General features: G+C 41.6%; 19 protein-coding genes and 1 pseudogene across 23 annotated transcripts; 8 read left to right on the forward strand and 12 right to left on the reverse strand.

Annotated features, from left to right (window-relative positions):
- Positions 1-1230: 1230 nt before the first annotated feature.
- LOC102716560 (acetolactate synthase small subunit 2, chloroplastic-like) lies at positions 1231-6077 on the forward strand. The gene is made up of 12 exons (XM_040520693.1): positions 1231-1620; positions 1750-1963; positions 2801-2884; positions 2999-3067; positions 3155-3238; positions 3316-3474; positions 4107-4193; positions 4479-4583; positions 4661-4783; positions 4862-5014; positions 5360-5425; positions 5787-6077. Exons 1-12 carry the CDS (start codon positions 1403-1405, stop codon positions 5868-5870), a joined length of 1446 nt encoding a protein of 481 aa, XP_040376627.1. The 5' UTR covers positions 1231-1402; the 3' UTR covers positions 5871-6077.
- Positions 6078-9293: 3216 nt separating this feature from the next.
- Positions 9294-10753, reverse strand: LOC102716837 (annotated as a pseudogene).
- Positions 10754-11194: 441 nt separating this feature from the next.
- LOC102705412 (outer envelope pore protein 37, chloroplastic-like) lies at positions 11195-14593 on the reverse strand. The gene is made up of 6 exons (XM_015833176.2): positions 14058-14593; positions 13789-13878; positions 13121-13288; positions 12946-13040; positions 12207-12327; positions 11195-11534 (listed from the first exon to the last, which is right to left on the reverse strand). Exons 1-6 carry the CDS (start codon positions 14538-14540, stop codon positions 11403-11405), a joined length of 1089 nt encoding a protein of 362 aa, XP_015688662.2. The 5' UTR covers positions 14541-14593; the 3' UTR covers positions 11195-11402.
- Positions 14594-24179: 9586 nt separating this feature from the next.
- On the reverse strand, positions 24180-27902 carry LOC102702253. The gene is made up of 6 exons (XM_006647425.3): positions 27660-27902; positions 26534-26565; positions 25791-25982; positions 25153-25203; positions 24662-24732; positions 24180-24573 (listed from the first exon to the last, which is right to left on the reverse strand). The coding sequence occupies exons 1-6, from the start codon at positions 27710-27712 to the stop codon at positions 24496-24498; spliced, it is 477 nt and encodes a 158-aa protein (XP_006647488.1). The 5' UTR covers positions 27713-27902; the 3' UTR covers positions 24180-24495.
- Positions 27903-31065: 3163 nt separating this feature from the next.
- On the reverse strand, positions 31066-32205 carry LOC102702533. Its single transcript, XM_006647426.2, has 3 exons — positions 32154-32205; positions 31863-31971; positions 31066-31679 (listed from the first exon to the last, which is right to left on the reverse strand). Exons 2-3 carry the CDS (start codon positions 31954-31956, stop codon positions 31537-31539), a joined length of 237 nt encoding a protein of 78 aa, XP_006647489.1. The 5' UTR covers positions 31957-31971; positions 32154-32205; the 3' UTR covers positions 31066-31536.
- Positions 32206-38072: 5867 nt separating this feature from the next.
- LOC102705698 (zinc finger protein CONSTANS-LIKE 3-like) lies at positions 38073-39909 on the forward strand. The gene is made up of 2 exons (XM_040520884.1): positions 38073-38942; positions 39035-39909. Exons 1-2 carry the CDS (start codon positions 38271-38273, stop codon positions 39371-39373), a joined length of 1011 nt encoding a protein of 336 aa, XP_040376818.1. The 5' UTR covers positions 38073-38270; the 3' UTR covers positions 39374-39909.
- A 481-nt stretch (positions 39910-40390) lies between these two features.
- On the reverse strand, positions 40391-44869 carry LOC102702819 (serine/arginine-rich splicing factor RSZ23). Of its 2 annotated transcripts, none has more exons than XM_006647428.3 (5): positions 44752-44869; positions 44409-44511; positions 43280-43368; positions 42094-42358; positions 40391-40863 (listed from the first exon to the last, which is right to left on the reverse strand). In XM_006647428.3, the coding sequence occupies exons 2-5, from the start codon at positions 44495-44497 to the stop codon at positions 40695-40697; spliced, it is 612 nt and encodes a 203-aa protein (XP_006647491.1). In that variant the 5' UTR covers positions 44498-44511; positions 44752-44869; the 3' UTR covers positions 40391-40694. The 2 variants fall into 2 exon arrangements, with proteins under 2 accessions (XP_006647491.1, XP_006647490.1); XM_006647427.3 differs by having other exon boundaries at positions 40391-40872.
- A 1845-nt stretch (positions 44870-46714) lies between these two features.
- On the reverse strand, positions 46715-49285 carry LOC102703459. Its single transcript, XM_006647430.2, has 5 exons — positions 49035-49285; positions 48405-48489; positions 47958-48071; positions 47167-47268; positions 46715-47012 (listed from the first exon to the last, which is right to left on the reverse strand). Exons 1-5 carry the CDS (start codon positions 49172-49174, stop codon positions 46968-46970), a joined length of 486 nt encoding a protein of 161 aa, XP_006647493.1. The 5' UTR covers positions 49175-49285; the 3' UTR covers positions 46715-46967.
- A 102-nt stretch (positions 49286-49387) lies between these two features.
- LOC102703750 (protein TAB2 homolog, chloroplastic) lies at positions 49388-52162 on the forward strand. Its single transcript, XM_015833464.2, has 3 exons — positions 49388-50270; positions 50416-50559; positions 51603-52162. Exons 1-3 carry the CDS (start codon positions 49481-49483, stop codon positions 51860-51862), a joined length of 1194 nt encoding a protein of 397 aa, XP_015688950.2. The 5' UTR covers positions 49388-49480; the 3' UTR covers positions 51863-52162.
- Positions 52163-70994: 18832 nt separating this feature from the next.
- Positions 70995-72752, reverse strand: LOC121053652 (protein FAR1-RELATED SEQUENCE 1-like). 2 transcript variants are annotated; one of them, XM_040521405.1, is made up of 3 exons: positions 72469-72752; positions 71984-72124; positions 70995-71899 (listed from the first exon to the last, which is right to left on the reverse strand). In XM_040521405.1, the coding sequence occupies exons 2-3, from the start codon at positions 72077-72079 to the stop codon at positions 71576-71578; spliced, it is 420 nt and encodes a 139-aa protein (XP_040377339.1). In that variant the 5' UTR covers positions 72080-72124; positions 72469-72752; the 3' UTR covers positions 70995-71575. The 2 variants fall into 2 exon arrangements, with proteins under 2 accessions (XP_040377339.1, XP_040377340.1); XM_040521406.1 differs by lacking the exon at positions 72469-72752 and having other exon boundaries at positions 71984-72188.
- LOC121053519 (protein FAR1-RELATED SEQUENCE 5-like) lies at positions 72470-74377 on the reverse strand. Its single transcript, XM_040520629.1, has 6 exons — positions 74298-74377; positions 74116-74181; positions 73801-74023; positions 73229-73645; positions 72952-73066; positions 72470-72849 (listed from the first exon to the last, which is right to left on the reverse strand). The coding sequence occupies exons 1-6, from the start codon at positions 74375-74377 to the stop codon at positions 72470-72472; spliced, it is 1281 nt and encodes a 426-aa protein (XP_040376563.1).
- A 5286-nt stretch (positions 74378-79663) lies between these two features.
- LOC102704030 (S-adenosylmethionine decarboxylase proenzyme-like) lies at positions 79664-82467 on the forward strand. Its single transcript, XM_006647432.3, has 3 exons — positions 79664-79892; positions 80577-80733; positions 80829-82467. The coding sequence occupies exon 3, from the start codon at positions 81009-81011 to the stop codon at positions 82218-82220; it is 1212 nt and encodes a 403-aa protein (XP_006647495.1). The 5' UTR covers positions 79664-79892; positions 80577-80733; positions 80829-81008; the 3' UTR covers positions 82221-82467.
- Positions 82468-83163: 696 nt separating this feature from the next.
- Positions 83164-91263, reverse strand: LOC102704487 (histone-lysine N-methyltransferase ASHR3-like). 2 transcript variants are annotated; one of them, XR_005811200.1, is made up of 11 exons: positions 90653-90942; positions 89616-89762; positions 88549-88710; positions 87522-87572; positions 86806-86919; positions 86615-86714; positions 85892-85985; positions 85308-85386; positions 84232-84403; positions 84057-84137; positions 83164-83750 (listed from the first exon to the last, which is right to left on the reverse strand). XR_005811200.1 is itself a non-coding variant. In XM_006647434.3 (11 exons), the coding sequence occupies exons 1-11, from the start codon at positions 91151-91153 to the stop codon at positions 83399-83401; spliced, it is 1833 nt and encodes a 610-aa protein (XP_006647497.2). In that variant the 5' UTR covers positions 91154-91263; the 3' UTR covers positions 83164-83398. The 2 variants fall into 2 exon arrangements, 1 of the variants encoding a protein (XP_006647497.2); XM_006647434.3 differs by having other exon boundaries at positions 86806-86923; positions 87522-87548; positions 90653-91263.
- Positions 91264-92725: 1462 nt separating this feature from the next.
- Positions 92726-95984, forward strand: LOC102704773 (pentatricopeptide repeat-containing protein At3g16010). The gene is made up of 2 exons (XM_006647435.3): positions 92726-93771; positions 94409-95984. Exons 1-2 carry the CDS (start codon positions 92779-92781, stop codon positions 95459-95461), a joined length of 2046 nt encoding a protein of 681 aa, XP_006647498.1. The 5' UTR covers positions 92726-92778; the 3' UTR covers positions 95462-95984.
- Positions 95985-96173: 189 nt separating this feature from the next.
- Positions 96174-98691, reverse strand: LOC102705044. Its single transcript, XM_006647436.3, has 5 exons — positions 98560-98691; positions 97889-98290; positions 97173-97266; positions 96598-96718; positions 96174-96480 (listed from the first exon to the last, which is right to left on the reverse strand). Exons 1-5 carry the CDS (start codon positions 98689-98691, stop codon positions 96387-96389), a joined length of 843 nt encoding a protein of 280 aa, XP_006647499.2. The 3' UTR covers positions 96174-96386.
- Positions 98692-99754: 1063 nt separating this feature from the next.
- LOC102706539 (eukaryotic translation initiation factor-like) lies at positions 99755-106909 on the reverse strand. Of its 2 annotated transcripts, XM_040520673.1 has the most exons (10): positions 106486-106909; positions 105131-105202; positions 104151-104246; positions 103807-104019; positions 103182-103279; positions 102738-102825; positions 102302-102652; positions 101852-102094; positions 100469-101414; positions 99755-100287 (listed from the first exon to the last, which is right to left on the reverse strand). In XM_040520673.1, the coding sequence occupies exons 1-10, from the start codon at positions 106648-106650 to the stop codon at positions 100262-100264; spliced, it is 2298 nt and encodes a 765-aa protein (XP_040376607.1). In that variant the 5' UTR covers positions 106651-106909; the 3' UTR covers positions 99755-100261. The 2 variants fall into 2 exon arrangements, with proteins under 2 accessions (XP_040376607.1, XP_015689491.2); XM_015834005.2 differs by having other exon boundaries at positions 100164-101414.
- Positions 106910-119304: 12395 nt separating this feature from the next.
- Positions 119305-122664, forward strand: LOC102706819 (hydroxycinnamoyltransferase 2). Its single transcript, XM_040520682.1, has 3 exons — positions 119305-119413; positions 119541-119960; positions 121456-122664. The coding sequence occupies exons 2-3, from the start codon at positions 119541-119543 to the stop codon at positions 122356-122358; spliced, it is 1323 nt and encodes a 440-aa protein (XP_040376616.1). The 5' UTR covers positions 119305-119413; the 3' UTR covers positions 122359-122664.
- A 3253-nt stretch (positions 122665-125917) lies between these two features.
- LOC102705316 (protein GrpE-like) lies at positions 125918-128892 on the forward strand. Its single transcript, XM_006647437.3, has 3 exons — positions 125918-126157; positions 127714-128223; positions 128479-128892. The coding sequence occupies exons 1-3, from the start codon at positions 125918-125920 to the stop codon at positions 128719-128721; spliced, it is 993 nt and encodes a 330-aa protein (XP_006647500.3). The 3' UTR covers positions 128722-128892.
- A 2422-nt stretch (positions 128893-131314) lies between these two features.
- On the forward strand, positions 131315-133079 carry LOC102705597 (phosphatidyl-N-methylethanolamine N-methyltransferase). Its single transcript, XM_006647438.3, has 2 exons — positions 131315-131617; positions 132685-133079. Exons 1-2 carry the CDS (start codon positions 131373-131375, stop codon positions 132932-132934), a joined length of 495 nt encoding a protein of 164 aa, XP_006647501.1. The 5' UTR covers positions 131315-131372; the 3' UTR covers positions 132935-133079.
- A 960-nt stretch (positions 133080-134039) lies between these two features.
- On the reverse strand, positions 134040-137718 carry LOC102705879 (nuclear cap-binding protein subunit 2). Its single transcript, XM_006647439.3, has 8 exons — positions 137522-137718; positions 137214-137437; positions 136046-136184; positions 135922-135955; positions 135486-135587; positions 134718-134771; positions 134556-134632; positions 134040-134448 (listed from the first exon to the last, which is right to left on the reverse strand). The coding sequence occupies exons 1-8, from the start codon at positions 137537-137539 to the stop codon at positions 134371-134373; spliced, it is 726 nt and encodes a 241-aa protein (XP_006647502.1). The 5' UTR covers positions 137540-137718; the 3' UTR covers positions 134040-134370.
- Between the last annotated feature and the right edge of the window lie 1076 nt (positions 137719-138794).

The following is a 138794-nucleotide window of genomic DNA, read 5'->3' on the forward strand; positions in this document are numbered from 1 at the left end:
CTCGAAAAATACGTGGCATCCGTGTCATGCATCTTTTTGGCCGTAGCGATGGCATCATCGTAGCGACCTCCGATATGATCTACGTACCCTTCGCACGTGTGTAGCGCTGTTGCTCGCATGCTCGCATCACACATGTGTAGCACTGTCACTTGCAAACAGGGATCGGTGGCACGTACACGGTACACCCCAAAGGCCCAAACCGATCCTAAGAAAACCTCACAGATACAGCCATTTCGACGCATCATCAGCGACGAGCCGAGTCTTTTCTTTTTCTGAAGATAACCATACTGACACACATGATTACATGAGTCATGAGAGCATAGAGCGACACGGAGACTTAAGGGTCTGTTAAGGGAAATTTTATTTTTCTGAAGATAACCATACTGACACACACATGATTACATGAGTCATGAGAGCATAGAGCGACACGGAGACTTAAGGGTCTGTTAAGGGAAATTTTAGATTCCGAAAAACAGTTGCTTGGTAGGAAGTTTCTGAGAATCTAGAAAATCTCATAAACCCAGCTTCTGAATTCTTAGTTTATTTTTTAGAATTTGTAACTACAGATTCTCAGAAGTTGTGGATCGTTTGGGACAGCTTCTGGCAGAAGCAATTTTTGGAAAAAACTGCAGCTAAGAGAAGCTCCCCAAACAGGCCCTAATCCATATCTTCATGCCTATATATATATATATAAAAGTTAAAACTTTAATTTGGATTTAATTCAAAGATTTTCTTTATTACATTTTATTTTCCAGCCATTACTTAAAACACATATAAAATTTTATTCATAACTATTTTTTAATTAAAACTGAGTAGTTTTGGTTACTTCGTTTACGTTAAATACGCTATCGGTATTTTAACAGATGATGTCATTAATTTTTTGACACATATTTACCATTTGTTTTATTCAAGAATTTTATATAAATATAAAAACATAAGTTATAATTTAAATATACATCGTAGTAAATCAAATAACAATGAAAAATAACTATATATAATTTTTAAATAAAATGATTAAACACGTATAAAAAATCAACGAAAATAGGCAGAAGGAAAAAATGAGAGGCTGAGCTAGAAGCAAGCAATCAGCTCAGCCGCCGGGGCAATCAACGTCGCCCAAGATACCCAAGATACCATAGTGGGTTGGTCCCCCCCACGCCGCGCCCCGGCCCAACGCGAAAGCAGGCCACCCGTGACCCATCGCCACTTCCGCCAGCGCCGGCTCGCACGCGCAGCGCACCGTCTGTCTGCGCCGCCGCGGGGGCCAGACCGGTAAATTCCACCCGCCGCCTTCGCCGCCCCGCATAAACCCTACCGCTACTACCACTACGGCTAAACCGAGTGCCCACTGCCCACACAGGCACACAGCCCACTGTCAATTTCAGACCAGCTTCGAGCCTCCATGTCCGTCGCTTCCCCGCACCACCTCCGGCCGGCGGCGCCGCTGCCAGCGGCGGCCTGCCGCGCTGGCGTCGCGGCGTCGCTCCGTCCCTGGTGGCCGCGGCCGCGCGCCCGCCGCGGCGCCGCCGTGGCCTCGTCCGGCGCCGGCGGCGAGGCGGCCACCTCGGCGGTGACGGTGGTGAGCGCGGCGGCGGCGCCCGCGAGCGCCGCGAGGGACACGTGAGTAGCTTCCCCGCGCCGCAATGTTGCTTTCCCGCCTGAGTTGATTTCAATCGTGGCGCTGTTTGCTCCCCCTGGACTGACTGACTGGTGGGTTGGTGCGGGTGTGGTTTTGGGGATGGGGTGCAGGGTGCGGCGCCACACGATCTCTGTCTTCGTGGGTGACGAGAGTGGCATGATCAACCGGATCGCCGGGGTGTTCGCCAGGAGAGGGTACAACATCGAGTCGCTTGCGGTGGGGCTCAACAAGGACAAGGCCATGTTCACCATTGTCGTCTCCGGGACGGACAGGGTGCTCAACCAAGTTATCGAGCAGCTCAACAAGCTTGTCAATGTCTTGAATGTGAGTTCGTTGCTCCAAGATTTGTCAAAATCGTGCGAATTAGATTATTAGACCTTAAACTAATTCAGCTGGCCATTTCTAGAGCTGATGAGCTTCCAGCCCGTAGTAAGATTCTTTGATAGCGATTGGTGTCAACAGAATAGTGGTGGTGAAGATATCACTGTGGAATTAAAATATATCTTCTGCAAAGAGCCGAATTTCTACAGTATCGACTGTGTTTGTAATGTGCCTTGCTCTTGAGCATCTATTGAACCTGGATGTTACGAAGGGCAGAACCTTTTTTTCTCCTAATTTGTTCAACACATTAACCCTTATTGAGAATCTTCTAAGAGTTTAGAATAACAAACTCTTTCTCTTTTCCATGATTTTAATGCTAGCTATATTGAAATGTCAAACTTGCATTTTATCATGTACACCTGTATTCTGGTTAATGTAATGCACTCTATTTTTTCTTATCAGCATGTTTTTTGCAATAAAATCCAGGAGCGGTAAAATTAAATTCAGTGCTTTCGTTTGTAGCATAATAACCATGCTTTCTACTATACCTCAAGTATTCCTGAGTATTTTGGGCTCTTCACTGAGCACCTGAGTTATAGCACAGTAAACGTTACTGTTACATCTGATCAATATGTGAATACTGCCATGAAAACTTGTTTAAATTAGTTGCATTGTGTTTCAATTTGTTGAAAATTTTCATTGTTTTCCCATATCTATCATGTGGTCTCTCTCTTGTGTTTAGACAAAGCATCCCACTAGCAATCAGTTAATTCATGGTCCTTTTAACCTCTCTTGTCTTGGTTTTATACTCCTTAATTCTCTTGCCTGCAAAAATTGCAGGTCGAAGATCTATCTAAGGAACCTCAGGTTGAAAGAGAGCTGATGCTTATAAAACTTAATGTTGAACCATATCAGCGTCCTGAGGTAACATGTGCTGTTGACTTGTTATTTGCACTGTATCAAAACTTTGTGTAGTGAATTGGCAACTGGCATGTTGGAACTTACTTGTACTGGACAAAATGTTGTTATGATATTCAGGTCATGGTTTTAGTTGATATTTTCAGAGCAAAAGTTGTTGATATTTCAGAGAACACACTTACCGTCGAGGTAAAGAGTAAAGACTCATTATTTCCAACAGGTTTACATATATGTTAGTTAACATGCCTTTTGATGCGTATTTGATCAATGCTGTAGGTAACTGGAGATCCTGGCAAAATTGTTGCTGTGCAAAGGAACCTCAGCAAATTTGGGATCAAAGAAATTTGTAGAACGGGAAAAGTACTTTCTTGAGCATTTGCTATTTACATTTAGCATGCATGCATACATGTGAGTGCTAACTCTTTTTTTCACCTCAGATTGCTTTGAGACGTGAAAAAATTGGAGCAACCGCCCGTTTCTGGGGATTTTCTGCTGCTTCTTACCCAGATCTCATAGAGGCATTGCCCAAAAATTCTCTTCTTACTTCTGTAAATAAGACAGTCAATGGAAATTTTGATCAACCATCCAATGAAGGGGTATGTTTCTTGTACTTTAAATGGACTAAAAAATCTCATGAATCCTTCATATGGTTCCATTTTATTTTTACATAATTTGAATGATTGGCTGCTTATGTTGAGATAATGCATATTTCTCATTACAAAAACAAATACAGTTGAACTTCGATGTTGCCAATATTGGTTCCTTAACAATGCAATGCTATAAGCGATAATAACTTAGTGCATAAAGACAATTAGCATGTTATAAAGGTGCTATGTCTCTGACCTTATTTCATTTAAATATTTACCTTCAGTCCTATGAGGTGTGAGTTCACTGAAGGAAATATAACTTTTGGTGGTGAACTATACTACTTTCAGAAGCAAAAGCACATGCGGATTATAATTACAGGTGGAGTGAGTCATTTAGGGATTGCTGAAAATGTATATACTAGCACATCATGTTACTGGATGGGAGTATGAGACTTATCGATACATAAGCAGGCACCCCCACATTGTTCAAGTTTTGGTAGAGCATCCTTGCATTAATATGCTAATGTATTTCATGGGCACAAATGAGTAATATAATGAGCTGTATATGCTTGTCTATTACAATATGTATGTTGTTAATGATTCCTGTAACATTTGCTCACCTTTACTATTTAACTGTTCAGGGTGATGTCTATCCTGTGGAACCTTATGAGAGCTCATCCATGAACCAAGTACTTGATGCTCACTGGGGCGTCCTTGATGATGAAGATGTAAGTTCTAAAATTCTTAGTTTAGATAAAAGCACTATTCAGTTGGTGTCAAGTTCCATATAAACTTTGGTAGTTTGGTAACAATGTCTAAACTTATGCTGTATGTATCCGAAACCTAATTCCAATGTGACTGCAGTGAGTTTACAGATTCCATCTTCACAATCAGAAACTAGTCATATTTATAAATAAATGTCTGTACTTAAAGTAATAGTTCAGTGTTAAAAATGCACGTTAATGTATATTAAGGATGCAGGTGCTATGTAATGATGGCTTTGTTTGGTGCAGTCAAGTGGACTTCGATCACATACTCTATCCATCCTTGTCAATGATTGCCCTGGTGTTCTCAATATTGTTACAGGGGTCTTTGCTCGCAGAGGCTACAATATACAGGTTTTCTGTATTGAAAAGTTATATCTTACCGGCAATCATGCCTGATTGGTTGTTAACAACACCATATTACTGGCCAGAGTCTTGCTGTAGGCCCAGCTGAAAAGGCAGGCCTTTCGCGTATTACAACTGTTATTCCTGGAACTGATGAATCTATTGAGAAGTTAGTTCAGCAGCTTTACAAGCTTGTTGATGTGCATGAGGTAAATCATATGCAGTTTTCTGGTGCAATCATTTGTTGTAGTAAAGTCACATTGATTCAAAACTTATGATTTCCGCAGGTTCAAGATATAACTCACTGGCCTTTTGCCGAAAGAGAACTTATGCTTATCAAGGTTTCTGTGAACACTGCTGCTCGGAGAGACATACTAGATATTGCTGAAATATTCCGGGCAAAACCTGTTGATGTTTCTGATCACACTGTTACATTACAGGTATTTTGCTCAATTTTTTGTGGCTAATGTTGCTTGTCATTGTGGAACTTTACTTTATTAGCTTAACCAGCTTCATGAATGAAAGACACCAGTTTATGTATTACTATGTAATAACAACGTGATGGCATATAATTTTACACAGGTGCTTTGCATGAATCTTACATGAAATGCTGTATGCCATTTTTATAGGAATCCTAGTTATATTGTGCTTCACTGTTTGTGCTGCACAGAGCCTACAGAAACACTGAATATTTTACTGTACCACAACTGTCATTTATTCATTTAATGCCTATTCAAATTGCTGTGGGACTTATAGATAGTTGATAACTTGCTGCTATTGTGCAGCTTACCGGGGATCTCGACAAGATGGTTGCATTACAAAGGCTGTTGGAGCCTTATGGCATCTGCGAGGTATATCGAATTCTTCTGGCCTTTCATTCACCTCATCTGTTTTACTGTTGTCATGTGGCTGTGAAACAGAACCTAACTGAACAAATGATGTCAACAGATTATCTGTGCAAATACCGCTACAGTACCGAAATATTTCCTCAAATACTCATTTTCTACATGGATACTTTGCCACAGACTAGACATGAATTTTTTACTATCCAAACCATTTTTAATCATTTGCAATCATCCACTTCGTGTTTGTGATATGCTAGCGCCCCTTTCCGTTGAGAATGCAACGGATGCGTAAGCTTTCACAGCCATGCTCGCTGCGTGACTTTCATCACTGATGTGTTGTTTGTTACTCATCCATGGAGTACGACAGGTCGCCAGAACAGGGAGAGTGGCGCTGGTTCGCGAGTCCGGTGTCGACTCGAAGTACCTTCGCGGCTACTCCTTGCCGCTGTAACCTCCTGTGTGAAGAAAAGCACAGTAATAAAATGCTTCGTCGGTTGGTTGCTACTTGTTACAGCAGAGTGTAGTCAGGTTCCGTTTCAGCCGTGTTGTTTGTTGTGAGATGCTGGTTTTGTTGTTTTCGTTCCTTCCTCTCTGTAATGCGCCAACCCGCTGGTTTGGTCCAAATAAAGATCATGATGCATTGGTGCGAGTTCACCTAGGCGATGTTATCCACTGACAGGCACACTAACCAGCATACATTCACCATGTCACACCAACCAACAAACATTCACCATGTCATAAGCAATAAAAAGGAGAAAAAAATACACTTTGCTCGTAATCTCAGTATAAGAAATGTTACTAGTAATTATACTTCTCACTAGGTTGTGCGGCAAGATCAGATAAACGTGTGTCGGTGAGTGGGCTTTATATCAAGGTGTATCGGGCCGGTAGCCTTGTGGACTAATGGGCCGTTATCCGGCCGGTAGCCTTGTGAACTGATGGGCCGTACGGCCCAACAACGGCGGTGGGATGGGAGGCTCGGCCTGGCAGTGGAAAGGAAGAGAAGAAGTATCCGGGTTCTTCCGGTGGTTGTCGGAAGCTGGGAGCTCGGGATCGATCGATCGATCGCTCGCAGAGGGGGAGAGGGAGGAGCGGTCGGGAGCCGGAGGAGGAGGAGGATGACGCGGGGGAAGCAGAAGATCGACGCGCAGCGGCGGAACGCGGAGAAGAACCAGAAGGCGAAGGGGTCCCAGCTTGAGGCCCGCGCCGTCGGCCTCAAGGTCGTCTGCCCCATCTGCAAGGTGACCGACCACCCTTTGATCTTCCCCCTCCCTGCGCTTGCTAATCCCGCCAGTAGATTGTACGCCTGCCGGATTCTCCCCGGCCCTAACGCTAGGGGTGGATTCATGGTTGTATTGCGGTTGAATCTCGAGTGATCAATTGGCTGCCTTGCGTCTTCGTCTTGCCCGGCGCCGTTTTTCTTTTCCTGAAGAGAAAATAGGATTACATAGTGCGAGTATGGGACCATTTGAATCAATGATCGTGGGCCAGAATGTCAAATGATCGAACCACGATTTGTGATTTGTGTAGTGCAAAAAAAAAATCAAATCAAATCAAATCTCTCTGGAAAAACTGGGAGTTAATTAGGAAAGTTCCGTAGGAGATAATTGTGTATTATTGCATCTATTTCCTCTCTCTCTCCGAACACTGCCTGCCAGGGATGGAAGTGGAACTAGCATGATTACATTATCCGAGCATTGCCATTTGCCACTTCTGACTATGTGTGCTATGGTTGAACATCAGGAAGGGTTGGGAATGTAGCTCTAGGGATTTTCAGTTTTGATTACATTAATTTGATGCCTATGTAGTTGAGAGTAGAGATCTCAAGACAAATCACTGGGAAAGCTGCATCTCAGCATCCTATAAATTTCTGGTTGGTGCTTATTAGCACCACAATTTCCCCCTTGGGGAAAATACCACACTGCTCATATCTTCCATCTGACCTATTTATATTAAGTCCTGCTAGTTGTTGATGTGAATGACATAAATAGCATTATGAAGCCTTTGTCCAGTGTATTCTGATTCCAACCGATGAAGCAGCCCAGCATTAATCCCAATTAGAGAATGGTCTAGATGGAATATTTGAGCAATCATATATTTTTTGGGGCAAAATTGGTTCTAGAGCATTGGAACTTCATGTTTTTATTTCGTAGCATCTAAAGTTATTGGCGCACTTTAATAGCACCAAAAGTTACATCCGTTACTCATTTTAGTATCCTGTCCAAATTACTGTTACCTCTTCCGTCCTTCCCTGTTTTCTTCTCCACTCCCCTCTTCCTTCTCTGTAGTAGGCGAGCTCCACAGCAAAGCTGTAGCGCAAGCTTGAGGGCAGCAGTGCTTGGGTGGTCAAAGGTGCTGGGCAAGCAGACAAGATTGAGCTCTCCGGTGGATGAGTTGCAAGATGGTGTGTTTGGGCGGGCATGGTGGCAGTGCAGTACTGCAGTGGACACGAGGTCGTGTATGGTGACGCGTCTGGGCGAGATTGAGCAACTAAGCTTGATGACAGCTCGTGTATGGCAATGGTCCATAGCTGCACAGGCAAGCTCAAGGTATCTGGCACTCTGGCATCTTGTTCGTGTCCATCTTGATGTGGTTGGATGACCACCCACATTACTACCTCAGTTTGTATGTGACCACTTTGATCTAGAAAACGGGGATTAGCTAGCTAGCCAGCAGATTAAATGCTGGAGCAGCTGTCGTCAGCAAATTCTGGAGCTGATGTAGCTTGTGTATGGCATGACGATGTCACACGGACAACTGTTGACAGCGGATTTGAGCTAGACTCTGGTTTGGTTGGTGTTTAGGGTGAAGCAAGGGGTAGAAATAGAATTTCACACGTGTGTCTAAGTCAATTGTCATAGTGCCAGACTGGAGAAAAGTGATGGTATTGCTAAAAATTTAGAACAGGGGGAACTTTGAGTGCTATTGAAGTGAACCACTAACTTTTAGTGCTATGGAACAAAAAAAATTTTATCTCCTATTTTGCTTATGTTTTGAGGAAAAAAAATTCTGGTATTAATTGGTACTAGCCGAAAACTTGTGGTATAGATACGTTTTGGGTCACTGCCTGATCTGAGCTAGAAAGATTTCATATAAACGGCAACTGCAACCCAACATGAACCATCACCAGCAAGTGTTTCACTAATCACTATGTTAACTCTTGTATGTGCAGCACCAACTTAACGAAATATTCTCTTATGTGTGTAGGTTCAACTGGCAAATGAGAAACAATTGATTGACCACTATGGATCAAAGCATCCCAAGGAAAAACCCCCAAGCCCATCAGAATAATTTGTGTTGGTCATAACGCAGAAACATAAGTTCTGCTTGTTCTCCTTGAGATTGTTCGACCATGGACCTCAACTGAAGTTTACTCTACAATGTATGCAATTTCCTCATGCTTCTGGCTAAAGCCCTGATAAGCCTTCTATGAGGTGTATCTTATGATATTATGATATCATATATTGCTAAACGCATCTCCCAACTGCATGTGATAGATTTGTCGGATAAGAGATCGTTGAATTGTTAATAAAGCTTTAAAAGTGTTTTCCACTTCTGCTTCAGTATAATTTGCATCACGTAGACCCGGGGATATGTAAGGCCGCTGGTTAGCTTTCTCGTATATACAAAGAAGTATATCGATTCATCTTCAGTAAAGCAGGAAGCTATGCTACTATGTACATTCCCCTTGGACAATCACAAGCCGTGCAGTTATGCTTCAAACATAAGCACAGCTCTAGTACTCAAAATCCAAAGTAAATTGCAAGCCATCGTAATAACTCAAAAAAGGGGGAAAAAATGATATTTCAAGTTCCAACTCGAAATTAGGACACGAAATTCGTTGCTGGATTTTGAGATCAATTTCTGTGGGAAAATTTGATGGGCAAAATTGAAGAACACAAGAGAAGAGATACCGATACCGCCAATTCGCAGGTAGCATGATATCAATAAATCATGGATTACAGTATTCCACTTCGTAAAAAAATGTGGAAGCTTACATTAGTTCCATCTGATGCAATTCTAACATTTGTACCCTGCTACATTATCATCACTAATCATCAGGTTGCGGTTGCACCTGCACCTAATCACATACTAGTACGGCCTACTGACGGGGGAAATTGACAGGTGCAGGGGACGCGAAGCCCTTGCGGTAGAGCAGCTCGGCCATGACACTGTAGGCGTGCTGCGTCAGGTGGATGCCGTCCCAGCTGAGGCGCTCCTCGGGCTTCGCACACACCGACGTCCCCGGCGCGCCGCACATCCGCTCCATGTCGAAGTTGTACTTGCCGCCGTCGCCCGCGCCGCAGGACGCCTTGGTCACCGCCGCGCCGTCGAACCCCATGTCGCGCGCGCCCTCCAGCATCCGCACGTACGCGTTGAAGTAGTCGGCGTACGCGATCGTGGCCTCCGGGTACGACCGCCGCAGCTCGCGGATCCCCTGCTGCAGCAGCACGTTGTGCATCTGCGCGAACAGGTTGAGCCCCACCAGGCAGCCGTTGCCGTCGTACGCCGCCGCGTCCTCCTCGTTCACCGCCTCCAGGTAGCTCGGCACGCACCCCAGCGGGAAGTTGCCCGGGATCACCACCCGGGTGGCGCCCATGTCGAGCAACTCCCTCGCCGCGCTCGTCACGGACCGCACCACCTCCGGGACGAGCACCATCGACTCCACCACGCCGGTCATCATGCGCCCGACGTCGGCGACGCTACGCCCGCCGCCCGACGACGACCGCGGCCGGTTCACGGCGAAGGCGTAGTTGTAGTCGTTCCCGCCGATCTCTCCCACCATGACCAGCGCGTTCGCCAGCTTCTCGCGCGCCTCGGCGGGTGATTTGGTGGTGGCTTCCATGAAGTCCTTGAACCGCTGGAGCTGGACGCTCAGGGAGCTGTTGGTGTGCGGCGCGGTGACCCCGATCCTCCTGAGGGCGGCCGTGTCGAGGGCGGTGGCGCCGGTGACGGCGAAGTTGGCGCCGTGCGTGAAGTCGGCGCCCTTGTCGAGGTACGGGTTGAGCAACGGCAGCCCTAGATCCTTAGCGAGGTAGTCGATCATCAGGTACCCGTCGGAGCACCGTCCCGTGGCGCCGCCGATGGCCGCGCCATAGGGGGCGCCACAGTGTGCTCCATCATGTCACCGCCAGGGCCAGCGCCTTCGCGAAGGAAGTTCCCGGTGTCCGAAATGGAGTCCCCGAAGTTGTAGATGGCCGTGACACCGTCCACCGCCACCCCCTTCGCCGCTGACGCCGCCGCGAACTTCCGCGGAGCAGGCCTGGCCTGGCAAGTGCCAACGAGGAGCAGCGCCAAGAACGCGACGAGGAGTGGGTGAACCCCAGTCGCCATGTCTCCCTCGACGCAGGAGCTGGTGGTGTGGATGGTCCGTGGCATGGCGCGTCCCTCTATTTATGCCGCCGGCTGTCTCCGATTTCGTTCTCGAATCGAAGAAACACAGCTGCGACTGCGCTCGCGCGTGCATGTTCGAGGACGGGTCGGAGTAGGCCTCAATAGATAATCCGATTCGGATTCGGGATAAAAATGAGGAAAATCCGAGGTAAATTCGGAAAAGTTGGTCAGGTTCTCGAACCTCGAGAAAAGGAAAGGGGTACATGTGAGCCAAAGGAGCGGTGGTTAGTCATATTTACAGACAAAAAATAACTCATGAATAAAAAATTTATATACGTATTAAGATCTAAAACAAGACTAGAAAATAAATTTTAGTAAAAAAATCCTAAAATCAACTATAAATTTAAGATTAAAAATTTGAACTTTAAATATAAGCAGAAATGAAAAAATTGGACGCAGATTGATTCATTTTGGACCGATGACCGTTATGTACAGTAGGCAGAATTAACATCATAAAAATTGGAAATGCTCCATGGGGTATTTAGCGATTGATGTCCTACGCAGCTTACAACAAAATGTTGGTGGCCAAAGCCTGAGTACCCAACAGGCCAACACTGGTATCTCCATACAAGGGGAGTACTGCACCAAGCTACAGGTCCCACCTTTTCTTCACACGGAATAGGAAGGTGGGATTCCGGAAATTGTCCTGAGGAACTTGAAGCATGAGCTGAAGTTTCGTCTTCATCGGTGCGGTCTTTGCTTTGCCGTCTTCTTGCCCCACCTAAACATCAAATAAACAGAGACACGAAACTCAGAATTGCTCAGAAAAACAAACTAATCTTAGGCTATCAGAATTGAGAAGACAGTGGTAGCTTCAATGTACAAAACTTTTATCTATGATGGAAAGTCAGGCTTTGCATGTTTTGGCCATAGAAATGTCGTAGACTTGTAGTTTTATGATATTATCTAGACAACCCAGCTGTCATAAAGCAAATGACCAAACGGAAAGCCAACAATATTATCAAAACATTAAGATACACCATACACAGCATTGCTAATATTAATTATTGATCCAATCATCAAAATATGAAAATATACAAATGCAACACTTCCACGTGCGCACGACAAATATAGATGGCTAGCCTAGCCGTAGTAAAAATGGATGGCAAAGAAAATGAGGAAGTTAGTATGGTATAGAAGGATGGTTCACGAAACCAACCAACAATTGAATTTTGCATGTATGTGCATTTTTAGGGTTTCAGATTTAATAAACAAGAAGTTTCATAACCACACATGATCTGTATTTCAGGTTTGGATAAGAAAAACTTTGATGAGTTTGCTAAGAAGAAATCCTGTTTTGTAACTTGTTTTCTCTATAATTCACTTACTTGGTACACCAATAGTAAAGCAAGCTATTCAGGCACAACAAAATGAGGCAGCTGTACATACATACCCAAAGGGAAGCCCATCCAACTCGCACCTCAGAATCATAACCAGTTTTCACTTTGAAATTTTTACCAACTGTGTGCTTATAAACAGCATTCCAGTAATCAGTATAGAAGTTATAACGATAGCTGAAAAGGGGAAACATGCATTAAGTCATCAGGAACTAAGCTACTTACTAGATATCAAAGATAATGTGTCAATCATAACCCTTGTCTAATTGGGTAAAGCTGCAGATTTCTTGCTCCAAATTTTAAATTGGCAATATGCTGTTAATGCTCAATACTTCTTAAAAACCATATTAAACTGTAATGTCAACATAAATAATAGGAAATAATTCTTGGTTTATTTAATGATGCTAACCTAGGTGATAGCCTTCATCACTTTGTGACAAAAAAACGCCGCCAGACAGTCATTTTACACTTGAAGTATATAAGATTCATGGACATCTTGCGAACACACATGAACTTGTAGATATGACAAAGTTATCCATAAAATGAATCAGAAAAATCATGCTAAGACATGTCTTCGAATTAGAAATACCTTCAGCATCTGCTATTTTCTCATCTGAAACTTTCTTGATGTTTTCACTAATGAGCATATATAATTGTCAAGAAAACTTTGTGAAAACTAGCAGCCAACAAAGCATGGAGTTTCTTGCATGAATGTCGTGGACAAAAAGATCAAACCAGAGACAACTCAAGATAAATGATTAATGGATGTCATGACAACAATCACAATATGCTGACCTCAACTTATCAGAAGGACTAAACCGCCTTTTGAAGTCTAAGGATACTGCATTGGAAGGCAGGGATACACTGGGAATTAAAGTTAGCTCATCGTCCTGAAATAGAGAATGTATGATTGGAATCAAATAAAAAAATAGTCTGAAAAGAAACCAAAGCGAAGGATTAGATAAATCACCTTATAACAATATCTTAGATTAAGATCATTTTCATAGTACTGGGCAGTAAGAATGCCGTCCAAGAAATCAGATTTTGCAATCCCAGAAAGAGACAGGTTTTTCTCGTCTTCATTTCTAATCTCTTCAACTGAAACTTGACCAATAGGAAAGTGGAAGGTTGCTCTTGGCTGCATAAAACAATCAGGATTTTATTCTACATGTAACAGGGTTTATATCTGATATGCTAGTAAAAAAAAACGAAATATGCATGAATCCTAGTCACCAAAGAGCATATTTTCTATGAACCCTCCAAACTGAAACTTTAGGATACATGGTCTACAGGATGCAGGAGAAATATACATAGAAGAACATATAGAACAGTACCTACAACAAGGAACTTGAAATGACATTTGAAAAGATGAGCGACTAATCAGCATTTTTTTTATAGCGTAGACATTTTTTTAAAAATCTGAACTAGTAACAGTTCACTGAGTTCTGAGGGATAAAAGTGATCTGGAAGCTCATTCAGAATCAATGGCTAAAGTGCACTATAATCACTACAAAAAAATGAAATATATATTTGTAAGGTATAACACTGACTGCAAACCTGGTATACGACCGCTGAACGTTGACAGAACTTTGACCAAACAAACCAAAAAAGGTCATGTTCATGAAACTTGGTACTCACCAGACCATTGTAAGGCACCAACGATGATAGCTCAAGTTTATAAGATGGATCCCCCAGCCTAGTGATCACTGCGACTTCTCCTTGTTTCTCCTGAAAATCGAAAAAGGCCCTTGAAAATCTGGTCAATTGAACGGAGTTACGGTACTTGAATTGAGACCCTTTCTCGCGAATAGATTAACAAACGCACGCGTACATCATAAGCATGGATCAGCTGAACAGCACTTGAGGGCTCAATGCGGTAAGCAATCCAGAGATAGCAGTGTCGTTACCTTCACATCGTGCGAGCCGCGGAGCTGGACGGCGCCGCCGGGGAGGGAGGCTTCCCCGCGGAGCAGCGCGTTGCGGGCCTCGACGTCGTACAGCACGGCGAAGTTCTTGCCGATGAGCCCCACCACGGGCGAGGCGAAGAGCTGCCGCGGGTCGCCCTCCCCCTGCCCCTGCGGGTCGCTCTGGAACGAGAGCCGCAGCTTGGCGAGCCCGCCGGCGAGCTTGCACGACACCTTGTGCGCGAACAAGGCCTCGTCGCTGTCGTACTCCGTGGTGACCCGGAGCCCCGGGCGCCTCCACCGCGGCGCCACCGCCTCCGGGGCCGCCACCGGCGGCGGCGGAGGGGGAGGCGGCGGGGGAGGAGGGGCCGGCGGGGGCGGGCAGAGGAAGTTGAAGGGGCAGCGGAGCCATGGCGGGAGGTTGAAGGGGTTAGGGTTCTGGGAGGTGGATGAGGAGGCGGAGGTGGCGGTGGTGGCGGCGGCCATGGGCGGAGGACGCGATGCGGGAGCGGCGGTGGAGAGTGGTGGGAAGAATCGAATGGAGGAAGAGGGAAGTTGGAATTTTTGTGGGGGTGGGGTGCGGGAGGCTGGAATCCTGGCTCCTGGTTTTTTGCGTTTACAGCCTTGGGATGTTGGAATATTCTGCTTCACTCAGCTGGGCAGTAAAACGGGACTGCCGCTCTTACTGTCCGGTCCTACCGATATTGCTGCAGGAAAAGGTTTATGGCTTTCTGGCAACTGTTTTTAATTTGGTTCCGGAAGTTTCAATTTGGTTGTGGACTGCTGCTTCTGTTTCATGTCGCAAGACTCTATATGTGATTATTTGGCTTTCTTATTTGTAAATAAAAGATAATTTATTAATAAGATTTTTTTATATACGTATTCTTAGGCTGAAAAATAAACTTCGGTGAAAAAATTAACTCTAAATTTTAAGTTAAAAATTTAATTTTTGGCGCATAAGCAGAAGCGAAAAGACATGGATATATGATTTTATCTAAATTATTTATTAATAGATGTATGAGTTTTATACATGTGTTTAGATTCGTTATTATCCATAAAATGCATATGAAACCTGATCAATATTATATCTACTACATTAGCTCGAAATAAAGTCACCACACTCATGCCGGAGACTAGAATTTCACTTTAATTGAAAAAAATTAAAATTTGAGTGAAGTGCAACAGTAGTCCCTAAACTTATGTATATGTGTCATCTATGTCCCTAAACTCTTAAAATATATTTTTGGGTCCCCGAACTTGTCCGAAAGTGTTATATAGGTCGTTTTGCTCCGACCCGCTCTATCTGCTGACGTGGTATGCCATGGTGGCACCCACAAGAAGGGAGAGAAAAGAATAAAGAGGGGCGAGAGATACTAACATATGAGACCCACCTGACCCCATCAACACGTAGGCACCACCGTGGTATGTCACGTCAGCGGATGGAGCGGATCGGAGCCCGTTTGGATCTATATAACACCCCGGACAAGTTCGGAGATCCAAAAATACATTTTGAAAGTTTAGTGACCTATATGATACAAGTTTAAAGATCGCTGATGCACTTCACTATTAAAATTTTATATACGTGAAATGAAGGAAATGCTATTTTATTTCCACGACTACCACCACTTTTGGCTGACTGTATTTTACTACTTTCTTATTTTTGCAAAAAAAACCCTTAATTATGAGATAGGGAGGTAAACGTGTGTATATCTTAAGGTTTGCTCGGTTCGAAGCACCCATTTAGCATGCCACATGTAGATTATTTATTAATTGTCACAATTATGATCTGCTGTACTGTTTTAACACCTTGGCTCACATATTATAGATAAAAACATTGACTAATTTTGTCACAGTTGTGGCTAACAAATTGTTAGCGCTAAAACGTTTGTCTAAGGTGAGTTATAGGTCTGGTCTGGGGAATCTTAAAGATTCTAATAATCAATTACTAAGAATATGAAAATATTGGGTTTTCCAGTCTAAATTCTAACTATATATTCTCATAATTCAGGTGAGAGTGACAATCGTCTGGGAAGCAAAAGTTTTGAGGAGAAGCTACAGTTAACATAAACTCGCAAATATAGCGATAGCAAATTAGCAATGTTAGGTATGAACCACAACACCTCCTTTGTCCTTAGATAACGTTCGCTTTGGTGGCTGTCTAAAGCGCATAAGGCACACACAAAATAAGACAGATCATTAATGTATTACTAAATAAGTATTAATTGTTATAAATGGAAAACAATTTATTTAATAAAAATCAGTTTTTACATATCTTTTTAAATAACATGTCATTTAATAGTTTGAGAAGCCCGTGATAAAAAAAAATAGCTTAAACCAACACCACGGACTAACGCTGCCTTAGTTTGTCGTGGCAACGCTTTTAGGCCAGGCCAACAAAATAATCTGAAACTAAAGTTTTTTTTTTATTTTACATGTATATACACATATGATATAAATTCACAAAAATATACATGTGCCGTGAGATAGGTTGAAGGTACCCTGCGGTACAACACCCCACCCACAACATCTCATTGCCGTACGATTATCCTAGACTATCTATTTAAATCTCTTAATTGGTCGTCTTAAGAAAACTACAATATTACCAATTTACTTTTAAAAGCCATAATAAATTTATGTGAACCTAACGTATAATTTCTTTCTAACACGTGTTAGGTTCAAAGTCACTAATTTTTTTTTATGTTAGATCAACATAAATTTAGATGGTCTTCGACTAAAATATTAGTATTGCCGTGTTTTTTTTGGAGAACCAATTAAGAGAGTTAGGTGGATAGATCAGTGTAATACCAATACATTGGTGGCGTGCAGCGGCACGGTACGTGGGGCATGGTATTATGATTATCCGACCCCGTTGGTCATGTTCTTCAACTAAAATATCGGCATTTTAGTGTTTTGTGGAACCAATTAAGATAATAAAGTGGATAATCTAGTGTAATAACCAATGTCGTTGGTGGCGTGTAGCGGCGTGGCAGATCGAGCGTGCTGGGGCGCGGTATCATCCGGCCCAATTGATCCCGTAGTCCCGTGGCTTACATGCATACATATATATACATATACACGTATATGTATATACGTACTTACGTATACACACAACACACATTAGGCTGGTAGCAGTCGGAACCACATGAAGGCTGTGTGGTTAGTTAACCCACAGCTTTCTAAAAACAAAATCTTAATTTGCCTTGTTTTTCACATGCGAATTGTATTTATAGTATTGGCCCTACATGTAAATATTTTTCTTCACTCCGTCGTTATATTGAGCGAGATAGAGAAAACATCGTTTCATATAATCTTGATTCCAACCGAGTTGAATTGTTTCATGTGAAATTTATTCAAAATAAACACAATCATTTTCAGAGTGAGAATGTACTGTCATGGAAGAGGAGTGCTCAGTTGTTTGGTTGTCAACCACACTTTACTACATTCATCAAGAGTAAAAAAGTTTTAACTAGCTTGACAAAAGTTTGGTTGTAAACACAGCTGCGACAAGATTTCCTTCTAACACATTTGAGCCTGTGTACTGTTGCTCCAAGAAAAAGATCTTGCAAAAGATCACCATTTCTACCGATGACCTGAAACTGATCCTCATAGTAAGTACCAATAGTCATAATTTTTCCCGCAAGCTGACGCACAAACAAGGAATTTCCGAATTGCAGATGAGTAGTGTCGTAAGGTTTACTGGTCACACATATCGTCGTGAAAAGATACTATTCAGGCAGGTACGTAGTCTTCACAGAAACACCCAAGCTGCGACGCAAATTCAGAAGTCCTCGTGGGTTATCTTTTGTGTTTTCTAGAGAAAAAAAACCAAACGATATATTTGTAAACAAAAATTAATTTATAAATAAAACTTTAATATACGTGTTCATATGTCACATCGATCTTAAAAAAGCTACGACGATAAAATAAACTTCGGTGCAAAATCTCAAAATAAACTTTAAATTTAAGTTAAAAAAAATTAAATTTTAGTTTACAGACATAAAAAAAAGCCAAAAGACTAGGGGGAAGAACTTACACTGCCACTGCTCAACTAACAACAGATCCACGCAAAGAGAACGCGCGCATCAGAGTCACCCACGACTGCATGCCCTTGCTTCCTCTCAAGGCGGAGAAGAACAGGGAATCTGCGAGACATATATGGCACGAGGAGATCGAGGTCAACGGGAGCAGAGATCGAAGCATGCATACATACGGAAAAACCAGCATTCGCAGGGGAACTCGTGTGCTGATCTGATCTCTAGGCCAGCTCGCTCGCTCGCCGGCCGGCCGCCGCCACCACCACTCTGCACACCCAAAATCCATCACGGAGAACGACGAGCGCGTGCCATGCATCTCACGAACTTGTTTGCTGATGGTCATCTAACCACGCGTGCCCAAGCCAAGACGGCGGCCGCACTGCATCTTCACTCTGCACTGCCAGTGACTCTCCAGGAGAGGAGCTGAGCAGGCAAGGCAAGGCAAGCACGGGTAGATAGATGACCAGCAACAAAACAGGTTCATGGCTAGCAATTTCGATCAACGATTCTGGCCTACCAAAACCAAAGCCTATAGCACGTATAATCTGCATTGTCGATAGCTGGAAGCCTAGAAGGCTGGAGGAAGATGGGGCGAGCGAAGGGTAAGCTGGAGGATATATTCTGGATCGGGTAGGTGCGTGCACGGAAGGGATGATGGTACGTTGATGCCAGCGAACTAGAAGCATATTCGCGGAGAATAAACCCGGCCTGCGCTGCACAGAACCACGGTGGCTTGAATTGGAGCATCAGGTACACCCACGCAGGAGACAGTCGGCAACATGTGTACCTACACACGCGCTGTGTTGTGTCCGAATTTTGGTTTTCAAATTCGTCTCGATTTTTACGGCTTCCGCGGTTACCGTGGAGAACGTTCGCGGTGCCGCGACATACGTGGTATAGATGGTAACGCAAACCCTGCGTAGTACTTCCTCGGTTCCAAAACCTCGGATTCAAGCCACGTTCGTTCGGAGTAGAAGTGAGGTTAGTAATCCAGCGCGGAAAACACGGTACTACCACCGTTTTATATTGTAAGAGTTTTTAACATTGTCTAAATTTATCAATTGATGAATGTATATAATTTATATATACGTCTACCTTCATTAGCATCCATATAAATCTAGACAAGACTATAAAGTTTTACAGCATGAAACGAAGGGATCAATAGATTAGTACATGATTAATTATTAATTATAAAATAGATTAATATAATTTTTAAAGCAACTTTCTTATAGAAATTTTTTGTAAAAAATACACCCTTTAGCAAGTCGGGAAGCGTGCATGCGAAAACGAGAGAATCTATTGTTTAGAAGAGAGGGGGCGAACGGGGCCTCAATACAATGTATTCTATTGCTACCTGATGCTATCTTCATCCTAAAATATAAATATTTTGGATTATTTAATAAGGATTATGGTTGAGAATAAGTGATTAAACGCCTTTATTGAAATTTGTTTTGAGTTTGTCACACCTTTTCTTTTTTCCCTCTGTATGCTGGCCTATCGGAATTCAAAGCATGAGAGGAGTTACTATTTATTGAAATTTGCTATTTTTCAAAATTTTGCAATATAAATAAAATTACTGTAACGTCCGAATGTCTCCACTAGGTTTGCATTATATTCTTTGATGAAGATGAAAAATGAAAAATATATATTTTGTGTTATAGCTATTTCATGGTATAAAGAACGGAATTAACTATTATAAAGTTGAAATTTTACTTTAAAATATGAAATGGTCAACCTTTTATAAAAATATATTGTTTAACAGTTAGATAAACGCATACGCAGAAGATAGAGAATAATCTGGGTAAAAAATGTAGGTATTATTTTACTTAGATTTTCTAAATGGAGGCACTAATTTACTTTGAAGCTTCTGCAGCAGCAAGCAATCCAGCAGAACACAGCCCAGTCAAATATGGCCCGTTTAGATGACAAAAATTTGGGAGAAGTGTCATGTCGAATGTTTAATTGGACGTCTTAAAAAGTTTTTGGAAAAAACAAATTTCAGGGCTAGCCTAGAAACCGTGAGACAAATCTTTTGAGCCTAATTAATCCGTTATTTGCATATGTGGGTTACGGTAGCACTTATGACTAATCATGGACTAATTATGCTCAAAAAATTCGTCTCAAGTTTTTTCCGGTAACTGTATAATTAGTTTTTTATTTTATCTATGTTTAATGCTTTTATTTAGGTGTCTAAAGATTCGATGTGATGTTTCAACTTGGCCATATATGTCACTGCCTAGAGAGTTTACTGCGACGCTCTCTTTTCATTCAATTAGAGACTATGCTAAATTATGTAGACAGACTTTTACTTAGAAATTTATGGCATAAGTGGTTCGGTGCAAATTCAGATTTCACTAGTAAGGACAAAACAACAATTTTTTCTTCGCCTGCTATTAAGAAAACTATAAGAGGTCATATAGAAAGGTTTCAATTGTTAAGGACCTTAGTGCAGAAATGGAAAGGTTGGAAGTCACGTGCATATCCTCTGGGCTGGAAATCCACCGAAAACTAATAGAGAACTGAAGAACGGTAGTAACCGTAGTAATATCAATTTTTTTTATTTCTGTGTCTAATGTTTAATCATTTATTTTATTTAAAAAATTTATAAAAAAAATTAGTCACGCATAAACTGTTACTCATGTTTTATCATCCAGTAATGATAAAAATATTAATCGCAAATAAATTTAAATAAAATGAAGAGTCAAAATATTATTTAAAACCTAAAAAATAAACTTATTTTGGTATGGGTAATACGTTTTACAAATAGATAAACAACACAAAATCTAGCCTAGAATTAACAAAAGCAACTATCGCCGGCCTCATCACATATCTACCTTTGCTAAGCTTTTGGGTCGATTGGGAGCATCCACGATGCGCTGAGGAAACTTGAAGAAGGAGCTTCAGCATCATGGAGGCTGTGAACTTGCCAGACCCCGTCCTGCTGCAGACGATGCAAGATTTATCACACAAATAGCGAACAAAGTAGACGCAGTTCTTCTGAATCCCGTGCTTGCCAGCCGAGCAAGAGGCCCCGAAATAGAAGGGGGCTACGAAGAACGCGCGGTCGTCACCGAGATCATCGACGAGGCACCATCTCTTCCTGGAAAAATCCATCTTGTAGACGCGGGCGTCCAAGAACTCAGGCGGCTGGTATTTCATGGGTGTCTTGAGCGAGACCGCGAAGAGGTCCCCCTCAGATTCCACCAAGAAAACGTGAAAGGTTCCTCTGAACCAATCCACGTCTGCGGCGCCGAGCTTGATGGAGCTAAACACCGGCCCGGGACAGAACTCGAGCACGCTGATCTCGTTCTTAAAGCAGTTGAAGTAGAACCTCCCATGGCACGCGGCGATCGGAACGATGTGGATCTCGTCGGTGTAGTGGGCGTCACCCTGTGTTCCGATGTCGTACGCATGCCTGGTCCAGCCGCTGGTGCCGATGTGGTGGTACCAGATGACACGGTCGATGAGCTCCACCAGAAGCACGACGCAGCCGGCCGGAGCGCTGGGCTGGTCCGAGAGGAGGCAGTTGCAGTACTTGAGCACGTCGCCGTCGATCCCGGTCAGGGGCGGCAGCTGGATCTTGCCCCGTCGAGATTGAGGATCAAGCAGATAGGTGCTACCACTTGCGGGTTCCCGGACGAGCACCCACCCCAGCGGAGTCGGGCGGACGGCGGCCTTGGGGTCGAGCAGCTCCGACGGCAAGCCGGTGGCGCCATCGGCGACGGGCTTCTTGTCGGCGGCGCTGATGAATGTCCTGTTGGATGCGCAGCAGCGGCACTCCACCGCGAGGCACGGCAGCACCGGGCGATGGCTCGATGGCGACGCCGCCATTGATGAAATCAAATCTCACTGGCCGCCGCGTCCGGTGTTGTCGATCTGGTTTGTGCTGAACCCCTGTAGTCAGTGTAGTGATGATTATATGAAAATTGCTAGCATACGAATTACCGTGCGGACGGGATTTTTAATTTATGGATGTTCTCCACGCCGTCCGTCTACGTCCCTCCACGCCACGCGCGCCTTCGTGCGCCTCCACGTCGCCGTGCCACAACGCCTCCGCGCAGCACGCCTCCGCGTTGTTACGCCAGCGCGCCGCACGCGCTGTCACTCTCCCCGCAGCATGTCGCACACCTCCACTACCTTTGCGCTCAGATGCGTCTCATGTGCCAGCGCGTAGCTGGTACCAGATGATACCAGTTGGTATCATCTGGTATCATATCGTCGCGCGACCAGAAAAACTCAAAAAGATGCAGATATCATATGGTACCAGGTGGTACCAAGCGGTACCATATACTTCTAAGTAGTATCATATGATGTCAGTATGTATCAACAGGTATCAGTAAATATCGATAGGTATCACTTAATTCCCATATGAAAATCTAGATGATACCGATTAGTATCAACATGTGTCAGATGATATCAAAAGATACCAGAAGGTATCAACATGTATCAATCCACTAGGTTCTAAGGGATATCATATGGTATCAGAAGGTATAAATATATATCACATGATACTAGAAATACTAGAAGATAACAACATGTATCAGATGACGACGACGGCAGCCAGTCTCCACTTCATGGCGCACGATCGGATGGCTACGGACTCCTCCGACGAGCCCACCATCGTCCGGTAGCCGCACACGCGGGGAGGGGAAAGCAAAAGGGAGATCGGATGGCTAGTAGCTAAGCTATCTGGCGGCTGCAACATCGGAGGGGACGGGCGTGTGTAGGCGCGCATGCAGCAGCTAGCCATGTATGCATGCAAATATATATACATGCTCTCAATCAGCTGGCCGTTGATCAATCTACATAGACAAATTAATTGAGGTCGCGTGCGCGGGGCGTGTGCGCTGTCGGCTAATCACGTAGCAGAACAAGACGCCTGTGGCAAAAACTCCGTTTAGCTTCTCGCTCGAACGCGACAAAAACTTCATTTACCTCTCCCGTCCGAACGGCACGCCGTTCTATAGTTTTTCTGTGATTATATATGGCAAGGAGACATCGACGGACTCCTACTCAGCCATGGAAGCGAACCGGAATAGGACTCCGATCCGACTCGGAGCAGATTTCTTTCAAGCAAAAACGGTGCCGTGCCGTGGCGAGGCTAGCGGCGGAGAACAGAGGAGGGCCGCGGCGTGGCTGCGGTGGCCCCGGTGGTCTAGCGGGGCAGCGTTGTCTGGGTCCTCTGGGAGAACCAGTTTAGGGAGGCTGAGCTGGAGATGGCCTTGGCTTGGGCGGAGACGACCAGAAGCAGCGGCGGCGCCAGCGAGGTGATCTATATTGGCTTGATATTTGCTATTTGACATATTTAATCTAATACTATCTCGGTCTGATCTGATCTGTTAGATTGTGTTTATCAAATAGTTTATATCAGGTCGATGTATCTTGCTCATTGTTTTATCGAAGTTACAGTCGATAAGTTATCAGTCATGGACTTATTGGCTTGATAGTAATCTAGATCTATTTAGAATCTTGCTGATATTGCTAGGCGTAGTCTTGAAATATCTCGGTTTGGTTCGATCTTCTAAGATTATTCCCGGTAAATTAGACTAGATATTTTATAGATCTTTATTGATCGTCAATTGGTTATAACCGATGATCTTTACCATCATACATACTCATTGTGCTTATATCAATAGAGTTGTATATTGCCTTATTTTACTACTTATATATCACTCGACTTTACTTAATTACATCGGTAGTTATGTATATTGCATCGACTTATAAAGATTACATGCAAGTTGGTTTTAGCCGATCGTAGCAAATAATACATTGTTTATTTAATTAATCAAGTCTATTTCTATTGGGTTTCTTGTCAATCCAAGCTTTTAACAGCCAATTCCTTCGCCTATCGGCTAATCGTCGTCACATCAACATTCGATCGACTGGCTGAATTCTTAGTTATCTATTGACTCAATAGCCGATTGACTTGTTTTACTATTTATCTTATTCAGTTGCAAGACCAAACTGACTAGCATCACACTTTCTAAGAATTAAGATCCTACACTAGAGCGATCTCAGAAAGTCTCCCAAAGCCTACTTGTATGACATATCATCAGATCAACTTTTAACATCACTAGGGTTACACAATAAATGTTTTCAGCAGGTATCAACAAATCTGATAAAACTGCAAAGGTCACTAGTCAGAAGAAGGATACAATATAACACCGGTTTGTAGGGCAAGTACAACACCAGACTGCATGGTAGAGAAGGTTGGTTTTCCATCATAAGGTTACAAAATGTGCAAATATGCCGTTTCTGTTTTAGATAAACCATGGAGCTGCAATCTAGAGTAAAGCATTTGGTCACAGCATGCACATATTTCTAGTACATGACACAACACACAGTGAATTTGCAATAGATTGCCTTTTATATATATATCTTAGCACTCCAATGCAGCTTGAGCTTGATTAGTTCCAGGTGTCGACAGATGGTGATGTGCCTATTTGATTGTCTAGTGCACGGCGCAACTCTTCAAAGAAGTTCATCTGTACTAACAATTGCCACAGAAAAAGAACCATGGTCAGAAAATAAGATGTAAGAGAACAGTGTCACAAAATTGCAGGTTGATTATACCTGATGAGGAAGTTTCATGTGACCATGACCCCATGATGATCCACTAGATCCAGAGTACATCACCGGTTTATCTGGCAAAACATCAACAGCATTAACATGGCATATTGCTTTGTTGCTTCACATTGGTTCAACTGACATGAAAATCCACTTGAGTGTGAACTCGAGTATCTGATGGTTTTCATAATAGCATCATGAATTGCTAACAATTGCCATTTCCATAGTTGCCACTGCTGTTGCCACACTTTATGTTCATGTCCATATTCCTATCATAGCTTATGAAAAGCTAACGTACATTAAACATGGGACTAGGATCATATGCCAGTTGTTGTACTTAGAACTTGATCCTAAGATATCTAAAGATTTCTCGATAATTGATACAGTAAATCTCCCTAGTCCTGCAGCCTGAATTTGCTTGAATAAGGGTCTCAAAGTAGAAAAACAAAAGAAAGATCAGAACAAAAAGATCAAAACCAGCATCTTAAAGGACTCACCAGGGGAATCATATGACTGATCATTGTACAAGTTCATTACTGCAGCCCAACCTACAGAGGAATAGCAGCGATGCTTATTATCTTACAAGGAGAAGAATGGATGAAAATAAAGCTTGGTTAAAAAATCAGTACATTAACTGTAGGAATATATATTTTATTATAAGTCTAGACCATCCTTGATTATGGTTTCCTAACGTCTAGTAATTTACAGGTGGCACATGCCCATAAAGAGAACAGTTTATTTAGTTTCAAAAATAAAGAGAACTGACAGTATGATTAATGAAACACTAAAGATTACAAGATAAGGAACAGGTACAAGGTCCGGATATTCTTCCATAGTTCCATGTTACTGAAAAGCACAAAACCCCAAAATAAATCACAACAGGTGCTCCACGAATTTTGCTTTACAACTTGCTGTATTTGAACATTAGACTAGCAGTCTATGCTAGTTTATAATCGAAGCAAATGATTGTTCTGTAATATATTGCAAATTCTTTACTACTTAGTATGTTTTGTACACATAATGTATCACCACAATAACATGTGATAACTACCAGCAAATAAAAAAGATAATAACTTCACAGAAATTCTACAGACAGTTAAATGGGCAAGAGCTTGCAGTCTTCTAAGAAACATACGATCATTGTGAAGCTGTGCAGCCTCACTGGCACAACATCCCTCTAAGGGTATTAATCTTGTTTGACTGTAATCACTCTGAGGATTGCTGACAAAAGTCTCATGAGGAATAATTGGTGGAAGGTTCTTTAGTGAAGGAACATGGCTCTTCTCCCCATCATTGTTGTACAAAAAACTAGCTTTCTCAACCCTGTCTGTGGTAATAACAAATTCAAGAGTTACAATGCTAGCCAAAAAAATCACCTAACAACTTAAATTGTTAAACACAAGATAAATCATAGAAAAATACGTGGATATGGAAAATATAACCCGTCAAAACTTTTAGAAATGGGCATAATCAAATATAGACATGTCTATGTTCGAAGATTCTGAACAGCTATGATAGATGATAAACAATCTCTCAGAAAAAAAATGTTTTACAGTAAAACGGCTGATTGTAGGAATGATGATTGCAGGTAGCTTGAATTAGATGTAATAAGCTGCATGTCAGAGTATATTGGCATATTTCTCATTAATACAATGGAATGGAGATCAAAAGAAAGACCGCAGAAGTTACTGCATAGACATCTATTAGAAGAAAAATGAATTAAGATTGATACCATAACACCCAACTACTGGATCAGATCTTATCAACTGATTTGGGGACCTTGCACAGTTGTCAAACCAGACTTAGAATAAAGGAAAACACAGCAAAAGCCCCAGGACACCATGAAATCCAGCATATGCATCTACAAATGAGATTTACCTCCAGACTTGCGTCGATTGCTTGCACGATTCCTGAAGCATGTTGAGTAAAGACGGCCATCAAAATCACACCATATGCAGAAATATGTAGCAAACTTATAAAATAGTAATAACTAAAAATGAGAGTAAAGACAACAGAACATTTTAGAAAATAATATGGTTTCAAACAAAATAAATATTTAGCTCATAAATACTAATAACAAGGTGATTGACCGGTTGAACAATATGTATTAAGCAATTCTAGTTCATTATTCCGAACTCCACCTATAATTGTGATTATGAAAGATCATTGACTAAAGGATCATTCATATGCGGGACAAAAAGGTGGATAAAACTAAACTTGTACAAGCTGAACGACTATTTGGGAGAGTGTTGCTAAACCAGGTTAGCTTAACTTGCTAATCCAAACTCCAAAGACGAGTTATCTTTCACTGGCTAAAAGCGGTAAGTTAGATCAGCATTAAACATGCCATGAAAATCAAGCCATAAAGCTTGAACATATAAATGCCTTTAAGGGGAAAAGTTAGTTGCCAAGCTTGTTCATTTCTCACAAAAAAGCTAGCCCAGCGAGCCAATAAGCCACTACAAACGACACAAGGTTAGTTGCCAAACTCCTTTGCATGACGCGTTCTTTATGAGCAAACAGAAAGCCAACTTCCAATGGAACAGCAAAGCAATAAACAAATAAATCAATAAATAAAAATATTCGATTTAAGCAAATTTGTGACATCAACTACAGACGTGGCACCTTAGATCAAGCACACCAAATCAGCTCAAAAATCCAACATACCGCCCAAATCTAAGCAAAACGGTAGCACGCCAAGCTTCCAATGATCCCCTACCAGGTCAGCACAGAAATTCCCCTAAGGCCGTCGAAGCATAACAACTTAAGAAATGGCCCAAATCCAATGGAACCAGTTCCTTGCCACAAGCATCCCGAATCGGCAAGAAAAGCCACCCCGAATGAAACAAATCGGCTCACTCGCAAAAGATTCAAGCAAGCCCCACGTACGCTCCTGTCCTGCCTTGCTCTCCGAGTCCGATCCTCGACCACGGCCACCGCCAGATTCCAAGAAACGACACAGCTCTCACCAAACTCAGGAACCAGAGAAGGCCGGGGCGCTGACCTGTGCACGGGAGGGGTGTATCTCTTGATGCCGTCCGGGTTGCCGTCCGCCATCGCAGCCAAAGCGCAGGGAGGGAGGCCGCGGAGCTCCACGGGCCACTACGGAGCCGAGCGAGGAGAGGAGGAGGAGAGAGAGAGATAGACGAAGGAAGGATGCGGTGGTGGGTGGCGGCTCCTTCCTCCGCCTCCTCCTGCCCGGCTGCCCCCCTCTTCCTTCCTCCTCCCGACGAGAGAGAGGGAGAGAGAGAGAGATGCAGGGGGGAAATTGTGGGTGGCTCCTGCGTGGGCCCAGCGTGTCAGTGTGACAAGTGGCAGGTTTTGGGCAAACTACTGTCACTGACAGGCGGGCTATACGTTCGGTGGGGCCACCTGTCAGTGGAAGTTTCTAGCTGTGGCAGCGTAATTACAGTGCTCGCACGTGTAGATAGCATCACAAGCAAAAAAAAAAAAAAAGCCCAGCATTGTAGAAGCCCACAGGGGAATATGGGCCAGGCTAGAATTTCTCATCTCATTCCCACTCTATTAATAATTTTCTTGACATAATAAATCCCCAGTTCAAATTCAGTCCGGTTTGATACAAATAGATCTTGCCGTTTTACGCTTGAATATGGATACGCCTGGATCAAAATGAAGGTAGCATGTATCTACAACTCAAACAATCAGGTAACTGGCGTAAACAAATACATCTATCTCACGGTTAAAACAATGCATCTAGCTTACACGTACGTGTCTACAAAACTGAATAACTGATTGAGATGTCGACAAATCAACGCCGAAATTGAAATATACATAACCACCCATATGGATGGTGGTGTCATCATGTACTACCCGGAATCTGGATTAGTAATCAATCACACAATCTCTCCAAAAAAAAAAATCAGATGAAGGGATAAATACCAAATCTGAGTTTATTTGGGTAGAGAGATGAGACACATATGTCCGCTAATACTTGTTCGATCACCATTGATTATTACACATGCAATGCAAGAGCGAGTAAAAGATCAATGCCATCTTCTTACATTCGAAAATGCATAACATTATCATAGCATTGGCCGAACAATTAAGAGAGTGAGCCACCATTATTCCTCACTAGTAGCTTCACTAATTCTGATGCCAGAGTCAAGGTCGCTCGCAGCAGCATTGTCCCGAACCGTCTGGCTTACTCTTGCAGTAGCTCGGAGCATCTCTAGGGTAGCCAAGGTACTTGCATCTAAGCTTGCATACATCTCCCCGGCAGAACAGGGCGTCGTAGCACGTCCCTTCGTCAACTTCACGGCGAAATGATCCAAAACCGCAATTGATTATTGGGGTCAAAAGGTCAAATGACATATTTACAAATGAAAAATAATTTGTAAACAAAACTTTTATAACGTATGTTTAGCGATATAGAAGTCAAATGCTGGAAAATAAATTTCGATAAAAAAATCACAAAATCAACTTGAAATTTGAGATTGGAAATTTAAATTTTGGTTTATAAGTATAAACAAGTGAAAAGTCAAAAAGATTAGGGTGTATATTATTGACCAAACATCAAAACATGGGTTAATACAAAAAGAAAAGTTAAAAAGTGTAGGGAAGCCTGGGAGAGCGGATATTCCTACCTGCATTGCAGGATGGCAAGGTGGAAGACATGATCACAAGAGCAACGAAAATAGCAGCCAGCGTGTTATGCATCCTTCTCGTGGTGGCCATATTAGAGGAAGATTACTTATAACTGCAACACTCTGGTATATCTTAAGACCTTTGCAAGAGGAGTTTATATAGAGGTGCACTATGATCTTATTAGGCGTTCATTGAATTTATGTTTTTTTCCTATATTAATGGTGATATGTAATGCATTTATGTTTTTCTCTACATTAATGTTGATATGAGATGCATTTATGTTTTTCCTACATTAATGTTGACATGTACTATTTACAGTTGCATTTATTGTGTTAGATGTATCTGGTTTTAGAGGGATCGAGATCAGGTGTAGTCACAGTTATTACTGCACCAACGACTGCATGAAGTTTTAGCCGTCCATTTTGATGATCAACGGCCCACAGACATCGCTATAGTAATTCTATCAACAGTAAAAAATTGCTACAGTGTATTGATGTCGTCCTTTGAATAGTGCGCGCGCAGCTTTTGTTCGTCCGATCTCTATCCAAAGCTGATAGTACCAACTTCATATCATGAAGTCACAATATTATCTTCATCTGATTCGGACCCATTTTGGAGGGTCATCTAGTTGGCTAGATTTAACGTACAAATTCACCTGGTAGATTTCAAGATTTGAGAATATGTTGATACTTTGATTTGTACACTCGTATACTAGATATTTTATTGATGCAAAATAACTTACACTTATATCTGGTTAGGTGGTTTTGATTTCATACAAGATATCGTGTTCTAAAAAACCTTCTTCGATGAATATACATGCTCGAGCTAAATTGTCTCAACTTAAAGTTTGGTCACTGTATTTTTTTTTTATTAAAAGATAGCAGGCGAGGTCCATTCCACGTCTCAGATAACTGGAATAGTAGTACCAAATAATAGCAATGTCAAAGTATATGTGAATTTATCCGCTTTTTTCTTTATTTGATAAATTTGTTGATAACAATAATAGTAGTGTTGAAGTATATGTGAATCTAGATAGACTCCCGTTCAGATTCATAGTAATAATTGGTGTCTAATCTAGGATTAGGTTGCTATATTTTGATACGGAATGAGTATGCACTCTATAGCTACAAGCCTACCAAATAAACTTTAGTTTAAAACACCAAAATCAAATTTAAATTTAAACTTAAAAAATTAAGTTTTGCCTTATAAGTATAAACAGAAGTGAAAAGATAAGGGCGATATCTTTCAACAACATTTTACGTTTCTAGTTTCAGAAATTATAATGCATTTCTTTTCAGATTTCCTATAGATTATTCCATCCATTTCAATTTAAATGTCGTGCTAGTTCTGTGCTAAGTTAGCTATTTTTATGTTTGACCATTAATTTTTAGAAATTTGTATAGTTTAAATAACAGTATTTTAAGTTACTATTCCTAGTAATACATTTACTCTCCCCGGCTTATTAACGGGGAATAGGCATCCCTCCTCGACCATGTATTATTTAATAAAAAATGCAATACGATGTACTCTAGATTTTTTTTTGCAATATACATCTCTAACGTCGTTTCCCTGCCAATTTTAAGGACCATGTCATCGACAAAATGCAAACCGTTGAGTAATTAGTCATCTATCCCTGGCCTCCAATGCTATATATAGCAGCCGATGCAAACTCTATCTTTTGCTTTCAAATTGCACTAAGGAACATGGCGGATACCCTAAATGATATTAGGGAGACTTAATAAATTAGACAGAGGTTTAATCCCTCTTTTTAGATATCTTTGCCAAAAAAAAATAGTCTCTCGTGATCCTAACGGGACCCCACCCCATGGCAGATCCGTCTCTGCTAAGAACAACATAGTGTATTGGGCACACCAAAATTATTCATTATGGGATTTTTGAGTGCGTCTTTTTGCAATTACAACAAAAGGAAAAACATAGATACGTTCGAACATAAATAATGGAATGTTTGAGGTTACCATTCTCTGCCATTTTTGTCCTTAGAGAACGCCAAATATTATCAGCAAAAACTGCGAGGATCGTCGCGAAGCTGTAAGTCAGTCGAGTCAACCGTACGTGCGCGTGTCGAGCTGATTTCTAACTGAAAATTAGCACAAAAACTACGACAGCAAATGCATGCTAGTTTGTAACTAACTTGCAACTGAAACAACGGGTGAGTGTGCGCAGGGCTTAATCAGCACACACGCAACAATGGCTTTCTTTCTTCCCCGGCCGAGAGATCGAACGCTGGCTAGGCTAGGGCTTGAAGAAGATAAAAATTATTCAGACGACTTGACGATGAAGTTCTGGCGCCTGACCGGGTTCATCACGACCGGTGGCCCGGCGGTCCGCGGCCACGCCTGGAACTTCTTGTCCGTCTCCTTCTGCCACTCGTCCGTCGCCATGGTCCGAGTCGTCGTGCCTGCAGGGTTTTGCGCCAAGAAATCGCATGCGTGCATGCAACATGCAGATCAGCAGCGAGCGAGAGCGATAGATAGATAGATAGATAGATGTATCAGATGCAGGTGAGCTGCAAAATTAGCCTACAAAGCGAGAGGTGTCTCGGTGAATTCAGTCGTGCGTCAGAGAAGCTAGCTTTAATTACCTCCAAGAAGCCTCCCTTCCGCGATGTAGATCTCGCAGACGTACGCGAACGCGAAGGATGCAGCCACTGATCCGACGATGTACTTGGTCGCCATGTTATATGCTCCTCCCTGCCAAGAAAAATGTTAAGATTCGTTTTTCGAGCTTGTTTTGCGAAAAATCAAAAATAAAAAAAAACTGGCATATGCATCAATTAATGGTATATATATATTGGAGAAAAACGAGCATGCACGAACTAGCATTATACAAGAACGTAACTGGAACAGCAAACGCTGGAAGTGAAGACACTCACCTTGACCAAAAACGATGCTGATTTCTTGAGATGTCTAAGGAAGCGAGCACCAGCAGGTAGAGCAAAAGTGTTGACCTTAATCTATGAGGCGGTTTGGCAGCTTAATACTGCCTAGCAAGCCAGCCAAGTTGCCCATATCATAGTCGTTTGGATTAAAATTGAATTTGAGAGAGGCAGGTGGCCAGTGCCCATAGACTAATGAAACAGTACGTATAGACTCTGTCATGGTTCTACAAATTGCTGGTCGTCGTCGTCGCTCTGCTTTTGAGCAGTGACAGCTAGCAGCCATGGCAAACCAGGGCAAAACAGGGGGCGCCGCTGTATTGAGGGTTATAAAAAAAGGTCTCGGCATCGGCGCATTGCCATGGCCGTTAACGAAATACACTGCCGTTTTGCGTATTGTTCTTGGATTCTTGTTTCCACAGCTACGCCTGGTTGCTTAGCGAAATCATGTGCTTAGACTTTGCGATGGTAGTCTGCTTCTTCCGTTTTATATTATAAAATATATTAATTTTATCTAGATTTATCTGATTAATATATTTATTTTATATTTATGTTTAGGTAATTAGTATCCATATAAATCTAAGAAAAATAATAAGGTAATAGAACCGTGATATCCATATGAATCTATAAATATAATAACAGAAGCGAGGTACTCCCGAAACGAAATTGGTGCTGAAGCGATCTGGACTTGCCCTTCGTACTGGTTGTCCATGATTTTTATCAACCTACTGCCTCAACATCCAAATTTATCACCCCAACTTCTTATTAAACAACAAACAACCTTACTATCATAGTTCCAACTTGCAGGGAAGCAAGGAACAATGCACACATTGATTCCACATTCAGACGCCAGCACACAAAATAGAGCAGCTTGAATAAAACCAAGGATTTTTTTTTACTTCACTTTGTGGTGACATCTCTACATATCACACACCTTCATTTCAGATTTTTCAGGCAAGCAGGCTGAGAAATCTGGGAAATGTCTAATCTGCAACGCATATACCACAACTCGATCAACCAAGAAAACAATACATTGCACATGAAAAATAAAATAAGAAAGCATCTAGAACCAGTAAGCATCCAGAAGACCAGAACCAGTAATCATGATGCATGGGCACCCAATCCCTGTTTTTCCTTATTGGCATAAGCAGATTGTACATGGCAAAACTCTAGTTAGGTACATGATCAAACTATCTTACAGATGATTGCTCTTGAAATTAATCGAACTATCTTAGCCTCACCAGCTATAGTATTTAATCAGAATGTTGCTTACCTGCAACAGAACAGTAATAAATTGTTTTAAAAATTCAAGTAAACCATGCAATTATTGTTTTCAATAATATATCACTAAAGTTTATATTATAGTACAACATAGTAACGTTTCTGACTATCAAATTCACATTCTAATCCTGTCTTCATGTCCTCCGCCACATTTACTGCATGAAATTCTAAAGTTCCGTATTTACCTACCACCTACAGTGCAACAAAATGGCTTCACATATATACGAGTTCCTGTATTTCATCAGTAGACATTGTACATATTAAAGAAAATCTGTGGACAATGTAGAACAACAAAAATTCCCACAGAATTCTATATGTATGCACCTTCAACTTTCAGAATCCGATCAGACTTCAGTAAATAACTTTTCAATCACAAAGTCACAACCTTAACTCAAAGCAGTACAATAGATAAAGGGCAGAGCCGCAGAGCGCAATTTCAAATTGCATAAGGTCAGAAAACAGAAGAAAAAAAAACTAGAAAAATACAAGAATGGTTCGGCCCTGACACATGAAGTTTGTTGGTCTATCAGATATCTACCAGGAAATAGTGCCATGTTGTTTGAACTCTGAATACTTGCTCAGCTTCAGCTTCAACCGTCTTGTAAATATAATTTTCTTTTTCCAGTAGAAAACGTTCTCGGGTTGAGTCTCAACCGTAAATGTAAATAACTAAAAGAAGTTATTTGTAGTCCATATGGCCAACTTAATGGAGTTTTACAAGGATAAACATGGATGAAACTGAAACTCAAAAGAAAACATTATTATCTTAGGAAAATTTGTGACAGAAAGATATTTACTGATATACAGATATGTGAGACATGCGGAATCAGCAGTTTTAGGGTTTGGGTTTAGGAGGCTAGGAGCAGGAGCAGCGCGTGTGCTGTGCAGTGTGAAGATGACGAGATCGGAGGAACTGGATCCTCTGCAATCCTCTGCAGTTGACTGTACTATTGTAATCATCACTGACATGTGGGTCATCCAGCATCGTGAATTCGTCACTGACGTATGGGTCACTCAGATATGTCAGCGAGGAACACACGGTCGACTGGTGAGGATCTCAGTTCTCAAATCAGGTCGGAGCAGATCAGCAGCGGGGGAGCTGAACTTTTTCGAGAAGAGAGAGCATCTACTGGGCCCCACCCAAAGGCCCAAACACTCTCCACTACAGCTACACTGACCAGCCCAACAATATCCCAGGCCTGCCTAAAAAAAAACAATACCCCAGGCCGAATCACCAAATGGGCTTACTTCGGCCGGGTCCTACGTTGGGCCGGTCGAATCTTTCATGGTGGGCTTTCCACCAAGGTGCTTCTCCTCGCGGCCCATGGTTTCAGCTCGACGAGGCGAGGCTGCGCTCCATGGCCCATGGCCGTCGCCGTTGGCTCTCCAACGTCGAGACGTCGTCGTCGGCGATCCGGATAGAGGTGCCGTTCTCCTCCTCCTCCTCCTCCTCCTCCTCCTCCGCTGCACTTCCGTGCAGGGGTTCTCTTCTCTTCCCGCCCGTTGCGATCTCCGGTCGAGCCGGCCGTGTAATCATCTTTCCTATCCGGATTGATAGCGGAAACGACCGTGTTTCCCTCGACGAGCAGCAGAAAAGGACGTGGAATATCCCTCTCGATGTGCCCAAATGGCAAAGCTGGTAGAATTCTGTTATCTTTTGTGTAATCTTCGGAGTGAGTTGTCACCCTCTCCCAGTTTGATTTATCTTCATGGCAGCAGCACTGGTCAATTAGTCGAGAGGTAGTTAGTAGTAGTACTGTCCAACTCCAACATGTTCACGACCTTTCTTCTCCGAGAGTGACTGTCCACTGTCGACTAGTTGTGCTGAACTGAGACCGTTCCTTTTTGGAATGGCAGCTAAGGCCTTGTTTAGTTCCCAAAATTTTTCTCCAAAAACATCATATCGAATTTTTGGACATCTAAATAAATCATTAAACATAGATGAACCAAAAAACTAATTGCACAGTTATAAAAGAAATCTTGAGACGAATCTTTTGAGCCTAATTAGCCCATGATTAGTCATAAGTGCTACAGTAACTAACATGTGCTAATGATGGATTAATTAGGCTCAAAAGATTCGTCTCGCTGTTTCTATGCTAGCCATGAAATTCGTTTTTTCATTCGTGACCAAAAACACTTCCGACATCCGGTCAAATATTTGACGTGACACTTCTCCCAAAAATTTTTCCAATCTAAACACCACCTGAATAACGGGACAAGGAACCTGTGGGCTACTCTGAATTAAGCCACAGCCAGTGGCTCTTTTTTATGTGGAAGAGCAGTCCCCAGCTATGTGCACCAAGAACCACCAAGCTATTGGTTTGGATCGATAGGGATGCTGAGAAAAGAAGTCCACAAATCATGGGAGTGTGTATAGGTTTGAAGGTTTTGAACCTTTTCTTTGCCCCCCAAATTCTGCATGGGAATGACCAAATCGAAGAACTGAGTATAGCGCGCCATGGCAGCAGCTGTGAATTGTAATGCTTTGGTTTCCCTTTTGCCAACTTCATGCACTAGTTCATGCGTGTTAATATGTTATCGATAAGTTGCTAATATTCATCTTTGCGCAAGGCTTTCAAAAAGTTGAGGTAGATCTCGTATGGTGTTTTCAATGGCACATGTAATCCTTGTGTTCTCTACTTCTCCTTATGTTTTGAGGCTTCAACGTATATGTTTGGGGGTAATAGATATGAGTTTAATTAAGAAGCAGGGCTGTGGAGTTGCATTCGAGATTTCACACAAGTTTGGTTGATGCTTATAACATTGGCACAAAGTGTGGAACAAGTATAACAATGTTTGGCTAAAACTGGAGTGTGTGATTATATGACATGTGAATATGTAAACTATATAACAAAGTGTAACTCTCCCCCAATTGTATCAACCAATCAAATATGAGTGCTAGAGTAGTAAATTTGTGGTATGTCAGACATTTGGTGTAATAACAATGCTTGGAAAGTAGGGTATGTTATTGCTATTTGAATTTCATTGTGGTAGCATTTTATCTTAGTCAACATGCTTTGCAGTGTGCTCTTTCTTAAGATCGCTATTTGAATTGCACTCGTTTGAAAAATGCAGCACATGAAAAACTTACTCGATTATGAGACATCAGTCTATGAAAAGACGGTCGTGCTTCACTAAACATGACATTTTATACGTTAGAGACACATGCATACACCACAAAGTGTGCTCCTTGATGCATAGTAAATATTCATGTTGAACCACACAGGTAAGAGCATTAACAAATTGTTCACTTGAACCATAATAAAAGGCGTCAACTCTAAATATACATGCATTATTAGTCATTGGGGTTAGCTTTGGTAGATTTTTCGCAAACCCATCATATTGCCATGTATTGTGTTCTCTTACGGCTTTTTAAAGTGGCTAGGCTTCCTCCTCACACACTAGTTGCTTCAAAGCTCAAACTCTCGCACAAGATGCCATTGACGACCAAATCCCCACCCAGGACTTTGGTTGCAGTGGATTAGATCCAAGTCATGTCTCGGCGCACAGTATTCCAAAACCCTAATCAGCTCCGATATAATTGCAAATGGCACAAATGGAAACATGTCTATGCAAGTAGACGCATCCTCTCACAGCTCCCACTGTATCTGTACTGTACTAGCAGCAAGAAGCATCGTGCCATCGGTGCGCCAAACTGACAACTGGTCGGCACAGCGCTCGCTGCCCCGCCGCAAGTGTCCAGCGAGCGGCGGCAACCTCGCCAGCGCCAGGGCCTACGTACGTGAAGGATCCAGATCTCGCCCGGGATTTGCCGCCGCCCCGGCCGCGCGCGCGGCTGACATGGCGTCACCTCATCCGCGAAGTGATAAGAGGCGGAGCGCCCCGGCCAACCAGCGCGCGACTGCTGGCGCGGCGTCCACTGGGGGCGACGGCGACAGTCGGACAGGGGGAGGGGGAGGGAGACCCCAGCCGGCCACCACCCGCTGTCGTCCTCCGGGCTCCGGCGCCGTCGCATCCTCGACCCGTGGCCCCGCGTCACGACAATGGCGCAACCACCGCTTGCTCTCTCTCTCTTTCTCGCAGAGGAAAAGGACGTGCAAGTGTGAACGGCATCTGGGTAGATGTGGAGCTCGTGCCCATCGAAAAGTTTTATTTGTTTCTTTGGCCATTTTGTGTGTGCGCGCGCAGAAAAGCGGCGAAGTGGCATGCTGTGGCACGTAATAGTAGTAGGCTGAGGGGTCGTTGCCATGTTAAGTACTCGCAGTTGATGTCTGGTGATGAACTTGATGATCCGATATGTGCGGCTGCTGTGCTGTGATGCGTAAAACCGTTGGTTAAGAGATTTGCTATAATTCAATAAAAAGTACTTTGAGATACTTCGAGGTAACCAAACCTAGTTGGTTAAACTAGGGGTGTCAGGCACATCGCGATCAAATGAATGCAAGAGAGTAAAGGTATTAGGCTAGTCGGGATAAGCGCTGAAAACGCATTCTAATAATAGTGCGAGATAGCGATCCTCCGCCGCGACCGCGATTTGCCGGGTCGGCCAATGCGGAGCCGTCAGCTGCGCTGCGGCGCGAGCTAACACTGGGTCCGGGACCGGCTAGAGTCGAGTCGAGTTGAGTTGAGTGCGACGAGCCGACGAGTAGGACCAAAGTTGCAGCGCGAGCGGGCGACCCCACGGGCCAGTGACCGCGGTTTCTCGTGGCGGCGAGCCCCTCCACGTGACACCGATTCCATCAAAACCCCGCGAATCCGTTGCAGACGCCCCAAAAAAACAGCCAAAAGTCCACCGAAGGCGAAGCGGAGCGAGCAACGGCAGCACAGCGAAGGGAGGAGCAAGTGAGCAACAGCGAAGCGGAGCGAGAGGAGATGGAGGCGGAGGACAAGGCGGTGGTGGGAGCGGCGGGGTCGACGTACTGGGGTCTCGGGGCGCGGCCGTGCGACTCGTGCGGCGTGGACGCGGCGCGGCTCTACTGCCGCGCGGACGGGGCGTTCCTCTGCGGCGGGTGCGACGCGCGGGCGCACGGCGCCGGGTCGCGCCACGCGCGGGTGTGGCTGTGCGAGGTGTGCGAGCACGCGCCCGCCGCCGTCACGTGCCGGGTGGACGCGGCGGCGCTGTGCGCGGCCTGCGACGCCGACATCCACTCGGCGAACCCGCTGGCGCGCAGGCACGAGCGGCTCCCCGTCGCGCCATTCTTCGGCGCGCTCGCCGACGCGCCGCAGCCCTTCCCCTCCCAGGCCTTCGACGACGACGCCGCCGCTGGCGCCGGCGCGCAGGAGGATGCGGACGATGACGGGAGCAACGAGGCCGAGGCGGCATCGTGGCTTCTCCCCGAGCCCGACGACAGTAGCCACGAGGATAGCGCCGCCGCCGCCACCGCCGGCGCGTTCTTCGCCGACTCCGGGGCGTACCTCGGCGTCGACCTGGACTTCGCCCGGTCCATGGACGGAATCAAGGCCATCGGAGTACCGGTCGCGCCGCCCGAGCTGGACCTCGCCACCGGGAGCCTCTTCTACCCCGAACACTCCATGAACCACAGCGTAAGCCTTGCTGCCACAGCTTGTCGACGTGAGATGGTTTTCTCGAGTTGGACGTTGTACTAATAAATCATGCCCGCGCCGGACGTTTGCAGCTGTCGTCTTCGGAGGTTGCCGTCGTGCCGGACGCGCTGTCGGCGGGCGCGGGGGTGGCGCCGTCCTCCATGATGGTGGTGGTGGCGAGCAAGGGGAAGGAGAGGGAGGCGCGGCTGATGCGGTACAGGGAGAAGCGCAAGAACCGGCGGTTCGACAAGACCATCCGGTACGCGTCCCGCAAGGCGTACGCCGAGACGCGGCCCCGCATCAAGGGCCGGTTCGCCAAGCGCACCGCCGACGACGACGCGCTCGAGCACGACGACGCGCCGCCCTGCTCGCCGGCGGCCTCCGCCCTCGCTGGGTCGGACGGCGACTACGGCGTCGTCCCGTCGTTCTGAGCCTCTGAGGTGACACGTCGCCTCCACGCACGCACGGGCGGCGACGTACGCTGCCGTAATTTTGGCGCGCTCCGTGATGCGTCCGACGCATGGCATTGGCACCACCTTGTAACATGAATAAACGGTAGTACGTTAGTTCCATCCATGAACGTAGCACTACTCCATTGCCAAGGACTGTCATGCATGTACTCCTTCCTACTCCTCTTCTGCCTAACCAAGGCTTGTACATTACCATGGGGAGCAGTAGCTGTTTTTGCAACCTTGAACTTCAGTTACCTGTTCATGGCTAAGTGTGCTTCAAATGTTACTGTCCATTCGATCTCCTTTGGGAAAGACTTAACTGAACCTAGTACTTGCTACTACTAGAAGCTTGCAGAAACTAGTCAGAACATGTGCAAGAACATACATATCTCCCATCGACCAGGAGGATCAAGTATCAAAAGCATGTGATTCTCATCCTCTTGGAATAATATAATGGTGCCTTTTCTTTGTTCATCTTCAAATAAAACACTCTTTGCGGGCATGTCAAAGGAGCTAGCTAGTGGTGTAGCTTTCCGTTTCGTTCTAAATCTTTTCCTTTTTTTACCTGTGAAGTGAAACTGTACAGCAGGGAGGACACAGGCATGGAAATGGACATGTACTGAACCACGTATAAAAGGGAGGGAATCATTGAAGCCTTTTTTTGTTGCAGCTGCATGCCACGGAAGTTTGGTTGCAGCCGGGTCGTGCAACTGTGCCAAGTGCAACCATGTGCATGTGAGCATATGTGGCCTCGGGACTAGCGTACGCTGCTGTGGGGGGAAAGCCATGTGAAGTGCCGTTTTTCGTGTAGTGCATGTGATTATGGCAATGGCGCGATGCGTGGTACAGTGAATGCTGTATGATCTGCTCCAGAAAAAGAATGGGGCTATGAACCTGGAAAAGGTGGCGGGCCGGCGCGTCCAGATGCAGTGATTGGCACAGCGTGTTGCTGCCGTAGCTTGTAAATGCTCTGAAATTAAGCAGCAGTGCGACACCTACAAAAGGCATTGCTTAACAATAATATTATTTAGCACAAATATTCCTGCAATGTATAATAAAATCTAATAGTACAAAACAGTCTTACGGACTACATGAGTTCTCTCAGTCATACAGTCGACCAAAACGCTAGGCTTCTCTGCTTCAACAATTGTATCAGCAGCGGGGTTTTTCCCAAAAGGGCACACAAATGCTTCCGAAGAACATAATCCTTCCTATAAATTTTCAAGAGTTACACAAGCGCTTACAAAAACATAACATACTGCGCCCCCCCTAACATTTCCAGCAAATTCGAACTAATCTCTCACGCATTATTAGCGTAGGGGGACTCCTCACGGTTGGCCGGCGGTGCTGCTGGTGATCTGCTGTAGCTTCGCTCACGAGGAGGCGGGGGTGATCTGCTGTAGCTTCGCGCACGAGGTGGTGGTGGTGACCTGCTGTAGCTGCGTCTCTTTGGAGAACGATCCCGTGGGCTGTAGCTCCTAAAACAAACATTGGCTTCTTGTAAAAAGACAAAACAAAATTGCAGTAATCATAGAAAATAGTTGCTAAAGTGCATATAAGAGGCAACACGGTAGCAGTGGTGGGACTATTTGTTTTGAGTAAAATATGTGACAATCACAACTACAAAATCCGTCAATCAAGACGTTTATCATGTTTGCCTTAATTGAGCAAATTTCATAAAACCACATGTTTTGGGGCATCTATAATACAGAACCCCAATTTTTGCATTTTGTTCCAAGGAACCACAGGTTTTGGGGCAAAATGTTTCACAAAACCTCATAATTATGCAAAATACTTATATTTCACTATAATAAACAGTATTCGCAAGCATATAGTCACATTAGATGTGGAAAAATACACATGCCTATACCCTCTACTCTATTTCCTTCCGAACTCCCTCAATTCATGAAGGAAAAAGATTAAGATGCAAAAGTTGGCAGCAGCAAACAAAATACATAAACCCAAACTACATAACCAGCAACCATGTTTGTTTAGAAAGTGACCAATGTTAGAAAATTCAACATATTTTTTGATACATGTATTATGTATAAGTGTAATAGCCAAACAAATGATTTAGGTACGGATGCGTGGTGTTGTGAAACATTTTGCCCCAAAACCTGTGGTTACTTGAAACAAATTGCAAAAACTGGGGTTTTGTGTTATGAATGCCTCAAACCTGTGATTTTCTGAAATTTATTCTAATTAATTTACTGATGTCGTGTTGAATCAACCCATAAAATGCTTACAAAGCAGTAACAATTAACAACCTACAAACATAAACATTAGTTATCTTAATAGTTATTGCCAGCCTTTGAGTTATATATACATCTTAGGTAGCACAGCCCCAAATTTGAAATTGAACTGACATGTGAGGACAAAGCTGATCAATGTGGCAAATTATATTTTAACAAAAAAAGTAAAGGTTTACAGGATACTATCCCTTGGGATACTAATTAACCCTATATCTTTTGTTGTACTTCAAGCTTGTTATGTAAGCATGACTTTTATATTCTCCATTTCACAGTATTTGAATCAGTGGATATGAGGGGTAGCTCAGCCATTTTGTAAGTTGGTATCATGGTATGCAAAACTGCAAATTTAGCAGCAACTTGGCTGGCCACCAAGAAAGAATCTAGGATGCCAACAAATCATTTTGCCATATCTACAGAGCCTATTTGAAGACAATCACTTTACATTACCTTCTACCATAGCTTGGGCTCCTCCGGTATCTTGGACTGCGGCTGCGGCTACGACTGCGGTACCTTGGACTCCGGCTCCGGCTACGGCTACGGCTACGGCGCCTTCCACTGCCCAGGCCTCCAGAACCAATTCGTAAGCGGCATTCACGTGCAAAGTGACCAGGTTCACCACATTCATAGCACTTCATGTCGGAACCACTAGAACGATCTCGGCCACGGCCACTTCCAGCTTTGGTTGACAGCTCAACCCTCCATCCATTCTTGCCTATAAGCGCATCCCATATCAGCAGAATAATTGTGAGTGGAAGTGGAATTCATAAACTGTTTAAATTTGTAAGTAACTCTATAATATGCTAATAGCTAAAGCATAGAAGTAGGTTGAAATGTAAACATCAATGGAAAGGTAAAAGAAATATCTTGGTCAAGTATAAAAAATTATATAATGATATCACAGTTTAAGGTAGTAAGGTACAAAGTTAACATATGCACAACTCTAACTAGAAGCCACAGCAAAAAAACAGTTGTCATGTATCTATCAAGTTTGTTAACTCGTCATGACATGGGCATGACGCACTTGCAGCAATATATGTAAATCACAATGTGTCAGAACAATATAAATGTTAAATTTTCGTTAAAAATATATAAAGTGTCAAAATGGGGCCTCGATTTACTGATATCACCAAACCAAAAAAAGGGGCCCAGTTAGGTTAAAAATGGTCCTTAGTTGCTACCAATGCAAGGTTCCAGAATTTAGAGTTCATAAGAGTGAACTGGAATTGATCAACTAAGGTCCAGAATTGATGAAACTATGCAATCTGCCCCATGTATTATTTTCAAAACTTTCTTCTTAGACAGACCAGTTTACAGATAGGGAGATGAACTCATGGTGATACGTTATAAGTATGAGAGAGATGTTTGGGCAAAAGGTACTTTTCTATAAATTATTTATTTTCTTGTTTGTTCAAACTAAATTTATAAGTTGCTTGAATTATGATTCAGATATTTAATTTATACTATAATCAAGATATGGACTGTTGGAAAATCACTTGAATAAAGAAAATGATGTAACAGATATTTTAACGACAAGACCATGTAATCAGAAATTGAAATAGATCACTCATTAGAGAAGTATATAACATGAAACTATCTTGTATGAACTATCAGGAGAAATATCTATGCTTATTACCATCTAAATCACGAATTGCATCTTGTGCATCCCTGCGGTCATCGAAGTCAATAAAGGCAAACCCTGGTGGTTTTCTAGCAACCCATACACTGCATAAGGAAAAAAAAACAACTTAGTTGAAAGTGGATTCATCGAATAATCTCATTTAAAAGCATAGTTAAGAAATCATTACTACAGAATATAGACTATTGAATATTATTAGCATTATTAACATTCAGTAACACACTAACATATATTCGATGGTTCTGAAGAAAATATCTTAATATTCTAATCAACAGAAATCAGCAATAAAAAAATTAACACAAACAAAACTACCCTATGTCATTCAAATTGTGACTACTCCATATGAACATCAACAGCCTTCACCCTTCACCCTTCAACATAACCCTTTGGCATGCAGATACAAGAAACAGTGATACAAGCATGCCACCGCTCGCCACTGGCTGGTTCAATGAATGAGATAGGTGATAACTCTTTACAATAGCAGAAAAAAGAAATTCATAATATTGAGATGGAGCTGGTCAACAGAAGTTCAGGCATAAACTGACAGACAAAAGGATATCATAACTTTATTGTATATACTTCAGAATAAATGCTGCATCACATTGTTAGCACATCATAACTTCACTTGATCTGCCGCTGCATATGTTATTGTTAGTTGCAAACTCGGTTACTCTTCAAGTTCAGCTAGCACTTTCTAGCATAATAAGAACATTATATCACACAGTATGTGGTATGACATACAAAATATACCAATCCACCAGTAGAACAGAGAAGCACTCAAGTGTATAACAATAAGTGGTCAGGCTTATTTATATATAAATGAATCACTTTCATCCAGTAAACCTGCATTACACCAAGCTCCCAACCTCACATATGCCAATGATTTAACTTTGGCCCAATAAAAGCACAATACAAATCATCTCGAACTAATACTAACCACTTAAACGCAAATTGTAAAGCTACAGCATTCCAATGTTCAAAATCACAAGATTGACTAACATCCAAATTCCATACAAACTGCTAAGCAAGCAAATGAACAAGCAGGCACATTAACTAAGTATACACAGCTCAGCGGGAAAGGGGAAAAAAAAAGAAGCCCTAAGCTTAGAGTTGGCAGAGTCCATACCTCCTCAGAACCCCAAACACGCGGAACTCGTCCTCGATCTCCCGCGCCGTCACGCGCGGATCCAAGTTGCCGACATACACGCGAGCCATGAGCGCGCTCGACCCTGCAAGATTCGAGATTCAGCACAAACAACCCAATCACAAATCGCTCAGTACCCCCCCCCCCTACTCCACCGCGCACGGAAAGCAGCAAGAACCACCAAACTCCATCAAACCAAAAGAGAAGAGGGAAAAGAAAAGGGAGCCCGGAAATTCCTCGCGTTTTCGGCCAGAAAAGGGGGGCGCAAAAGCGATACACACCAGCCTATGAACCAGAAGAAGCACGGGATCTGAGCAATACTTGCCTTTACGGGCGGGGGGGTCGGCCTTGGCGGAGAGGATTTGGGATTCGGGGTAGGCGAGGAGCGGCTCTAGGGTTTTAAGCTCGAGCCGCGAGCGAGCGGGGGAAGGGGGAGGGGGGCGGAAGGGCGGAGGAGAGTGTAATAGCAGGCGGAGGCGGAGCGGGTTGACACGGATTGGGGGCAGGGGCATTTACGGAATTCGAGCTCAACTTCATCGCGGCTGTTTCTTTTGGGTTTTCAACCGTTGCCCTTGCATCGTGATCCGTACGTTGTGTGGACACCGTCGGATTTTTACTTCACGACAGTATACTTCGGCTGCACCGTAACAGTATATAGAGCTTGCTGCCTCTGTTCTACGGTATAATCATTTCTATCATTCAAGTTTGTTATAATATAAGTATATTTATATTGATTTTTATGATTTCGATTATTTTAGTAATTTTAATGCCAATTATATGTTTAAAAGGAAATATAATCAATTCAAAATTCAAAAAATGACTACATAATTAACTAAAAGGAATCTTTGTCATCTCTTTAATACGAGCTAAACAACCTATAAATGCTTTTAGTTTGAAATGAATATATTAAAAGTTTAGAAGCAACTAGTAAGAAAACCAGCTGATATTTTTTTTAAAAAAAATACTGAGCTTTTAGTTTCTTGCATATAATTTATTTTATGGATTCTACGTAGATTATCAGAATGTGAATGATATTTAAAGGAGGTTCCGACTGTTGGAGATTTTGTGAGAAACCATAACTACTAGAAGCTACTCAAACAAGGCCTGAGCACCAAAAAGGTTTTTCAAAAAAAAAAAGGCCTGAGCACCAAAAAGAAATTCAAGTAAATTTTATAGAACTATAATTACTTTAATCAAACTATGAAAGCTACATATTTATGCTGTTGTATCATGGGACTAGATATTTAGCATCAAATTTATCGTAAAACTATAGATTTCATATTGAGTGTCATGAAACTTCAAACTTAGTAGCAAAATTATCACAAGACTATGGTTTTGGTGTTAATTCTATTACATAACTACAATGTTTATAACTCCAAGACAACGACAGTAATAGGGATTTAAATTCTAAAATGTGTACTTTTATGATTGTAAATTTAGGCTAAAATATGTGATTTCGTGATAAGTTTAATTCTAAGTAGTAGTTTTGTGATACATAACCTGAATATGTAATTTTAGGATAATTAAATTAAAGTATATGTAGTTTTATAAATTTACTCAAGAAATTGAGAGCAAACAGTTTACCAGCTTGGGAGTATTTTTCTGCTTTAGCCCTCCATGCTAACATAGTGTAAGATGGCATTCCCTTCTTTTCCAGGTTTAGAAGATAAGGTGTTTAGATTTATATTAAGTCAAACTTTTTTTATCTTTAACCAAGTTCATAGAAAATCACACCAACATCTGCAATATTAAATTAGTATCATTAAAATATATCATAAAATATGTCTTCTTGATACTATATTGGTATTGCATATGTTAATTATTTTTCTATATACATAGTTAAAGTTAAAAAAGGTTAACTCAGAATAAAACTAAAACACTATACATTCTCAAACGAAGAGAGTAGTTCTAAGAGAGAATGTGTTTTAGAACCTGTATAATAAGACCTAAGGATAAATAAAGCTTTACATCCACTGATCTAAATTAACAAAAACCAAGCAGAACCAGTGACATGAGAAACCAAATTTATGCTTGAGTCACCAAAAATATGTTCTCGACTATCGACTTCGAGCAACACTTTGAACTTTCGCTTCTGACTTCTGTTCTGGACACCACACAAAACAAGCATAACCTTCTCCACTCCAAATTCAAAGTTTCAAATTTTTTAAAAAAAAGCAGAAAAAAAGGGCTTCTGTTTTCAATATTGTCATATATGAATCACGAATTGAACTACTCTTCAGTTGCTTTACATTATCATCATATTCATAAGTTGTTGAGTACATGGAAAAGAATATGAATACATTGTATTAATTTCATTTTTGTGGGGGTATACAATGTATTAACTTGACACACCGTGTATGAATTCTGGGGACAGTTGCCAAACCAATCCAATTGATTGTCAATAGACCTGCAAATCTGCATGTTATTGTAAATCCAGGAAGGATTAACCATAAACAAACTGGTCTGATCCAGCAAATGCGATTCTGACAAAAGCTTTCCTGGTTGAGGAAGTTAAAAGAAAAGGAAACTCATGACGATCTGCTATTGCCCCAATAAACTAGACAAAGCCGCGAAATATCCAGCTAGCTGCAGGAATGAAAGTGTAGATGATTATTAATGTGATGGACTTATTGTAGATTGGTAATTATAATATTTTATTTACAGTATCATGACAATTTGTTGTGAGTTCTGACTTATGATTACTAAGATGCTATTCCTTCTTTATATTCAGATAAAGTACCTGTGCCAAGATACCCTTTCCTGTTTGACCTTCCACTACCAACCCTACAGTCAGTCCTATCATTGCCAATGCACCATTAATGGCTTCAGCCTGACGACGTCTCTGCATAACAGACAAGAGACGACTATAATATGACAATGTTGAAAAGATAATCAAGAAAGCATCGGCATGCCAATATAGATACTGAAGACAAACAAAAGAGTTCTCCAGTAAGAAACATGGAGTGATCTATGATAATGACAAAAAAATGTCATTTGTTCAAGGAGAAAGTACCTAGTGAACCTAAAAACACATACATGTAAACTAGCAATAAGTGCAGCACATAAGGATTTTAGACAGTAGCCCTTGATAGCTTTTCTCAATAATCACAGAATGCCATGACAAGCAATTACATATTTGAAAATAAATTTTGTATCTATACAGCAAAGAAACCTTGCAGATTGCGAAAACAACTTTGGTTCACGCGAACATCACCGCAGCTAATGGTTCTTTAATTAGTTTAGGATCCTTAATTACAGAAAACAGAACACACTGCCACATTTTGGTCAATAAACAGTAGTAAACAAAGATCAGGAGCAGCAAAAAGTAGATAGGGTCGCACAGATCAATAATAAAGCTAAGAGCCTTATATGACTACGGAAAAGTCAATCTCTGCATCCAGCTCTAAGAATTAAGTGTTGAAAAAAGGGCGTGTTGTTATTAATTTGATTTACGGAAGGTTTAAGAACATTTTGACCTTTACAGGAGACACGGTCTAGTAGGAAATATGGAAGTACATTACAGAACTGCACCTTCATCTTTTCTCTGGCCCGAATTTCTTGCATCTGTTGAGCTGCTATGCGCTTAGCTTCCAGTGGATCAACCATTACCACATTATCACCAGAACTTCTTTTGCCTCCTGATGCCTGGTTCATTTGGACTCAGCCTCTTAGCTACCAAACAATAATGACAAAGTATTAAAGCAAAAGAATACTGTGTATTTTTTGTGAAGGAATCCTGAATACTCTATAGCTAAAAATACGAAAATCTTTCTGCAGAAATTCTAGAGTGATATAGCACCTTCTCATACTCTACTAATAAAACGTCATGCTCCTGTAGAACACTTGAAGTTACCAAGATAATGTTCGAACTCAAAAGCATAACACGCTGTAATTATACTTTGGATAGACCTAACGAATCCAGAGCACATTCAAACCCCAAAATTAAAAAAAAAACGACAGAGAAATCCTGAATCATACATCTGCACTGGCAAAAGCGAGGAAGCTTTGCACGTGGCTCCTTCGATAGACTGTATGCCCTGGCTGCTTGTATACGACAGTCCATCTATGCAAGAAAAAAAAAACACAAAATTGGGCATCAGCTAACTTGGTGAAAATACTATTCATGTGCTCTAAACTAAATCAAAGAAAGAGCTGTAGGCAAATAACAGTAATTTTCATAGTAGTTTGACTACTGGGGCCAGCTCATAAGGTCAAGGTGAATTGTTTGACGTTACAGAAAAAACAGTATTCTTCTGTTACCAAGAGTAATTCTGGACTAGTGACAGATAATTGTCAACTAATCTTGCCAAATATTTTCAAAATGTGCTACAGTTTATGGCATGATGCTAAATCCATTCGAATTGCAGAGGAGTTGGAACACACCAACAACTGACGGCAAATGATTTTCCTGTGGACTAACCACCACAACAACCTCCCAAACTTACTGGACACACGAACTGACGTCACGGAGCACACCTTACCTTGCGCTTTGGAGAGCTATGAATTATTACGCACCGAGAAAACGAAATGGGTGACCAAGAACTCAAGCATGGACGACCAAGAGTGGATCAATGGGGGACACCATCTCACCGAGAAAGAAACGCTTGCCTGGACGTGGACGGAGCCGAGCACACAAGCCCCGTCGAGAGGAACGGAGAGGAGGAAGAAGCAGCAGCAGCTGGAGGAGGAGGAGGAGCAGCAGCAGCAGCAGCCGACGGCCAGAGGAAAACACGCGGAGAGCACGCCATTCTTGCTTCCCACCACCGCCTCTCTCCTCTCCTCCCCTCTCCTCTCCTCTTTCTATGGACTCGAGAAGCCGTCGTTTTCCACCTCTAATTTTTCCCAATTCCTCTCCTCTTCCTTTTTTTCCTCTCGGCGTCGTGGTTATCCAGGTCGCGGTGGTGGTATGGGCCTACGTGGGCTTAGGCCGGCCCACGGAAAAGGCGGGAAGAAAAGATCCCGTGTTTGGTTGGCTGCTGCGCGAGAGAGAGCGTGCCCGCGGCACCACCACCAACGTTAGCTTCTGCGTGTGGCCGTGGGCGCGCGCCCTCCCCATGACGACCGCCACCGCCATCGTCGCCGGGCACGTCCTCGCGCTGCGCCGGAGCCTGCTCCTCTCCAAGCCCAGCTGCGCCTCCTTCTCCGCGCGCGCGATCCCGCCGGCCGCCCATTGCTGCCGCACGGTCGCCGCCGCCACGCCGTCGCGGGCGTGCCGGTGCCGGTCCGTCTCCTCCGAGAGCTCCACCGCCGCCGACATCGCCGACGAGGAGGGGCCCAAGAGCGACGCCGAGGAGTATGAGGAGGGGGAGGAGGAGGAGGACGGCAGCGAGGAGGTGGACCCGCTGGCGGAGGTGTGCTACCTGGACCCGGAGGCGGAGGCGGAGGGGATCCGGGAGTGGGAGCTGGACTTCTGCTCCCGCCCCATCCTGGACGCCCGCGGGAAGAAGGTGTGGGAGCTGGTGGTGTGCGACGCGACGCTGTCCCTCCAGTTCACCCGCTTCTTCCCCAACACCTCCATCAACAGCGTCACGCTCCGCGACGCGCTCGCCTCCGTCGCCTCCTCCCTCGGCGTGCCCCTCCCCGACCGCGCCCGCTTCTTCCGGTCGCAGATGCAGACCATCATCACCCGCGCCTGCAACGAGCTCGGCGTCAAGGCCGTGCCCAGCCGCCGCTGCGTCTCCCTCCTCCTGTGGCTGGAGGAGCGCTACGAGACGGTGTACAGCCGCCACCCGGGCTTCCAAACGGGCACCAAGCCGCTGCTCACTCTCGACAACCCCTTCCCCACCAGCTTGCCGGAGAACCTCTTCGGCGACAAGTGGGCGTTCGTGCAGCTCCCCTTCTCCGGTCGGTGCACTGCCCTCCTCCTCTTTCCTGTGCCAAATTACCTCCCGATCCCTACCAACCGAATTGATGCTGCTCCTGCGCTAGTTGTGATGAACCCTGTTCTTGTTGCGAGCTGATCGTCTCGGATTGCTGTGTGATTGTTCAGCTGTGAGAGAGGAGGTGGAGTCGCTGGAGAGGAGGTATGCATTCGGGGCGGGGCTCGATTTGGACCTCCTCGGGTTCGAGCTCGACGAGAACACCTTGATTCCAGGGGTTGCTGTTGAATCTTCGCGAGCCAAGCCTCTAGCTGGTAAGTTTTCTTCCATGGCCATTGACCAATGCTCGATCTGTACTCTGGCTGGTGTATAGGAGCTCAACTGAACGGCAAGTGTGTGGTGCATCTTTACTGAAACTTGAATGAATTGAGTTCAAGTTTGGCATTGCAACACGCTCAAAGTTGACCGTAAACTTCACATAAAATTTAACGGTCAGTGCGGCAAGTGCCGGGCCATCTTCGGACTAATTTTTCTCTACCGTGATAGCTATCTATTTGTCTCGAGAAAAATGACACTAGGAAAGAAATGACAAATATAATTTTCATCTTTGGAAAAATAACGAGGCTTACAAGAATCAAATGGATGGTTAATGCATATGTTTGTGTTATTATTTCTTAGCATGATTGGTATCAGTTATGATACTCTGTTCTCATTGTTGCTCGGTTTTTATGGTAGCATGACTCATGAAGCTATTTTTCTCAGCGTACTCAGCTTAATTTCCCACAAAGTATATTCCACAAGGAAAAAAAAAGGTCAATCAAGTACATTCTCAAGACAGCTAATCTTAAACAACTATAATGAGACCCTAACAAGCAGTGTCATTGTTCTAAGGTGGTGTTTAGATTGGAAAATTTTATGGGAGAAGTGTCACGTCAAATGTTTGACCAGATGTTGGAAGGGGTTTTCGGACACGAATGAAAAAACAAATTTCACGGCTAGCCTAGAAACCGCGAGACGAATCTTTTGAGCCTAATTAATCCATCATTAGCACGTGTTGGTTACTGTAGCACTTATGGCTAATCATGGGCTAATCAGGCTCAAAAGATTCGTCTCAAGATTTCTTTCATAACTGTGCAATTAGTTTTTTGATTCATCTATGTTTAATGCTTTATTTAGGTGTCTAAAAATTCGATGTGATGTTTTTAGAAAAAAAAATTTGGGAACTAAACAAGGCCTAAGAGAATTGGTTCATGCTATTCAAGTACATGCCCGAGTGGTTGACTGCTTGAATTTTTTTTCATGGCCGTACTTAAGCACTGGAATCAATAAGCTCATATCTGTTCTTCAATGCTTGCAGCTTGGATGAACGGTCTAGAGCTCTGCTCAATGGAGGTGGACACGGGCAGGGCGAACCTGATCCTATCGGCGGGTGTGTCGACCAGGTACGTGTACGCCGGGTACCAGAAGAGCGCCGCGACGACGCAGGAGGCCGAGGCCTGGGAGGCGGCGAAGAAGGCCTGCGGTGGCCTGCACTTCCTGGCCATCCAGGAGAACCTCAACTCCGACGGCTGCGTCGGGTTCTGGCTCCTGCTGGATCTTCCCCCGCCGCCCGTATGATGATGATGGTGGTGGCGACGATGATCATCATCCAGCCCCGGACGTACGGTAGCATCTAGCGTGTGTTTGCCGTCGGAATTACTGTGTAGTATGTGTAGCTACAGTGACAGGTTTTTTCAACACGAAGAATCCCTTCCATGTTTTTTCTGCAAAAAGGTGTACTTATGATTGGCAAAGAGGAAAGGCAGGGGAGAGATGAGTTTATAATGGTTTGTTGGTTTAAAAGCCTTCTTCTCGGAGAGTGTTTTGTTTGGGATGTACATTTTCACAGGTTAGTCTCCTCGAACAAAAATCACAGGTTTACGGTCGTTTCCTGGGCCTTCCTCTAGTAGCTGTTGGAGATTAACGAGTCCAGTAAGAGCGGCCCAAGGCAACAGAGAAAAGCAGCTCTCTTCGGAGACTCCAGAACCCCAACACAACTCGTCCCACAGCGGTTGGTCTCGTAGGTGAATAATTGAGCGTGCGTCAACATATATTTTTTATATATTTTATCTTTATACAAACAAAGTTTATACATAAAATTTGTACATATAAATAAATTTAACATATAAAATATGTTAGTACATTCATCCTTAAACACAAATGGATTCTATGGATGACTCTCGACAAGTATTTGTCTAGGAAGTTAAAAAAAAAGTATTTGTCTAGATTCATTTATAGAATACATCACGTTCTAAGATGGAGAAAGTAGTAGAAAAATATACACTTTCAAAATATTACCATAGAAAGTTGTATCTACAAAATTTATACAAATTTATAAATAAAACTTTCATATATGTATTCTTGGCAATCTAAAAGCTAATGCTAAAAATAAATTATAGAAAAACCTTCAAAATCAACTTTAAATTTAAGATTAAAAATTAAAATTTTGGTTTATAAGAATAGATGTAAAAATATATAATGTTTGTATAAAGTGTGATCTTAATTAAAAAGGCACACCTTCAAGAAACTATTCATTTGACTCGCCTGCTATTTACTAGTCAAAATAGGTGAGCTATATAGATAAGTTTAGTTAGCCAACCTACCTAGCTACTATCATTTACCTCCACACACTTAACATTGGATCCAATAAGAAAACTATAGGCTGTGAGATTATACTAGTCTATGTGCACTAGAAATGTTACTAGTCAATTCTTTTACTAGCTAACCATAAAGTCATTTAGCAAGTAAATTTTGGCTAGCTTATTGGAAATGCTCTAGCACGTCAAGTTTTACGTTTTTTCTTTAAAAAATACCACTTATAATTGAAAACTCGTAAAAATAAGTATTGGATATTGAAAATTATAAAAATACGGTCATACCAAATTAGGTTGGGTCGATGGGAGACCCGTCGACCACATTTACAGGTTGACAGGATTGAGATTGACACAAACCTATTAAGGGGGTCTAGTGCACACAAAGTTTATCAACTCAGTTATTTCATAAAGTCATTGTCGATCACACAAAGTTCGATAAAATTCTATTTTCATATTTGTTTTTCTTATTAAGGGGTGATTATTTGGTTTTTTATAAAAAAACCCAATGAAATATTTGCAAATAAAAAATAATTTGTGAATAGTTTTCTACGTACATATTCTTATTAATTTAAAAGCCAAAATGGAAAATAAAGTATGGTAGAAAAAAAACTCTAAAATTATCTATGAATTTAAGTATATATTTTGAATTATAAGCATAAACAGAAATGAGAAGAGATGTTTGTGTATATAAGTCTGAAGTTTTCAACCTTATACCGACTGCCACTTTCTATCGTAAACTCGATGAGTGCACGCGTGTACTGTCCGTCCGTCCGCCCCACAAGGCCACAACGGCCTGCCCTGCCTACCGGAACCAACCAACAAACCGGCTGTAGTACACATCCCACGCACGTGCAGTAATGAGACGCAACAACTTTTGGTTATTGCACCGGCGAACAAGCAACGGCCGGCGTCGCAGTAGAGGCGGTAGCACAACCCCAAAACGAAGCACGTGCTACTCCTCTTGGAAAGGCGTGGCAGGCCGGGTTCGATGCACATGGATGTGTCACACAACTCGCTCGCTCGTTTGGGCAAAACGTACGTCCCAGGCTCCCTACACGGCTAGTACTGCGCGGTGGTGGTGGTGGTGTACGTAGGCTTTTGCCGTCCGTGGTGCGTGCAAAATCTTCCTTGGTAGCCGCGTCCGTGCGCATGCATGCGTCCCGAATCCCAGCCCTCCTTCCTTCCTTCCTTCCGCGAGAAAACGCACGCATCCATGCGTGCAGCTAGCTACGTATAGGAGCTAGCGAATTGTAGTACTACCAGTAGCGCGCATGCATCCGTCCATCCATCCACCGATCAGACCGCGCGCGCGCGTACGTACCTGCACCCGATCTGTCGCCGCGCGCGCGTGTACCTCAGGTCTTGTTTAGTTCTTAAATTTTTTTTAAAAAAATATCACATCAAATTTTTTAATATCTAAATAAAGTATTAAACATAGATAAATCAAAAAACTAATTGTACAGTTATGGAAGAAATGTTAGGATGAATCTTTTGAGCCTAATTAGCCCATAAATAGCCATAAGTGCTGCAGTAACCAACATGTGTTAATGACGGATTAATTAGGCTCAAAAGATTCGTCTCGTGGTTTCTAGACTAGTCGTGAAATTCGTTTTTCCATTCGTTTCCGAAAATCACTTCCGACATCTAGACAAACATTTGATGTTACAATTCTTTCAAAAATTTTCAAAATCTAAACAACATCTCAGTACGTGATCTTTCGCCGACCGGGCCGCTGATCCGCGCCGCGCTTGTGTTGTCACCTCTCTTCTGTTCTGGGCCACGACGCACGCGGGCGCGCGCGGCGCCGCTGGCTGGCTGGCTGGCACCGCGGCGGCGACGTCGCGATTTCTCGCTCCCCCGGCGCGGCGCGCGTTACGTGAATGCGCGCGACTTGATCGGTCGACGTAACGATCGAGCAGTAATCTCGCGGTCTCGCATCGCAGCTAGCTGCTGCTACTAGCTAGCTGCTGTGTGCGGTCTCGTGCATGGCAGCAGCTAGCGGCGAGCCGGCGACGTGAGTAGTAGTAGTAGTACGGGAGGATCTGGTTCTTCCACGTGTGGTGGATTCGTGCGTGCATACATACATGCAGAGCCCTTTGGTTTGTCGTGCGTGGGCATGGCTATGCATAAATGGCTATTTGTTCGGGTTCGGGCAGAGGCAGAGCACGGGTTCACGGCATGTGCAGATGAGATTTGTACAGCGTCTACGCTGGCTGCATTGCTAGCAAGCTCTGGACGTACGGTTGCTGAATCCTGATGAATACTCCTATATCGACCTTTCAGCCCCTCGGTCACGAAGATGGAACTAGTACGTGTCTGCCTCCGCACACGCAGGTCGCACGTGCCTCCCTCTCTCTACGCATTTGCATTAGGGGTTGTTTGTTTCTAGTATCTTATTTTTAGTTGTTAGTCATATCGGATGTTTGGACACTAATTTGAAGTATTAAATATAGTCTAATAAAAAAACTAATTTCATAAATGAGAGCTAATCCACGAGACGGATTTTTTACGTCTAATTAATCTATAATTAGCAAATAGTTACTGTAGCATCACATAGGCTAATCATGGATTAATTAGGCTCATTAGATTCGTCTCGCGAATTAGTCCAAGATTATGGATGAGTTTTATTAATAATCTATGTGTAATACTTAAAATTAGTGTCCAAACATTCGATATGATATGAGACTAAAAAATTTAGCCCCATCTAAACAACCCCTAAATTCGCATTAGTACTTTCAGCTACTTCCTGCATGCGCGTTGGAATCTCATCTCTCTACCGCACCTGCGGACCCTGCAACCGCCCTATAAACCTAGCATGCTCAACGGTAAATCTACCCCCGCGACAATAATCATACTGTTGAGATTACTGCTCCCATCGTCCTAACATATACAAATTGCCAGTAATATAGAAACAAATTAGTTAAAAAAAATACTCCTCTGTCTCAAAATAAAACAATTTTTTGACCATCCGTGTTCAACGTTTAACCATCCGTTTTATTTGAAATTTTTTTAAGAAGTAAAAAAAATTAGTCACACATAAAATATTATTCATGATTTATCATCTAATAAAAATAAAAATATTAATTATATTTTTTAATAAGACGAAGCGTGAAATATTATAGCTAAAAACTAAAAATTGTTTTATTTTAGGACGGAGGGAGTATATGACACTGAGGGCTAGGTATATAAGGATAAAATGAATATAGATTTAAATATAAGGTGATTGATGTGATAACTAATGCTTCTCAAATAAAACAAATTTGAATTCCAGAAAATCATTTACTTTGGAATAAACGTAGTACTAGGACTAGTAGCATCCAATCCACGTTAAAAATTATTGCTCCATAATGAGGAATTGTTTCTTTTCGAGCCCAGATACCACTAGCTGTTAGATCGATCGATCGTGCTAGATCTTGTTTTCCAATCGTTGAGCTAGCTAAACTCTTGCCAGATGAGCCTATAAATATATTGTCCTGACTCCTGAGCACGTACGTACAGGTGAGCTCGATCAAACCATCTACGCGTACATAACTGTATACCAAACAGTTCGGCCATGAACGTGCAGGTATGCACGTACCTGGCTACAAAAGGGAGCAATTACATTGGTTTCGCAGACAGTATACTGTATGTGTAAGCTGTGTACGCACGTCGTACAGACAGGACACTGTTCATAAAATCATACTACTACTCTAGCTTACAGTTGTACCCTAATCCATCAGTTAGTGATTTATTGGAGTCGGGTAATAATATATGCAGAAGGAATAATTAAGCGTGTCTTGGTGGGGATAACTATATCATTACGGATTTAATTTATGGAAGTGAACAATATATAGAAGCTTGTGCACGAGTTCAAATAGTACAGATCGAATTAATAGATGGGGCCACGCATTAATATGAACCATATTGCCTCTCCCTCTAATGTTTTGCATATTCAGCATTCAATTGCTGTGCTAGTACATGACTGCGAATAGAGATGAACACCATCACAAACACTAGGTCCCCATTGCACTGAAGAGGAAGTCTCACGCACCACTGAAAATTCAACATGGCAGGCAGACAATGAGTGTTAAGCGCTTCAACGTGCAATATGGCTGGCACACTGTGCCTGCGTTTCTGTACTATGTGTCAATGACTCTGTGCGTGTGTGTGTGTGAGAGAAAGAGAGAGAATGTGTATGAGTGTGTGTAAATGCTCGTAAGATAGAGGCAGTTACAGGGGCATTGAAGAGGGGGCTCAGTGTCTCTCATCATACTAGCAGCTAGCAGGAGCAGCATAGTTGTAGTAGCCAAAGGATGAAGGAGGAGTACCCCTCCCCATCGATCGATCGCAGCAGCTCGCATTTAACTTGCAGTTGCAGCTTGCTGTTTGCCCTGTACGTTTGTAACTTTTGTAAACCCTAAGTTGCCAAAAGGGTGCAAGTCAAAATGCAGGCAACCCACCCTCACATCTACCCCTCTCCCCAAACTTGGGGGCCTCCTTTAGTTCTTTCCCATCACCATACTGACATCTACAAGATCACAAAGATCTCTCTCCTCTCGTTGCGTGAGCTTGTAGCAAAGAGATGTGATACACCTAGTAGCTAGCAGCTAGGTAGCCAGCTAGTACTACCATGCATCCATGGAGGCTCTAGCTCCTCTCTCGATCTCGTACGTACAGTACGTACACATCCTCCTCCTGATGGGTGACCATCCATATGGCTGCAGGGCCTTACAGGGTGCTGTAATGCATCAAACCCCTGAACCCTGAAGAGTCACAAGTCACAGCAGCAGCAAGCAGCAACAATTCTTCCCCTTTCTTCCCAATAGTTTTGTGTACTCCATCCCTTTATTCCTTTTTTTTTTCTTTCACACGAATCAGGCGTGGGCACACAAGTACAGCACGTGATCCGTGCGTTCACAGACCGTGTGGAATATGGATGCAGCAAAGCTCTTAGAGCCTGTTTGGTTCCCACGAACATGATTTTAGTCTCTATCACATCGAATATTTAGATACTAATTAGAAGTATTAAAAATAAACTATTAATAAAACCCACCTTATACTCTGGACTATTTCACGAGACGAATCTATTGGGCCTAATTAGTCCATAATTAGCGAATATGATGCTACAGTAAACATTTGCTAATCATGACTTAATTAGGCTTTAAAAATTTGTCTAATGAAATAGCCTTTATTTATACAATTAGTTTTGTTATCGGTCTATATTTAATATTTTTAATTAACGTCCAAACATCCGATCTGACAAGCGACAAAAAAGTCTTTAAATCCAAACAACCACTCAAAACATGCATCTATGGTACATTTATTTCTTCAAACAAAGGCAAAAGCTTTACTTGCCTCATTTAGTTTATAGACAATATATATATAGAACGACAACACCAAGACCAAATTAAGAATCTGGTAAACACCAATCATGCATCCATACATGCGCAAGAGACTAGTCTGAAACTTTGGTCGTCCGGCCCGCTGTCTGTAGCACCGTGGTTTGGCACGTATCGTACGTCGTTCTCTGCATCATATATATCACATGCACGAACGCATAAACGCTACTGTACTTGCTACTATACCCAGCTGCTAGGGCATAGTAGCATCGTCGTCGTCGATCGATCGATCGCCTGCATCCTTCACTGTTATGAACTTATAATGAGTGCTGTTTGTACGTGTGCACATACGATGATAAAACCGTGCATGCATGCATCCGTAGAGTATATGCCACACGGTACTACAGAGCCTAACTGTTCTGTAGTATGCAGTGTAGGATTCAATTAACCTGTAGCCAATTTAATTAGGCGCCATTGCTAGCAACCAACAACTTATTAACCCGCGCGGTCCCCAGAGCTAGCCGGATCGAGTTCCATGTTGGGAACAACCGCCTTGTCAATCAGCTGCTCGCGGCGGTTTCGATGGCATGTATGGCAAGTTGGCAACACTGTCCGGCTAGAACACTAGAACAGTAGCAATGAACTACTGATGTCTGAACATTTCCCCCCTACTCCGAATGAAATTAGTCCATATAACTGACCGAAATTTGACAAGTCTGTAATAACAACCAATGCAGACATTGTTACTCTTATATACCTTTTGAAAAAAAAAAAGAGAAAACTGGATGACTGCCGAGAATGAAATCGATGCAGGAGGGAGGAGGAGCTAGCAAGCTACAGCAGGAGAGGGCCTCAAAATTGAAAACGTTTGCCGGCCGGATTCCTCATCTGACCATAGTATTCTGACGTCCCCCCCCCCCCCCCTCTCTCTCTCTTAATTTTCCTCCATAAAACTGGAACAGTGCCAGTACACAGTCGATCGGTCGTGCTAGCTGGCTGGCTGGCTGGCACGCACGCACGCACGGTGAACGGCCGGCCGGCCGGCTGATCGATCGGTCGAGATGCGTGATACTGTGATAGGAGATGCAGCTAGCGCGCGCATGGCCGCGCCGCGCGAGCGTCGTCGTCCCGTCTCTCGTCTGCGCGGCGCGTTTGTTGCCGAGCTCATAAATGGGCACTGCTTCATCGCACCAGGCCTTTCTGTTCCACCTTTATGCTACCACATCGAGTCCCATGTGGAAAAGGGACCAGCTGCTGCTGCGTGCCTCGCTAGCCAATGCAATGGCATTCATATATGCATGCTTTGCAAATTGATGCTAGTTCGTTCCTCCAACCATTCTGTTCCATTATCCTTCCTGTCTCTCTCTCTCTCTCTCTTATGACTCATCATCATCCTAATTGCAATCTTGCTAATTACTATTCGGGATCAAGGAATTCAATGAGCGGACCTTTTTGCTGTTTGCCATTACTATATGAAAGGCAAGCCACCAGCCAATCATAAAGGGAGAGAACGAGCCCTCCTGCGGACGAGCCCAACAAACACACCAAAAGGGAGCCAATCATAAAGTTTTTTTTTTCTCTCCTGCCATGCATGGAATTTGGTTGCGGATGTTGCTAGCATTATTTAATTTGGGCGCCTGCTTCCTCCGTTTTGCCTCCCCGTTTATGACCCCTCGGGCACCGCCCTTTCTCGCGCTATATAAAGACGGCACCACCCTTCTCGCCGGTCGCCACCCTCCCCTATGCTTCCTCTCTCTCTGTTAGCCAGCCACCATGCGTGACTCAAGCACCAGCCATGGTTGCTGCTGCTACTGTTTGCTCCATGCCTGCGCACCAGCAAGCTTCTGGCCGGGCTCTTCTTCTTCTTCTTCGTTGCTTGCCTTCGTGGGGCTGGGGCACCATTGGATCAGGAAGAGGAGGTTGAAGCCTTCTAGCAAGCGTGGTGACCTTATGTGATGGCCCTATCCTCACCGAGCTTTCTTCTCTCCCATCTTCTCTGCTGTCTTTGATCAGTATTCTTGATGAATTGTGTGTAAGTGTCTTCTTGACCTTGCAAGACTTTTTATCAAAAAATACTTTTCTCTTTATCCTCCATGTTCTCCTTATGAACTTTTCTTCACATCTCGCGTCTATCAATCCTCCCATCTTCTAAGTCCCCGTCTATCCCTCTTGAGCTTGTGACTTATGCTAATGAACTTTAGACGTAGCAGTCTTATTGTTACAGATAACAGTGTAGTGAAGTTAGTGTATGCTTCTCATGTATCTTTGAGCTATGAGCCCATTATTGTATGGTCCAGTAGTTTTATGCATGTGTGATGATCTCTCTATGCCTCATCTATCGCTAGTTTGATCCTAACAGTCAAAAAGAAGAGATGTGCATGCAAGCAAATGGCAACACTTCTGGTTCTTAATGCTATATCAGGTGGCCTCTCTACCTACTATGCGCGTGCACTGCACTACTGCGGTGTTAGTGTTGAGGGTTTCTGTGTCTCACTCCCATTTTCGCTGATGCAGCGATCGACGGCGCTTGGACCTCCGCGTGCAAAATCTCTCTCGCTCTGCGGTGTTTTCGTCCATGCGAGTGGGTGCTCGTTCTCTTCTCTCTGTCGATCGCAGCGCCCAGACTAGAGGCGGACCATGAATGAATTAACCGAGCAGATGCGACGTTCAAAACAGAAAAAAAGAGTACATAAATACTACGGATTTTTACTGAGCGCTAGCTAGCTCCCCTGGCAAGTGAGCGCATTTTTACGTGTACACTGAAACATCTACAACAAATTAATCGAGTGTATACGTACGCGTCGGTGGTCCAACGTACCGTACTGCACCACCACTAAGATCAAACGTACCGTCTGTCCGTCACCCAGCCACGGGCACAACAAGGTCGCCCACGAAAACATGCCCCAGCGGCCCAGCACCGATCGCATTATTATTAGGCATTCAACACACCAACGCGCCGTACCACGGACGTGCGATTTCACCGCGGAACCGCAGGCCACGCGCGAACCCCCCCCCCCCCCCCCCCCCCCCCCCCCCCCCGCGGCTAAACGACCCCCGACGAGTCGTTAACACTAAGGGGTCATTGTTTGTCTTGTTTTGGAAAAAAAGAAACAATATATTTGTAAACTAAAAATAATTTATAAATAATAATTTTATGTGCATTTTATTGATCTAAAAGCATATATAAAATAAAGTGTAATAAAAAATCTCAAAATCAACTTTAAATTTAAGTTTAAAAATTTAAAGTTTGGCTTAAAAGTATAACCAGAAGCGAAAAGATAACCAGTAACAAAATGAGCTATTTTTTACCTCCTCTATTTCGTGATCTAAATTAATCTATTAATTAATGTATATTATTGATATATATGTCTAAATTTACTAGATTCCTATAAATCATCATGCTAAAAAGTATATTTGGCGGAGGTAGTACAAGAAACGGAAAAATTCATTCTTACCCTTGTCATTAACTCTAATACTATTTTCTCTCTCTTTTATTACGGTTTTTATTTTTACCTTTTTTTTTCAACTGGACCAATAATATGCCCCTTTCTTAAATGTAGGGACATAACAATGTTAACTCAGGGGTTAAGTACTATTTTACCCTTTCTAAGGAATTTCATTTTTAGCCCTTTTTTGGACATTTGTTTTTTTGCCCTCCATTTTAAATCATATTAGTATATATACAACAACGGAAGCGTAATTGTTTTTAATTCATCTTTAGTTTAACAAAACACTTGATAATATCTAGACCAATTTAAGATGATATGGTTGTTTGTGATATTTTGGACTTGTTAATATGTGGAGCAATTTGAGATAATATTATTTTTATTTTGATATTTTGGACTTGTAATATGTAGAAGAATTTGATATGATATGGTTGTCTATTATATGATAAAGTTTGACATGATATGCTATCTCTGAGTGTTGTTAAATTTGTACCTAATTTTTATAAGCTCTATCAACTTTTTTTAAAAAAAATTAAGTGTTCGAAGATAAATTAACAATATTTGCACTTCTGGTGTATACCGTTGTGATTTACTACGGATGTCAAGAGCGATAACAAACAAAACAAGGCTAAAAATAAAATTCTTGAGAAAATGTGAAAGAGTAGCTTAACTCATAAGTTAACACAATTAGGTCCATCCAGACTGTTGGTTTAGTTAAAAAGATAAAATATTAAAACACTAATAAAGAGATAAAATCAGTATTAAAATTCGAAACATGGTTTGAATAAAATTGCCCAAAAAAATGGTTTGCTGTGCTAGCCAGCTATTCACCCCAAGTATGACAATCGGCAGTGCGCGCGGGCGGCGTCGTCACCAGTCGGCCGTACGCCACACGGCCCCGGCCCATGTCGATCGATCGACCGACCGCCCGCATGCACGATACGCTGCCACGGCTGACGGCCCCGGCCCGGTGCGCACATGCATGCGCGCGCGGGCGCGGCACCACAACGTGACAAGCAAGCCGTCAAGAGGGCCCGTACGTGGTTCGGAAAAGGCCCCGGGGCGCTCCGTTTAGGTTAGCGACGCACGCACTATAATAGTAGCATTGACGATTGACAACCACTCATGCAAAATGCGCATCGCTGCTGCCTGCTGCTGCTGCTGCTGGCGGCTGCAGCATGAGGCAAAAGGGAAATTAACCGGACGGACGTGTCTCACACCGGCTACAGCGTTGCAAGTTGCAACCGGACGCCTCGCTAGCGATGAAAGATTCGGTATCCTACACAGTGCCCCTCCAGCGATGAACAGGGGGTGTCATCGCATTGGATTTCGAACAATTGGGGTACGTAGCATATTGTCGACGAATTAATGCGACTGCTTGAATGCCATGGTCAACATAGGGTTTCTGTGCGTGTCATCTCCTACTGGACAGCCACTTCCCAAAAGAAATTGACCTAATCTATCCCCCAGCCACACAGAAACTGACAAGGTAAATTAAGCTCAACGCACGAGGCCATCGACCACGGCCCAAGCGAAAAATAATTTACGAATAAAAATTTATATACATATATCTAGCGATATAGAAATAAAAGCTAAAAACAAATTCCGGTGAAAAATCTCAAAACTAACTTTAAATTTAAGGTTTTAAATTTAAATTTTAGCTTATAAGCATAAGCAGAAGTGAAAAGATGGGGTGCAAGTGTATAACATTTTGGTTTGTGGATCAAATATGAATTAACATATGCCATAATTTCCCTATAATTATTCAGATGGAGATTTACGTTTTCTTTTTTTCAGATGGAGCTATGGTATACTCTGTTGTCTCTGCAACATACTGAAAATGTGAAACCCAGAACCGAAGCATGTTAGAAGAAACTGGAAGATACATTTTATACGAGCATTAGTAATTTCCTTAACTATTTCATTTTTTCATTCATCATCATGTTTCTGAATTATGAACGTCTTTGAACTTGTAATTTGAAATAGAGCAGTTTCAGATATGCATACCTGAAAAAACGGATTTTTACCACGTTGATACACAAACTACGACTCTGCAATTCTGCATAGCTGCACCAAAAGATAGATATATTCACTTATAACTATACGAAACATCAGTATAATTTCGTAACGCTCAGCTGAACACCTTAGACAACAGCGTAAAGTGAATGTTAAATCTTCATCTGTAAATAAAACCCATAAACTTTCTGATCCCTCCGTCGTAAAATATAAATGATTATATGGGTGAAATAGACAAATATTTATCTAGATTTTAGATTTATATCTAGAATCTTTTATATTTAAGGATGGAACCAATAACATATTAAGAGATTCATGGAAAGATATGTATACTTACAAACAGGAACCGTGTTTTTGGAACTCACTACGGTAAATGCGATGGTGCACTGCTACATCTGGGGGTGTTAACGGAGTGGATTCGAATGGATAGTGGTCATACCATATTCTAAACAATAATTTTTAAACGGATGCGGATGTGGATTATTACGGATGTCAAAAATGGGCTTGGAAACTGATTATTATGACCGGATGTGATATGTGCATGCAATCAATGCATTACCTCATTTAATATTGAATAAAAAATACTTTGGCTATTGATTGAGTGCTTTGTGGCTAAAAAACTCGGATTATCCGCCAAAATAACTATAGGATAATCCGGTAAAAAATTGAAGAACATCCACTGGATATTAATACCACATCCATATCTAAATCGGCATTTCACTGTCCGAATCCAACTCCATATCCGTCGGATAGTTACAAAGCTCTACCACATCCTCAATTTGAACGGATTCGGGTCGCATATTATCCAATCCGTTAACATCACCTAGACTAGACAGTAGGAGACAGTAAGTAATCATTGTCCTACGATGGCTAACAATTACTACAATTATAGCATATTGATGACATAAAGGGTTATAGTACAGGATGAAATAGTTAAACTTTTGAAATAATGCAAATGCAATCCAGCAATATGCGAGTACCGTGAGGTCCAGACAAAACCACATGTGAAGCAACTGTAGCCAATTATTAGACCAACATAAAGGAAAGCATCACTAACAGTTTTGCAGTGACTCTATGAAGAACACAGGACAAAAGTCACAAAAGCATCGACGCACTAAATCCAGAATGGGACCGTACGTGATCAATGGGTTGCCCTATCTTTTCACTTATGTGTGTGAGTCAAAATTTAAATTTTGCAACTAAAATTAAAGTTAATTTTTGAGTTTTTATCGTAGTTTATTTTTCATTCTTTGCTTTTCGATGGCTAAGAACACATATAAAAACTTATCTACAAATTATATTTTAATCATTAATAAGTGGTTCGTTTATGCTTATTACATCGGTTTGGAACCGTCCCTTTCTCCCTGTGCTCATTGCATTTCTCGACCTCACCCGGAAAACAGTCAAGTACTTTACAGAGATATTGCTTCTAAGTAAGAACAGAGTGGGAAACACGCTAGACCAATAAAACATGATTTCTCATAGCTAAACTGTTATTTTTTTTTCGTGAAAACGGGCTATGCCATTTTTTTGGTGTTCATGCTGGAAAGTGAACAAATTGTTAACGCCACTACAATTTCCTGAGCATGTTCAAATCTTTTGTAATATTTATCATGTCAACATTGTTTAAAGGAGTTTCAATAGATACTGGCAAATAAATGCTTCACCATTACCTCATATTAGCTTCTGGAGTAAAAGAAGAAAAAGGCTCGGCGCTGGACTTCAATAGTTCCCTTTTCTCACCATCATCAAAATCCGTGCCTGATGACCAATTGTAGACTGCTCAGCAGCTAGGAAAATTGGTTAAGTTGATTCTCCCCTGTGTGTTATCTGTGATTGGTATGGATCCCAGAAATCTTTTTCTTCTGTGACGAACTCAATAACTGACAATCCAGCAATATGGAGAAAATGGTGTCTGACACCTCGGTTGATTCCAATGATCAAGGGGGTGATAGTACATCATATTTGGAAATAAAAAATAATTTGTATATAAAACTTTTATATATGTGCTTAGTGATCTAAAATCGAAGGCTAGAAAATAAATTACGACGAAAAAACACTACAATCAACTTCAAATTTAGAGTTAAAAAAATTCAAAAATTAGCTTATAAATATAAGCAGAAGTGAAAAAATAGGGTGCAAATCATAATATTTAGGAGAATGATAAAAAGGTTTACAAATTTTTGATGACTTGGCCCAATGGAAGGTTTGCTTTTTGCAGAAGAATTGTACGGGGAAAGACTTTTTGATACTTCTGTTGCTCCAGGGATGGGGGGGGGGGGGTGTTTGTCAGGTGTATTTACAAACGAAAAATAATTTATAAATAATAATGTTATATATTTGTTCTTATCGATTTGAAGGCAAAAGCTAGAAAAACTACGATAAAAACCTCCAAATCAACTCCGAGTTTCATATTAGAAATTTAAATTTTGGCTTCAAAAGGAGAAGAAAAAGATGAAGCGCACTCTCTCCTCCATAAACAAATTTAAAGATAACTAGCTAAATGCATATTCTTTGTTATGGATAAAAATATGTTATAAAATATCATTGATAAATATGTGTTTATAAATATGTCATAACTTGTTTAAACCAAATATTGGAGTGTTCTCAATATTAGAAAAAAAATCAGCGAGCAATTTGTTAAAAACTACCCCTCTAGTTCAATAGTACTTGTCGTTTTTGAAAGCCTAAAGGTCAAAGAACTTTAATTATGAATAACTATTAAAGTATTTACCTTAGAAGCATAAAGACTATATACATGGATTTAGCTTCAAATGTAATCAAATAAAATCATATGTTTATATATATATATATATATAGGAATATTAGATACTACTACCATGGATAGTTACTCCCACCATTATTGGGTTTGATTATTGGGTTTGGATCCAATATCATGTGTTTGCTCCGGATGGAAATCAGAAAATATCAAAATACAAAAGATCGTTGCTGCTCCGTTTTATTCGCTTGTTGCTGTTCCTCTTTTTTCTTTTTTCTCCATATTGTTCTCTTTGTTCGCTCCCTTTTTTTTGCAGGAACAGAACGTCGCTGCTAATCTTTCTCCGCCGCTGCCATCACGATCCCTTCCCCTCTCCCTGCTCGGCCACTGTCAGTACGAACCCACGGTCGACGCTCCTGCACGGGCTTCTCGCCGGCGACCTGCTCCGCTGGAACGACTGCTTCGACACGGAAGCCCCCATCTCTTCTTTGTTCGGCATTTTTTTTTTGCAGAAAAGATCGTCACTGCTCATCTTGCTCCGCCGCTGCCATCACGATCCCTTCGCATCCCCCTGCTCCGCCGCTGTCAGTACGAACCCGCGGTGGACGCTCCCGCACGGGTTTCTCACCGGCGACCTGCTCCGCCCGAACGGCTGCTTTGCCACGGAAGCCCCACCCCCATGCCGGTTGGGATTTTGTTTGTCTTCTCTTATACATCTTTATTTTATTTTCTTGTGTTCTTGCACAGTTTTAGCTACAAAAAGTTTGTCTTGTCGTAAATTTTTAAGTTTTTTATTGTTGTGTTTGCAGCTCTTTTGTAGTCCAGGAGGACATGGAAATGTGTCAGACGCCGGCGTCGGCCACGGCGGCAAAGATGCAAGGGGTGGTGGTTCTAGTTATGTTTTCACTAGAGCCCTCCATGCTGCTAGAGCCAAGAAGATGTATCAGAGCAAGCCTCGTGTTACTGGATATTCAAACACCAAAAGAAAAACCAGCAGAATCAAGGGGAAAAAATCAGACCAAGAAAAAATTTACACCAGATGTTCTCCTGCCATTACTTCTGATTTGTTTCTAGAGCTTGGAGAGCAGAAGGAACTTGTCATGGAGATGGGTTTTGATGGTTTGTTGAGCATGAGGCTGACTAAACTGAACAAGCAATTTGGGGCATGGCTTCTATCGAAGCTTGACCCAACAACGTGCACTCTGTTTGCTAGAACAAGGCATGAACTGCATATGACGTGTGAGGATGTCAGCCTAGTGTTGGGAGTCCCATGTGGACGGAAGCAGATTTGGCCTGCAATAAAAAATCAGGTTACTGATGTGAAGGAGTATATCAGCCATATTTTTCAGAAGGATTCTTTTGATGGTTTAACCATTCTAGATGTTGAGAAGGTTTTGTCAAAAAGTTTTAATAGTAAGATGACTGTGCACGAACAGATTGTATTCAAGACAGCATTTGTAATCTTTGTTGTCACAAAATTCTTGGCTCCCCGTTCTGCAAACAATCACATCTCAATAAGGTATATGAAACCTTTGCTTGATGTTGACAACATTCATGAATACAACAGGGCGAGCTTTGTATTGGATGATATTAAAGATGCAGCGGCAACATTGCAACACAAGATTCATCACAGGAAAAGCATTGGTTACATCAACGGTTGCATTATCCTGCCTCAGGTTTGTTTACAATAATAGACACAACACCATTCTCCATCCGTAGATAGAATTGATGTATTATTTTCGTGCTTTTATACTTTGTTTTAGTTTCTATATTAATTATCCATGTTCTCATTGTATTATTTTTTTACTACTCAGTTATTTTACCTAGACAATCTGGATTTCGGGAAGGACACTCCCATGAATGGTAGTTTTCCCCGGATTGCTTCTTACAGTGATTCCATGGTAGTACAGTTCATTGAAAGGGATGTAGTTCTCAAGAACCGAAAACCTTTACCTATATATGGGAAGACAAAGGTAAAATGTAGTAGAATATAAGAATTGTCTTTATTTTGATATTTCTGATTTGCTGACAGTTCAACCCATTGTATTTATTTTGTTGTTAGTTGCGTAACCATCGTGAGGTAAACCAAAGCCATGCATGGCTCATGGATGCAACAGAGGTGCAATTGAATCTATATTAAGAATTTGAGTTGTTTTTAGTATGATTTTGAATTGTCGCAATTTCTTTTAGGTACCTAAGGCGAGTCGAAGCTACAACCCTAGGATGGACTTCGAACCCCCGAGCTTTGATCTAGGCTTGTCTCAGGACATCAATGAAGCAGAAGTGGTAGAATGTACCCCAGGGCACGAAACCTCCAACTTTGGGGGTGTCTGTGAGAAAGCAGAAATTGATGAAATGCAGAGAGTAAAATCCATCGAGGAAAACAAGATAGATCAATCAACCGCCAAGATTGGACAAGACCTTGAAAAATTAGTAGACCAGTCTGTTTTGCATGTTACTCCGATTTCACAAAAAGGAGGTACAAATACAAGAAATATAGTTTAGTTTTTAATCTTTCACATTTCAAATCTTCTCACTACAATCCTTCTGTCTCACATTAGGGCATCATGCATCAAAACACATCAGTTGCTCACCACACTCTATGTTGAAAGAGATTAGTGGGGAAAGGATTTTTATGCGTGAGGAGTATGCATGTACAAAATTACCACCTAAATCCAACGGGAGAATTATCGGTGGTCCTTCCGATATCTTATTAGATCGACCAAGGAGGCTGGTCAAACCAAGTCAGAAAGTGAAATCCCCATTTATGTGCAAGCAACATACATTTGTCAAGCACGACCTAAAAGCAATTGATGATTTGTTCAAATACGCAACCTCGATATCGAAAGCAGAATCACTTAAGTAACTTTAGTTATGCTTACTGTCACCATTTTTCCTCTTTCATCACCTTGATTACTAAAGTTGTCGCATATAACAGGAAAATCTGGGTGCACATCTCTCATCATGTGCCAATGTCTCTAAGCGTACACGATATCCAGCAAGCAATAAGGCTAGATTTGCAAATGGAAGATGAAACATTCAATATTGTTGTTCAAGTTTTAGCTGCTGATGAGGTACATAGATTTGGAGGGACATATTTTGTCGGTTGGAGGCATTTTGTAAACCAGGATTTTGCAGTAAGTTGCTGCTATCGCTCTCACCTTATTTAGCTATCCACCTTTTCTAATATACAACCCTGAACCCTTGAACGTAGATGTATGCAACTGCCGGTGATGACCTATGGAACACAGAGGATCATATCCCATATTTTAAAGATGACTCTTTGATACCATACGATGTGCCTAATTGTAAATTGGTATGTCTTACATCTGTAGCTCAAAACATTCAGAATTCCAGTTATAAATATGTATACTAACAAACTAGCTCTTATATCGGTAATTTTTAGATTTTCATCCCTCTTCTGCAACCTATGCACTATTCTCTCTATGCTTTTGATTTGGAAAACCGGAAGCTATGCATTCTCGATCCATTGAGAGATGAAAATAAAAAAAACCCATAATACAGCAGAAAGACACTCTAAAACAAAATTTCACATTGCAAAGGCTCTGAAGGATTGTATGAGGCTTGCATTTCCTGATTAGGATGAAGACATTCCAAGTTGCGGTACAGAGTGTCCTTCCACCATCCTAGCCATACAAAACAGGTTGTCATGCAGAATCCTTATTTTAATAAGAGCATATGCATTTATATTTTTAAATGGACACTAACATGACAAACTATAAGGCTGGATTGCGCTTTTCATGTGCTCAACTACATGAGAAATTGGGATGGATCACGCCTTGTCAATCCCCCCTTATCTGTGAGTGTTTTTTTAATCATTTGTAATCTTCTAATTCTCGGTTTATTCCTTTTTTCCTAACACAAAATTCTTTTGGGTAATATCAGGATCCAACTGAGCTTCGGAAGGATTTTCTAATCAACTTGTTGTCGTTCAAGAATAACGAGGCCATCCTGCTGGACTTCGTCATTCAATGACTAAAATTATCTAAGAGGATTTAATCAAATAATGCTAGCAAACTACAATAAAGAAGCCTGATGGTCTGAATCTTTGTTTGTTTTAAAATTTTAAATTTATTGTAGAATATAAGTAAGTCAAGCAATAACTTACCATCGGTGTTTACTGCTTTTATATACAGACTCTGGTATTGTAATCACGCACATGTTCTTCTGTCACAAACAGAACAATCTAAATAAATGTTTCTACTCCATGCAATTAGCAAAAACAAGCATTTTCTGCCCATAATCATTTCTGCTCCATGTACAGCAATAAGCAAAGGGGCTGGTGTGATTTAGTTGGAATGGTGGTGGCCTAGTATGTTGCATTTCATTTCTTTCCTTCTCTGACATCTGTATTCGTATTACCGATGGGTTAATTAGGACGAATTCGAACTACCGAAAATCTTAATTAGCTGGAGCTATGCGATGCTACCAAAACGAGGAAAATAAGCAGAAACATCTACACAGTTATTTCTGCTCCAATAAATAGCAGATCTGAACTTAAGTAATGACAGATAATGCTCGCACAGGTTTCCTACTTTTTAATTGATAGACCACTTGACAGTACCTAGTTAGTACAAATAAGTATTGCATCCGTGAACATTGTTGTACTTGTTGTTTCATGCGGAGATTAAAGCTCATATAACTACAGAACTGATTCTTAGTTTGCCAGGATAGCAAATACCAGACGTGTCTCAACATTTTCATCAATTTCAGCACAGAGACATAAAGATCCTAATAGGTTTTTCTGCTCTAACAATTAGCAGAGACAACTCCATTCTATGTACAACAGATAATTTCTTTGTTCTAGAGTTAATTCATCATATTTCCTACATCCTCTTGTACGCAGACTCACGACCACATGTAGTTCTATTGTGCCCATTTTGACCACAAAGCTTGCAGTACCTTTTTTGCTTTGTTCCTTCAACTGACCTGCTGTCAATTACTACCTTTCTCTTCTTCTTTGCCTTGCTAACAGTTTCCCCCATTGACTTGAGTCTGGTACTCTTCGGTCGACCTCGACCTCTTCTATTTTCAGGTGGGAGTATGTCGTTTTCATTAGCTTCAGTCATGCCTTGTTCTTTGAATTTATCATCTCCAGATTCTTCCTCTTCGGTGTGGTTAGATGTTCCATTCTCTGCTTCAAAGCTGTCATCACTCGAAGACATGTCAATAATTGGTTACTTTTCTACCCTTCTCACACCACAACCACCGTCAGACTTATTTTCAGCTTGTGAAGTAGACATCACCTTTAATTCACCAAGTAGCTTACTCAAAACTTCTACCGTCTTCTCATAAGTTTTTGCACTAGCACCACCAAACCTTACCACATCAAGTGCAGATTTGTGAAGGACAGTGCTCCTATATGTTCCTGATGATGCTGCCTCCTTATCCTTCAGGTAGTACTCTTCTAAATGCTTTGGAATTATGTTTCTAGCATCCTTTGTCCACCTCTTCATAATGTATCTATGAGAAATTTCTGTGAAGCCATACTGCACCATAACCTGCAAAAATCAAAAAGTATTGAGGCAGTACATCTTACATGTATTATATTTATATATTTTTTTGTTTAAATGGTTCAAACTTACTCTAATAATATGGGAGCAAAGGATTCCCAAGTGCTCGAAAAGTTTGCAACCACATAACATTTCCTGTGTAGCCATGTCAACCTGAACTTCAAACATTTTACCACCCCAACTTTCCAAGGTTTCATCACCAATATGTATTAGCTGCAGAACACGATCATCGGTAGTTTAGTTCACCATATATGAAAAACTTTTCTTGAATTGTTCCTTGAACCTAGAAAACGCTCCCCTGGTGTACACCGTAGATGCATGCTTCTCAAAGGGAGAGGTAGTTAACGTTGATACCTTCTCCTAAACATTCATCAATTAAGTTTGCTTATTAGAATAGAAGTATGAGGCAATACAATTTCACTGGTTTAACTTACAGCAAGTTTGTGAAAAAAAAACTTACATTGAAGGTGTCGTGCTCCTCGGCATCTTCCTCTTCAATCCTATCATTAAAGAAATTCTCATACCTTCTAGCAAAACCATTAAAGAAATTCTCATACCTTACAGTGAAGACGAAGGTTTGATGTACTTCTTCAGAACATGATTCATGCTCTCACTTCTTTGCGTAGTTGACATTCTAGCAAAAAAATGTCCCCTGAAATAAGCAGGAGCCCAACGTTCTTTCATGTCCCACATTCGACGCAGATAAACACTGGACTCTAGGTTATACTTCTGCACTAAATCTGACCAGGCCCTCAAAAACTCTTCTATTGATTGGGGTTCATTCAAAACCTTATGAAACTCCTCTTTGAACTTGTTTCTCTTACTGTAAATGTTCCCTAGGTTCTCCTTTGCATTCTTCAGTACATGCCACTTGCAAACTCTATGGATCGATTTTAGCCACACTTCTCTGATTGCTATCTCCATTTGATGGCAATTATCTAAAAAGTATAATAATAGATTATTGCTTATTAGAAAATGCAGAAACATTGATGAAACTTTACATTGAAACTTACAGAAGAATACAAACATATATTTTGTACCTGTTAGAATCGCTGATGGTGTATTCCCATGCATTGCCTCTGTAAAAGTTTGGAAAAGCCATTTGAACGCTTCAACTGTTTCTTCCCTCAACAGAGCACATCCAAAAATTGATGTCTGGAAATGGTTATTCACTCCAACAAATACTCCAAATGGCATGTTGTACCTATTAGTCCGTTAGGTAGTATCAAAAGTGATAGCATCACCAAAATGCTCAAAATTTATCCTAGACAGCGAATGACACCAAAAAATGTTTTTGATCCTTGAAGCCCCATCTACCTGAATGTTGTAAAAGAAATTCTTGCTACGGCATTGCATTTCTCTGAAATGATTTAGTGTCTTCTGCACATCCTTGCTACTCTCATCTCTTCGGATGGCATAGGCCATTCTTGTCATTGATCTCTTTGTGAAGGGTGTTAAAGATGGACCTCCGTGCATTGCAGAAACCAAGCCATACATAGCTGTAGGTGCCATCCCTGAATCTACCATCTCTTCTATGCTCCTCTTTGTACCTTCAGCAATGAAATTATGAGATCTGAATTGTTGGGTATGCCTCAAGTCCCGTTTCATCACATGGTTATGCTCACTAGTGAATGCAGAAACCCTCCAATTCTGATTTTCAGAGGATCGATTAATCCTGAGCATAGCCCTACAACCAATCCTAGTTGGGTTCCCAATGAGAAACTTGTCTCTCCCCTACATACATGTCAACTACAATTCCTTAATGAATCCAACTATAATAAGAAAACCATGAAAAATGCTATACTGTATAATCAAATGATTTCCCCTAAATTTTCTGCACTTAATTTTAAAGATGATATGGAACTTACGAAGGTAACTACGAAAATTACCTGTCGGATGCAGCAAAACTCCTGCATTGACTTCATTCCTCCCTCCTTATACCTGCACTTAGATCTCCTGGTACCAAAACCATAGAATCTAGCATACAAATTGTAGAATGCATATCCGTCAGATTCATCTTCAAAGGTTTGCCCAACCGTTGGCACCAAAATTGCATGATCTCGATATGAAATTGGAATCTGATCATTCTCTTCCTCCCCGTAGAATACAACCCTTCGAAAAATTAAAACCACAACATATATAGTTTTTCAGAGCAAACATTACCATATATTGTTAACTACAAGAAGGTGAAAGTATTTAATTACATTTCTACGGGTTCGGTGACTGCATCCTCCAGACTCTGGCAGCTTTGATGATTCATGTTCTCATTTCTATAGAAAAGACAGCTTTGATGATTCATGTTCTCATTTCTACAGAAAAGACAGTTATGTTAGGGATATCGACACCGTATTGCATTAATTAAGAGAAAGGGGGTGTATCTAATTACCTATCCAGCGGAATAATTGACATGGGTTCACCTTTCTCCCATGGCTCGCCTCCTCGCACTGCTGGTCTCTGCTGCATCATTCTCCACTTCCGGCCACCGAATGTTTCTGCTTGACCACACCGTCGACAAATGATTTGTTGCTGCCAAAATTGACTTCCGCCGCCATTGCAAAATAACTTCCTAGCTAGTCTCACGGGCTTGCATGCATGCAGAGCGAGTTGATCGGTCTGTTTTTTTTCTGCAACATTCGGTGGATTCTTTTTTTTCTTCTGTGATTGCACTAAAACCCGATACCCGTTATACGGTAAACTCTAGCTGATAGGTGTCACATGCTTAGTGTAGGAGTAGTTACTCCTGATAGTAGGATAGAAACTTCATATATATATATATTATAATAGCAAATAGTGATCAATTTTTTTTGGAGATCATGTCCTTGTACAAAACGATGACTATTATGGAGTAAATGCTTTTGAAGGAGAGTATATATATTGCCATCCTACTACCATCATCAGGAGAAAAAATACTGTCACAGTATGAATTATCTCATCAATCACTTTTGTTCATGATTATTTCTATTTTATCCTCAAATATCCTCCTATCCTTATTTATTCTTCATTATTAAAGTGCATTATGGTTTTTCTTTTTTTACATTAATCTCTTCTAAACAACCTAAAAATGCTTATATTTTGGTATGGATATAGTATAATGCTATCAAGACCACTGATAGCTATTAGCTAGTAAGGATTAAATTTGGGACAGATATAGTATCGTGCAATCGAGATATTCCAGTTTTGGATTTAGATCGCTATGAAAATGTATATAAAAAGTTTTATCCACAAATTATTTTCTATTTACGAATATGCCGTTGGGTCTTTTCTTTTAAAAACTTAAAAGATGACCCCATTGTCTTCTTGGTGCATTAGACAAATTAGGAAATCCCAAAAGGCATAACTTTTTATCAAGACAACATAAACTGTTCACTTGTTCACCACCAGAATGTGTTTTCACAAGCAGAGACATCACATATTCACATTACATAGTTCTTATGTGCATGGGAAAAAAACCAAAAAAAGTGCAATGATTAGGTCAATAATAAAGGAAGAGAGGGTAAATGTGCATGCTCAAGCCACTCTATGCATGTGCAAGTACATACCCACACATTGACTATTAAAGGTGCAATACACAGTCACCGAGGAGAATACTTTCAAGGAGACTAACGATGATGATAAAAATTCCATTGGAAATAGACTGACTGCGCCAGGTCAATGCAAAAGCCCAAAGCTTGGTTAAGGCCTTGTTTAGTTTTCAAAATATTTTTCTAAAAACATCGCATCGAATTTTTAGACACATAAATAAAGCACTAAACATAGATAAACCAAAAACTAATTACACAGTTATGAAAGAAATCTTGAGACGAATCTTTTGAGCCTAATTAGCCCATGATTAGCCATAAGTGCTACGGTAACCAACATGTGCTAATGACGGATTAATTAGGCTCAAAAGATTCGTCTCGCGGTTTCTAGGCTAGCCGCGAAATTCGTTTTTTCATTTGTATCCGAAAACCCCTTCCGATATCCGGTCAAACATTTGACGTGACACTTCTCCCAAAAATTTTCTCAATCTAAACACCACCTAAGGGTGTGTTTGGCGGGTGGGATATGCCTGGATGGGAGATGGCCATACAGGTTTTTGATGCGTTTGGTTCATGGGCGAAACTAGATATGGTGGCCTAGAAAGGAAATATTCCACGAAGATGTTGGATGGGTGTATCCGGCCAAATTGGCCAGATTAGCTCATCCACCTTCGTGAACCATGATCATTAGTGATTATTTAGTGATAATTAGCTTGCTTTAACATTAATTAGTAATTACCAAGTTTAAATTAGTATTAATTAATGATGATAGATATATTTAATTGATAATTTATATTAATTACGATAAAATGTATGATGATTAATTTATATTATTATTTATTAGTAATTCAATATGTCCATCGTACCTATCCTCATCCATCCAACCAAACAAAAAATTAGATCATCCCATCCATCTAACCAAACATAAAACTGGATCACCGTATCCCTAAAAATATGGATGGTCATATCCCATCCCACCTTAACCACCAACCAAACACACCCTAAGTTGAGAAGAGTAGACCTGTTTGATGCAAAAATGTGACAAATGTGTGAACAAAACCCCAACATTGGCAGGGTAGTATTCCAATGGAGGCATTTGGTTTGCCCTGCCACAATTTTTTTTGGTACTGTAGCAAACAAAATAGCCCTAAGCCACAGGATGCCAGCAAAGTGTTCATCCAATGAGGTTTAAGCAGCAAAAAGTTTTGAAAACGCACTAATAGATCCACTCTTAAGCACCACACTAACTGCAACTTGAAGATGAACTGAAGGAAACGCCATTTTTTGTTTTTCAAATTTCAGATATCAACTCATGTGTCAATTGGCAAGTGCAAATAACGACGCTTGTCAGTTTTATGTGGCCTTGTCATTGGTCTCATGTACCCAAAGACACATTCAAATTTCTTATCTGACATGTTTTGCACTCGGAAACAACGGATGTGAACAAAATAAATATCCCGATACTATCTGAATAAGTTACTGTTCTCCAATGACAAGTCGTAGTAGTGCACTCACCAATTCTCCAAGGTAAAGTGATCTGTAGTACTTCACAAATTTCTCAGAGTCGCCAGTATCATCCCTTTGGCATTCAAACACCTGAAGACAAGAAATAACAATATAGTAACAGTAGTTCGGAATAATTTCAAACAAAAAATTGAAGTATTTTCACTGGAACAAAAAAAAGAAGTATGAAACTCTGAAAAACTGCTCAGCCCTCACCTCTCAGGCCCTCACCGCTGCAAATTTTACCTGTAGTACTCAATATAGAGAGTAAAACAGTGTATGGTTTAGTTTATTGTCAGGAAGCGGATGTATACATGTGCTTTTCAGTTCAATCTGAAGATTATAAAAAAGAACTTATTGGTGATGTCGAGAACTAGATAGATGGTGCAACAATAGCATAGACTACACAACTAATATTTGGTCTCATCTGTCATACACACATGTGTCTTAGAATCCGTGCTGCAGCTGGCTATAAATTAGTAGTCCGCTACTCTTATCTCTCATCTTTTATCTTCTTAAAATATATTTATAGCTCGCTTATTATAGCTTGTACTAATGAGAGACATGGCCAAAGTTCTCTAGGTACAATCATGCTGCAATCCCTAGTCGGATACTTCTACAACCACCGGATTGAGGTAATCTAATCTCCTAGCCCTTAGAGTAAGTTCAATAGTATAGCTAACTACTAACTCCAATTCATCTATAGCCAATCTAATAGCCAATTCATACAACAGTTACCTACAAAACATTACTATATGGTCCCACATGTCATATATATATTTTGTCTTGGAGTCCATATGCAGCTGGCTAAAAATTAGTAGACCACCTCTCTTCTCTCTCCCCTTTTATCTCTTTAAAATATATTTATAGTTGGTTTATAGTCTGTTATTATACCTGCTCTAAGTGTCAAAGTTCAACCTAATTTAGCAAAAACGCAACTCCTTCAACCACTCTTCCTAGGCTCCCTCGCTACTAGAAACCCTGACAATCGCAGGACCAAACTCCCGGAATGATCTTCCCAGTTTCCCGGATTCCCGTTAGGGAAAGCAATGGCGGCGAGCCGGCAGCCGAGGCCTCGCCTCGACAGGGATGGGACGGAAGGTTCTAGAAGGAAGGATCGCGTACACACCTCGTCCAGCTCGGGGGAGGCGCTGCGCCCGGCCGCCGGGTTACCCGCCTGCGTCGCGCGGACGACGGTGAGGCCGCCGGCCGCGGCGGCGGCGTTGGTGGGCGAAGCTGGCGTGTGGCTGGGCCGCGGCCAGGCTCGATGGCTTTCGGCCCGTGAGGAGTTGGAGCGGCCAAGACGGTGGGCCTCCAGACCAGAGGATGAGGCGTGTGTTTATACACTATGGGCCCTCTGGTATAGCCCAATCTATTTAAGCCCAAAATCACTTGGGCCCAATCTGCTTGAAAACACCTTTTTATAGCAACTCCGGATATAAAATGACTCGACAAAAAGCCGATTGTACCAATCCTGTGTTGGTGCGTTAGATAAAGATTGAAATATTTTTTATTATTATTATATCTACTGAATGGCATAATCAATTGAATTAATTAGTAAAAAATTTAAAATATATTTTATAAATATGATATAATTAATTTTTTAAATATACCGTTTAACCGTTCGGAAACACATTCTCAATCATTTTCGCAGTTCTGCTTATTAAATTTTGATTTTTCAACCTTAAATTAAGAGTTTATTTTGAGTTTTTATCGAAGTTTATTTTCATCATTAGTTTTTAGATCATCAAGAATACGTATATAAAATTTTTATTCATAAATTATTTTTTGTTTACAAATATGACGCCACCAATTTATACTCCTATCCCACCATCAACTCTCTCCAATTCTTTAAAAAAATAACTTAGATATATTATATGAGACTAATTTTATTAATTATATTTTAATAACATGTTAATTATATATTTTTAAAAAGATCTCGGTGTAACCATGAGCAATATGCATTAAAGAGAAGTAGCCAAACCAAGGCCGACGTTACTGACGTCATGATCGGTGGCTTCGTGCGGCACAAGTTTGGCAAGGCTAGATCCTTCCAGGAAACTTGCTATCTCGTCCTCTCCCGAATCCCGATGACTCAAATCGATAATGAAAAGAAATAAATAAAAAAGTAAAGGAGAAAAGGAATGTGTTTTCTTTTCCTCCACAAAATGACTCACCACACCACCAGCGGTTCAGCACGAAAAGATAGGTCAAAGATAAGCACGTCATCTAGCAAAGCAGCACGTTACTCCTCCGAGTTAGCCGCGCAAAGAAAAGCAATTAGCATATATTCCAAAGAGGGAAGAGAAAAAAAAAACGCTAGGTCGCTATAATTTTGCACAGGACTGTCCACGCGTCCGGCCCAGGAGGCAGCACCAGCGTCCCGGGTTGCGGGCCCCACCTGTCATAGTCACCCGCCCCCACCCGCCCCGGAGAGAGCCGTCCCGAATCGGCCAGGCTGCCAGGCTGGGTCGGGTTGCCCCCCGCGTGCACGCGGTCCACAGCTTTCCCCCAGGGCCCTGTCCCCACGGCGTGGAATCGGCGCCCGAGGTGGGCCCCACAGGACGGCGGGCTCCCTCCCGGTCCAGTGGACCACGCCTTGGAACCCTTCCTCCAACTCCTCCCCTCGCGATACGCCGGCCAAACCGAACCCTCCTCCTCCTCCTCTCTCTCTCCTCAGCGAATATAAATAGACGGCGAAGGCAAGGCCGCCTCTTCGCAAGCCTCATCTATCTTCGCCTCGGTTCCGGGTGTTCGTTGAATACTTTTATAGTTTTTCCTCCGCACGTCTCGTGGCCGAGAGAGAAAGCGAGAGGAGCCCCCCCCCCCCCCCCCCCCCCCCACGATCTTCCCGCGGAGAGAGGGGATCTTTTTCTTCTTCTTCGTGAAGGTCTGAGATCTTGGACGAAGAAGAGTAGGTTCGTCGCTCGCGTGCACCCCGCCGACTTTGCTTAGGAATTGTAAGATCTCGCGACCTGTGCTTGGTGTTCCATCTAGTAGTAGTACTTTGGTTTGGTTTAGGATTTTTTAAAGATGATCTTTGAGAACCCTAGTTGTTCTGGGTACGGATGGTAGGATAATTATTTTTCCTTTGTTGCTGGTAGCGTCATATGAATGGTAGTAATTTTTTTACCTGGTTTATCGTGTGGTTCTGTTTAGAATTTTGTTTGGCTGAATAGATCCCCTTTTGCTTGATATCTTAGTATGTTCTGGATATTGTTTTGATCAATATGTGTCCTTCTAAGTTGTAGCTTTTGATTTCATCTCTTGTATTAGGTGGCTGGTTATAATAGTTGTATCTCAAGGTAGTTAAGATTTTTTATGATGAGACATCTGTTATTCGATTAAGAATTTCTTGTGCTTCTGCAATAGTCCAAACAGCAGCGAAAATTTTCTGCAGTTCATGCAGTTCATTTATCAAAAGTAATTAAGGTTTTGTTGAGAAATCAACTGTTGTTTGTGTCTGAATTTCCCATGGTTATGCAAAATAATAGTCTGAAAGAATTAGTGAATTTTCCCTCTGGGTTATATCGTTGATGAAACATGAATGTATCTCCTAGGTAATCGAGACTTGGTGATCTGACAATCGGTTGTGTTGCCTAGCCTTTCAGATTATCACCAACTGTCTTGATTCTTCTCTGCAGCGAACAATTTGATGTACTAATGGAGTCCAAGGGTGGCAAAAAGAAGTCTAGCAGTAGTCGTTCCTCCCTGATGTACGAAGCTCCCCTCGGCTACAGCATTGAGGACCTCCGACCTGCCGGTGGCATCAAGAAGTTCCGCTCTGCTGCTTACTCCAACGTATGTATCGAGTCGATTGAACACCTAATAATTTCTAAATCAGTGGTTGGTTCGTTAATCTTGCTCACTATGTCAATTGTTTTCATGTTTTGCAGTGCGCGAGGAAGCCATCTTGATAGCCCCCTTGGCTAACCTTGTTCTAGTAGTTTAGTTACTCCCCTGCATTCTCGTTTTGAGCTTTCTTGCATCTCTCTGGCTAGCTGCTTCCTGGTGACCAGGAAGATCATCGGTCACGCTTCCTTCCTTCCTCATCTCTGGCATTGTCCATCCAAACAATGGCAGTCCTGTCAGTTTCTAGCCCTCCACCGAGCTCAGCGATCGGGTTTGAGGGATATGAGAAACGCCTCGAGATCACTTTCTCAGAGGCGCCAGTCTTTGCTGATCCCAATGGCAGGGGTTTGCGTGCGCTGTCACGTGCTCAGATCGACTCTGTTCTTGATCTGGCGAGGTGCACTATTGTGTCTGAACTCTCCAATGAGGTCTTTGACTCGTATGTCCTTTCTGAATCAAGCCTCTTTGTGTATCCGTACAAGATTGTGATCAAGACCTGTGGGACTACCAAGCTCCTGCTCGCCATTCCGAGGATTCTTGAGCTTGCTGAAGAGCTATCCCTGCCCCTTGAAGCTGTAAAGTACTCTCGTGGGACATTCATATTCCCTGAAGCACAGCCCTCTCCGCACAAGAACTTCTCTGACGAGGTTGCCTTCCTGAACTGCTACTTCGGCGGCCTCAAGTCTGGTGGCCATGCCTATGTGATTGGAGATCCTGCAAAGCCAGGGCAGAAATGGCATGTCTACTATGCCACCCAGCACCCGGAGCAGCCTGTGGTCACCCTTGAGATGTGCATGACTGGGCTGGACAAGGAGAGAGCGTCTGTCTTCTTCAAGACCTCTGCTGATGGACACACAACATGTGCTAAGGAAATGACCAAGCTCTCAGGTATCTCTGACATAATCCCAGAGATGGAAATCTGTGACTTCGACTTTGAGCCATGTGGCTACTCCATGAATGCTATCCATGGCCCTGCTTTCTCAACTATTCATGTGACTCCTGAGGATGGCTTCAGTTATGCGAGCTATGAGGTCATGGGCTTCAACCCTGCATCCATTGCCTATGGTGACCTTGTCAAGAGGGTGTTGAGATGCTTTGGCCCGTCAGAGTTCTCTGTTGCTGTTACCATCTTCGGTGACCGCAACCACGCAGAGACATGGGGAAATGGTCTGAATATCGGGGCATATGCTTGCAGCAACATGGTTGAGCAGGAGCTGCCTTCGGGTGGTTTGCTCATTTACCAGAGCTTCACCGCTACTGCTGAGGTCGCGAGTGGGTCGCCTCGATCTGTTCTGCATTGCTTTGCTGATGAGAACACAGAGAATGCCACCACTAAGGATGGCAGTAAAATCGATGCTCTGTACTGGGAAGACGGCGAATTCGATGCCCTTGACGAGATAGATGGAAATGAGGGTAAGAGGATGAGGAGCTGCTGATGCGAGAAGCGCACTGAAGATTAAAGAAAGACAAGCTATGGTGATCTCTCTGTTACTTTGCGAAGCAGCCAGCCAGGCTATTCATATTGATATGCTATGCTATGTTCTTCTATTGTCATGTTTGCTTATAGTTCGAATAAAAGGCTCTAGGTGGTCTGCTTTGTCTGCCACAGTGAGCAAAATGTATCCCGAATGTCACAACCTTTATGTTGGGAATATGAATAAATTTCTTTATGTTATGTCAGCATTGTTACTCTCTTTAATTGTTCGGGTTGTGTGGTGATCAGGTAATGGGAGGTGGCACATTTTTACTTTGTCAAGATGCATGTTTTTTTCTTTCATTGTGTTGGGTGATGGATATACATCTTGGTCTCTCTACTGGACCGTCAAACGCGTTGGATTTGCGGGTGGGATCTGATTCGACTAAGACAGGCACCCCTGCATTGTCGGTAGAGAAGGCAATGAATTGAGCACTCTACGTTGATTTTATTCTGTAAGAACAAAATGGCAATAGGCAAATAGAGGTTACGTTCCATCAGTGACCAAATGGAGCTGTGAATGTTTCGGTGCATGAATGTAAAGAGTGGCAGTCTGGTATTCTTCTATACCGGTGTCTTCTCCGTGTTCCTGATATTTGTCACTAGCAATATCAGTCACTAGCCACAAAGGAATATGTTGAAATAATATAGGATATTCCGTTCCGGTCTCAGTCACAAGGCAAGGAATGCCAAAATAAATACCACCTCTATTTTTATTTATGCGACGTTGGATAGTGCGACATTCATTCCATAACGTAGGAGTCATATTAATTCCGATGAATATATATAATTTATATATATATCTAGATTAATTAACATCTAATATCTATATGAATCTAGATAAAACTAAAAAGTCTTACATTGTGAAACATGAGTAGGATACTCTAGACAATATAAGCCTCGTGAACTCTTTAGGATATCTGGAGCACAAGATAGTCGTGCATTCTCAGCGAACTGTAAATTAAACAAACTGACTATTTAATCAAATGAATGTTGTAACAAATTACAACAACATTTTTGGAGGGATGGGTGAATAGATGAGCAATGCGAAAGAATCGTTCAAAAATCAATGTCATGTGTGTTACCCTATATTATACAAATGAGAAGCGACTTCAGCTATCGCCAATTCAGGCCAAAGCTCTATGGCAAGGGTACAGTAGCTTCAGTAACTGGCATTGGTATGTTTGTAGGAGATGTAACTGCAATGGCAGATCTTTTCCTTTTGCATCCCCAGCATATCCGGTTTATTTTCCGTTTGCTTCTCAAGTTAAATGGTACCTCTATACAGTTGGTCCAGGGTAACAAATGTGTCATCGGTTTGTGTCTTGAGGCAGCGGTGTCCTGTTGTGTTGGCAGAGACCCAAGCAACTGGTCATCCAACGCTGCAATTGCAAGAGCATTCTGCGTAGGATTCTTAATTTGGCTGCCCAGGTAGCCTTGACAATTGTGTGCCCCACAATAGCACTTAACCTTCTCCCCGAAATGCACGAACCTGAAAACCAACGTGGACTATTGTTACTGCCACTCATAGGAAAAACATTAATCACTTGCAGGACTACTGGAGAAAAATCTTTCTTTCTCGCTGTGGCCTGTGGGGATGATAGTCGCCATTCAATGCTCTCTCCTAATTAACGTATTAGAACTTATACAGATGCTGATTGGATTCATGAAAATAAAAATAAATAAATAAATAAATCATGTCTCCATATTACAATATTGTATTCATTATGGCCTTTTCAGTTAAGGTGCCTTAGGCTCTTTAAAAATATGATAAAACAAAACTATTGCATGCACATACCTGTAGTCATAAGTTAAGTGTTCCCCAACTTTGATGGAACGCGAGGCAAAAACACCGACTCTTGTCTCACCATCAACTTGCCTATAAAAGCCATATGGGCAATCAGGAACATGGATCATTTAATATTGTTCATGAACTCACCAAGTACAGAGCCTTTCTGAAAAGATGTAATTACCATTTTTCTAGTTTACAGTTGGGATCACAACTGTGATTTAGAAAACGTGACGTGTTTCCTTTAAATGTTGCATCTATTGTGAAATCTTTGCTGATTTCACACATGTAAAAGTTTTTATCGCCACGCCGTTTCATGTCCCAAAGTCTTTGTTCACATGTCGCATCATTGATGACTGGAATAGGGTTCAAAATACATCAGAAAAACATTTAAAAGAAATAAATGAGCACAGGACTAAGTCGTTGCAGCTACTTCGATACTCCCTCCGTTTCGCAATGTAAGACTTTCTAGCATTGTCTAGATTCATATGGATGCTAATGAATCTAGACATATATAAATTATATACATTTATCAATGAATGAATTTAGACAAGGCTAGAAAGTCTTACAATATGAAATGGAGGTAGTAGCAAATAGTTAAGAATCAAGCCTGCAATTTTAGTTAGCTTGTTTCTTATTGACAAAAATATGATGCTATACCTGAGTTACATAAAACTCAATTACAAACAGCAAAAGGGATAATAAAAAAAATTGTGACCTTGAAGACTAAAGTGATGTTTCTAAAAGGAATAGCTAATGGTCATTTCGGTCAAAAACAGGCTAAGGTCACAAGGATAAGTGGTACAAAAAACAATTGCCCATGTTCATAATTGTAGCTATGTTATAAGATTGGATAAAATATACACTATTTCTTCAATTGTCAAATTAATATAAATTTTCATCTAAAATTGACACACCTTCCCATTAAACAGATGCACTAACAGGCTTGTTCATGCTATCTACCAATGAGTTACTTTATGAGTGATTACAGTTATTGGATAGCATTAGATTATCGTGAACTTTACCATCCTTTTGACATAGTGATCACTAGAACAAATTATGCAGTAGCAACTTGCAGGTTGGCATAATTTATGCAGAGGTAGGATCATCAGTTAAATTGGGTGAATTAGGCTGGTGGAAATGTGGTAGAGAGACTGGAAAGTGGAAACACATAATGTGACTCCACAACGACATATAATACAGTCTACCAAAGAATATGCATTAGTATTACAAAAATTCAAACGGTAGAATTGCTTGTACCTTCGCCAACATACTCAATTATAAAATCACCTTTTTCCAATGGCTCCAAAGAAATAGCACCCCATCCACATCGTTTTGTCTGTATATAAAAGAAGTAGCTGCAATTACCCGATTTATTCTCTCTATCGAATGAAGAATGATGGTGCCCAGTGGCGTCAACAGAAGGAGAAACTAATCTACATTTCACACCATGCCAACTTCAAACAGATCTTATCATAGCCATATGACATTTTACATTAAAGAATCAAACAAAGTGGGTCTGTGGACTTGAGTAGTTTGGAAACTGTCAAATGTTGCATTGCATACTTCTCTAATTAGTTTTTAACGTTAGAAGCTCAGGTCCAAGTTTAGGTAAAACTTAAATAATGTAATCAGCAGTTTTTGTGATGATACAACACTCAGCTATCAGCACAAGCTCTTAGACAAATGAGGAAATTGACAGTTTTGAAAAGATATTACAGATAATACCAGCGCATGCAATTATATACATAATATAGATGCTGAAAGTGTTACACAGGTAGGGAAGAATGCAATGGTAATCTATGTTCTTAATGAAATCAAGAAGATTTGCAGGACATAATTACCTTAACAGCTTTTATTTTTTTATCCTTGCGGAATGGTTTATTCGTACACATCTCTGAGCAGTGACAATTCTTGGAACAACTCATGTAAAGGCCCCTAATAGAGTGCAAACAAAAATTTAGAACATAAAAGAGAGATGTGTAGTAACAGAATAGTGGCAAGAGTACTCAAATTTTTGAATGGCAGAGGAGAGAACATGGTTGAAATGATTACCATGTGGATGCTAAAATACCGTGATGCTACGGTAGCATTAGCTACATGTCATCAAAAGCAGACAAGGATTTGTATAGAAAAATGACAAATGATAAGCTCCACGCATAAGTAATGTGTAATGTAATGATTTTTTTAAAAAAAAAATTGTCAGACTACATTTGATTAAAATGAATTGAGAAAAAGAGGGTATCAAGTCTTACTGGTCATCCTTTAATGCATGAGGTCGACATCTAACAACAAGTTCTTTACATGATAGTGATAATGATAAATTCGGCTTAAAAAATGATTGCATTCAATTATACTTTTGAAATTTGCAGCATAAAGTCCAAAAGATAACAATACAAGTAAACAAGGAACAACGTGCTGAGACATGCATATTCTTTTGCAGTTTTGCTAGAACAGCACATTGGTGTCATTTTTAGAGAACAATGAAGTATTTTTGCAGGAATCAAACTAGAGCTTTTGTGAAAACTTCTGTCTATTGAATGTATTGGCAAAGTAAGAATGGTTACCTGCATTCACAGTCATCTTTGCAAGTAGAATCAGCACTGCAGTTTGTGCACCCAGCCTCCGCGCGAGAACCAGGACGTTTTTTCTTGATTAAATATACATCTATCAAAAATATTAAGAAAACAGATAGGATATGTGGAAATGAAAAGCAGACGAAGAGGAAATTCATTTTGTGACTACAACTTTAGGATACTGCGCCTGATAAATGTGAAGGGTGGTGGTTTGCAGACAGCTGCAGTGAAATCCCTGATTGTCGAATCAATCTTGAAGTCTTCACTAACATATGGAAGAGGTAGCCGGCAAAATACTTCCTATGAAACAAACATGTCAGCGTGGCCATCAAGAAACATTTCACAGGAAACACGCTCAATTTTCTGAAGAAAATATTATATTTTGGTTGGAACGAGAAAACATTCAAATACTTCTCCAAGGGTTTAAAGCATTAGTGGAACAAATATGTTCCTCATCAATCTTCATGAATTTCAATGCTCTGCTGATGTTCTTTAGGGCAGTAAAAGCAAGTTTCATAAAAAGAACCACCTCTCCTGTTCTAAATTAACTGATTTTTTCAACTTTTGTGTCTCCAAACTACAGCTTTGCTAACTAAAATTTTACATACAATGTACTAAAAATACAGATAATAATATGTGGCATCCTATATATAGTGTATCAGCCAATGTGAAAAGGTAGGCAAAAACGTGCATCCCAAAATACCACTTATTTTAGAATGTGTGAGGACCGCTGCTTTAGCAGAATCCCCAAAATACTAGAGAAAAACGCCCAGAAACCTATCATTAAAGCATCCAGGTATTCCAGGGATAAATAACTAGAATGTGCACAATGGCATCATCTAAAAACAGCATGAAACAAATATAGCAAGCATAGAGTTATATCATACACAACACTAACCTCTATGCTGTTCGTCAAGTCAGCATTCTGCCACCATTAAACAGAGTAGTCCTGTCAGCCACCTCAAAACATTACAAATATTACGAGAAGGGCACAGAAAATGACTCTTTCAAGGTATTCTCCAAAGAAGTAATTGAAATAGCAACACATTATGACTTTATTAATCTCCCACAATCCAAATTAGAATAAAAACTGTAGAATGCAATGGAGACATCAGTATTGTGCTTGAAACTATGAAACAAGCATTCACCTCTTGTTGGAAGCAAACAATAAAAACAAAGACGCACCACATGACAGAATTCTTGGTTTATGAAGAATAGAAGCACAAATGCCGATCATTTTATTAGGAGATAATACGACCTCATTAGCAAGAACAGGACCAAACACGTTAGAGTATGCAGTTTGACCAAATTGTGGAGGAGTGCCAGTAAAAGAAACAAAAAGGTTGTCATATTAGTGTCACAGTCACAGCTGCACCGAACGGACTTCGATGCACATACATTCATGCGAAATGCTTGCGCTAACTTGCTAGAAGTCTAAGCACCCAGCTAATAGCAGCAATATTATGATAAGATGAAAGAAAAACAAAGAATGAGACTCTTTACTTATCCAAAACATGTATTCTAGAAAAAAAAGAGTTAATACAGTAAATAATTTCTCGCAATATCAAACAAGATTATATAAACAAGATGAGTTAAAATGGGGGAGAGGTTAAGACCATGAAACTTGGAAAACATGTCTTAAATTCACTAGGTTCAGTTGAGAAAATGATTCTATATGATGGCAATTTGATATCCATACAAAGCGATAATCGGCTAAATGGTATTAAAATAATACAACACATAGTAAAACAAAATCAAGTTAGTTGCACAGACAGAAAGATGAAAATGCACATCAAGGGAGGAATAGTTTTGCACTCAAATTGTTTTTCTTGGATCTTCAATAAATATCATATTGTACTAGAAGTTTGTTTTCTTTACAAGTCTAAGAATATAAAGCGGAAGATCTAAAGGGTAAAAGGATAGACCTCATTTTGAAGGAGCCAGTCAGAGGGATGCCTCCAGCAGATAGCACTTCCTTGGTCATCTTTTAGATGAATTAATGGCCATGGTGCACATTTTGTATGTGCTGCAACTGTACATCGCCCACAACGCCAAAAAAACATCTTTTGCTTACATACCATACAACCCTGATTGGAGATAAATTTAAATTAATGCAAGTACAAGTAAAGCTATCACTATTAATCCAATTGCAAGAAGTGAAACATAACACCAAGAAAACGAGATTTATAACTGCAACATGGACTGTGGCAACTTTTTCTCCTTGGCTACAGACAAAACTCTCAGGTGAGAAGTTTCTAGCAGGACAATTGATGAATACCAACACTCTACATTTCACTTCAGAAAGTACTTCTGTTTGGGCAGCAACTTGTTAGGTCTGGTTTGTTTTAGGACACAAACCTTCCATACTCTTCGCTGGATAAAAAACCAGTCTTCCATGCCATGGCAATGTGGTGCGAGCACATGCAATGTATGGTCAGTGACTTGGGCCTCACTACATTGATTTTTTTTCCATCAAAAAGATAAACATGGAGCCAAACTGAATGTTCCAGGCTAAAATAGGAAATTCAAAAAAAAAATGGTCATAGAATAAGACCAGCTCAAAGTTAATAATAAGGTATTCCCAGGTTCCCCTTAAATATATTTCTTCCCTATACATATTGCATAAATTTGTACCACCCAAAATTTCTTGTTGGCCACAAACTGACAATAGGTTTAATACAGATGACCAAAACTACAGAGGTATAATTGACACAGTATTAACATATTTATTACTCATAGCTGTGACTGTGTATAATGCATCCCTTGGCCTCAAGGGACCATATAATGCACAAATGTACTCCACTGTCTACATTGCATGAAAGTAACAATTATCCGAGTAGAGTATAGACATGCAAAACATGTAAATGTATGAAATTAAACAAGACGGCCAGAGAAGCGTAAAATTTTCAGAACTGAATTTTATTTAGAGTAGTTCTTTAGCAAATACAGTTTCATCATGTGCACTAGTCATTTAGCAGATGCCAGAGCTTACGTGCTGAGGGCATTTGAAGCTTTCTGCAATGAAGTTTGCAGTATCTTCTGCTGCACAAGTTAGATGGAACATTTCTTCGCAACGGCTAATTGAACATTTTATTTCCTCTCCAGGATAAATAATTTTAGAGCATAATCGGCATTCAACCTGTGCAGGGATAAACATGGCGTGAGCTGCTAAGAAAACAGAAAAGAACAATAACAAAACTAGTAAGCTTGATGTAAACACTGCTTGTACTGCCAGATTTACACAAAAAAATTCATAGGAAACAGTTAAATCCACACCCGAAAAGTCCATTCAGTAATCAAAATTTGTCATTGATCAAATTAATGGGCTGCTGTTTTTAGAAGGAAATGCGAGTATAAGTTTGATGAGTATTAAGTTGGGATGTAAGCATCTTCCTATAACTGTTGAAGTGAGAGGAGACCCTAAATCTTTTCCAGAACTGTCAAAGTTATGTGTTCCCCTCCATATTAAAGTCTGTTACTGCTACAGTGCTGCTCCCTTCAGTCAAAAAAATATTGTCTTTACATACTATTTAGAGTATAATGATATGAGAGTATGTCTTATGACCAATCTACTCAAGTCATCTTAATATGATAATAAAAAGTGCTCGAAATACACAGTTGTTCAAAATTCAGATACACAGAAAATTGAGCACATGCTTCTAAGTTTCTAAGAATTTACAACTAGAGGAAGTAAATCTGCAAAAGACGCAAGAGCTACAGCACACTTAAAGCTTCATATGGTCAGATATGTTTTAAAACTGCTGCATTACATATTAATCTTATATGTAAAAATGCATTACCAGTCTAAGCATCTCATCTATAAGGTTTTTCCAATACCCGCATGGTATATAACTATATATTATTATTTACTCAAGTTTGCTCATGTAAAAACGCCTAGGTCATTTTCAGAGTCATAATTTCGCTCGACCAGCCCATACAAAGACAGGCATCTTGTTCAAACAGAAGTTCTGACTTCTGAGTAAGCTCAAGCATTTGTTACTCTATCGAAGTAGGAGCAAAAACGCATACCGCCTTGGGTGCGCCGGTCAGAAAAGGCAGCTCGCAGCGGCGGGCCGGCACGCCGAGCGCCGCCTTCTTCGCCTGCCACTCCCTAACGTACTCCTCGAGCGGCCGACCTGACGGCTGCGCAGGCGCGGGCGCCACCGCGGACGAAGGCGACGGCGCGGAGGGCGGCTTTTTTCCGCCCCCGCGGCGCGGGGCGGGGCAGGCGGGGACAGCGTCCGCGCCCGCGGTGGTGAAGCTGCGCACGCGGCCGCTCCACCGGCATTCCACCGGGAGAACAGGGGCGCCGTCGCCACCTCCTCCTCCTCCACCAGCACCTCCACCGGAGGCGGATTCCGCCTTCACCTCCGCCCCCGCCTCCGCCTCCGCCGTAGCCGACACCGCCGCTGCGGCGGCGACGGCGGCGGCGTCGCCTCCGGCCTGGTGGCCATCGCCAACCGACTCACCGGCGGCGTCGCGGGGGAGTTCCGGTGGGAGGGGGAGGCAGACGGTGCTCAGATCTGGCATGGCAGCAAGGCGGGAGGGGTTATGGGCTAGGGTTTGGAGGGCATTGGAGTTGGGTGGAGACGTGGAGAACGCGGGGGGGAGAGAAGGGAACGGAGGTCTGAATTGGGGAAGAAGAGAGGGGCGCCCCCGCGCGGCCGCGCCTCGCGGCATTTTGTTTTGCTTTTCGTTTTTTCTTTTTGGCCAGTGAAATTTTCCCGTGATGCTTTTGCAGAGAGCTCTACTGAAAAGTTTGGAATTCGCTTGTCTGAAAGGGACTATGGTTTTTTTTACAGAAAAAATCAAATGGTATATTTGTAAATGAATAACATTTATGCTTAGCAATCCGAAGATAATGCTGAAAAATAAATTTGGTCGAAAATAATATTAAAATTAAGGATATAAGTACAAACAAAAGCGAAACAATAGTATGAAACTTGCAAATAAACCCTTTATTTGTGCTTACACGGTTACACCTACCTGGAGTTTTTGTATGGTGGTTCATTTTTCTCGATTATACGTAGACGACACACGTATACACGTATTCGCATCATTATATCACTGTATTAAGGGGTTATTTAGATGGGATAAATTTTTTAGCCCCATGTCATATCGAATGTTTGGACACTAATTTAAAGTATTAAACATAGGCTATTAATAAAACCTATAACTAATTCGCGAGACGAATCTAATGAGCCTAATTAATCCATGATTAGCCTATGTGATGCTGCAGTAAACATTTGTTAATTATGGATTAATTAGGCTTAAAAAATTCATCTCGCGGATTAGCTCTCATTTATGAAATTACTTTTTTATTAGTCTATGTTTAATACTTCAAATTAATATCCAAATATCCAATATGACTAGTGACAAAAATAAGTCGGTAGAAACAAACACCCCTAATATATACCTTCGAGGTAACAGATGCTCTAATACCTGGCATACAAAATTAATGTTAAAAGCGCATACGCATGTGCGTGTTTTTTTTAATGATCAGTAGTATTTTCATTTTGTCCTGACATTTTTTCACAGCACCTTTAGTATTTTCCCCTTTTTATGTCTATCATTTGCACCTGTGAAAACTATATCTATCATTTAACTTGCAATAACTGCTTACACGTACAAATTACAACCATTGAGTTTGAAATGAAGGGTTAAACTATAATTTTAATTGAATTTGCACTTTGGTATACAGTACACATGTACGACCCCGTTTTAAAATATAAATATTTATAGACTATTAAGCATAGATTAAGGAGATGTTAAAAGATTTTTTTAAGTTAATACAGCTGTCAGTTTTTGAATTCCAAATTGATTTGATTCTCTTTCTAAACATCTAATTGGCTTTAAAATCATTATAATGATTTAAATCATGAGAATCAATACAAATATGCTTATATTACAGTATGAGTTTTAAATATAAGAAATATTTATATTTGGTAGCGAATGAACTGTTCACAAGTGAATACGAGATCACAAGCGCGGTGCAAGAAGAAGCAACCGTTGGATCATAGATATGGACGGTGTAGATCGACCGATCCCCTCCCCACCTTCTTCCTCTTCTCCCCCTTCCTCCGTGGTAGGGTTTTTCGCCCCACTGCCTCCTGCCCTCCTCCGCTGCACCCACCGGGGCGGCCGCCGCCGCCACCATGAGAGCCCTCATCACCCTCTCCAGGCTCACCCGCCGGCTCCTCCCGTCCCTCGCCGCCTCCCACGCGCCGCGTCCCCTCCTCCTGCGTGGCCTCCACGGCGAATCACCGCCGCCGCCGCCTCCTTTCCAAGCGCCGCCACCCATCGCCTCCCGGATCCTCCAGTCCGAGCTGGAGCCGAGCGCGGACGCGGAGCAGGAGGGGGATGCGGAGCAGCCGGACTCCGACCCGGACCTCGATGAGTTCCTCGCGCGCTTCGTCGCCAAGCTCCGGCCGATCCTCGCCGCCGCGTTCCCCACCAATGACCGCCACGTGCTCGACGAAATGCTGCGCCTCGTCGCGGAGGCCGTCATGTGCCGCCTCACGGGCGTTGACCCCGGGGATGACGCCGTCGAGCTCAGCGACGACCTCTGGGCGGCGGTGTGGGAGGTCAGCGCCTCCGTGCGCGACGGGATGCAGCGCGACCGAGTCCGCGCCGAGCTACGGGACTACCTCCACTGCGACGAGGTGAAGGAGATGACGCGGTTCGCGGCGGACGTTGGCATTCGCGGCGACATGCTACGTGAGCTGCGCTTCAAGTGGGCCCGTGAGAAGCTTGAGGAGGTCGAGTTCTACCGAGGCCTCGACGACATGCGCGCCCAGGCCGAGGCGGCTGCTAACCCTGTCGCACTCCCAGCGCCCAGGCTGACAGCTTTGCCGCAGAGGAAGGGGGAAATCAAGTTCAAGATTCATGGGCTGGACTTGTCGGATCCAACGTGGGGTGAGGTTGTGGAGCGGGCGGCCGAGGCTGAAGCACACTTTGTGCCAGAGGAGGCCAAGGCTGTAGAAGGGAAAGCAAAGAAGGCTGAGGAGAAGCTGCTAGCAGTTGATCCAAGGAAAGGAGACCCGGTGCCTGCCATGGAGGAGTGGAAGGATGAGCTCTGGCCGAAACGTGCTGACTGGATGGCGCTGCTTGAGCGTGTTAAGGCCCGGAATGTCGAGTTGTACCTCAAGGTGATATATCCTTTGTTCGAAGCTATCGGGCCTTATGATGTCATGTTAGTCAAGTAGATTACTTTGAAGTTGAATTCTGAGTTCTTCCATTGTACATTTTATAGCTTGTGGTTTTGCTGATGCGATAGCCTAATTACTACTCTTTCGATATAACTCACTTTCACCAATCTTTAAAATGCAACTTCTAACCACTAATTTTGTTTAACAGTTTATTCAAAATTTAAAACAATAAGATATATTATTTGAGATTTTTTTTCATGGTTGATAGCCTGTTCTTGAATATAGGGAATATTGCATTCTTCTCCAATTGACATCCTAAGTTTTAGCTACTTCCATAATCAGATTGACTGCTACTACATTATTCAGTTCTCTCATGTTTGACAAAGTTCTGCAGCAGCTTTTCTCTGTATCATGTTACTATCGCAGCATGCTTTAACCATGTCAGGCTAGTTACATATAAATGAAGCCTCAATTTGTGGACAATTGGCATTTAAATGCATGGTTTGTGAAACTGAGGGAGTACCTTGAATTTTGCTAAGTTGTTCAATTGTTATTCAGTTTTAGAAAGCCTGCACTCATCCACTCACATTAAAATATTGTTTGTAGTTTAACATGTAAGCTGTATTTTAATTTACAGGTTGCTGAAATTCTGTTGGCTGAAGAATCTTTTGGCGCAACCATTCGTGATTACTCTAAGTTAATTGATCTTCACTCTAAAGCAAATCATGTGGAAGATGCAGAAAGGATTCTTGGTAAAATGAAAGAGAAGGGCATTTCACCTGATGTACTCATATCCATCACTTTAGTCCACATGTATAGCAAGGTGGGGAATCTTGAACAAGCCAATCAGGCTTTTCAATTTCTTAAGGGGGAAGGCTTTCCACCAGATATCAAACTATTCACATCAATGATCAATGCTCATCTTAAGTCTGGAGATCTAAAACGAGCAGAAAATCTGTTACATGAATTGGAGAAATCGCTCAAACCCACCAAGGAACTATACATGGATGTGATTCAGGCATTTGCTGAGCATGGCATGACAGATGGAGCCGAGAGGGTGAAAACAATGATGTTTCTTGCTGGGTACCAACCCACCCCGGAGTTATTCACATCACTTATAGAAGCATATGGACGGACTGGTCACTCTGACTGTGCATATCCCTTGTTTGAGCAGATGAGGAGGTCTGGGCATGAACCAGATGATCGTTGCCTTGCTGGTATGATGCTTGCCTACATGACAAAGAACCAACTAGACAAGGCTTTGAAATTCCTGTTGAATCTAGAGAAGGACGGACTCAAACCTGGAGTTAAGACCAACCTTGTCTTGCTGGATTGGCTATCTAGGTTGCAGCTAGTGCAAGAATCTGAACAACTAGTGCAGAAGATTAGAAAGGCCGGAGAGGAGCCCATGGAGATGCATGTTTTCCTTGCCGATATGTATGCAAAGTCACGACAAGAAGAAAGAGCCCGCAAATCCCTCAAGATTTTGGAAGAAAAGAAGAAAGTATTGAAGGCTGAACAGTTTGAGAGGATTATAGGAGGCCTCCTCGAAGGGGGGTTCACGGAAGAAGCAAATAAATACTTCAAAATGATGAAAGCACGTGGCTTTGTTCCATCGCCAACGATTGAGATTGGGGTCAAGGCTAGTTTTGGGGTCAAGGGTGGTGTTAATCCTAGGCATCGGGGTTAAGGCTTTTATACCTAGGCAGTGATCAACTACTATCCAGGCTCTGATTCTGGTACAAAACTCTTGAGGTAGCACTGATGACGGCACAGCCATTCAGCTCAACTGAAGTGACGAAAAATCCTGGCATCGGTTGGTTTTGTTTGATTTGATATTGAATGTCTTCATTTTGAAGATGCATCCATGAACTATGGATTCATACAACCTGTTATTGCCATGATTTTTTTCCTCGTCATTTGGACTTTGCATGATCACATCTAATAAGTTTTTTTAGTCATTGTAACGCCTGGATCTCTAGATTGTGCCAAGCAGTCAGGTTTGTCTATGCAAATAGCAGTTACTTGTTTTTCATACTTGTGACTTACCTTTGATTAGCATTCATACCGAATGAACAATTTATTACAATGTGAAACGGTGCACCTTCACATATGCGCTAAGACGCGCCTCTGATCAGCCTGTTTATCGTGTAAATTCTTTCTGTGCTTGTGGTAATATTGGAGCGAACAGTGTAAATCTTGAGTAATGAACTGTAGAATAAGGATTAGACAAATGCACCACCAAAACAGATGGCCGACTTTGAATGACCAAATGCTGCTCAACATTCGTTCTGAAATATAATACATGGGTTGTATTTGTGTTGACGTGTGGACTGACCATGGCAACAACACAAGGAACTACTATGGTTGAAAAGCAGTAATAACGACAGATAAAAGCCATATGCAGCCAAATCTTTCTTTCATTCACAAACACTTTTAAGTTGAACACAACAGATAAGTTGGTATATTGGGTGCCTGAGGCGAACCACTGAAATAGTTTAGCCAGAATATGAGCACACAACGTAAAGTTCTCATAGTTTTACAGGAAACACCTCTGACAACTATGACCACATGTCTGCTTTTGGTGAGAAGATACCAATCCAAAACCAGCGACACTACCGCTGAGCCAGCTTCTTCAAGTGTTGAAACAACTTTTGCTTTATCCACTGTCGATCATATGGCAGAAATGCCTGAATTGAGTGATCATAACTGCAAATGCAAATGAAAAAAAAGCAGTTAAAGTTTATTAAATGAATACAATACACGTGAATTAGCATAGCAAAATCTGATATAATTCTTGATGATCTTAAAAGTTATTTTACTCACACAAGTGCACTGATATCAGCTAGACCATCAATGAAGTTATAGAGGTCAGTGATGTCATAGGTTATGTTCGGCACCATTGGGTTTATGTCCCTAATTTTCCTTTCATAAAGACCACAGATTCCTGTTATTTCAGTAGAGTTGCGGTGAGTAAATTTATGAAGTGCAAAAGGAAAATAAATCAATAAGCACCTGTGAAGAAATAAAATACTTCCAATCATAATTGAGTATATTGGATTTATGCCAACTAGCACGCTAATAATAGACACACAGTAGACAATAACGAAAGCAATGTTGTAAACAGAAATACCAAAATCAACTGTTACATTGTGTGGTTGAAGAACCCTCTCTCCTTTCTGAAACAACAGCCTTCAACAAATAATATGTAAGAGGAGAGAGTAATGAAATAAATCCTGATGATGTCGCTAATGCAGTATAGGCCACACGAGGAGAAAAGGAGAATGCATAAAATATTGCAAGATCACATGATAATCAATAGGATCATACACAAAAATTAACTAAGCTATTATCTAAGCATTCTGTCACTAGTTATATTTTCAAAAAAAAACCATACATACCATCCAATGCATGGTTAATTGAATTATAATCCATAAATGTTCTGGAACCCCTATTTTGGGATGGTTGCATCAGAATAATGGTGTGCCTCCCAGCCTGCACGATGCCCGAAAAATTCAGATTGAATGCATGCTTCAAGAATCAAGAAACAATGGTTCGAATGAAACCAACTGATGATATTACAAACATGTCAGAATTCAAGTGTTCAACAAATTCCTAAAGTGGCAATAACTATGTTCAGAGCAACCATTGATCTGAAAAATATTTGCACCATAAAAGCGAGGATCCGCTTTGTTAAATAAAAAATTGATAGCATGGTCAAGATAGTGATAATAATGCGTAATTATGTCGATCAGGAAAGCTTCTTATCTAAAGAGTAATTCATTGATAGTACAACAAGTCCTAGCCAAGTAACCAGCACGCTATCAGTATAGCAATTATAGTCTTTAGGCAAACTCCACATCTTTGTTATAAGAAAAAGAGTAATGTTCCAAACTACAAAGTATACCATAGTTATGCACATACTATTTCTACAGATTAGTAGTAAGTTCTATACATTGGTAATGAACAGCTAAAATTTGGTATTTCATACATATCAACACAAATCCTTAACGAATGCACGTCTATCTCCAAACCAGTGCAACATGCTGACCAAAACCCACATTCGCCCAAAGTCCAAACCCTAGAGTCCTGTGGGAAAAGGGGGGAGATGGGTTACCATCGAGAGCACAGGATCACTCCGGATGGCGCGACGGACTGGGAGGAGCAGGCGTCGCCCAGGTAGGTAAGGGGGCCTTCGCGATGGCTCACCGGAGGCGGCGGCGCTCAGGTTGGAGGAGGTGGCACCAGCGTAATATAAGGCGGCGGCGGCGGCGGTTGCTGCTGCTGCGGGGTGGGAGGAAGCGAGCTGGGCTGGGGTCGGAATGAACAGGTAGGAGCGGAGCGGAAGCTCGCCGGAATCTACTCCGAGGGGCGTCGAGCTCGGGGGTCGGGGGAGGAGGAGGCGGCGGCTTCGTGTCGGCTGCGGCTGCGTATCTCTCGCGGTCGCGGGGAGGGGGAGCGTCGAGGGGTCGGGTCGGGTAGTGTGGGTTGGAAAGAAAAAATTCCTACGAGACCAGGTCTGCTAGGAGTCCATCCATGATCCATCGTGTGTGACATGTGCAAGGCAGCACGAATCTTAATGCGTCGAGTTATTAGTACAGATTATAGTTGGTTAGCGCGTTAACCCAGAAGTTAATTTGGGTAAGGGATCAATCTTGTTGGCCCGTTCTCAACAAAGCAGCCAGTGTATCAAGGTTCTATTGAGAGTACTTAAGTCACTAGGGTATATCCATTGATTGGTATCAAACGGTTTCTATTGAGCATTATATGTTACATTGTTGGACCCACCAGGATAAAAATTGATGAGCCAAGGATGAAAACATCACTAGACACAACAACCAATTTTTTGCGTTGGAACCACAGTGTTAGACGCAAACCTACAAGCTTAGGGTTGTTGCTGCATTGTTGTGTCTGAGCCATCGAGTGCCCCTGACCATCTTTCATCTTGTTTTCTCTTTTAGGTGGTATTTGGTTCTTTAGTTCTAGGACTAAAAATTAGTCCCAGGACTAAAATCTTTAGTCCCTATTGTTTGGTTAGATGAACTAAAAAGACTAAAAATATATCATATATAGAAATTTTGGTTAGAGAGCATGTGTCAAAGGAAGTTTTAGTCCCAATAAGTATATCTGAAAGTGACTAATAGACTAATACAATTTTAATCCCTTTTAGTCCCTCCTATTTAGGTTTTTAGGGACTAATGGATTAGTCATCTAAAACAAATAGGGCCCTTAGTCCATCTGGTACCTAGTCCATATGAAACTACTAAATCAGTGCACTTGGTTAGCGACCATTACATTATTATTACTAAGCACATATAAAGCTATATTTTTTTGTTAAAGATTATTTGATTTTGTTATAACTATTTAATAGTATAAACAACAAAAGTAACTGTTACAGTTAAAAATCTACTTTTAAAGATAAGATTATGAGAAACTTTACTATAGAAAGTGCATCGTTTAGTAGTTTAAGTAGTTTAAGGAGCTTGCAAGGCTAAGAATAAGTTAGGTAAAAGAACACAGCCTAACATGATCGATTAATTAGGGCATTCACAATATAATGACTAAGATAATGCCTATAGAATTAAATGAGCCGGCACATAGGATAAAAAAATGACGTGACAAACAAGTTAATGAAGGAAGAGAAGAAATGCATAAGACATGGTTTTTACATAACACCTAAGATATTATGAGAGATCAGTGATATTAAATCTAAATATAAATTAGTAGTATTTACGATGTAAAAGTGATGTCTAGTGCCGGCTTTTTTAGTGTGATCCTGCTATATGGTACGTCAGAAAACATTGACTAGAATGGTAAATTTTTACCAGCAAAAATTTAAGATTTATGAAAATCGGTGGTAGTATTACGTTACTGTGAGTTCTACATACGTCGAGACAATCCGGGATCAAAGACGTGCCAAATTTGCTGTTTGACATGACAGGAGATTAAATTAGCTTCACTACAAAGTAGGGTAGCTTGTAAAGAAAATGCACATTCATGTAAATAATCCTGTACGTCTCAAACCACAGGCTAGATGCTCAATCGCTCGCATTTTTTGCATAACGTTTGCCTCCAGTCGATTCATGCCCAGCAACAAAGCGAGATACAAACAGAGCATATGCGAATACACATGCCATAGTTTACAGGAGAAAATAGGCTGAAACTGATGGGTTAAATTCAGCCGGGTAAAATTCCCAACAAATTGTCATGAGATAGGTTGGAAGAATCATATCAGATCTCAACTTTCGACTAAAATTATGAAGTTAGTTGTACCCAGCACTAATAGTATATGCTTTCCAACAAGCAGAAGAACTTGTTACAAAATGTGTGGCCGCATGGCACTAAAACCATCGAGGTGTACAAAATGCCACGGGTTCATCTCAGCTTCTTACCAGAGCAATATCTATAGCTTCTTTCTTTACTTCATTATCCAAGAAAAGATTAGCAGTCGTCTGATCTTGCAAAAAATACAGCTCATAAAAGCTGTTCCTCAACTCAGTATTGTGGTTTCTCGAACTGAAGGAGCAAAAACATGGGTTATAACTACCGTGTAACAAATAACCAATGTAACTTTCCAGTTAGGACATCAGTGAGGTAGAAGCTGGCCTAGTCAAAGCTACAAGGAATATTTATTCCGAGGATAGAAGGTTGCTGCATGCGTTGATTTTAGCAGCATGCGAGCTTAAGATAGCCTGACCTGATGGATTTGCTTTGATGGTTTTCATAATAGCATCAAATACTGCAGTACGAAAGAAATTGTCCTCAATTTTCTTTAGAGTATCCTCAATGGCTTCCATGCCCAGGCAATGTGATAACACCAGATGCCCAATAACTTCACCAAAATGTGCTGGAGCTTTTGGAAGGTCAATGGCAAGTTCATCAAGAAGAGAGCTGTAAAGCAAGCATCCAGTCTCCAAATCAGTCGGTTTGAAAATATTCTTCGTGTAAAGATGCTCCAGTAGCCTCAAAAGAGGATTGATGGAATTGGTGCCTCTATCAAGTGCAAGACTGATGGCTTCTTTAACGACTTCTGGGTAGTAATCAGGACTCTTCAGCTCCTCAATGCACTGTTGTGCTTCATCTAGAAGCAGTATGTGGTAATACTCCTTAAGGAGAGAGATGGTCTTCTTCTGAAGCCCTGTAGAGCTTGAATTGGGTGCAGCAGCTGGCTGCACAACAGGATCTACAGATGGAGTTGGGATGGGTGATTTTGGTGGTCCTGTAGTTTGAGATGGTGTGACAAGCAGGCCAGGACGGGATAGCGGGTGACCATTGCCCACAAGTGCACTTGTCTTGCCACTAATTAATGCTCCACTGCCTTGAGGAAGTAGTCTGGAATTATTAGGCGATGGCTTATTGACCAATGGGGTTAGGTTCCGAAGGGGATCAGTTCTGGGCGTTGATTTAGAACGCAGAACTTCCCAGGTATCATTATCTAGCCCTGGTGTCCCAGGCATCTTTCTCAATCCAGGCATAACAGGCATCATGCCACCTATTCCAGGTTGGTTCATTGGAAAAGCTCCAGGTGAAGGTGGCGCTCCAGTACCACTGCGGCCAGTTCTCATGTGCGCAGTCGATCCTGGACGCAATCCAAGATTGTTTTCCGCCTCTCTATGAATTTCACTAAGTTTCTTAGCTTTCATCTGAGAAAGAAATAACAGAATCTGAGATATATTCGTAGTAGTAAAAGAAAATCAGATCACTTAACAGAAACATTAAGCAGAATTCAAGATCTAAATATTTGTTATGCTCAATGCCCACTAGAATAGGTGCCACCTTAGAGTTTTGGAAAAGGTATATAGGACTTGAAGTGAAATAATTTCAGGTAGAAGACTGTAAGCATGTGAAACAGAGCATGACTAATTTTTCTGCTGTAACCATGTATATAGTTAGGCAGTTCCCAACAAACAATGCATTTAAGAGACTGAATACAGTATCTTACAATATACAGGAAGGTTCTTAGTGCTAACTTGCAACTAGGAACCTGAATTGGTTTTATTTCTATTAGCAACTACAGAGTTGTCTGAGATAAACATTCTGGACAGTAATATTATTTAAAGATGAAGTTGAGGACATGTACCTCTTCACGACGAGGCACCCATTTGTTTGAACGAAGATCAAGGACATCACGTGCCATGAACCTCAATCGTGGTGCCAACTGAGAATTAGTTGTTAGATCCTTCAGCTGGTTGAAATATATATCATTAAATCGTTGAGACTTTGGGTTCTCATCCAACTGTTTACCAATTGTGTTGAAGAACTGACAGATGGCTTCCACATTTTCCTCAGCAGGGCATGTGTTGCTTTCAGAACCTAATAGCACCTGTTTACAGAAAATATTCCGTACATAAGTAAACCAATAGGACTGCAAACTGCAAAAAATGATGCCATGTGCCATGTATTCAAACAAACTGATAACAAATATCAGTCTTAATATCCATAGGTGCACTTCTGGCACAGTGCATATTCTTGACTTAATGGTTCTCATTTAATTCCATGTCCAATTAAAGTCACATGGATTGCGTCGCACCTGAACTATATGGTGCACTATCTTCTCTGTGACCATTTTTTGCTTGAGCAGCTCGCCAACAAGTTGAATGTTTCCAAGTGTCCGAAGCTTCACTAGCCTTTCTTTATCCCGTCTCTCCATTTCTTGGTCTGGACCAGTCAATTTATTGACCTCGGCCCGCAGATTGTCAGCACCTTCAAATGCTTCTTGACAATTGTTCAGCAATACACGTTTGAATGTAATGTCTTTGCCACCAGGATCTTCAGAAGGGAATGAGGGTAGCTTTTCATTGAGATCAAAGCAAAGCTGAGCATACATTGGACAAAAGGTGGGCTCAAGGACAGCCTTTTCAAATATGAGACTAATAACATCCTGAGATAAAAACAAACCAGAGGTAAATGACAAGGAACTGTCAAAAGACAAAGCAAGTTGAGTAAACAATAAGAAATAAGCATACCTTCAAAATATCAACTGTGGTGATCCCGGCTTCAATTAACTGGTCCTTAAGAAGATCAAACTTTTCTGGAGTCAATTTGTTCAGTATACTGTGAAGCAAACAGCAAATAAAGATATGGAAAAAAGTGCATAATGTTTGGTTACTCACTCCAGTTACAAACAAGCATCTCTTTGGACATAAACACAGTTCTACAAGCAAAATCTTGAAAACTAATTCCTCCTAAAGAACATAAATAAGACCTGATACAGTCATACTTCTCCACTCGTTTCATGTGATAAATACAAGTATTTAAAAAAGTATTGATACTAAGTTCAAAAGGTTTGGCTGCAAGTATGTCCAAAACAGCACATTAGTGACTGGAGGAAAGGAGCAAATCATAGAATATATTTCCTGAATATGAAACTAGAAAAACAATTAGGAAAGATGACACAAATAGAACAATACCCTTTCACTGTCTTCAGAACTCTTTCTTTGTCGGATAGATTGCCTCTCTTGCTTGACCAAGGGACTTCAGCCTTGACAAGAGCAGATGAGGGACCGACCTGATGTTTACCACAGATGAGAATGTCAGAGAATTGTCATATATCAAATCAAAATGGTCAGAATACTTTTGCATGTAACTTTACTTGTGCGGCATCTGACAAATACCAAAGCAAACATTCTGGTAATCCGTAACATACAATTAATTATATGTGCCAAAATTATAGTATGAATTTGACGCAATCTTGTCACTTGGTGCATTGAAAAATTAGTGTTGTTGCCTCCCAAAGACTATAATTAGATCGAAGCCATGAAGGCCATGCATCATTGCATCACTATTTACACAGCATGTGCTTTGTAAATGAAAGAATTGCCACAAGATGAATAGCAGCTTGCAACCAGGTATATGTGACAATATGCATCCTTCACAAGTATATTATCCCCTCTATGGGAAAATTTCCTACCAACAATAGCTTAGGACCAGGCAAGAAGTTTAGCATAGCAATTGTAAATGATCAGCATATATGCAGAACAAGAAACCTTGACAGACCTACTGACAGTTCATTGATACTATTTTGTCTCAAGATACCTGAGCTTTTGCACTGAACTGGGAGCTCAATTTGTCTTGATTATTAAATTGATCTTGCTTTCCACTTGAAAAATATGATTCTTTAGCTTCACGAATTTTATCCCAAGATATGTCTTCACCAGCAATACCAGGAGTTTGTACAGGTTGTTCAGACCGTGAACGCCAGTCACGATTGTACGTTTCAGCATAGCGGTGATATGACTGAGTTTGCACCTGCCAGATATCATAAAACATCAACCGGGATATTAGTCAGGAAAACTGAAATTGCAGCTAGTCTTATTGAGCAAATAAGATAAGACTTGCAACACAGAAGAATAATCAAAAGGTACATGAAGAGTTCTCACATGTGAGTCATTGTTAGTCCAATGTTCATCTTCACCTTGGAATTCTATGTCAATATTTTGCTTGAGTTTCAAGATATTCTCAGGTACATCGACAATCTGCAAAACCATCAATGTATGTAACAAGAAAAGATGAATTCAAGAACCGGTTTTAAAGTTCGCTGAAAATATAGGTTGTTCCATAACTTGGTGCACTTCACTCATATCAGTGTTGCAATTAAAATTTGAGTGGTATTGGAACAGAATTGCTGCAAGAGTCCATTAAGTTCCAAGGGAAAAAAAGGTTAGCATGTTTGAGAATGATTTAACCACAAATGCCATTTAATGTACTCCTCAGTCATTTGAAGACACAAGATCATGCTCAACTTCCCTTTACAAGGAAATGAGGAGCCATAGAACATCCTATGGAAACTAATTATTTCATGCAAATTTTATACTACAGAGATAGCAGAAAAGATCAACACAAAAAGAGAGATTTTTTAGTGCCAAGGTCAAATTCTCTAATCACTCTTTCATATTCAACATAGAAAAGTGCAAGCAATTGAATCACCCCTAAAGCTGTTATAGACAGTAAATGTCATAGACCACTTGAAGTGAAGTTTAGATAGCTAGATTATTATCTCACTTCCAGGTCTTCAGTCCACAATGCACAAATATGTAATTTTCAGCATAACTTTTCTTTCTGCCGCTCCAACTCAAGGCAAGGTAAATATGCAAAATGCAAGATTATGTGCAAAATAAAGGTGAGAAATTGACCACCGAATTTCATAAACCAGAAAGTGATCCAGTGAGATCGCATTATTGGCTTATCATTATTTTTAAGCAACCATTAGTAGTTCTGGCAAATTTCAAAATATATATTGAGCATAATATGTCAATGCAGCAGATGTATCATTACACCAGATAGATATACTAAATGTTACATAATAATTAAATTTATCATGTGAAATACAGTAAGTAAAGAAGTAGCAACAAATAAATACCTCATGCAGTTCAACAAGTTGTTGCCTACTGTAACGAACCCGCTCAAGAGGTTCAAATCGTAAGTTTCCAAGCTGCAGGTGATTAGGCAAATGGCAGCGTGCAAAGGTCAATAAACCATACATACCTCTGGTGACTCAAATAGAATTAATGAATCAGACCAGAAACACAGAGTATACATAAAACGCAGACAAAACAAGCCAACAACAAGTTGTAAATCAAGAATATCAGTCTACCTTCATTTGACCAACTGGACAGTCTCTAACACTGGGTTTATTGCACTTAATACAAATTACAATATGGAAGCCTCTTGTAACTTGAGTGCAATTCTTAGAACAAATAGAGGGCCCGATTTGCATCCTCCATTCATCTGGTACTAATTACATTGATATTTTTTTTTAATTTCAACACTAGTCTATACTACTCTAAAAGAAGGTAATGGTGGTGGTAGTGAATCTGCCATCCACCAACTATATTATATATTGTTTTACCAACTACTTCTTTATGCATATAAAATATTTTAAAATAGTCCTATATGTTGGTTCTATTTTTATCTCCAAAATACAAGTTCCAAATAATACTAACTTGCGTATAATTCATATTTCTCCATAGCAAAGCATAAATATTTAGCTAGTCTATACTACTATAAACATTGCTAGTGGTGGTGGCAGTGAATCTACCACCATCACCAACTCCTTGTTTTCTTATCTGTACTCTATTTTTAAAAGAAAAAATAATGGTGGATTCCATATATACTGTTCCTACTAACTCTATTTATTACGAGAAGAAAAGAACCGTGAGATTAATAGACCCATATATCAATAACAAATATATGCAACAATTAAAATATGACATATGCAAAAAATAATGTTAACAGCATGCTATGATACTTTTAAAAAAAAATAAATCCCGTTACAACGTATGGGCAAGGCAATGTGCTAGTTGTTGATAAAGAATAGACGTACTGCACTAAGAACAGTAATATACTTAATGGCACACATTCATTAAATCGTTATTGTCCTGCTACGAGAACAACAGTCCAGCACTCCAGCTTACATGTAGGTGCAAATTCCAAACCAAGCAGATTCTTGCGGAGTATCAACAAAAAACCATACACCCATCAGCCAGCACGAGCAATGTGCCTTAATTAACTCCGTCTCGCAGATGTCAGACCACCAAATAACTAATTCCGCACCTGTAATCCCGAAAAAAGGTCCCCCGCTGATACACGTACCCAATCAAACCAGCAGAGCAGAGAACCAACAATCCTCTGATATATCTATCCCCTTCCAAGCCACCGCAAGGACGACCCCAAACCCTAGGCCAATCCCCATCAACACCCAGATTGAGCGGTCACCTTGGCAGCGAAGGCGGAGGACGCGCCGCGGTGAGGGCGGAGGAAGTCGAGGGAGCCGGTGGAAGCGGCGAAGGGGAATAGGCGGGCGGCGCGCGGGCCACCGACGCCGCCGCCGCCGCCGCCGCCCGGGCGTAGGCTGATCACCGCCTTATCCGCCTGCGTCATGCTCCTCCACCCTCTCGTTAGAAACCAAAACACAAGCTAAGACCCCGGGGAACACGCACGTCGCCGCCGCAGCCGCCGCCGCCGCGAATGGATTCGATCGAAGACGCTTGTTCGCGAGCCGAGCCGCACCCCCTAATCGAAGAAGAGGAGAGGCGGCGGAAACGGAAGGCAAGCGAGGAGGCTGGGAGAAGGCGGCGTTAGGGCTTTAGCGGCGGCGGCAGCTCGGTTGGAACTTTGGAAGGAGATTTTGGGGGAACATTTTTTCTTTTTTTTGAGAGATGTCGTGTCATTGCATATGCTCGTATATTTAAAATATTAAACGTTGTTTAATTATAAAATAAATATCAGATTTCGTCTAAAAACCACCAGACGAATCTTTTAAGTCTAATTAACTCGTCATTAACATAACTCAAAAGGTTTGTCTCACAATTTTTCATATAAATATGTAATTAGTTTTAATGTTCATGTATATTTAGTGTTCTATATAGATGTTCAAATATTCTATGCGATGTTTTTTGAAAAAGTTTCGCTGGTAAGTGCCTTCGTTGCATGGAAGTCTTTTACTCCTTACACGATCCGTAGGACTCCATTCCGTATGTAACACGTGTCCTATCCCAAATCTTAAAGCTGGACCCTTCTTCTACTACTGACCAGTGAACCGAACATTTCATACTACTGACCAGTGGATAGTGCAGTGTGAATGTGTGATTTATAGCAAGTTCGATAGTATAGCTAACTATTAGCTCCAATTCATCTATAGCTAATTTAATAGTCAATTCATATAGTATTTATTTATAAAATATCAATACATAGTCCCACGTGTCATACATATATTTTGTTTTGGAGTCTGTGTATAGCTGGCTATAAATTAGTAGCCACCTCTCTTCTCTTTCTTTTTATCTCTTTAAAATATACTTAAGTTATCTTAGAGTATGCTATTGTACCTGCTCTTATCGGTTCACCGCAATTTTGAGGTTCCGTGCAAGTTTGCTCTTTTCCCCCTGAGTACTGTGAATAATTGTGCAAGTATTAGTTTGTGTATTTCTAGATGCCCCATGATCATGATTTAGATTGCCCTAACTCGCCTCCATATAACGGTATTCCGTCTGTAAGCAGAACGTGAGATTTACAATACTCATATAGAAGACACTGATCATATCTTCCAAAATTGTCAATTTGTGAGATACTTATGGACAAAACTCAAAATAAATATAAGTTCATCGGTTCTTGGCACGAGCTTCTTTCCCAAGAAAGCACTACGAGTGTTTCTTTTTGCTATGTCCGTGGAGGCTATGGAATTACATAAACGAAGTCATCTTCGGACCCGTGTCACCGTCTCATCAACATATGCTATCTAAGTGTGCCCATGAAACAAACCTCTAGTCACGTCGTATAAGTCTTCACAAACATGTGTAATCAATGATTAGAAAAACCTTCTTCAGTGACTTAATCTTTTGCTCTACCCCATGGGATACAATATTTTTAAAATTTTTGTTTCTCCATTCCCCTCCTTTGTAATGCCACTCTTAAGATTTATTTAATATAATTCAGGCAGGACTTCATTTAAATCACATATTATACACTTAAAAAACTTTTTCCCAGGATGTTTTATTACTCCATTTTAAGTCAAAGAAATGTATTCATATGTTATATTGACGTGCATTTCGTCTTTTTTCTTAAACCATACATCTCCGTGTTTCATACATAATATATGTTGTCACGTGTTGGCACGGTATACCACTAGCCTTCTTCTAAATCCTAATCGGGTGAGCCAGCAGTAAGGTGCTTTCGTATCCTCTACTAGATTTTAGATTTTTGGGTACATACTTTTTAAAGTACGTAATTCATATAAATTTCTATATGAAAGTTCATCCACGTTTTTCTAAAGTAATTATATGTCTAGAGTTTAGTAATTAGTACTCCCTTCGTTTTCGTTATAAGATAATTTTTTTTTCACTCATAACATATTACAATACACAAGAAAAATAATTAAAATACCCACCACCTTTTCAAATATCAATACAGTTATTATCTATTTCTAATACATTTATTTTTTACTTTCACAAAGTCCAATATAATGATTACTTAAAAATGAACTTATTTTGAGATAAATTGTGATCGACAAAAATAATCTCATTTTATAACCAATGTAATAGCTAATTAAGTCGTTTATATTTTTAAATAACTACCCAAAAAATCAAATAATCAGGAAAATCTGAAGTTTTCACGAGAAGCGAACGCAATCCATCACCAGCAGGATGGAGCTCCAGCCTCCAGCGAGCGTCCAGCCACCGTGCGATCAACACACCCGAAACTCGAGCCCGTGTCCGCCCATTGCCGATGCTGTAACGAGCGGCATCGTTCTTGCGCACGGCTGTGGCAGGAGGCGCTGGAGTCTGGAATTCGCAATACCCTTCTTGCACTTTGCGATAGCTTGAAGGAGATCGCTGATCTGATCTCTGCAGCACAAGTGTACAAGCGAACCAAAGCATTTTACCGTGATCCAATGCTAGCATAACTAGCTTCTGTAGCATCTTAGATTTCGGTTTTGTTCTCTTGCCCAATTTAATCCCCGTTATTTTTCTCAAACTCATATGTTTTTCGAACTGTTAAATGGTTTGTTTTGCTTTTCAAGGGAGAAGGAAGATTCTGTGTTGAGGTCGAGGGGAGAGCAGGGAGAACGGGCAGCAGCGGCGAGCCGGCGACGGACGAGTGGATCATCCGTAGCGGCGATCAACTCCGCCGAAGGAGCAGGACACTGGCCTCGTCGCTCCATCGAGAAATGAAAGGGAGGTTTACAGCCGTGCTTGCTTTACTTTTTTTTTTTTTCTCCTTTGAAGCTTTACGGCCGTGCTTGCAAGTTACAACTAGGAGAAAGGAAACCGTTTAAAAGGAAAAATGTACTACCTACCAACACACCCATACAGGCATGTTTGGAGAATTTTAAGAGTAGGAAGAGTCTAAATGTAAAATTTACCGTGCCGTTGTTTCCGGCCGTCCCTCGTGACTAAGTGATCGTTTGTCACGTCACATGTCCGTCCTCCTAGAGGACGACACTAGGTTAGTTTTGTGATGTTTTGAAATACACAATTAAATTTGTAAATTATTTAATAAATAAAATTCAAAATTCAAAAAAATTCCACGTTTGGATCCTGTCATCCTGGGCAAGGCCTGTCCTAGATTCCCGACCTCTTCTAGTAAGGCCCATTCTATACAAGGCACGTTTGTCCCTGGGAAAGTCCATTTTGCCTCCTCTGCTGTGACCCAAATCTGATTTACATCCATTAAGCCCTAAAACCAGGTAAAAATGGATATTTAATCAGTTGCTACTCTTATATAATACTATTCGGCAACTCATATCATGCCTATGATATATAGACCCTGAACTTATCTATTATAGACAGTACAAAGAGTGACAAATGGTTAAATGAGTTACCAGTGGCGGAGCCACCTATATGGTTAGGTGTGGCCCGCAGAACCCCTCGTCATATACAGTGTTAGTACACCATGTAAAAGATGATTTATAAGTATTGTGACTTATATAGAGTACCATTCGCATGATGATTTATAAGTTAATGCATTATAGCTTTGTTTTATTTTACATATGTGGTTCTTATATACAAATTAGAACTTAGGCCGTGTTCAGGGTAATAGATTAGTGCATGATTAATTAACTATTAATTGTTAACAAAATGTAAAATAGATTAATATGATTTTTTCAAACAACTTTTGCAAAAAGACACATCGTTTAGTAGTTCAGGAAACATGCGCACAGAAAACAAGAGGCATAAATTAACTTAGGGGGCTGAACGCAGCCTTAATAGTATTAAATTCGCCATAGTTAGATTTTCTTCCTGGCTCCGCCACTGTGAGTTACTACAAATAGTTAAGTGGCCTCGGTAAAAAGACTCACCTAATCTTTTTTTTTTGTCTACACGGTGACTTAGAAACACTAAAATAAGCATTACTCCCGTATATGACACGGGAAAACATACGGAGAGTAATTATCATTTCTTTCTGTAAAAATTATAGCCACTACAACTCATTTATCTATACGTTTTAAAAAAAGTATGCGATGCTGAGTTCCGAAAAATTCAAGAGTTCACACTTCTCCTACAATATTCCCACCTAATGGATACCCTCGTCTTTTCACTTATTTTATAAGTGAAAATTTGATTTTTTAAGACTTAAATCTAAAGTTGTTTTTTAGATTTTCTACAGTAGTTTATTTTAAAACATTGTTTTTATGTCGCTAAAAACACCAATATAAAATTTTACCAATAAATTATTTTTTAATTATTAATAAATCGTTTTGATCACGCGGGTAAAAAACAAAAGGACGAGCGGCTCCATCATCGTGCAACCTGATATATCCGCAATCACATATTCACATCGCATATGAAATTCTGAATCCATGCATATTCCTTCCCAGTTCCCTCGTTACTTCTCTCGCTGCCTCCTTCCTGCCGATCCGCCGCTACCTCGACGTCCGCCTCCATCGTGACCCCGGCCGGCGGCTCCACTGTGCCGCCCCGTCCACCGCACTCCGCACAAAACGGCTTGCCATCCGGTCACCATCCTCACCGCCCTCTCCACAACGTCGTCTCCGCGCTCTCGTGTTATTGCAGGACCTGAGCTGCAGCAATGGTATACTGGGAGCGACGCTGGTCTCCGTTGCATGCAGCCGTGCCAGGGTGACCGGGTGCGCGCGGCTGCCGCGCCGGTGGCCGCGGCACTGCGAAGTTGCGCATATCTCATCCTGACTCGGATCCACGTGAGATGCAAGACCGAGCCTTTCCGTGGACGCAGCCTAGCTAGCTACCCGATCGAGACCCGCGCGTAATGGAGGCAGTTGCCCCCTGCCACACCGACCCCACTACCACCTCTCTCGGACGGAGCCGGTCCAACGGCCGAGCAAACCGCTTTTTCCTCCTGCAAACCAAACACACAGCTACAACGCGATTAGACATGGCAACGGGGACTCGCGACCCGAGACCTGATGGGTATTTACTCTATTAGGATATGGGTATGAGTTAAATATATTACCCGTGGATAAGTAACAGGACAAATACTTTTACCCGATGGGTACGCGGGTATGTAAACGTTCTTATGATCCCCATACCCATTTACCCATGGGTAATAAATACCCATAAATTTAAATGCATGTCATGGCCTAATATCAAATTAGCCTAGCCTAATTAACCAAAACCATAGATATTTAAACCATCCATACATTTTTCACCACACTATATGAATGTGTGATGTTCTAAGTATCTGGCGTCTATGCAATATACTATATGGAAACCGTGATATTTAGATTGTTTTGAACTTTTGCGGGTATATGGGTGACCCAACGGGTAAGGTTTACCCAAGAGGTATGGGTACGGAGAAATTTTCTTACCCGTGACGGGTATGAGTATTTTAATGGTATAAAATTTTACTAGTGAATATAGATATGAGATAGTAATACCCGATAGGTATTTACCCGTAACGCGATCGCGATCCACGACGTCCTCCTTGCATCGGTGAGACGTGAGCATTGCGCTTGCTCGGTCCTCGGATGAGCCGTGGCCCGTGGCTGCATTCGCATGATTCACGTGGAATTTACGGGTTCGAGATGGGGATCTTGATCCTGAAGGTCCCCTCCCTGCAGGGTTCCCAAGAGGACATGTCTTGTTACGAATTTGAGGTGCCGTGGCCTGTGGCAGCGTGCATTTCTGTTGGCTTGTGGGCCTGTGGTGGTTTACCGGTCAGGGATGTTGACGCCATATCAAAGCTGAAGTTCATGTGTTCTTTGCGGGTTGTTTTTATACAGAAGGCAGTGCCTAAGCTGCCCGTGTTTATCTGGAGCAATTGTCATCCTTAACATCTTTAGGCTTCAATGACAGCGTGACCTTGCAATCTGTGCGCAAGTCTAACAGACTGCTAGCTCTAAAAATTAACACATCATCTAATAAGTCTATTGATACCATAGCTAGCCATGTATATCAGAGTTTTTCAGAGTTCGTGTGCAGCTGGTTCTAAATCTAGAGCCCTCTTCTCTTTCTTTTTCTCTCTTACAACTAAATACAAATCTAAGGTGCCAATTTTTAGAGTCGGCTTAGCTTCCTTATTGTACTTGCTCTTACCACGAGTCAGAGCGCCCAAAAAGATGTCAAACAAATGAACAATCTTTGCGGAACTTCGTTCATTCCAAATCAAACCATTTTACAGTTAGGAATGGGGTGAAAGAAAACGAGAAAATTGACAATTGCGAACGTTCATGTATATCCGTGAGAATCGCCTTGCCTGTGACCACGGATAGTAATGGGCTCAATCTTTTTTGTCTATAAAATTTAAGATTTAAGTTTAAAATAAGTTAAAAATAACATTGTATTAAGTTTTAAACTAAAAATTTCTAAGAATTAAATAAAGTTACGAAAGAACTGAAGACTCTTGATCTATTACCACTCCTGACAACTGTCGTACATAGCTAGACTTTCTTTATTGTTTGAGCTTCACCCACATATTCCAAATGACCCAACTATCAAATCACGTGCTTATATTATTTTTACATGTTTTTTTGCCTTTTAGGTTTATTTCTTTAAATATTTTATCTTAAATCTATATGTTTATAATTTACATGTAAAAATTATGCATATAATATACGTGTAAAGTTTGCACGCACAAAGTGTGTACAATGTTTAAATCTGTTTCATAATTGTACGTGTGGAGATTATTATATGTGCAAACTGTATATGTACAAACTTTCTATATGCATAAGTGCAAATCGTATATGTGTAAAGTTTATATGTACAATCTTTTGTGTGTATATGTAAAATGTTTTTATGCATAATTTGTCTAGGCTGGATGTAACACATTACTAAATTGATTATAAATTCATACTAGAAACATTATATATCCAAAATTTATATATGTAAAGTTTATTTACACAATGTAAATATATACTCTCTTTGGTAAAAAATATTTGTCGTTTAGGAAAATGTTCGATAAAACTTCAAATATTCCTACAAGTAATATTGTGCTATATTAAATTTATAAAATATAATATGTTTATGATAGTATGATAGTATTTTTTTAGAATAATATATGTATCATTTGTGTTGTATTTAAAGATAATCGATAGTCGGAATTTTATAAGTTTGACTAAAAAATATTTTAAACAACAATTTTTTTAACCAAAGACAGTGTTAAATTTGATATATAGATATTTATATGTGTAAAGTATATATATTATCTTAACTATTTATAAAAAAAGTGTATAACGTTTCGGTCGTCGTCTTTCGCCAGGCAGGTTACGGACGAAAGACTTCAGGGTATGTGCTTTGCGCAACAGTACGAAAACAAGGTTCAATAGCCCAATGGGCAATGTGCTACCCTAGCAACCAGATCTGCGTTCGATGCCCATCCCCACCACGTTTTGTTAATTTTTTCATTGCTAGCGCCATTTTTTTTTATTAATTTTTTCATTGCTAGCGGCCTAGCGCCATGTTTTTTTCCTCATTGCTAGCGCCATGTTTTTTTGGTTAATTTTTTCATTGCTAGCGCCATGTTTTTTTTGTTAATTTTTTCATTGCTAGCGCCATGTTTTTCTCCTTTACTGTTTGTTTTTTAATTCCCATGACTGGACATCTAGAACCATCCATATTCTCATTGGCATGCCTTCATTTTTCTAGAAACGCAATTGATGTAACCTACATTTGTCAAATTAATTGTATATTAACCATAAATTGACCTGCAATTTATTTTGAAAGTTTATTTTTAAAATTTATTTTAATTTACACAATTGAAATTAAACGCAATTGATGTAACATAAATTTCTCAACTCAAATGGATATTGATCATAATTTACTATTCTAGACTCAACATATAATCTTTTCAAAATTTATTATAATTTACATAATTGAAATTAGCTTAGCTCGGTGCAGCACGCATATTTTTTCAGTAAATATTTATACGTACCAAGTTTATGTATTCACGGCATACAAGCTTGTGGGGCCTTTGTATGCTAGCCCATAGCACACGAGGGAAAAAGTAGGCATGGCACACCCTTTTTTTGTTTTTTTTTAATCATAATAACGATCACGTATTCATGGAAGAGTCGATCCGCACCGGATCAACCCAACTGAAAGAAAGTCATTCAACCACGTATTTCTGTTTAAAGGAAAAAATTAAATTGCAAAACTAGTTGTTTTTTCTTTTTATGATAGTTTTTTTTCACCATTTATTTTTAAATTAGAACACGTTAAAAAAATTACGTATAAAATATTTTCATTCTTAATACACCATTTCGATCATGTTTAAAATAAGCCGAAAATGATGCTGGGTATGGCATGGCATGGCACGGCGGCACTCTGTACGTTCCGGCTCTGCCAGCGTGCGTCGCATACCTCGTCGTCTGAAGCTTATCGCCCGCTCGCCTGGCCAGTGCTAAGTGCAAGGTTAATAATATAACTAATAAGTTGGCTATAAGATTTTTTATAGTTTTTTCTTAGCCAATCCATATAGTAGTTAGCTCTTCAACATTAATGCAGGACCTACATGTTACTCTCATGAAGTTTTTTGATTCTTGTGTCTGAGCTGGCTACAACCTTACAGACCGCTTACACTCTCTCCCATCCTATCTCTCTTCCACGTAAGCATTTAATCAGCTTATAACATGCTATTATACTTGCTCTAATAGTAATTAACTCGTACCTAACCTAAACTCGTCAGACCAGAGCATCTTGGATAAAGATTTCGCACCAGCCGAGTCGCATTCTGCAGTCACCCATTTTTTTTTTGTCTTTCCCTAATGCTTATAAGTCCGAACGATGAGACACAAGTAAGATTTTGGGAGGATAAATGTGTTGGAAATCATTCTTTCAAAGATCAATATCCATCTTTTATAACATTGTTCGCAGAAAAGGGGCTTCCGTAGCAATTGTTATTAGTTATGTTCCGTTGAATGTTTCGTTTAGAAGATCTTTAGTCGGACATAATTTAGCCAATTGGTATAATTTAGTTACTAAAATTGTACATATTCGTCTGAATGATCAAAAGGATATGTTTAAATGGGTCTCCATCAAAATATACATTTTCTGTCCATTCTATGTATTTAACACTTATTAATAATGGTATTAGAGATACAAATAAACATATTTGAAATTTAAAGTTGCCCCCTAAAGATTAAGATCTTTTTTGGTATGTTTATAAGGGGTGGTCTTAACAAAGGATAACTTAGCAAGATGGAATTGTGTAGGTGATAAGAAGTGTTGTTATTGTTCTAATGAAAAAACTATACATCTTTTTTTGGTCATTTTGCTAAATTCCTATGGAGAGTCGTTAACGTATATTTTGGGTTGAATATACCAACAAGTTTTACTCATATGGGTGGAGGATGGTTGAATGGAGTTCAATCAAAGATTACAAAAATAATTCGAGTAGGGGCATCTGCTTTATGTTGGTCTATTTGGTTGAGTAGAAATGATATGGTTTTCGATAAATCTCCATCTAAAACATATATGCAGGTATTATTCAGGGCAATATATTAGTGCCGGTTTTGGGCGCAACTACAAAAGTTTGACGATACCAAGGAGTTGATCTACGATGCATGCCGGAAGCTTAAATCTACCGTCATGCAAATCTTTGTGAATTTCGGCTGGAGATTTAGCAACATGATGACTTGTTTATGTTTAGAGCCCATTGTCTAGAGATTTGGTCAATCTAGTGTTACTCTGATGTGTGAACCTCGGACTATAATAAGTGGCTGTAGCTTCTTTGAAGTCAAAGCCGAATTATCCATTATCTAAAAAAATAAGTTCAAATTTAAATATTTTTATTTTTCAGTTTTAACTTTTAAATCACTTTGAACACCATATACAAGTTTTATTTATAAATTATTTTTTGTTTGCTAATATGTCGTTTAAAATTTTCTTTTAAAAAACTAAAAGATGACCCCATTTGTATATCACTAACCTATAATCTCATAGGAAACGATCAGTCCTACGACCTCCGTCCCAAAATAATTTTTGAGTTTTTACTCTTTGTCTTATTTGATTATTTTTATAATTAAATTTTTTATTATTATTACCTGATAAAATATAAATAATACTTTAATTTTTTTAATTTTTTAATAAATTTTTCATATAAAATGGATGGTCAAACGCTCGACTTGGGAGGGAGTAGATAGTGCTTGTTTTAGTGTACACGCGTATAACTGGCGTAGTTGCAGTCATCCAAAGCCGCGACGTCAAGCCATTATCGTCGCAACTTGATCGCAGGCTTGACAGAGTCATGGCAACTCGCGTCTTGATACAGAGCTGGTTCAAATAGACAGCTTAGAATTAGATTAACCAAGTCTGCGGAGCAACACGTCGATCGACTGATCGAGGTAGTAAGTACTTGTCGCACGTCAGTATGTGGACACGTAATTTGTCGTCACATATAAAAGTTCGCGTCACCCAAACTGCCCCCGGCCGTCCCGTCGGCACGGCTGAACAGAGCACGACTTCGACAAGGATCTTGCACCAGCTATAGGTAGCTCGCCGTAGTAGTTTGTTTTACCGCATATACTTTTAGTCGCTAAAAATATATATACAAGAGCCTTACTTATAAATTGTTTTTTAATTACTACTCTCGTGGCAAAAGTAATTTATTTTTAGCTTACATCAAATATATATATACAATGCCTACCGAGACTAAAATAGACTTAGTATTTTAAATCTAAGTGTATGTTTTATATTTTATCAAACTTCTAATATATCTATCGCTCAAGAATGAGGTATTTGTAGTACCAACAACAGTAGCTAAAGATGTACTCCCTTTGTTTTATAATTTAAGACTTTCTAGTTTTGCCTAAATTCATACATATACTAATAAATCTAGACGTATATACAAATTATATATATTTATCATTGGATGAATCTAGAGAAGACTAATAATTCTTATAATATGAAACAAAGGTTATAAGGTTATAAGCTAGTAGTATTTTAAGGCCAGGGGTGGTAATAAGCTGCATTACGTCGTTTGACACTAATGAACTTTGGTAAACTCCCCTGTAGTGTGATCCTATGAAGTAACCGAGGTGACAGCAATAATTTTAATAATAGCTCCATCTTAGGTATTCTATATACATATATAGTTATATAGAAATCATATCAGGAAATTTTTAGTACGGCGTACCGTGCATGGCATGAGATAGAAAGACTATCCGTCAAACTGCTTCACGTCCTTTCGTCCGGACCGGACGAATAAAAAACCAACGGCATGTATCTCTCCTCTATATTTCTCCCTCGTGTTGACCAGTAGCTGAATGCACTTCTCCATATTTCTATCTCATACGACCAGCAGCTGTCTGTGCCGTGCAATATCTTCGTCGCATCACTCCACTACCACGCCGCCCATCCCGTCACTGCTCATGGCCCGCCATGCCCCGTTCTCGCCGACGATGCCTCCTACCGACGTTGCCTCGCACTGGCGCCGGACATCTTCCCCGCGATTCCTTGTTGTTCTCCCATTCTTACAGGCAACTCGGTTAAAGAATCATACAGTACCGCCTGGTACCATGTGATATATGTATCTTTCTGAGCTTTCTTTATCACGCGACAATGATACCAGATGATACCAACTGGTTTCATCTAGTACCAGATGATACCAAGTGGTATCATCTAGTATCATACGTGAGGCGCATCTGAGCGCGGAGGTGGGAGGCGTGTGGCACACGGCAGCGAGAGTGCGACGACGGCAGAGGTGGGCACCACCTGGCACCATGTGATACCTGCATCTTTTTTAGCTTCATTTATCATGTGACGCTATGATACCAGTGGTATCATATGGTATCATACGTGAGACATATTTGAGCATCGAGATGGGAGGCGTGCGGTACACGACGGCGTGAGTGCAACGTCGACGGAGGCGGGCAGACGTTGGACGCAGGCAGGCGGACGTGGGCGGCATGCAGCGACGTGCGAAGGCGGGACGGATGTGCGGACGTGGGTTTTCTCTGTGTTTTACTTTACGTATCCCGTCCGACGGAATACCATCGTACATCAGTTCTCAAATCATATACACGGATGAATGTATCAATCTAATAAAAATATTAAATCTTACGTGACGAACCGGACGGACGGAGTATAATCGAAATGCACATTCAGACGCACGCTCGGGTGCTACTCTTGAAAGATTAACCCACAGTGATTTATCGTTAAGCAGAGAAGCTGGGAGCTGTCAAAATGAGTGTCGCGTACGGCGGCTGCTGCAGCATAGTACGCTGAGCTGAACAAATCACGTCAAAACGAACCACCGGGACCGGGAGGCCCTGAAGGCCTGAACGCCGGAGCGACGCTGCCGCTGCTCGGCTGCTCCTGTCGTCATTGTAGCTGTCATCGCTGACGCGCGCCCAGCACAAGATCACCTCAACACCGTCGCGCCGCGTCCACCGTGCGGTGCGGTGGACCGCGTCCACCGTGCGGAATCCAACCCACCACCTCTCCTCCGCTTTCGCGCTGGTCATCCATCCCACCAACTCCTCACTCACCTCCTCCTCCGACGAAGCAATCGAGCGGTCAATTAATTCTAGTAACAAAAATAATTGCGAACAAAGCTGTGCTTTTTCTTTTTTTTTCCTCTAACGGAGAAAAGAGAAGGAGAGGGAGCTATAAAAGGCGCTCCACCCCTCGTTAGCTCACCAGCTCTCCACCAAGAGCTGCTTACCTAACATACTCTCACGACTCCATCGTCGTCGTCGCCGCCGCTTCTCGCGGATCTGCCTGCGTCGGCAAAGGTTGGTTTGGTTCTCTGTTCTAGTCTTTGCCTGCTTGGAATTTGTTACTCTCCGGTTGGTGGGGGGTGTGCCGGTGAGGTGTTCGACTGATTGATTGATCGGTCGTCGCGGATCGGAATCGGAGCAGATGAAGATCAGCGTGCGGGGGTCGACGATGGTGCGGCCGGCGGAGGAGACGCCGCGGCAGCGGCTGTGGAACTCCAGCCTCGACCTGGTCGTGCCGCGGTTCCACACGCCGAGCGTCTACTTCTTCCGGCGCGGCGCGGAGGCGGAGGGCGGGAGCTACTTCGACGGGGAGAGGATGCGGCGGGCGCTGGCGGAGGCGCTGGTGCCGTTCTACCCGATGGCCGGGCGGCTGGCGCACGACGAGGACGGCCGCGTGGAGATCGACTGCAACGGGGAAGGGGTGCTGTTCGTGGAGGCCGACGCGCCGGGCGCCACCGTTGACGACTTCGGCGACTTCGCGCCCACCATGGACCTCAAGCGCCTCATCCCCACCGTCGACTACACCGACGGCATCTCCTCCTTCCCGATCCTCGTGCTCCAGGTAACCAATCCCCGCCTCTCACCCCTCCGAATTCCCCTCCATTTTGCTCGTGCTCCTAAAGCATCAAGCAATCTCCCTAGGATCTAGCACCACCAACTCGCTTGCCGGATGCTGGCGACGACCCGGTCAGCGTGCGTGTCTAGATGATTAGTGGCTAGCGCGTCGTGCCATCTTTTTTCCGGATTTTTCACTGGCTTTAATTTAAAAATCCTTAAAAATAAGAATAGAAAAAACATTTGTTAGTACTGGAATCAGCGTATCATTTTGACATGATCAAAGTAATGTCCTTTGAAATCTCAGACTTTTCTTAAGAGAGGATGAAGTTTCTTGAAAAAGCCACATGTTCTACGTTTTTATAGGCATTTAGTTTCTACTTATACAGGTCTCAATTTCAACTATTACCTGAGTACGGAAATAATTGGCCCGTACACAGTTGAAACCTGTTATTAGGAGCCATTAATTTGGAACACAAGAATTTTTCTAGAAAAAGAACGCACTTCACGAAAACAACCTAATCATGTACTTAATACTACATAAATATCTTACGACACCAACAATTGTTTGGTTAGAACTATATACTTTGACAGCTAGACAGACATTGAAAAACTATCCTGAGAATTGAGGAAGCTGTGTTACCTTCGTCCGAATTTTCGCCGCTATGGCTTCCGGGCTATCATGGTTTGTTGTCAAACATGAAAGCGAAGTAGCGAACCAACTGTTCTGGTAAGGTTGCCAGGTCATATTCGTGCATAGCCTCACAATTTGTCACAACTGCACCAGTTGGTACCTCATCATCATCCACATGGGTGAGTGAAATTGGGTGAGGTTGATTGAGTCTACCTTCACCAAACAGCAAAATCGTGGTTGTTTATTGAACATCCTATGCGTTGGATGCACGACACATGTTGGTTGCAAAGAAAATGATGCGCCAGCTAGAATGTTAAAGAAGAATAATTGTCTTGGTGCCTTTCCTTGCTTGTAGTGATAAGCAACCTTAATTTGATTGATTGTTCCATGTAGTCTGCACTTGCATTTCAGTTAGCAGGTAGCTGCCTATTTTCTTGTCCAGCCTTACCTGTAGATACCCATCTAGGATCCCATGATTGAGTTCAGTCATTTAAGGTGGTATGCAACATCCAAATTGGCTTGCCATGACTTGGACCTTCAATATTCTTCCAAGCAAATAAGCAATCATTTGCTCGTACGTGATTTATGAATTGGAAATATATACAAGAAGTCAACTGAATTGCTTATAGACGATAGGGATTTCACATGGCACGGTTGTTGAACTATAGTGAGTTGGTAGGTGCGATAAATTAGTAAGATGATTAGTATCCGTCAGCTATCCACATATTTATTGCACTTTTGATAGTGCTCAAGAAGTCCTGGTCCTTGTATAACTTTATTACTTTGTAAATGGAATTTGGTAATATTACTATTACTCAACACGCGCGAAAAGAACGGAGCGGTTAAAGTTCGCGCTCTTTTGCTACAGGTGACACACTTCAAGTGCGGAGGCGTGGCGCTCGGCGTGGGCATGCAGCACCACGTCGCCGACGGCTTCTCCGGCCTGCACTTCATCAACGCATGGGCCGACCTCTGCCGCGGCGTCCCGATCGCCGTCATGCCGTTCATCGACCGCACCCTCGTCCGCGCGCGGGACCCGCCGGCGCCGTCCCACCCGCACGTCGAGTACCAGCCGGCGCCGGCCATGCTGGCCTCGGAGCCGCCGCAGGCCCTGACCGCCAAGCCGGCGCCGCCGCCCACCGCCGTGGACATCTTCAAGCTCTCCCGCCCGGACCTCGGCCGCCTGCGGTCCCAGCTCCCCCGGGGCGAGGGCGCGCCGCGGTTCAGCACGTACGCGGTGCTCGCGGCGCACGTGTGGCGGTGCGCGTCGCTGGCGCGCGGCCTGCCCGCGGAGCAGCCCACCAAGCTGTACTGCGCCACGGACGGGCGGCAGCGGCTGCAGCCGCCGCTCCCGGAGGGCTACTTCGGCAACGTGATCTTCACGGCGACGCCGCTCGCCGAGGCCGGCAGGGTGACCGGCTCGCTGGCGGACGGCGCGGCGACGATCCAGTCGGCGCTGGACAGGATGGACAACGGCTACTGCCGGTCGGCGCTGGACTACCTGGAGCTGCAGCCGGACCTGTCGGCCCTCGTCCGCGGCGCCCACACGTTCCGGTGCCCCAACCTCGGCCTCACCAGCTGGGTCCGCCTGCCGATCCACGACGCCGACTTCGGCTGGGGCCGGCCGGTGTTCATGGGCCCCGGCGGCATCGCGTACGAGGGCCTCGCCTTCGTGCTCCCCAGCGCCAACGGCGACGGCAGCCTGTCGGTGGCCATCTCGCTGCAGGCCGAGCACATGGAGAAGTTCCGCAAGCTCATCTTCGACTTCTGATCTCTGGAGTCGACTTCACGCACGAACGCACACATGCAGAGAAGATCGTACAGCCAAAAAAAAAAACGCAGGATGGTCTTAACAGCCTATCATCGGTAGGATGCAGCCATGATTGATTCTTTGATTCCACACGTAGTAGTTCCTTCCTGCACGTTTTCCATTCCTGGTTTCCTGCTCGGTCCAGTACGTGTCTACCTTGGGCAGCAGGACACATTTTGTGCCATCTTATCACACGAACAAACTGTATTTGTATTACGAGCAGTTAATCCATACAACATACTCCACAAAGTACACATTAGTTAATAAGTTTAATTATTTACTCTCGACCATGTGTTTGTGGATCTCACTCACGTTAAATAACACAGTATAGTAATAACTTGAGGAGACTCATCCGCATCGGAGTTACGCCGAATGACACCGATTAACTCTCCAGTTAGAAAATGAGGTACACATCTTCTTCTTATGCCCTTTTGCAAAATTAGTCTGGATGGCTTCTTCCTTTCACCTGAATATTTTTATCCTTCCAAGCGTGGAAAATATAGAGAATATTCTCTACTTTATGTTAAACTCTTTCAAGATTGATCATGCCATGCAGAAAATCCTTATCATCATGTGGCATATCTGGAAATCCAGGAACAGTAAGTGTTTTAGTTTGATAGAAGGCGATCCTACACAGGTTTGTATCCAAGCGGAGGCCATGTCAAACAATTATCTCCGCATTACCATGCAAGATCAGAATTGCCAACCCCTGAGTATGCCGCCGAATGTCTTTGCCACTTTTGACCATCTCGTCCAACCAGGAATTCGCTGCTTTGTTGATGCGTCCTGGAGTGCAAATGAAACGGGAATTGGTATTTTCATTCACAACTCGTGGACCCATGAAGCGGTGTTTGTTCAAGGGCATTCAAAAAATTTCTCTTTCCCGATCCAAGCTGAACTGGGAGCCTTAATTCTTGCCTATGAGTTATGTAACATCCAAAATGCCCCTCTTCCTGTTTTTCTCACAGATCATGCAGGTATTGCCCAGGCTATAATGAGGAATGACTGCATCTCCAACCCACTGCATTGGTGTCTCCTACCACTATGGTTCAAATTTCGTTTTTCTGTGCAAGGTGCTACTATGCAGGTTAGGTGGATACCAAGGGAACTCAACATAGTGGCTGATGATCTAGCCCGCCAAGCACGTTCAAGACCTCTTAACTCAATCCCTTCTCATCTTTGTCAGAATGTAACCCATGGAACCAGTGGTTTCATCTGCCCGCACCGGGCTTTGTTATCTTATCCTTGTCTAGATGTCATCATATCTCATGTTCTTTGTTTACTTCTCAATAAAGCATGAGATTCAAAAAAAAAAATCTCTCCAGTTAGGTGCGGAAGAAAACTGGAGGTGGTGTTGTGGGGTTGGGTCGCTGACTCAAGGTGGCTTGAGGGAGTAGGTTGGGAAGATTTGAAGCAACTCTGGAGGGTTGGCGTTTGGTGTGGTGTGGTGGTCAGTAGATGTCTAGATGAGTGAGACCGAGAGCATGGGACCCGACTCATTGCGACTTCGGGGGTGTTTAGAACAAGAAAAATTTTAGGAGGGTTTAGATCGAGAAAATTTTTGGGAGAAGTGTCACGTTAAATGTTTGACCGGATGTTGGAAGGAGTTTTTGGACGCGAATGAAAAAACGAATTTCACGACTAGCCTGGAAACCACGAGACGAATCTTTGAGCCTAATTAATCCATTATTAGCACATATTGGTTACTGTAGCACTTATGACTAATCATGGACTAATTAGGCTCAAAAGATTCGTCTTAATATTTCTTACATAACTGTGCAATTATTTTTTTGTTTCATCTATATTTAATATTTTATTTAGATGTCTAAAAATTCGATGCGATATTTTTGAATTTTTTTTACGCCTTCGTAGCATCCGTATCGGCGTCGCATCGCACCGCACGGATTGTCTGGCACGTGTGTTCACGTGTGGATGCGACCGAGACTTTAGCTGGATGAAAGGAGCTTTTTTTTTAAAGAAAAAAAGGCTGAATAAAAAGGGTATTAGTGGAGCACCAACGAATTATTGCCCTGTTTAATTCGTCTGGGCTCGTGGAGTGGAAAGCGTCTAGCTAAGAGTCTTTGGCACGTACGGCTCGTGCTTATCGCCGGTCAAAATGAGGGAGACAATTCGGTGTAAGGCTCTCGTACTGTAAGGCAATGACGCTAGTACACAATTGACCGGGAATAGTCTGACCAAAACATCGTGATAAACCGGCTAAACCCCGAATGCAGTGTAGCGGTAGTACTGACCCCATGCGATGCTAATCACATTCGTTTTTGATGGCAGGACACAAGTGCAGATGTGGACCATGTGGAATCAAGTGATTTTAGCGGGAGGAAAAAAGGGCAGATTTTCTTTCGAAAACAGAAAAAAAAAAGAAGAAAGGCATGCGTCTTGTTGGTCGAGCATGTGGATTAAGGGGTTTTAACGGGCTAAACCCTTCAACCTTATATTTCTGCTTTTGGTTGTGCTTATAAGTCAGAATTTAAATTTTTGATATTAATTTAAAGTAAATTTTAGAATTCTTACTATAGTTTATTTTTCAACATTAAATTTAGATCAGTAAAAACACATATATAAAAATTTTATTTATAAATTATTTTTATTTGTAAATATGTCATTTGACTTTTTTTCTAAATAAACCAAACAACCGTCCTCTGAGTTTTTCCGCAACCACCTTCAAGCTTCAACTGTTATATATATATATATGTTTAGACCTAACCCTTATTTTTATTGACCAAAAGCTTTGGTCCATTACACTCACATTCTTAGCCTAGACATGTTATGCTTAACATTAGTAAAATGAAAATGAGATAGAAATTTTGGTTAGGTGTCGAGGGAGATGGTAATTGGACAAAGGGTGTTTTTTGAGGTAGTCCTGATGTTTTGACTCTCCAGTGAGCCATGATAACTTCATATACTGCATTCGTCTTAGAAGAACGAACATAAAAAACTAAATTTTGTGAAAAATCTTGAGCCATAGCCCATTAATATTAAATTTATCGAGTATTTGGGCCCATTTAAATAGTAAATCCTAGATTAAAAAGTGAAAACTCTTCGTTCTCTTATCTCCGTGTCTCCCTCGGGTTCAATTTCGGGTTGGAGCCAAGGATATAATTCGGGGTCAAGGCCCTAGTCGTTATCATCAATGACCCCGTTGCCAAGCCCAGATTACAGCAGAAAGTTATACGTGAGCAATTTTTTTAATATTTTAATAAATATTTGTATTACTCAATCTCTTAGATAAATATGGAACGTGGTTAGTAACAAAACTATTTTATTAAAAAAATTAAAAATAAAAAATTTCTGAGCCGCCCAACCCGCACCTTCTAGAAGCGCCCACGTGTATTCTCGATCCATCCCGTCCGTCCGTCTGAGCCGGCGCCGCGACCCGCGAGTTATCCCGTCCCCGTGCTCGATAGAGGCAAGAAGGGCAGCGACAGCGAGCAACGCCAAAACCTCTCCCCTCCCCCTCTCCAATCCTCTCCTCCTCCCCAAGCCCCACCCTCCCACCCGCATGGCTGCTCTCCTCCGCACGGCCGCCGCGCTCGCGCCGCCGCCGCCGGCCCCGTCGCCGTCCCCCGCCCGGGATCCGCGTCGCCCCGCGTCGCTCGCCTGCCCCCGGCGCGCGCCGGTGCGGCCGCTCCGGGCGCAACTCCTGCCGGCGGGTCGGCGCGTCCCCTGCCGCGTCGCGGGCCGGCTCCGGCGGCGGTTGGGAGCCACCGAGGCAGACGAGGCAGCGCAGACGGCGACTGAGGTGTGGGCTCGCGTCCCCAATCCCCATCTACCCCCCGGGGTTATTTTCCTGTGGCTTGTGTGAATCATGTTGTTATACTGTATTGTAATTCGATCGTTGAACAGTTTGTTTTGAAGAGGACCTATCAGGTTTCTGAGTTTGTGAGGATAAGATGAAATCTATTATCTATGTAGCAGTGCTTCGTTTAAAGTTTCTCCTACAAACAACTCCATAGCATACACAAGTTTGTGTATTAGTAACTGCTAAGGCATGATGTGGTATTTGATAGTTTTATACCAGCATTTTCTGCATGGATTGTTTACTATTAGGTAGCTACCTTGTTTGTAGAATCGGAGTGAACTGGCTTTAGATTCAGGGATCCTGTGGGCTGTTAAGTTGTTTTATGTTTAGTTGATTAGCTGTTTGTATATGCTATGGTGTCACTTACAGAAGAAATGTGCTTTATTTGGGTGATAGAAAGGTCTGCACTACCCTTGCAGAAGATCACTGCAAAAATTTGCACGCAAACCTTTGTTAGATGGATGATTAAATAATTGAATTTGACCTTTGTTGGTAGCTATAATAAATTTGATACGCAATGTAGGATTTATGTTTCACCTATTTAATTGTCCTGTTGAAATTCTAATGGAATGCTTACTAAAGTACCTTTTCTGACCTCTAATGATTCACATTCTAAAGTAAGTTGCTTTTTTTTTTTAGTTTGCATTCAGCATAACCTTGAGGACCTCACAAGTCACAACTGATCAAGAGATTTTAAGTCTTCTTTAGCTTAGCAATTGTGCAGTGTGAAAGTTGGAATGATCTATTCTTTTGTGTGACTAAGGCTGGAAATGGCAAAGTTTTGCTGGCATGGGATTATTTACAATCTTTTTTCACATGTCATTGATCTATTGGAGAAGCACATTTGGCATAGGACCTCGTCTAGGAACGTGCACATCGTTTGCCATAGTTGTTATGTAACTTCATTATTATGAATACAATTTAGCTGTGCCTTCCACACTTCCCTGTGCTTACACGTTTGAACGTGCTAATATATTTTCTCAATGTTTCCTAACTTTGGTCCTTGAGTATTTTGTAATCTAGTTACTCGATAACATCGAGGTATTGCATTGTTGAAAAAAATCTGCTCTCTGACAGATTTGACTTACTAGTCGCATTTAGCTATCCTGGTTGATTTCCTTGGGTTATGTAGAGCAAGGCAAGGTTATATGGTACATCAGTAATGTGACTTTTTTCGTTTTCCAATTTTTAATGTGAGCGCCTGTGCAGATCATATCAAAGCACAGGAGCATAGAACATAATGTATGTCTTTGTCAATTTTTGAGGCGGGAAACTACAGTCCGCTAAAGAGCTAGATAAATGTAATACTGACCTATATGAAGTGGCTTTGATTAGGCAATGTAGCACAGTAGCAGTATATCGTTCCATTCCCACTGCTAATGTAAATGCTAAATAAGCTGGCCCTTATAATTTGAATCTATTCCCTTTTCAGATTTTGACATTTTGTGAAAAGAAACATTTGGCTTGTTATTTAGACTCCTTTTTTGATGTCACAGGAGGAGTCTGAAACTGAAGTAACTGGAGACACTGGTGCAGATGATGGTGCAGGCGCAGAAGAAACTCCCTCTGTTCTTGTCACAGCATTGCAATCATACAAGGAAGCTTTGGCTAATGATGATGAAACAAAAATCGCTGAGATAGAGGAATTTTTACTCTCTATCGAGGAGGAGAAGAATTCTCTTTTGAGCAAAATCGCTACTTTAGGTGCAGAATTGTCAACTGAGCGAGATCGTATCTTGAGGATAAGTGCCGACTTTGATAACTACAGGAAAAGGGTAGAAAGAGAGAAACTTTCATTGATGACAAATGTGCAGGGGGAAGTTATAGAGAACTTGCTGCCTGTCCTTGACAACTTTGAAAGAGCAAAAACACAAATAAAGGTGGAAACCGAACAAGAAGCAAAAATAAACGACAGCTATCAGAGCATTTATAAGCAATTTATTGAGATTCTGAATTCACTAGGTGTCGAAGATGTGGAAACTATTGGCAAACCATTTGATCCTATGGTAAGCATTGTTAGCAAAACATGCTATACTAGCGCAGTTAAAATCTTGAAATCAAACACTTCATTTACTGAAATATTAAAATTGGCATGTCCCTGTTTTGTGCTTTCCATGGTTTGATGGCAAGTACTATCTATCTACTATAGAGGACTGGATATGTGTAGGAATCTACTCTATTTTATTTTCCTAGAATTCTGGGGTTTTGGAAGGGTATTGCTTTTTTCTCAATAAGAATTGTTTGCGCACCTTCTGTTTCAGCTTCATGAGGCTATTATGCGAGAAGAATCTGTGGAGTATGAAGAAGGGGTCATCATTCAGGAATTTCGTAAGGGTTTTAAACTTGGGGAGCGACTGTTGCGCCCTGCTATGGTCAAGGTGTCTGCAGGACCAGGCCCTGAAAAGCCCGTGTATGATGATCCTGCAATGGTTGAAGATAGTGTAGCACCTCAAAAGGTCAAGGATACTGAAGACGATGGTTTTGATGATGATAATGCTGAGTGATGCGGTGTTCCTTTTTTCTGATTTTACAGGAACAAAGTCCAGAAATTTTGTTGCTTTTCTGGAATGTGTCAAGCAGGTAATAGGATAGAGTTAGATACTGACTTAAATGTGTCATTCTCCCTTCCTGCTGTTGACATTGAGTGTTGATATTGTCTCAAAATTTATATTTCCCTTGGATGTGGTCATTGTTATGGTTAGGTTTTTTTTTCACAGTTCATTTGAGCTGCAGCAATGGTGAGGAATACTGGTTTGTGATCAGTTGAAGTATTGGATATCATGTAAAGAACTAGATCCGTTTATCCTTTTCCTTGTTTTCCATATTCCAACATTTAACTGCAAAATATTACTTTCTTTATCTCCTGGTTAATCACTCGACGATGTCTGTTGCCTTTGGACTGCCATCACCATCCATAAACTTGAACTTATCACCGGAGGTAAATTGAAATTTTCAGCCTTGCCAAGAGGCAGTCTTTGAACTCGATTTCTTGGGAAACCTTAACCAAAACATGCCTTTTCAATCTCGGCATAATTGCAGAGCAAGATGCCGTATTAACATCCAGATTCCCTTGCTGTGTTAAATACCTCCGTCCTATAATAACCTCATTTTTTGTTTTTTCGTGTCTAACGTTTGATCATTCGTCTCATTTAAAAAATTTGTAAAAAAACGTAAAAAAATAGTCACGTATAAAGTACTATTCATATTTTATCATCTAGTAACAATAAAAATATTAATCGCAAAAAATTTTTAAATACGACAAATGCTCAAATGTTGGACACGGGAAAAAATAAGATTATTATGGGATAGCTCTTAACGCAATATATTATGCTAATGGTGAAGTACTTTTGAGTTCTCCTAGGATAGGATAGTACAAGCATAAACATATGAACATATGGGGGCGATCCGTGGATCCCTCGAGGAGTGGTGACTGATGTGGTACTGTCGTGTGATGGCGATGGGTTTATTTCCAGGGATTTGGGTGGCTCAACTTGTAGTGCATGAGCAAGTCACATGGCCCATGTGAGCTCACCATTCTAGGCAAAACCAGGATCATGTTTACCAGCTCTGAAATTACAGTAGATTTGATGATGAAGTGAGTGGTAATGGATATAGGTGCTCTCAATATTAAAGTTACACTGTGTAGCACAACATTTGATATGCAAATATTTTTCTCTATTTAAAAAATATAATACGTACTATTTTTTGCCCGGTCTCTAATCTTATTCTTGGACTATTATTTTTTTCTTACACATTATCAACAACGATAAAATTATCAACAGAAAACACTTATTTATTAGTCAAAGTATTTAACTGTTAACTTTGAAGAAAACAATGATGTCTCATACCTTTGAACAGAGGAAACATTCAGTTAGAGAAAAAAATGACATTTCTTCTTTCCTGCGACCTCATTAAGTTCTGAATATCTAGATGCTATCGTGATTGTAAGTCATGAGCTCGTTCAGTAAGATGTAAACCTTATCATGATGCCATTTCACCGTGTTTGATAGTGCGATTCCGCCATCGATACGATGTGAATCACTGGAAGAGAGAAAATGGCAACAATGATCAAGGTTGTTAAAATCTAAATTCTATAATACAATTTTACGATTCTAATTAAATGCCCCAATTCTAAGATCCTATATAGGCAGAATCTACAATTTAGGCTTATTTGTATGACATATTTCACACGACAATTGTATCCATAATGTTGAACATTAATGTTATACTGCATCCTCCTTAAATATTAGAGCAATTCTAATACAAGATATAGTCATGATATCTATATCATTTATCTATAAGAATCTAACTGGACATCACTCTTAGAATTCGAACATTAATAAGTACGTTTAAATTTAGTGGTACTTGGATGTTTTATAAAAACTATAACATGATTTACTGCTCTTTCTTAATTTAATCAATTGTCACATTTAGTCAACCCTATATGACAACTTACTTAATTATATAGACAATATGCTAGTCATTGCATTATAAATGTCCTAGGGTATCGTAGGTTGTTTTGAAAAAAAGGATAAATTAAATGACCTATATCGTTCCTAATTAATATAGAGAGTAGAGGGTGAATGGGGATAAAATAGATAGAAATTTGAATGAGATTATTGGTGTGATAAATAGTAGTGTAGGATATTAGGGATAAAAGTTTGAACTTAGAATCGTTACATTTGGGGACGGATGGAGCAACCCGGTTTATCCCACGGACAGCAAATTGGGTTGTCTTTTGTTTTTTTTAAAAGCCAAACGATATATTTGTAAACGAAAATTAATTTGAAAACAAAACTTTTAAACACCTGTTCTTAGCAATATAAAATCAAAGACTGAAAAGTAAATTACGATGAAAAACTCCTCTAAATCAGTTCTAAATTTAAGATTAAAAATTTAAATTTCAAATTATAAGTAGTAGTATGAATATAAGTGAAACGCCAAGGCTCTTAGAATTTCCTAATCCAATTTTGAATTGTGATTTTAACGACCTTGCTGCTGACACAGGTCACGAGGCAACGGAGCCCAGGATGACTTGTCAGCCCATGTGAGGTGAGGTGACCCCAGACACCCACAGCGACACACAAAAGAAACTCCACGAGCCCCGTGTGACTGACTGCGAGCAACCCCTCCGCCTGCACACCACGCGAGAGAGATGGCGGCCGTGGCGGCGGCCGTCGGCGTGCTGCTGCCGTTCCCGTTCTACTGGGCGCTGTGGAACCACCCGCAGCGGTGGGTGGACCTGTGCGGCGGCGGCGACCCGTGCCGCCGGATGGCCCAGGTCTCCCACGTCCTCAAGGCGCTGCAGCTCCTCGCCCTCGCCTCCGTCGCCTCCTTCTCCTGGCCGCCGCCGCTCTGCTCCCTCGTCGTCCTCGCCGTCGGCCAGTACCTTAATTTCAAGTTAAGTGATCGACATCGCTAGGGCCTAGGGCTCTTTCCCTACTGGAGTACTCTACTGGACCGCTGTCTCCCTCGTGTTCGGATTGTTCTGTGTGATGCTAGGATTTGGGTGTAATGGACTTGTTCCATCTCTTACTATCTCCATGATTATGTTCCGTTTAATCAGCACCAAAATTTGCGATTGCCATACATGATACATGATACATCTGTTTTGTTTATAGTCTCGTAGAATCAGCAGGATGCTGTAGGGATGCATGTTTGTTTGGTAGACAGGACAGTGAAAGAGCTAGGAATGGGACGAGATAATATGGTCAGGGTAATTTACAAGGAGGATCAACGATCATCTGCTTCTATGTGCCAGTTATGGTTTATGATTTTTCTTGGTTAAATTTTCTCCGGGATTGCCAATAACACAAAAGAACTTATAGCTGAACTGTAATTTAAACACAAGCAATGCTTCATCTAATTCGAAGACTTCAATTATTTAGCATGATGGAGTAGTTGACATTCTTGACACCGGGAATTGTTTATTATCGTTACGGATGCAAAAGCAAGTTAAGTGACCAGACATAACCATACTAATTCATAAGTGAATTTGATGTTTGGAAATCACTCCCCTGGGTCTGGGGACTATAGCCGCTGCTAACTTGTTTACGCTGCCTATGCATTATATGTTACTCATTCCGGTAAAAAATATTTATAGTTTAGTATAATATTTGGTTAAACTTCTAAAATTATGACAAATAATTTTATGTTAGAATAAATTTATAAAATCTAACAAGTATGTGATATCATGATTGCACTTTTTGAGAAAATTCGATGTAATCGCCGCTTTCCTATTTTCTTGAAAGAACCAGTTTTTTTTTTGAAGTAATGCATATTATTTGTGTACTTGGTGATTTCGTCAGTCTTGCATACCACCAAACACTATACAGCATTTTAGTAGACTGAATTCTGTATTTATCAACAGAAATTGCTAATTTCATTATATGACAAAAACAGAGCAGGCATGTCAATATGTCATTACTCAGTTAGGCTGTGACTGATATATTTTTATTACTCTTCAGGGTCTACCAGCTGCTTGGTGAATCAGGTACCTACTACGGTGTTCGATTCGGAAAGAAAATCCCATGGGTGACAGAATTTCCCTTTGGTTATATCAAGGACCCTCAATATGTTGGCAGTATGCTCAGCCTTGTAGCACTGCTTTGCTGGGTTCCCTTCCAATATGTTCTGCTCTGGTGCCTTGGCTATGTTTTCATGATGTGGGTGGAAAGCAGAGAAGATCCTGCCACTCGTGCCAAGCTGCTCTCCTGATCACCTAGCTGCTGTTTGGTACTAACATTTCAGGGAATCTGTGGTTTGTCACTAAACTGATGTTTCTTGATGTGTCTCTTTGACAATGGCTGAACTCGATCGAAATGATTCAATAAAAAGACGTACTACCAGATTTCTGCTGTGACGTGCTGAGCCACTATTTTAGAGCAGTTAACATGAGTTGTGATAAAAATTCAATTTGTCCGTTTGTTCGCTGTACATCACATGGAAAATAAAAGACTGATAGGAATCGGTTCATTTTCTGTAGGACGTCAGAGAAAGTGACAACGCCCGGCGTGCACGATTCCTCAGGGCATTTAACTATCTGATACTCTTAGATGATAATATAATTGTCACTTGTTAACACGTAGATCCTCATGCGTCTATGAAATATGAATCCAGTGATAAATCTATTATCACCACTCGTAAAAGTGATAAAAAGTTAATTATTCTCAATTCCTCTCGGCTGTTGATGCCACCGCGCCCTCCCGTCGGCGGCGCTCCACGACGCAGGAAAGCCGGTAAATCTAGTAGGGAGGGATGTACGATCTGCACAGGATGACATCGACGCAGTCGAAACCATCGCCCCTGTAAGCGTAAGCTGTCCCTCCAGCTGCCACCTGAGTAAAGCCCAAGCCCAACCCCAGCTGCTCCACCGTCTTGCTTGGTGATGGTGCAGCTGCGAAGCGTGAGGCGCATCGGAAGCACCAGTTTGAGGGGGCGATCCGGCCGATCAGTGCGAACTCCTGCACGTAGTCCATGTCGGCGTCGATCATCTTCTTGGTGGAGCAGACGTCCACGCCTGCTCCACCACGAGGCGCCGGAGGACGCCGCGCTGAAAGCACTCGGTTTCGGTTGGATCGCAGCAGCGCGCTCAAGACTCGCATGCTGGTGACCACAACCCTTGCTCCCGTGCGCCATTGGCAGGAACGCCGTCGCCGACTCCGCGAATCCGGCGACGGCGTGGGTCTCCTCCAGCTCTCCATGGATCAGGAAGGTGACGACACGCTGCTTTTCGGCGTGGCGACCGATCCGCACGCACCTCCCCGTTTTGGCTGTGGATGATAAATTTATAAACAGATAATAAATGATGATAAAACGCTGATGAACCGATTAGTGTGCTCTTGCCATTGGGTCTTAGAATCCTTGTAAGGCAAATTAGTAGCCAATCTAATTAAATAGCGCACACACGCCAAAAATGTCAATGGAGCTAAATTTCTCATGGATAGCTGATGCATAATCCCTTCCCAGTCCCATGCGATGTTGATGAACCAATGTGCAACATAGAAAGGAACTGAACTGATTATGAGGTTAAACATAAACGATGAACTGCTGACAGAAATATCAAGTAATATGGTACACTAGGTAAAACACAAGCTTGACGCGTCACTACTCCAGTCACTGGACATTCGCATGTCAGCACTCGTTCCTTAAATTCAGCGCCGTCGCCTCTTATCGTAATCATCGTCTTCTTCATCAGAATCACCTTTCTCACGGAATCTAGGATTCTTCTCCTACAAAAACAAAACCCATCAAATATACTTAATAAATATCTCGTTTTTCCCAGAGATAGGATCATAGGAAGGAAAAGCCAGATGATGATGTGTGCATGTTCTAATACCGAATCATTTGTATCTCTCTTGGAGTCTGAGTCAGGCGCTCTTTGCGCATCATTCCGGTAACGCTTCCGTTGGTAATCTAGCAGCACATTAGATTTTGTTAGCCACTGGTTTCTAATTTGGGAGAAGAAAAGGATCAAACAAGAATTTGTGAACTGGGCTACCTCTGTCGTTCCGGTAGGAGTCTCCATATCCTCTCTTCCTGTCACCCCTGTCATCTGTATATTGCAATGAAAAATGTCAGTATTATGCAAATAAAGTCAAGAACCTGTTTAGACAAGATAACCAGTAAATTGGTTGCAAGACATGCTGCATAGGATTAGATCATCACATATTCACATGTATGCTCTTCATTATATGAAATCAAATAAAGTACTGGCCATGCTAAGCCACATCACACTTCAAAAGCACAAAGGAATTGCTTGTTCGACATAACGACATTTTTTGTTGCAAGCAACAGAGAAAATGAAAATAAGGCTGACAAGTGAGATGGGAGTCAAGGTACTGAATCAATTACCATTGTGGCCAGGAAAAAATAGAATATTAGACTGTAATAAACTAATGATGCTATGTACAGGTATAAGATGGTGTAGTAGAACAAAGCAATAAACCGGTGACTGATTTATGTATGAAAGTGAAATTCATGAAACATCCACCGTACTGCATAAAGTACAATTGATGTGGAAATGACTCTTTCAGAATCAAACTAGATTCAGAGTAAATTGTTCCACTAAGTCCAGAAAATATCAACTGAAAAATCTATCAAGAGGCAACTGTATACACATGCAAATCCCTAACAATGCAATTATAGTAGCTAAGCTATACACTTAAAACATAAGTACAACTTTTAATAGGCGTAGACACATGAAAATGTTGAAAGCTATGCAAGGGTCTAATTAAAAGCACGGGTCCTAAAAATTTTTAACACTTACATTGAGGCGGTGCATTAGGTTGAAAAGCACCAGTACCATAGTCAACTAATTCACGTTGTGCTTCTAGCTCTTTCTGAACCATCTTACCATAGCCACCTCTTCGTAAAATCCATTAAGGAAACAGAAAAATTATAGCAACATGTGAAGGTGTACTAGATTTAAAATAGCGCTAATAAGAAAAAACAAACAACAAATAGTTGTATGGCCATATTTAGGAATAGTATGAAGTATTACCTTTCCCTAGATTCATATGGATACTAATGAATTTGAACATCTATATATAACATATACATTGGTTCATAGATGAATCTAGTGAAAACCAAAACATCTTATAACCTAAAACAGAGGGAGTAACAACCAACATAATCATTCATCAATATGAACATGGTGGGGTTTCAATGCGATAAGTGGTAATTTCAATAGTATCAAAGGATATCAGGATCATAGTCTGTACGATACTCATCCCTTACCTATAAAAGAAGAAACAGAAGCTATCAGCAAAAAAATGAGGTCAATGTGATACATATTTTTATCAATGAGGGATAAGACCAGGGTAATACTTGTCCACCACTCCGCCCACGGCCCCATTGTCTGCCTTCTTCAAAGCCCCAATCGAAATCAACACGAATTGGGCGATCGTCAAGCATCGTTCCACTAATATATTTGACTGCATCTTCAGCATCCTCCCTGGAGTAGTACCTGAAATGAACGAAGGCATTATAACCATGAATGGGCAAAACATACACCATTGGTTCAAAATAGAAACATGCCATTTTTGGATCTTGTATAACCATGTAAGACTAAAAGATTGATAACTTGAGGGACACCTTACTGCTAAGAACCCCAAGATATGTCATCAAGGCCCAAGCTATATCAGAACAAGGCATACATAACTTGAGTTCTGAACAAAACACGGTTTTTCACCACTACTCCAGTAGTACATCACTAATGATCTACATCCTTTGAAATGCAGACATACCTATTAATGGACCACAACCATTCAAACAAAACATAGAAACTGCAACGTCGGTTTTTCAGAATACAAATGAAACATACTCCAGCCTTACCAAGTAAGATTCCGATCATGCCACATTTCTCATTAGAGACACAGAGTATATATAATTGTCAGCATCCAAGACCTTAATCCAAACAAAATAAACCACCACAAGCACCAGAAGATATGTAAAAGGTCCTAAATTACCAACAATAAGAACCAGTTGGCCAAAATATAGCTTAAATCACACCTCAAAGATCAAAAGAAAAAAGAGAGTAAATAGCAAGAAAATTAGTGAACTAGTAATTGGTCCATATTAGCATCAACAACCAGTTTTCCAAAAGACCCACATAGTAGGTGGATTTACTCACTCAAAACCAAGACCTCAGCTTCACCAAAACTGGCAGCATCTAACTGCTCAAGTCCCAGGACATTTGCACTAAAACTGCATACATTCCTGCCCGTTTTCTAGGATATCTTACAATTTCTTGCAAGCACCAAAATATCATCAGACTCTAAAAAAGCTTTGATGGTATATATCTCATAACTAACTTCACTATTAAATCGAAATTAATGCATGAACAGGACTAAAAAAACATCTTAAGGGCCATGAAACTACATTCGAGCATTACCATCCAAAAACAAAACAGAGTCAGCACCTTCGGCCTGAAAATTGCGCCAAGCTACAATCTATTACAGGAGCAAGCGGATCGAGGAAGGAGAGAAGCGCTCACAGTATGAAGCAGAAGCCGCAGGGGGTCTTGGAGTTCTTGTCGAGGCCCATGATGATCTTCTTGATCTCGCCGGCGCGGGTGAAGAGCTCGTAGGCCTGCTCCTCCGTGGTGTAGAAGGACATGTTCCCCACGTACACCGTCGTCGACGCCTGCAGCGCCGCCTCGTACTCCTCCTGCGTCCCGGAGAACCGCCGGTCCCGGTACGCGGACAGCTTACTCGGGTCCTGGAACACCGAATCCGCGAGCGGCCTAAGAGGAGAACACCAGAGGAGGGGGCAATCGACACGCTCGGGTGGTGGAATCCATACCTTGAAGAGGGACGCCATTTGCGGCGGAGTGGCGGCAGAGCTCTTCCCCTTTGCTGGGGCTTCTGCCTCCGGCCGAGGAAGGGTTAGGGATTGGGGGGATTTTGGTGAGGGTTTCGTGGTGCGCCGCTGATTGCCAAACCCTAATTTGCCCTGGAACAGGCTATCGAGCCATGGAAGGTAAATGTCGTCGGAGGAAGATGGTGATTTTTTTTCTTTTGGTCAAATTTCACGAAACTACCCAAAGTTTAGGCCTCTTTGATTCAAAAGGAAATTTATAGAATTTTTAGAGGATTTTATTTCTTTAGAAATTTTTCCTACAAAACCCTTTGAATCAAAGGATTGATTCTATAAAATCCTATGAAATTTATATGAAATGCATTTTCCTATATAAATTTTGAGGAAAACTAAGAAGAGATAGAACCTCATGGAAAAATCATTTTGAGTCTTTATCTCTTCTCAAATTCATGTGTTTTTCCTGTGGTCCAATCAAACGTCTATTCCTATGTTTTTTCTGTATTTTGCAATCCTCTATTTTACACTTGTATTCATATCAAAATCCTATGTTTTTTCTATTTCTCCGTTTTTTCATTCTTTTGATTCAAATGTCCCTTATGGCTGCTAACCCAGATAAATTTCAGGTAAAGCAAGAGATTTCAGGGATACGATTTTATAAATTCACTCTAGATTTGAACTTCGGCCACATCGTTTTACCGTCGGAGTGGTCTGTTTGTGCAAAACAAAATAGAAAAAAAATACGTAACACCGCTCCTAAAGATGAGCTTTTGTGTTAGACACAGATATTAAGGCCCTATTTGACAAGTTTGTAACAGTTATAATTTCTTCAATAATCTCCAGCTCCTCAAATAGTCCAATTCTCAATTGATTCTGAAAAACTATAATTCTAGTATTCAAAAAATAATAATAAGTCAAATAAATTCTTATGAACTATTTGTCAGAATTTTAAGATTCTCGATCAGAATGAGGTGAAAATAAATTAGAGAATGGTTGATTTAGAAAAGAGACTATATGTAGAGAAATTAAACGAGAGAAGGAACCTTCTTGAGTTACGGTCCAACATTGGCCCAAAATCAACCCGGTCTTTATGGCCCATTGTTTCTAACAGTTAGGCCATTTCCAGCCTGGGCCAGAAGTTATTTTTCTCTAATAACAACAAGTAACTCACTTACTCACCCAGAAAGAAATTGATCCCAGCCATCATATAGCTCATTTTTAGCCTTAAATAATACTCCCTTCATATTTTTTAAAGATGAGA

This window comes from Oryza brachyantha, chromosome 2 (assembly GCF_000231095.2).
Source record: "Oryza brachyantha chromosome 2, ObraRS2, whole genome shotgun sequence".
In the NCBI taxonomy this organism is placed as follows: Eukaryota; Viridiplantae; Streptophyta; class Magnoliopsida; order Poales; family Poaceae; genus Oryza; species Oryza brachyantha.

Bases quoted from the DNA above. Each gene is read 5' to 3' on its own strand.
- LOC102716560 (XM_040520693.1), top strand. From the start codon at position 1,403: ATGTCCGTCGCTTCCCCGCACCACCTCCGGCCGGCGGCGCCGCTGCCA. The intron at 2,885-2,998 runs GTAACATGTGCT...TATGATATTCAG, and splicing joins AACCATATCAGCGTCCTGAG to GTCATGGTTTTAGTTGATAT. The intron at 4,784-4,861 runs GTAAATCATATG...TGATTTCCGCAG, and splicing joins AGCTTGTTGATGTGCATGAG to GTTCAAGATATAACTCACTG.
- LOC102705412 (XM_015833176.2), bottom strand. From the start codon at position 14,540: ATGGCCGCCGCCACCACCGCCACCTCCGCCTCCTCATCCACCTCCCAG. The intron at 13,289-13,788 runs GTGAGTACCAAG...TGTTTTATGCAG, and splicing joins TGGTGCCTTACAATGGTCTG to CCAAGAGCAACCTTCCACTT. The intron at 13,041-13,120 runs GTGATTTATCTA...TCTCTATTTCAG, and splicing joins ATCTAAGATATTGTTATAAG to GACGATGAGCTAACTTTAAT.
- LOC102702253 (XM_006647425.3), bottom strand. From the start codon at position 27,712: ATGGCGGACGGCAACCCGGACGGCATCAAGAGATACACCCCTCCCGTG. The intron at 25,983-26,533 runs GTAAATCTCATT...TTATTACCACAG, and splicing joins CAATCGACGCAAGTCTGGAG to ACAGGGTTGAGAAAGCTAGT. The intron at 24,733-25,152 runs GTGAGTCCTTTA...ATGTTTTGCCAG, and splicing joins TCAGTCATATGATTCCCCTG to ATAAACCGGTGATGTACTCT.
- LOC102702533 (XM_006647426.2), bottom strand. From the start codon at position 31,956: ATGGCGACCAAGTACATCGTCGGATCAGTGGCTGCATCCTTCGCGTTC. The intron at 31,680-31,862 runs GTAATTAAAGCT...AAAACCCTGCAG, and splicing joins GGAAGGGAGGCTTCTTGGAG to GCACGACGACTCGGACCATG.
- LOC102705698 (XM_040520884.1), top strand. From the start codon at position 38,271: ATGGAGGCGGAGGACAAGGCGGTGGTGGGAGCGGCGGGGTCGACGTAC. The intron at 38,943-39,034 runs GTAAGCCTTGCT...GGACGTTTGCAG, and splicing joins AACACTCCATGAACCACAGC to CTGTCGTCTTCGGAGGTTGC.
- LOC102702819 (XM_006647427.3), bottom strand. From the start codon at position 44,497: ATGGCTCGCGTGTATGTCGGCAACTTGGATCCGCGCGTGACGGCGCGG. The intron at 43,369-44,408 runs GTATGGACTCTG...TTCCTTATGCAG, and splicing joins GTGTTTGGGGTTCTGAGGAG to TGTATGGGTTGCTAGAAAAC. The intron at 42,359-43,279 runs GTAATAAGCATA...ATGCGCTTATAG, and splicing joins TGCAATTCGTGATTTAGATG to GCAAGAATGGATGGAGGGTT.
- LOC102703459 (XM_006647430.2), bottom strand. From the start codon at position 49,174: ATGGCGTGCTCTCCGCGTGTTTTCCTCTGGCCGTCGGCTGCTGCTGCT. The intron at 48,072-48,404 runs GTATGATTCAGG...CAAATGAACCAG, and splicing joins TCGCTTTTGCCAGTGCAGAT to GCATCAGGAGGCAAAAGAAG. The intron at 47,013-47,166 runs GTACTTTATCTG...TCATTCCTGCAG, and splicing joins GAAAGGGTATCTTGGCACAG to CTAGCTGGATATTTCGCGGC.
- LOC102703750 (XM_015833464.2), top strand. From the start codon at position 49,481: ATGACGACCGCCACCGCCATCGTCGCCGGGCACGTCCTCGCGCTGCGC. The intron at 50,271-50,415 runs GTCGGTGCACTG...GTGATTGTTCAG, and splicing joins CGTGCAGCTCCCCTTCTCCG to CTGTGAGAGAGGAGGTGGAG. The intron at 50,560-51,602 runs GTAAGTTTTCTT...CAATGCTTGCAG, and splicing joins GCGAGCCAAGCCTCTAGCTG to CTTGGATGAACGGTCTAGAG.
- LOC121053652 (XM_040521405.1), bottom strand. From the start codon at position 72,079: ATGTTTGAAGTTCAGGTTGACATGGCTACACAGGAAATGTTATGTGGT. The intron at 71,900-71,983 runs GTAAGTTTGAAC...TGATTTTTGCAG, and splicing joins TTTGCTCCCATATTATTAGA to GTTATGGTGCAGTATGGCTT.
- LOC121053519 (XM_040520629.1), bottom strand. From the start codon at position 74,377: ATGATGCAGCAGAGACCAGCAGTGCGAGGAGGCGAGCCATGGGAGAAA. The intron at 73,067-73,228 runs GTAGATGGGGCT...AACCATTTCCAG, and splicing joins ATTTCTTTTACAACATTCAG to ACATCAATTTTTGGATGTGC. The intron at 72,850-72,951 runs GTACAAAATATA...TATACTTTTTAG, and splicing joins ACCATCAGCGATTCTAACAG to ATAATTGCCATCAAATGGAG.
- LOC102704030 (XM_006647432.3), top strand. From the start codon at position 81,009: ATGGCAGTCCTGTCAGTTTCTAGCCCTCCACCGAGCTCAGCGATCGGG.
- LOC102704487 (XM_006647434.3), bottom strand. From the start codon at position 91,153: ATGCCAGATCTGAGCACCGTCTGCCTCCCCCTCCCACCGGAACTCCCC. The intron at 86,715-86,805 runs GTATCCTAAAGT...TATTTTTGATAG, and splicing joins CTTCACATTTATCAGGCGCA to ATGTATATTTAATCAAGAAA. The intron at 85,387-85,891 runs GTAATTATGTCC...TTTTATATACAG, and splicing joins AAAAAATAAAAGCTGTTAAG to ACAAAACGATGTGGATGGGG.
- LOC102704773 (XM_006647435.3), top strand. From the start codon at position 92,779: ATGAGAGCCCTCATCACCCTCTCCAGGCTCACCCGCCGGCTCCTCCCG. The intron at 93,772-94,408 runs GTGATATATCCT...TTTAATTTACAG, and splicing joins ATGTCGAGTTGTACCTCAAG to GTTGCTGAAATTCTGTTGGC.
- LOC102705044 (XM_006647436.3), bottom strand. From the start codon at position 98,691: ATGGCTCAGACACAACAATGCAGCAACAACCCTAAGCTTGTAGGTTTG. The intron at 97,267-97,888 runs GTAACCCATCTC...GGCATCGTGCAG, and splicing joins GTGATCCTGTGCTCTCGATG to GCTGGGAGGCACACCATTAT. The intron at 96,481-96,597 runs GTGAGTAAAATA...TTGCATTTGCAG, and splicing joins GCTGATATCAGTGCACTTGT to TTATGATCACTCAATTCAGG.
- LOC102706539 (XM_015834005.2), bottom strand. From the start codon at position 106,650: ATGACGCAGGCGGATAAGGCGGTGATCAGCCTACGCCCGGGCGGCGGC. The intron at 104,247-105,130 runs GTATTTATTTGT...ATGGTTTTGCAG, and splicing joins AACTTGTTGAACTGCATGAG to ATTGTCGATGTACCTGAGAA. The intron at 104,020-104,150 runs GTGAGAACTCTT...GATATCTGGCAG, and splicing joins GGACTAACAATGACTCACAT to GTGCAAACTCAGTCATATCA.
- LOC102706819 (XM_040520682.1), top strand. From the start codon at position 119,541: ATGAAGATCAGCGTGCGGGGGTCGACGATGGTGCGGCCGGCGGAGGAG. The intron at 119,961-121,455 runs GTAACCAATCCC...CTTTTGCTACAG, and splicing joins TCCCGATCCTCGTGCTCCAG to GTGACACACTTCAAGTGCGG.
- LOC102705316 (XM_006647437.3), top strand. From the start codon at position 125,918: ATGGCTGCTCTCCTCCGCACGGCCGCCGCGCTCGCGCCGCCGCCGCCG. The intron at 126,158-127,713 runs GTGTGGGCTCGC...TTGATGTCACAG, and splicing joins CAGCGCAGACGGCGACTGAG to GAGGAGTCTGAAACTGAAGT. The intron at 128,224-128,478 runs GTAAGCATTGTT...CTTCTGTTTCAG, and splicing joins GCAAACCATTTGATCCTATG to CTTCATGAGGCTATTATGCG.
- LOC102705597 (XM_006647438.3), top strand. From the start codon at position 131,373: ATGGCGGCCGTGGCGGCGGCCGTCGGCGTGCTGCTGCCGTTCCCGTTC. The intron at 131,618-132,684 runs GTTAAGTGATCG...ATTACTCTTCAG, and splicing joins GGCCAGTACCTTAATTTCAA to GGTCTACCAGCTGCTTGGTG.
- LOC102705879 (XM_006647439.3), bottom strand. The intron at 135,956-136,045 runs GTATTACCCTGG...CTTCTTTTATAG, and splicing joins GTGGGCGGAGTGGTGGACAA to GTAAGGGATGAGTATCGTAC. The intron at 134,633-134,717 runs GTAGCCCAGTTC...ATGTGCTGCTAG, and splicing joins CTCCTACCGGAACGACAGAG to ATTACCAACGGAAGCGTTAC.